The sequence below is a fragment of the Cyprinus carpio genome, chromosome B25 (genome assembly GCF_018340385.1).
Source record: "Cyprinus carpio isolate SPL01 chromosome B25, ASM1834038v1, whole genome shotgun sequence".
Classification (NCBI taxonomy): domain Eukaryota; kingdom Metazoa; phylum Chordata; class Actinopteri; order Cypriniformes; family Cyprinidae; genus Cyprinus; species Cyprinus carpio.
Window position 1 is genome coordinate 8,263,268 of NC_056621.1, and position 121,896 is coordinate 8,385,163.

Sequence of the window (121,896 nt, forward strand, 5' to 3'; positions counted from 1 at the left end):
ACAAGTAAAACATGTAAATTATATAAAGTAATTAAAAGCTCTCTTGCCTCATCATATTCCTTGTTACAGCCCTAATTTCCCCTCATTTAATTGCAGCATGAACACAAACCCTGAACCAGAACCACAGAAAAGTGTGCTCCACCACTGAATGCCCGTTTAAGCTGCAGTGAACTCTGCACCCAATGTGTTTAAAGCCTCATTATCATATAAGCAGAAAATGGATAGCAATGACAAAACAGGGCCATTGTTCTTGGATTAATCAGAGCTGGTGCATTATAGTACAAGTGAACAGCTAGACTTCTCGAAGCTTGTACAGCAGAGCTAGACGTCCTGCTGTGAAGGTGGAGTGCTAAGTCAACTGTAATCCACTTAAGATGGCTCTACATCATGAACTGCTCAACACGCACAGAGCCTGTTATTGCAGTTTCTCATGCTTAACTCCCAAAACCCTACTCTTTTGTTTATGATTGTTTTCATTTACAATAATGACAATATTTTTTAAAGGATCTTTTGTCACTTAAATCCTTTTGGGTTGAGTAACATTTCAAATCCCTTATACATGCTAAATACTAGTTGTCGTTGTTGTTTATACTAATTTCATTAGTGGTGCTTCCTAATGCAATCATCACTAAACATTATTAAATATAATTCAAAAGTTTGGGGTCGTGAGATTTTTAAATGTTTTTGAAATTCTCTTATGCTCTCCAATGCTCTGTTTATTTGATCAAAAATACAGTAAAAGTAGTAATATTGTGAAATATGATTATAGATTAAAATAACTGTTTTCTATTTGAATATAGTTTAAATATAGTTTGAATTTTTAATATTCATTATTCCAATCTTCAAAGTTATGTGATCTTTCGGAAATCACTCTAATAGGCTGATTTGCTGCTAAAGAAACATTTCTTAATATTATCAATGCTGAAAACAATGCTGCTTAATAATTTAGCAGAAACTGTGGTACTTTTCAGGATTCTTGGATTAATAGAACGTTCAAAAGAACAGCATTTATATGAAATACAATTATATTATAGCAATATGAATTTGTTTATAAAACTTATAAAAGTATTCATTTCTTTTTACCATACTATAAATCACTGTTTGTACACAGACATAAATATTACTGAAAATTGTGCAGCTTCAAATTACTTTTTTTGAGTAGTCAGTTAGCAAAGCACTAACAACCAATTAGAAGACCCAGCAACCACACAGCAACACTTTAAGAGCCAATCAGAACACTTTAGCAGCCACATAGCAACCATCTGACAACCACCCAGCTTGTAGTAGATGTGAGAAAGCACTTTTTATCTTTTTTCCCCTCGAATGTAAAATCTAGTTATTGAAATTTTTTTATTTTTTTATTTTTTTTTTACCATCTCACTTAAGGTTGTAGTATTTATTAGTAATCTACTCTTCGGCATACTTATTTATGAACACATTAATGCATCGTGAGATATTTTAGCGGAGTGCTGAGTCATCTTCAATAAAACTTGGCTTAATGTGATTCTGGATGAGGGCCAGATCTCGTCCTCTGCTCAGTATATCACACATGTATAACCACAACAAGACTATGCGCATTAAACCATACATCCATCAGCGTGGACGAGTGCTGCCGCCCCTCCACTCCGTCTCTGTCGGTGAGTGGAAGCACCTGTAAATAATTTCTTTTACTTTGCAGCAGATTTTTCATTTTGCTTGGCAATTGTGTTACTTGTCTTTAGAGGGGTCCTGAAATACAGGAACCTTGTCCTGGCATACCACTGATTTTGTTTTAACAAGTTTATTCGCAGCAGGCTTGGCGTTTCTGACTCTCCAAGCTGATATGTGTATTTAATATTCTCACCTCACAGTTCAGGCCACTGAATGTTTAAAAGGTGTGATGATATTTTGCTCATAAATGTGGTGTAAACCGTTGAACAAACAAGTACCCAAGGATAAGAATCATGATATGTGCTACTTTGTATGATGAAGACATTTTTAGAGCAGGACAATGGTTAGTCAGTTTTGCGAGTTTGTGTTGCTTTCATACCAATTGCAAACCATACCAGAGTTGACATGATTTTACACCAAACAAACATACCAAACTCTGACGTCAAACAGATTTGGCACTAAGTCAAAAAAATTCTCTGTGAATATTTCATTTCAGAATCCATTTTTGCGTTATAAATCATATAGGAGTAAACACATGGGTAAACCAAAATACCGCCTGAGGTGTCTGACCTTGGAGAGGGGTAAAAAAGAATATGTGGAAAAAAAAATAGCTTGTAGGGAGGCTGTAAACTTTGCTCGTCTTCCAAGTGTGCCCCTGGTGTCAAATCCATTTCATCACTGTTTAAAAGTTGGGCAGGACTGCTCCGGATAGCCGGAGAATAAATTCTCCTCTCGGCTATATGGAGGGAAAAGCAGCTTATTTGTGATGCGGCCATGAGAATGAACCAAATACACTCCGGGGAAGAAAAGTGCTTTGGGATAGAGAAGTGTGTAAGATGCCACGGAAACTTGTGCAGGTTTATCTCCTTACGTTCTTTTAAGCGTTAAATCTTCCAACAACTTCCTAAAAATGCTTCCTCTAGGATAGGATTTGTATATATATATATATATATATATATATATATATATACACAAACCCTATTCCAAAAAAGTTGGGACACTGTACAAATTGTGAATAAAATCAGAATGCAATGATGTGGAAGTTTCAATATTTTATTCAGAATACAACACAGATGACATATCAAATGTTTAAACTGAGAAATTGTATCATTTTAAGGGAATAAGTTGTTTTTAAATTTCATGGCATCAACACATTTCAAAAAAGTTGGACAAGGCCATGTTTACCACTGTGTGCCATCCCCTCTTCTTTTTATAACAGTCTGCAAACGTCTGGGGGCTGAGGAAACAAGTTGCTCAAGTTTAGGAATAGGAATGTTGTCCCATTCTTGTCTAATACAGGATTCTAGTTGCTCAACTGTCTTAGGTCTTCTTTGTCGCATCTTCCTCTTTATGATGCGCCAAATGTTTTCTATTGGGGGAAAGATCTGGACTGCAGGCTGGCCATTTCAGTACCCGGATCCTTCTACGCAGCCATGATGTTGTAATTGATGCAGTATGTGGTCTGGGATTGTCATGTTGGAAAATGCAAGGTCTTCCCTGAAAGAGACAACGTCTGGATGGGAGCATATGTTGTTCTAGAACTTGGATATGCCTTTCAGCATTTATGGTGCATTTCCAGATGTGTAAGCTGCCCATGCCACATGCACTCATGCAACCCCATACCATCAGAGATGCAGGCTTCTGAACTGAGCAGTGATAACAACTTGGGTTGTCCTTGTCCTCTTTAGTCCAGATGACATGGCGTCCCAGTTTTCAAAAAAGAACTTCAAATTTTGATTCGTCTGACCACAGAACAGTTTTCTACTTTGCCACAGTCCATTTTAAATGAGCCTTGGCCCAGAGAAATGCCTGCGCTTCTGGATCATGTTTAGATTTGGCTTCTTTTTTGACCTAGTTTTAGCCGGCAACGGCGAATGGCACGGTGGATTGTGTTCACTGACAATGTTTTCTGGAAGTATTCCTGAGCACATGTTGTGATTTCCATTACAGTAGCATTCCTGTATGTGATGCAGTGCTGTCTAAGGGCCCGAAGATCACGGGCATCCAGTATGGTTTTCCGGCCTTGACCTTTACGCACAGACTTATGCGAGATTGTTCCAGATTCTCTGAATCTTTGGATGATATTATGCACTGTAGATGATGATAACTTCAAACTCTTTGCAATTTTTCTCTTGAAAATCCTTTCTGATATTGCTCCACTATTTTTTGCCGCAGCATTGGGGGAATTGGTGATCCTCTGCCCATCTGGACTTCTGAGAGACACTGCCACTCTGAGAGGCTCTTTTTATACCCAATCATGTTGCCAATTGACCTAATAAGTTGCAAATTGGTCCTCCAGCTGTTCCTTATATGTACATTTAATATATTTCATATTTTTATTCTAATGAACGTTTTAGAAAAAAAAATGTTTTTAAAGAAATATTGTATTTATATATATATTTTATTATATATATATATATATATATATATATATATATATATATATATATATATATATATATATATATATATATATTATTATTATTATTATTATTATTATTTATTTTATTTTTTTGAGAAATGTTTGATTTGTTAACATTAAGCATTAGCATGGTGTACACTCACATGTAGGTCTTGTAGAAAACACTTTTTCCATTATTTTGAGATCATGTAATCAGCCGTGTCATACAACTGACCAATCATTTTGTACGACAAATCAGACAGGAGAGTAGATTAATGTGGGTGCTCTTAAACTTGAAAAATGGTGTGTATTGATGTCATTCCACAGTTTAAATATGTGTTTATTTTCATTTAAGTATGAAAAAATTATCAACTCGTACCGCTTGAATTGAGACGCTAGAGCGATCTGTCACGACACATTAAAGAGCCACAAAAAAGTATTTATTGTTTGAATTTCTTTAAAAAATTAAAAAAATTTGAAAGCTGAGACTTTGTTTTATAACAGAATTAACCTGCTCTGTCTTGTCTATTGGCACGTTGCCAGTTTTCTCTTTGCTCCACGATGTATTTTTCACTGCATGAGAGCATAATGTGTAGCGTGAAGTCTCAGTAAGCCTGAGATATGTCTTTCGTCCCTTCAGTGAAGTTAAATAACTTTACCCATCTGCAAAGAAACTTTTTCACCAAGGCTATACTCTAAATAAAAGCCATTGTGTTTATAGCCTCACTGTGGGATAAGAAAGCTAGGCCATAATGCTAACCAATTACTCTCACTCAATGCAATTATGAATATTCACCGAAACATTAAAAATTTATTGACCCATGTTAACTTTGAGTCACAGTGAAAATTAAAACAAATATTAATCGCATGCCGGAATGTTGGCAGTATTTATGAGGTACAGAGTAGAGTCACGGAAGCAGCTGAAAATGTGCTGAGATAATGTCTCTGTTTGTGTTCTCCAATCTACAATCTTAATAGAGAAGACCGTCTATGTCCAATTAATTGTTAAGCCCACTGGTGCACATGCACCTCTTTTGTTATTAAGGACATCTATGTGTGCTAGCAGGATGACTAAATGTCAACCTCCCATGTTCACGTTCCCCTTGCGGCATATGATAACGTTCCGTCTTATTGCATTTAGAGCTCATCAGGTTTGTCCTTTATCTGGGTGTTAATGGACCACTTCACTAGCTATCTGTATGTTCAAATAACCCACAAAACTGAGGAAATGTCATTGGTGCTGACGTTGTGTAGAGCATTTATTGTGAGGGTGTGGCAAATGGTGTGAAGAGACGCCAGGTGCTGTACAAAACTAGTTGGACTATCATAAAGCAATCTGCATTTGGTGGTTATTTTTGATGTGTGTGTGTGCTCCTGATATTTCCTATATTATGGGGACCAAATGTCCCCACAAGAATAGTAATACTAGTAATTTTTGACATATTGTTTTGATCCCCATGCAGAAACAAGCTTATAAATCAAACAGAATCATCTTTCTTGAAAATCTAGAATTGCAGAAGGTTTTGTGTGAGGGTAGTTTTAGGGGTATTGTACAGTATAAAAACCATTATGTCTATGAAATGACCCCATTAAACATGGAAACCTGTTTGTGTTTTTGACCTGCCTATAATTTGGGGGACAGAACAGATGAAAAAGTCCCCAGAATTTAATAATTCTGCTATATTAGAACAATTTCATAATAACAATTATTCATAATAGTTGTATTCACTTATAAAAGTGCCAATAATAGTAGTTATGATTGGGTTCTGGGCAGTCACAATACCAAAACTTAATTTCTTAATTAATACAAGTGATGTTTAATGATTAAAGACCTAATATGCTGAACAGTTATTTAAAAGTGAAATAGTAATATATATATATATATATATATATATATATATATATATATTAGCCGATTAAATTTAAAGTATTTCTCAAATAAGTAAAAATTGCAGACAAACTGTTTACATTAGTGTTCTGACCAAGCAGAAGATTTAATGATTCATATGCACAGCCAACATTATTTTTGTTAAAAATTTTGTATTACTTTGGTACCAATGAACCATTACTGTCAACATTTCTAATTAGGGTTTGATCCTAATTACGACAAGATTAATAAATAAAAACATTAAATCTACAAAAATGTGGTGGGTGGTGCTTGACACATTATGAACTGGTGAGTCTTAAATATTTTCTCTATAATATAAGTTTTATTTCTTTCCAGATCTGTTTATTTCCAGGTGGAGATGGACAACAAATCCCAGATTTTTTTCAGCCCTTCTGAAATGTGTGCATCTTGCACAGGTTGGCTGGTGAAGTTTATTCATATCCACATATTATAATCTCATCCAACTCATGTGGACATAAAGTGCCTTTACAATGGACACATTGTCATTGCAGCTGAGCATTCTGGACCAATAACACTCTACCAGCACATTAAGCATGAGAAAATGCTTACCATTTAAAACAGCTTTGAAAAGGTTTCCACTCTTACCTGTGAACCGGTGCAGTCCTGAATCAGTCTAATTAGCAGCGATGTTCGCCTGGTCAGATTAAAGGTCATGCAGTTCTCTGAAGCATGTCTCCTGCAGTCCCAGCCACGCAGGTGTGAGCAGGTGTCAGATGCAGTCAGGCAGAAATCTATCTGTCTGTTCGTGCTCCTTAAGGCCCAGGGGAAAATGAGCAGCATCTGCTGTACAGGTTCATCTGTTGTAAAATTGGATGGCTGTGTCTACCCACAGTCCACCTCAACTCAATGAGAGACGGATATGAAAGAGGAGAAATAGAGACAGTGATTTGTTTGATGCTTCTTCAGTGAGTGTTTGGGAATTACAATCATATTTGCTAACAGGTGTGACACATGAATTGTCCTGATTATATGGTTTAGAGCAGTGGTTCTCTACCCGCGGCCCATCACAAATTCAAATGTGGCCCACCATGCTGATCACAATTCCGAAAATAACTTTAAGTTTTATAATTCAAAAGTGCTTTCCATATTTGGATCAACATAGGCTACATTTGTGAACACATATTTTCTGCAATGTCGCGCGTCTTACAGACTGCAACTTACAATTGCAACTTCATTGTGGTGTTACTCCTTTTGAGCCGAATTTCACAAAATTAGTCAGCTCACAACAGCATCAGGTGTTTTATTAATGGTGAGTAGAATTATTTATATAATGGTGAGTATATATAAATATTTATATATACTGTATAGAAAACTTTTTTTGTTTTGTTGTCTTATTGCTAATCAGGCATAGAATGGACTAACCATAAAAAGTCTTAAAAAAAAAACTGGTTAAATATAGTTACTACAGCAAAAGCCAACAGAAGGCAACCTTGCAACCATTAGCCGGAATAGCGTAACAGCTGAAGCTAATGCTTCCGGTCTGGCAGTACGTGAGAAAGGAGACCAGAAGCCGTTTCGTTTGAATGGATGTCAATGGAGGAGAGGCTTCACTATGATGAATAAACAGCTTTTTAGAGGAAACGGCTTATCATGTAATGAATCGACAACCTATCTGCTAATCTACAACATGTTTTTCACTAAACAATACTTTTGGATTAAACTATTTTTAGTTTATCAAGAAAAAATGCTGTTTTTATAAGATAAGTCACTGACTTTTTGCGAGAGGTCGGATACAGCTTACGGCACTTCCCATTCATTCCTGTGGTATCCGTAAACTGCGATTGAGTGTCGCACAACTCTGAATGAAATTCAGTGACGGCAAGGCTCTAATGTAATTTGTTATTACCGCACACGTGATCCAAGTTAGTAGTTACGCTTTCTCCAATAGTAAGTAATATAGACCCTCTCATCTCCTAAGACTATCTCATCTTACCTTCAGATAACACAATTCATATCCATCTCTGACTGTTGCCAAAACCACATATGAAAACATCTTGAACACACACAAGAGCAAGTAGTTACAGACGGTTAGTTGTCCAGGCATTTCACTTTCATTTATAATAAAACTGTGACCTCATTTATCTCTCAAAACACGACTGACTATATTATTCTGCTGCTGTATGAACCTTTGATACAGCAAAGCTAGTTAGCAGAGAACATAGTGTGCTAATTTCTTTAGACTCTTGATTAAATGTAGATTCTCTTTGTTGTTTTTTGAATAGCCACAAACAATTGAAGAAAGAAAGTTACGCAAGCTTATAATTTAAGCAGTAAAATGAGAAACAGATGGACAAATAAAAGGATTACACAACAGAAACGGCTGATAGGAAAACTCAGAAATTATGATAATTTAGTTGTCTGTAAGAGGAAACAGGGGACTTCGTTTTTGAGCTTCCTTCCACTCCTAACTGTTTTGTATTGATCAACTACACATTTTTGAATAATCCTCAGCGATTTTTGGCAGCGTTCTCCCAAAGTCCCTGACAATCTGTTTCAGCTACGCCTCGCATCCCCTGGAAGTCCTTCAGGACCGCCGGCTAACTTCCCCAGCTCAGCACAACCAAAGCAGATCAGAATCTCTGCGGTGAATTTATGTAGTCTTTGTTTTTGTTGTCATGTTACGCGTTTTTGTCTCTCCCATGATGCAGATGCGCTATTGGATGAGGAAGTGAAGGGATGGACCCTCTGACTCCTGAGGGATATCTTCTGAGGTTTACTTTCATGGCACTGTCAATAGCAATTACCGTGCAAGGTTTCTCCCAAAGCAGGCCTGGGAAAGATGCCGGCAGCCTTGTGCTCCCTCATTAATAAGACTGGAGAAAGTTACCGCCGATATAAAACACCTCTGACTTCGAGAATTGTGTCTGGTTAACACTCAGGAGGATAAAAGAGGACACTGATAAAGACCTATGAAATGCAAAGCAATGGTTCTCAAACAAGGATGTTCCAAAGTCAGCATTGGCTCCTTGTCAGTTTATGAGTTTAAATTTGAATTGAATTGGACACACCCCACAGGAAGATGAATTGGGAGGGCAAGAAGGGAAATTTTGAAAACTGTAATTCAAAGAAATTTAACACAGTTAATTCATTCTTGTTAATGATCTGTCATTCTATCTATCCATCTGGAATCTTTCAAACAAGGCTTTGTGAAGCCAGCATTCAAAGTTTTGCTTTGACAAACTTAGTTACATGAACTTCAACTCATTTTAATTTTACTTTCTTGCATTCAAATTGCAGCTCTGCAGTCTGTTTGCTACTTTAATTCAAATTGGAATTTAAAAGCAACTTAAATTCTAAATGGCACAACCCTCGACTTGTTTTACCAGATGTTTCCATAAAGTGAACGTCATAAACGAATAATATGCAAATGTGCATGATGTAGGCTGAATAGGAAAACTGACCATTTTATAAATGCATAAGCAACATCAGAATTTAGCCATTTTTGGGTCATGGCCCAGCAGTTGAGAACCGCTGATGTGAAGCATAGCTGTCAGAACACTGTGGGACATTGGCTGACGTTCTATGTATAATTACAAAAAACACTTTCCGGCACCAGCCATGGGACCCACATTTCACCCATTGCTCAATATCCACAGCTCTGAGAATGAAAAGCTCAGCAATCCATTTGTCAGCAGGATGTTTTGACGGTGTGACTTTCGTCATCAATAATTAACAAGTGCGCCCCAATAACAGAAGTGTTTAAAATGGTAATTCATAAACGGTTCGCCCAGAATCTGCCTAATTTTGGTGATTGACACTTCACGGAATGTGTCTGTAATTTGTTTTTCTTGCCCTCGGATTCAATGTTCCACCAATTCGATTCCTTGCACGACGCACAAAATGCCCGTAGGGTTACAAATGAATCTCCTTTACAGGTTGGTGAGCTGTTCTCCCATTGTCAGACTGCACCATGTCTCAAGCGACTATTGTGATCTGAATAAGTCAGTCAAGACGTTTGAGAAGCAACCCTGCTGGGACATTTAACTAGAGTCATTATCATTTGTCAAAGTCATCAATATATATCAAGCTGGCACATATTCGAAAAGACTCAAAGAATCCGGCTCTATTTTCATACTTTTCCCCATGGTGTCATTTGACTCCCCCACAATAGATTGTCAACCTCTCATTTTCTCTTGTTTTATTAATGTTTACGTTGTCTTTTGTTGCTTGACTAGTCTGTAGATATCTCTCCTTGTCCTTTTGTCCCTTATGGGACACTGAAGAAACACAAGTCGTGCTGGCGTTAAGCGAACATGACCGAAGCGTGAAGCATAACTGTCTCGTCCTGATTGCAGACCAACTTAATAACCTCCATCATGCTGGCATTGTGAAACCAATGAACTATGACCAATCATTCATATGATTGGACTATGGGGGGCTAGGCTTGGGTGGCCCAATAAAAACAGTTGGTGCTGAGTCGCAGTATTTATATAAGGTTGGGACAGATGGCTAAAAACTTTCAAAGCCCCCACAGTTCATTATTTTAGAGGTCTCCTGTTTGCCTCCAACTGTGTTTGTTCAATACACAGACAATAAACAACAGTCAGTATGAGAGACTCAACCTCATGTTTGCCCTTTAAAGCAAAACGTGCCATTCAGATGTGGCGGGACTCCTGATGCATGCAGATGATGCTACCGAGGTGATTTGAAACGGATGTAGCTGCTTAACAGAAGGCCTCTTATGAGAGTGTGTGATTTAGTGTTGTAAATTAATACTTTAGGGACGGATGTGTGTGCGTGGAAGGTGGAAGGAACGGGTCATGGCATAAAAGCAAAACATGACGACAGTAACTCATAATGCTAATAGCTGGATTAGCATGAACACAGTATAGATAAATCCAATTACCCTGTAATGCTCACCGACTTGCAGATTTATGTAGTTTAGTATGCACATTTTCTGCCTCAATGCTGCCGGTCACAGTTATTCATTGCCGTTTGCTTTGCAGGCACCAGAACTCGCTTGCCAGATAATCTTGAAAAGACCTTCATTTTATTTTTCAAAAACAACACAAAAAAATCAGTTTGCAAGGTCAGTGATGCTTTAAATTTTAGGCTTGAGTGATTATTTTTTGGCAATGATTTTGTGTCTTGTCTTTTCCATTGATCCAGTGTCATCTTTAATAGTTTTTAATGTAATTGCAAGCCCTTTTGCTTCTTTGACTTGTTTGTCAGTACTCTGTAGCCCAGTAGCTCTCTAATTCATGTGTTAAAAGTGAACTTTACATGCAGTTTGAAAACAGCATCCAGAAATACAAATAGATTCCGTGTGACCTTAAAAGATGTGGACTACTTTTTTGGATGTTTTATAGTGGGTTTTTTTTTTTTGGACAGCTGTCATTACAAAAAACTACTGATGGTGTTCCACAGAAAAAAATGATAATAATTGCATGCATTTGGAACAACATGAGGGTGAGTAAATAATAACAAAATCATAATTTTGGGATGAACTACTGTATGTGGTCATTTGGTGGTGTTTTTAAGCCCTTTTCGGACAGCTGTCATCACTATGAACTGTTGCTAGTGATGTTCCACAGGAAAATAAAAAAATTACTGTATATGCATTTGGGACAAGTAAACAATGAAAAAACATTCATTTTTGGGTGAACTATCCCTTTAAGTTACAGTAAGTTTTATTATAGTCCTCATATGAATGAGTCATTTTCTGCAACATAATTACAATAGCAGGGAAGGCAGTAATTAGCAAATATGCAGTTCCACTAAATTTCATTATAAGCATGTAGTTTGTTAATATTGCTTGGTAATTATTCACGTAATAAGTTTTAACATAAACACTGTAGTATAAAAGGCAACATTTGTTTGCAATTCTCTGGTTAAACTGACTATGGATGATAATAGTTATAGTGCATACGGATGATTATGGACTATTTATAAGAGGTTTGTGGCCCATAATTTTCAGCTTGTTTTGTCAAATAAATTGCAATTTAATGTGTTTTCCTTACATCAGCACTCAAACCAGCCATTAAAACCTACAAAGACTACACAAGGTCACAAACAGACACATCCTGGAATAGTCACCCGAACTCTAGTAATCAAGGTTAACACTGTGTGAATCTTGACAGATTCGGTGATGAAATTACACATCACCGACCCTCTGCTAAAAATACATCTGATTGAAATAGACATTTCCCATGATTCCGGCATGGCGAAAAGGCCCAGGGTGCTTTTTCTTCCTTTTCAGCTATTATGGAGCATGATGAGGGCAAAGGCTGATCTGAGCACAGTGAGTCAAGAGGAGACCTGTGGATCACATGGTGTTGTCTGATATTCTCCGATAGCCTGAGGACAGTGTCAGAGAGTGATTCCGGCCCCCCGGGAGAGAACCGGCCCGCCGCTGTGTCCCGCTGTCCTCTCAGACAATAGGAAGGGTAATGGCCTCCCTAAGGCCTTTCCTATTCAGTCTGATTAGACCACCTGCATCAGAGGAGCCCGCCACTACAACAATTAGCTCCATTTATCAACCTCACATCCTTGAGAGAGGGGCCATTGGAGAGAGAGTGCGAGAGAGAGAAAATAAAAGGAAAGTCTGAGTGGAATAGAATGAAGAGAAAGTCAGGAAGAAGACAGGAACAGAGACAATGGTGCAAAAATTGTCCAAAGACGATGGGGATAACGAAGGCTGATGGTAGAGTTGTTGCATAGTCTCGTTTGTAATATGTATTTGCAACACTCAATGAATGTTACCTAGTAAACAAAGACTTACATAAAAAAACATGATTTTTAGATTAAAAAAAAAGAAAAGTATCCAAAATGTTATTCACTATTCAGAAGTTATTTTCTCTTTCAGGAACATAAGTAATGTATCTGGACGCAGCTTTTCTGATGATATACTCACATTTTAAAGTCGACCCAACACGCACAGCAGGTGAGTTGGATTAATGCATTTTTAATGCAGGTTCAAATAGACCTAAACTGAAAAATATAGTTTTGTAGTCCTATTCCCACTCTTCACAGCATGCACTGGGGAATGAATAATTCAAGGTTGATTCTTTTGATCATTTGGCAGTTTCATTTGTACAGATGTTGTTGATTTTATGTCACATTTAGTAATTTAATGATGTTAATATTGAACAATTTAAGAACATGCAAATGATAAGAAACAAATAAATTTGAAAGTCTGAAACTAAATAAGGAATTGTTAAACTGATGGCAGATTTTACATCAATGTAACGTTTACTATAATAACATTTTATGTTCAGTCTAGATGTAATTTATTCTAAATCAGCTCATTTGATAATAAAGAAACCAATATAAAATGTAAGACCAAATTTTTATTGCAAAATATTTACATTCAGTCTTCTGTTACTGTTTTCATTAATGACCATTTATTTCATTGTTCTCTTATTTATTCTTCATAGTAATTTATTCCAAAATTACTCCATTTTTGTTTACATGCTAGAATTGATTGGTTTGGTTAAATTAATTATTGTATAATTAGAAATACATAAATATTGTCGGTGGCTTCAGTGTAGCTACATTTTCAAACTAACTTCCATAAGATTAGCACGACATGTATTTAGCACATGCTCTGTGAATGTAGCTAGTAAACAACAGCATGCTTGCTAATTAATGCTTGCTAACTTAATCTACAATCAATTGCTGGATTTCTTGGATCTTTACAGTTTTCAGTCCATGTTTAATTTAGCACAAGTTCAGGGGAACAAAATCTACGGCCTATACAACTATTCTGTTGTTAGGAAATACTGATAGATGGGCTAAGCCAGCGAGCTGGGGTACTTCATCTTGGCAAAAATGAGTTCTGAACGGTGCAAGTGCAGAGCACAAATGTGAGAAATGTGTGTAAAGATTTTGGAGTAACCGTTGTTTAAGGACTAACCTTGACACCTCTGTGCTATAAATGTGAGACTAAATAGCTCAGCGTAGATGTACGGCAGCGATGTGCAATTTCTCTCTACAGGTCTCCAGAGAGATCCACAACTGAACTGAGAGGAGACGCGACGCAGAGACCTCGCTGTTTTGTCTTGGCTAAATATAATATGCTATATTTTTCATCACGCTATAATGTGCTTTTAATTGAACAGGAGGTATTTTTCATGAAAAGAAACGGATATTGCAAACCAGGCTAAAAACTACCAAGTGGTGTCTTGCAACAAAAAAATGGATCACCCCCTCCAAGACTCCTTCAGAAATTCTTCCAACTACTTTCCTCTTGAGCTCAGAGCCAACTTGAGACTCTGCCGCATTTGCTCCCATCTGCCAAGCAGGAAGAAATTATGGTGATCTTATTTCTCATTGCGAGTTCTAGTACCGCCATTTACCCAATTACACCGTTATTGGTATTCCAGGCCGTATATGGCCGAGGTAAAGCACTTACAATGCGTCAACATGAGGGCTTTGCTAATTATCCAGCCTCCGAAGCCGTACTTCATAATAGAGGGTTTGCGGAGTGCAGGGGTCTCCAATTCCCTCTCGGTCATCGTGCCCCCATAATCCCCCGTCTCATCACTGTTGTCAGCAAGACAGTATATCCATCGCCTGGAACCGTGGCCTCCACAAAGTCCTTAATTAAGTCCTGATCACCCTGTCCTGTCTCTCTGGCATTAGTGTGTTTAATTTCCTGCCTTCATATCTCTAACCCTCGCCAATATTTTATTAATCAAGTTCCGACTCGTGGCTGTGTTTGGAAGGGGCCGTGCTCTCTTCCCAAAGCTTCTACCACCAAAAAAATGATGACAGTAAAGCTCTATCCATCGATTTAACCATTAAGCAAGGCTTAGGCTGTTGAAACATTGCTAAGGGGTTAATTCTGGTAATATTTAGATAACATATATATGGATTAGGCTTTCCAATCTACAGGTGCTGATCGGTTGTAGTGTACTCTATGCTGTTTTTCCACAAATAAGGTTGGGAAATTGAAAGGTTAATCTCTAGACTGCTGGATTTCAGGAGGTTGTTTGTTCTCTGAATACAGAATGAAACAGATTTTGACTTTAAGCTTAGTCATCAGTGTTTCGGGGAGATGGACATCCCCTAAACCCACAACAAAACTATCAAGTGGAAAGTTGTTTTACTTCTGATGGAAAAATATTAAAATGCTGATTTTGTTTTTGAGTACTGATGTACTTTTGTAAGACAACCCAAGTTAGCATCAACCTGGCATTTTTCCATTGGCATTGGATTATTGCTGAAAATAAGCTCTGTGACCAAGAAAAGTTTATGATTCTTGTACGTTTTGTTCATCATGATCATCTTTACAAATGAACATAACTTTTATGAATTTTGAATACAATCGGCAGAAGTAAAATCTCAAAATTTATTAAAATAATAAGAAATGGTAAATTGTCTTAAAATTGGGTGTAATTTAGTTAGTGATAAAACATAATCTAAACATAGGGTATAAACAAACTACACCACAGTCACAGATTATAAACACAGTGAGTCTTTAAACATGTACATATATATATATATATATATATATATATATATATATATATTATTATATATATAAATCACAGTGGGGTATTATTGATGTAACTTATGTCATAGAACAAAACATGAAAATATCTTAAGTTTGTGTCAGACCTTATTTCCGGCATTAAACCAAAAGTTATTTAAAAAAAAAAAAAAAAATGAATTCAAGTCGATGGCATTGGAAGTTCAAAAATTCTAACTTGTTTTCTGGTTTTAGCACACTGCTAAGTTTTATTAGTGAATGTGAACATACAAATTAACCTATTTCATAGGTTATTTTCACAGGAAGACTAGGCGTACATAAGTCACATTATACTTGCTTGACAAAACTGCATGTGTCACCTTGACCATTTAAACTTTTCAGATTCAAGAATTCTGAGAACACCATCCTCCCCTGGATTCATGTTCTGAGCTAGATGGCCAGTAGTATGATAAAACAATACACAGTAAGTCCATATCTGCCATGTTCCAAATACTAAACATCAAATATATTCTGATTAGCTTAGATTTGATATTTTGAAGAATGTTATAACAGTTTTTGCTTATCAGTACAACACTGGACCACACTGACTTTTTTTTTTTTTAATATTTCTTTTGTGTTTCGCAGTATAAAGAAAGTCATGGTTTGGAAAAGTCAGGTTTGGAACAACATGAGGTTGAGTAAATATTTGGTTGAGACAAGCATTCATTTCAGAGGTCCTTTCATCAAACCTTAAAGGGATACTCCACCCCAAAATGAAAATTTTGTCATTAATCTCTTACCCCCATGTCGTTCCGAATCCCGTAAAAGCTTCGTTCATCTTCGGAACACAATTTAAAATATTTTAAATGGAAACAGGGAGCCTTGTGACTGTCCCACAGACTGCCAAGTGAAATACACTGTCAAGGTCCAGAAAAGTACCGACGATGCTTTTCATACTTTTCTGGACCTACACACTGTTATTTATTTGGCAGTCTATGGGACAGTCTCAAGCCTCCAGATTTTCGTTCAAAATATTTTAAATTGTGTTCCAAAGATGAACGAAGCTTTAACGGGATTCAGAACGACATGGGGTAAGTGATTAATGAAAAAAAAATCATTTTGGGGTGGAGTATCCCTTTAAGACATGCTAACAAATCCGCTCTGCTTCTAGCTACACTGCGTATTTGTTTTCATACATCACGCACGACGAGTACCTCTCGCAGACTGAAAACAAACAAATGCTGTACAGTATTTGAGCAGACTATAAGATAGCTCTGAGTGTGTACCAGCACTCTATCAAATCTCAAAACCAACAGGGTGCAGAATTCACTTCCCCTTCATACCAGCCCGCCATGGAAGAAATAAAGATGTTGACATCTTTTGATACACAGCATCCACAGGTGGCCCCAGCGGCACTCTTTCAATTCCGATTGCATGACTGACATCCCTCACCGTGTGAGAGAAGGACAGGACTGTGATTTTCAGGAAGGTCGACTGAAGAAAGATGGACGGTGTGCGGCACAGGAATTTCTCGGGACAGTGTGGGCTCTAATTTCACAGCTGAGCTGCGTTCTGCTGCGTATTGGACCAGGGCTCAGATAGACGTGCCTCACTGATGGGCTCTGACCCAGGCAGAGATGGTGTCAGTAAGTATTTGTCTTATTTTTTCTCTTTTTACACCTCTGCTGTCAGATTCATTACCTTGGAGACATCCATCTTTTCAATTTGACAGTGCATATAACAGATTGTCATGACAAGTGTGTTTTTAATTTTTTTTCCAATGTCAAAGCAGACAGAACTGTAATGTGAGACGTATGTCATCTGAAAAGACAGTTATGATGCTATTATTCCAGGCACATATAGTTTTCTCAAAATAGACGGTAGCATAAGGGTAATACGTTGACAATTGGCATACCGATAACTGTAACCTTGTAAAGATGTGACTGTAATATCTATGTCCTGATAAACGTGTCTTCCACTATTTCTTTCTTTGCAGCGGAACAGAGCACTTCAGATATAAAGAGCACAAACGGATCTTACAGTATATATGATGGTTTTCGATTATTCATTCAATCGAACCTGTGAGAGGAAATGTTCTCGGAATGTAAAAGCAACATTAAGAAGAATCCTTGAATCTTTACACAGAAATCAATCATTGGACTGGGTTCTTGAGAAGAGATGGTCTGAATCTTGGCTCAGGGATTTCTGTAAATTATTGGATGTGTTCGAATAGCTGAAAAATTCTAGTACACAGAGGTAGGAAGGTAACAAGGCATGGTTGAATCTTATGTTTCAGTAACATTCCATGTAGTCAATGTCAATGAAGTCAATAAAAAGAATATAAATGCTGACTCTAGGTGTGATTGTAAGGTTTATAAGAGTCAAGTCATGCACTAATATTATTTCATTGCACAGTACCTGCTATATGTTAAATCTAAATTATAATGTAATAAAATGTATATAATGCATATATATATATATATATATATATATATATATATATATATATAAATACATATATATATATATATACACACACACACATATATATATATATATATACTGTATATAGTATATATACACACACATATATATATATATATATATATATATATATACACACACACATATATATATATATATATATATATATATATATTCAATATACTGTATATTCAGGATTCTTTGATAAATAAAATTTTCAAACGAACAGCATTTATTCAAAATAGGAGTCTTTTGTAATAATGTAAGTCCTTAGTATCCATTTTCAGCTATTTAATATATCCTCACTAAATAAAAATATTAATTTCTTCCAAAAAAAAAGTGTGAAAAGGAGACGAAAAAAACAATAGCAAACCCCAAGTTTTGAATGGTAATGTATGTTGTTAAAAAAAAAATATTAATAATAATCTATTTTGAATAAATGCTTTTCTTTTGAACTTTTTATTCATCAAAAAAGAATCCTGACAAATTGTCACGGGTTCATAAAAAAAAAAATACTGATATATATAACACAAGAAAATTTAACATGATTTTTTTAAGTAATGTTTTAAACTATAATACTTTAAAATCTGAAGATTTCTGGGTAATGACTTCTTTCACCCTGTCTGTCATCTCATTCCCTTTCAGGCTGATGTGTTGGTGGCACAAACCATTCAACCTTCCAGACCTACAAGCTTCGGTAAGTCCAGGTGAATCTAACCCATGTGACAAGCAAAGATTGTGACATGCCAAAAGAAGGAGCCTTGGGGGGAATCACAGGACATTGACTTCCTTTGTCTTCATATCTCTGTTTCCTCCACCGCCATTATATGTGTCAAGCAGCGGGTCATTTTTCTAGCTTGGCCAGCTCACCCTTCTGTCCGGCCCAGGCAGGCACTCCCTGTGGTGGCAATCACCTTGCTGACAGAACCCTAGTCAGTACAGTGGGTATTTTTCGCCAGCCCTTCGGCTTCAAACTGACACGCTGCAATCTTTCATGTGGACGCTGCTGTGCCACATTCTTAAATAAAGGCAATGCATCACAGGAAGGAAAGGTGTCAGTTAAAGAGAGGGAGAGAATGGGGCTAATGACTCAAAAGAGCCGTGAAAAAGTGGCACATGAAATTCAGCTTCCAAGAAACTGGACTGGAATGCATAGATATTAAAATTATAAATGATGGCGATTAGCCAGGAATTATATTAATGTAATGTATTTTGTATAAGTAAGTACTAAATTACTAGCAACCACAAGTGAATTTAGTTGTCAAAATATTACACTGTTCAGTATGAGAGGATATTCATTTTTAAATATTCATTTTAAGATTACATAACAGTATTTTTAAATAATTTGTGTTTTTAAAGTAGTATGAGCCTAATATAATATAAAAATACAAATATACAATACAAATACTTTCTATAAATATATATGAAATAAATATTTAGCAGTCACCATAATTTTGTGCATGTATGTAATGTTACTTATTATATTGTTGTATATCAAGTTGTATATCATTTAAATTAGATGGATGGATGGATGGATTTTGAATCTTAAGTATTTAAGGACTGAGTCATGAAACAGCAAAATATCTCCAGTTTCCATGATGTGGTAACTTAGAATAGATTTCTTCCAGCTGCTGGCTGAGAGTGTTTTTGTTAGAACGTCGCACCTGCACTAAAAGCTTATGCTCTGACCATCCATGCGAAACCAAAACCACAAAATGGACATAATATTCTGTCGCCAAACGTGGCAAACTTGGACACGCATGACAATGATGGAGCCCCAGCGAATGGGCTTACATGCCACATTTGGTAATTTGCACACCTACCTGCACTTCAGAGCAGCACAATTACTGAGTGTCTCCGGGGTGGCTGGCCTCTCCCATCCTCATTGGCAGGCAGAGGCACACCTCTTCGGCCCTGTCCGGCTGCGGCTGCCACGCCGTGAAATGGACGTTAATTCTCTGCACTATCTGTACCATGCAGAGACTGTTTTAAAACCTACATATGATTCCCGCTCGCTCTGCTGCTACAATCATCCAAACATGGAGAGAGAAAAGGAATGGGTAAAAATGAAAACATCAAACAAACCTGTGAAATGCAAAACAGCACAAGTTTTGCATGTGGTTGTTCCTATCAGTAGGGCTTAATGAGAATTTCACCTTCCAAGTTTTAAGGTAATGAAGGGGAAAAAAAGCATTTATTTGTTAAAAAAAAAGGAGTCAAGCTATATTATGCATTTAGATAACTCTTCATTAATGGAAGGTATGGTCAGTTTTCAGTGGTGCTGTCCAGGGTCCTGAAATCAACCCACACTCACAAGGACAAGCTACTGTAGAGCAGAGGTTTTCACTGGAGAGAACTAACAAGGTTGTACAGGTGCATGAGTGTATATAATAATTCTAAAAATTTAAGCACAGCATATCACATCAAAATTATTTTAAGGCTTTTGATGTCTGTGTTTTCTGAAAGGTCATGCCTAATGACTGTATAAAAGCTTGTAATTTATGTACTTATGCAGGTTCTTATCATATTCAGACTGAAGTTTCAAGTGTGGATGTGAGCTTAAATCACCAAGGTATGCACCATACCATTAATTTTATTTACATTTATTATATATAAATATATATATTTGCTTGTGTTTCCAGCAAACCCATCGTTTCATCAAAATTCCACCATCCAGTAAGGCACATCAACCATAACTCCTTCAAAAACAGCCAGAAACCTTGGAGTTATGATTGATGATCAGCTGACTTTCTCAGACCACATTGCTAAATCTGTCCGGTCCTGCAGATTTTCTTTATTCAAAATCAAGAAGATCAGGCCCTTTCTTTCGGAACATCCTGCTCAATTCCTTGATCAAGCTCTTGTTCTTTCCAGGCTGGACTATTGCAATGCTCTCTTGGCAGGTCTTCCATCCAGTTCTATCAAATCTTTACAATTAATCCAGAACACGGCAGGAAGTTTAATTTTTATTGAGCCGAAAAGAATGCATGTCACATTTCTGTTTATCAATTTGCACTGGCTACCAATAGCTGCTTGCATAAAATTCAAGGCATTGATGTTTGCCTACAAAACCACCACTGGCTCTGCACCCCTTTACCTAAATGCATTACTTCAGACTTATGCCCTCTAGAAGCTTGCATTCTGCAAGTGAATGTCGCTTGATTGTGCCTTCCCAAAGAAGCACAAAGTCACTTTTAGGGACTTTTACATTTTATATGTTCCCTCCTGGTGGAATGACCTGCCCAACTCAATCCGAGCAGCTGAGTCCTTTTAGACTTGCACTCTATTAATTTGCTGCTTGTTTTCTTTAAAAAAAAATAATAACTAGCTTTCTAATCATTTTGTTGATTTTGATTGCTTCCATTGTCCTCATTTGTAAGTCGCTTTGGATAAAAGCATCTGCTAAATGACTAAATGTATGTATGTAAATTTAATCATATTACTCAACCTTTTTCGGTGTTTCTGTGAAACTCATGAACTCTTTTTACTCAATTAACTGATACATTTTTTGGTTTGTTATGAAACTTATGTGCTACTGTGATAATTTCACATTTTCAAAAATGCAAATAAAGTAACTTTTTGCTTATATGAACTGATAAATTTTTCTTTGTTTGTTAAACTTCCTATGTGACATTTTGTCTGCTAGTCTGACTAGTCTCTATTTCTGCTATTATACCAGAAACTAACAGTATAAAAATGTGTATTTAAATGTTTAAATTTGTTTATAATGTGCAAAAGGTTTGACAGCTGGTTTTGATAGCTGCTAAAAGTTAATATTGTTTTCATTACACTAGTTGTAGCTGAGATCAGAAGGTCTGAGATATAAACCCTCTGCAGTAGAGAAACAGCACTGAACTTTCATTTCTGTAATTAGTAACTCATTTAAGTCTTTGCTATTCACTGTTATGCCTCCTAATTAATTGCATTTACTTTACATTTCAAATGTTAATTATTGAAAAATGAGTTGTTTTATAACTTCACAGCTATCATCTCAGTGAGATGAAAGCTCAACATCAAGCTTTTATCAACGCATTTAATTAGCATGATCCATGGATATGAAGCACATGAGCAGGGCCCAAGCTGCGTTCTCTTTTCCCTTTTACCCTATCAACAGTGAAAAAGTCCATCAGCTCATTTTTTGGCATTCCACGAGAAAATGCAGAAAATGGAGAAGCTGACCACACCGCAATCGTGCATACATCCACAATGATCTGATGAGCATTGGCACCTGTCGCAACAAGTTACTCGACACTCAAAAGTGACCACCCTCCACCTGAACCAGGTCTTCATTTAAGTGTAAGCACCGCGACACAGCCTGGAAAGCGGAAAAAGAGCGCACATACACACGACTCTGTTCCTAACAGATGGGACTCTGTCTGTTCTACGAGGGCCCGCTGGCATGTTATAGTAAGTGCTCCCTTGTTACAGAGAGCATCGGCGCATATGCAGGGCCTAAAAGGCCATGTTGATACGTTAGAAGAGAGAAGCTTTGTCACAAAGAGACGGTTGAGCCCAGCATTGGAGCTCTCGTGAGATTCCTTGAATTGTCGTAATCAACTTCCGTAAAAATACAATAATACCGGCTTTGAAGTATTAAATGGCTCTCCTTACAAATTGTTTTCCCTACCATCTGATGTGCATACATGCTTCTGTTTTTCGATCGCCTTAGACAAAACAAACAATAATAATGGAATAATCGTAATTTCCCCCATTGAGGATTGAAATGAGTTGGTGGCTGAGCTAAGGCTCTACACAGTCACGCTTTGTTGATTTGGAACACTCTTTGTTATGTGTGTGGTGAGACTGCATCAGGCTCTCTTCCCGCTGGCTTTGTCAAACAGAAGCGCTATGTTTCCCTCTGCTGGGTGGGTTGGGAACGGCATCATCAGGATGAACCGAAAGGCATTCGTTTGGCTGAGCTAAAGAGGGACATCCAAGGAAAAAAATCACTCCTTTGTCAATACCCTCATCCATGAGTCTTGTTTGAGAAGAAGTCTTGAAAACGCTGGCAAAATCCAATGCTGCAAAGTGATTCAAATTAATTGATTTTTTTTCCAACAAACACAAGCATGCTCATGCACCTCTAAGCAAAGACACAACTAGTGTACCTTCCTGAGCATGAGTGCATTCTGAGGTTTATTTTATTGATGGGTTGGCTCAAGGCTGATATCCAAACATAGCAGGTAAGGCCGACCATACCTGACTTTGTATATTTAAGATGTTGTGAAATTTGCTCTCCTCAATGCAAACCTTCAGAAGGGATTCCTCATCACCCCTTGAGAGATTGTTTTTCCCACATATCCTCAAGTTCACTGTCAGATGATAAGATTAATTGGAAAACCATTATCATTGGGATGGCTGAACGTTATGTCTTTAATTCATAAAGCTACTTGACATGTAGGTAAATCCAACTGTACAGTACTCGACTGTCTATATTCATGATATGATGAAAGTCAGTCTCACCAGCTGAGAACCAAGAATTAGTCAGAAAACCACTTTTACTAGAACATTTTGTTTTATTCATAAAATTTCCAATTGTGAACAAAATAAAGATTCAAACATAGAAGGTAAGACAAACCACACTAGACAGTCTGTATTCATGATGTTATGAAATTCGCAATCTCTAATGCAACAATGTTCAACAAGATTAATCAAAAAACATTGGGACTTGATATTATGTCTTTAATTCATAAAGCTACCTGACATGAACATGGACGAGATACAAACAATGCAGGTAAGTCTATCCATACTTGAATTTCTATATTCATGATGTTATGAAATTCAGTCACTCTAATGCAACAGTGCTCTTCAGCCTTCAGAAGGAATTCCTCACCAGTCAACACATGAAGCCTTCAAAGTCAAGTTCAACAGCAACTGAGAAACTGGAATTAAAAAAATGTTCCATTTAAAGTGTTTTTATGACAGTTTATTTCATTAAATTCGATGATGTGAACATGATCAAGATTCAAATAGTAGAAGGCAACACCAACCATGCTGGGCTGTCTACTGTACTGTATATTCATGATGAAAATCAATTTCTCTAACACAGCAATGTTCTCTCAACCTTCAGAAAACCTCCAAAAGGAATTCTTCAACAGCCCTTGAGAGATGACAATTTCCATGGAGTCTTTCAAGTTCACCAGCAGCTTAGAAATTGGAAGTAATCAGCCAAGCATTATTAATTAAATGACTAATGTTTTCAATTCATAAAATTCTCTAACATGTTCGAGATCTGAATATACTCTAGTAGCAAAGACTGCTGTACTCTTGATGTTCTGAAAGCCGTTCTTTCCCATTCAGCAACACCCCAACCTTGTACAAGCGTTCAGAAGGGATTTCCCAATGGCACATGCCTCTTGAGAGATTACATTTCCCATGGAGCTTCTGGTGCTAAATCAAGTTCACCAGCAGCTGAGAAGTTAGTAGAACAATTGCTGTGAAGAAAATCATTTTCATCTTTACCCTTCTCAGTGTGACCATTTTGCTGTAGGTCTTTCAAAAGCAAGAGAATTTATAGAGCTCGAGTGAGCCAGTTCAAGATTTTTAGTTTTATTTGATAGCATCTGATGGGTTGGCGTAGACTGAACAAGTGCATAAATGAACTTCAACCAGAACTCCATCAATCCTTGAGTCATCTGGTCCACTCCAGTGTGACTCAGAATCAATGGGAAAACCATTTTTACTGGGTTGCCTTGACATTTATATCACCAATTCATGCTTTCCTGACATGGGTGCATAGACAGGTTTTGACTTTGACAGAATGATAATAGCCCAAACTTCCTGCAGAAAATGTTTCAACGGTGAAACAAGTGTTTGCATTCGGTGAGCGCTTTCTTTCTGACCGTGTCCACAGGAAGTCCTTGATACCTTGTGATAGAGTTGGTTTGAGATGTGTTTATTTGTGAACTTCTTAACCTTTGCTCTTCTAAAACAACACTCTCACCACCACGGGTGGATCTCTCACTTTCCAGGCAAAGGGCGCGTCCTGCTGGGCCGGCGCTGACGCTGGAGTGCTTTCGTAAGGGTAAGGCAAGCTAGGTCATACCCTTGATCCTCGAAACTGTGGAGCCTGTGGGGAAACTCTTGCTAATGGCTTCAACTCATGTGACGAAGGGGAAGATGACCCTTAACTCTTATCAAGGACCAAAAAGCTACTCTAGAGGAAGTGTCAACTAAACTCAGAGCTGCAGAATAAATGCCCATTCACATCAAGGACAATAACTAAACTTAACAATAAAGATACAGCTTTAAAAACCACTCTAAATTTTAAAGAATTCAGCAGATATCATACTATAACTATAATGATAATGACTGTATAAAACTCCAATCTGATACTCTGGAATTTTCTTATTTTGTATCACATTTGTCTTATTTCTTATCACATTTTTCTTAGTTGTTCTGAATTACTTTCAGAGCTTTTTTAAAACGTTTATAAAAACATTTACATCCAATCAGAATTTGTTACCGGCCTCAGACCTAGGGGATATCTGGGCCAGCGGCAAATGATACACAGGCGTTATGCACTGTGGATCGATGAATAAACTGTGAAAAATACGAGAAGACAGAAGTTATATCTTTCCACGGTGGTAGTCAGTTTATTACTGCAATAATTTCTCTTTAAATTCTGAAAAAAACTCAACATTTCAAAACAACACTCTCAAAGTGCATTTTGTGAAACTCAATTTAAACAAACAAAAAATCCATAGGTAAACTTGATAAGAGTATGCAAAATATACCTTTGATCATAATATAGTGTATACTTGTTTAAGGGGGAAATAAAAATATATATATAAACTCTTGGATAGATACAGATTTCCAATAATAGTCATAGTTTACAGTGACAGTGCAAAAAGAGTATAAAAATGCAAACATAAATGATCAAGATACCACAAAGTCTTAAAGACCAGGTTTCACAAGAAAAATACTTAAGATTTCATTGCACTTGAAAAATTTATTTGATATTTCTCGTATTCCACTTAACTCATGCACACGCACACACTGAAACAACGCACATGCCGAACACTCAAAATGGAGACTGAACCGAGAATACAACATATGCGGAGAAACTTAATTTTTAAAACACTCTTTAACAATATATCATATGCCATAGACCAAATATTTTAGTCTGCTAAAACATTTTTTTAATCTTAATATACATATGAATATACGGACATGAAAAACAATTAAACTCACTCTTCAGTTGTTTTTATAACCATCAGTTGATTAAAACACTTTTTTTTAGATTAGATACACTTCAAAACTCACTCAAAGTCTTTGTATTACACATTTGAAATGTATAATGAAATGGACATTTTAATTAAATAAATACGTACCTGTGAAAAACACAAGAAGATAAAAAGTTACATCTGTCCACAGCAGCAGTCAGTTTATTGCTGAGCCCACCGACCAGCAGGTTATGCTGCATTCCAGGCAGGTTTTTGAGCCCGTAAATCACGACTTCAAACCACGACTCACGACTTTGTAGCATACCAGGCAAGTCACGCCAAACTGCCTGAGCGCAAGGAATTGTAGCTAGATTATTAAATTTATTGCAACATTATATTGTCTTAAAGTCTATTTCTCAGCATGTACCACTACCGCATCCGTAGCAATATTATCCGTAGGGGCTGCCATAGTTGTTTCGCGGGCTATGTGACGTCAGAGCTCGGAACTGGGAGTACATCGATCTAGTACGAGTTCAAGGGTGGAAAGTCACGGGTTTGACTGCTGTTCTGGTGCACTTTCACGGGTAGAAGTTTGGAAAAGTACGGGTTAAGGGTTGCCTGGAACGCGGTATTAATCTCTTGCATCTTTCACTGTTGCCTGTTGCGCCATCTATTGGCATGGCGGTGTAATGCCACAAAGATATACGGTTTTACCTTAATTAGAAAAGTTCTCATTATGTAAAAGAAATAAATAAATACTTCTTTTTTTTTTTAATTACCGGTACTCACAAATACACACATATGGGCGGAGCGGGGGTCACTGTTTTCTGTAAACTCATAAATGGCATTTTCTCAACCCATTACATCCTACTTTAAAGATCTCAAGCATTCAGTGCAGCAGGCCATATAGACCTTATGCGCCAGAGAAAAAAGTGTGCAGCCATCTTAATTCTGTCTTTGAACTTCTGTTTTTGTGCACATACAGACACACATACAGTATATATTTAGAAAGTATTTACATATATTTACATGTCTATATTTATATTCATATAATTTATATTATAAATAAATATATTTCATAAATAAACATAAAAAATTTTCTGAAATATATATATATATGCATGTGTGTGTATTTATATATACATAATAAATAGACAGCACACATACATATATTATGTAAACAAAAACTTTTATTTTGCATGCGATTAATCATGATTAATTGTTTGACAGCACTCGTTTTTTTTTTTTTGTTTTTTTTTTCATATTTGTCATCCTTTCCTTTCAAAATTCTTGCTACGGATACGAAAACACAGAAAATTGAACCTGAAGAGTAAATAGCTGGTGATGTGGATTTACTTATTGTAGAGTTAACAAAAGTTATCATGAGTATTGTAGTGTTCGAAACGGATGTCATAACAAATGTCAGTAGGCTGGGAAGATTTTAAAACGAGCAATTCATTCATAAATTTGTTCGACCTTCAAGCTGTGGAAATATAAATGGAAAACAGAAGACAACTAGTGCAGCACTGAAAAAGGGCGGAGCTACATAACGTCTGCAGTGTGCTTATGAAATAAACGTTATCGTGCATTGGTGTGAACGATAATAGTCATTCCAGGTGTGAACAGGCCTTTAAGGGTGGCGTTTCACAGTCTCATAGTTCACTTGGAACCAAGGCATTGTCGACACATGTGATAAGTGCAATATAATCCATCAGCATCGATAATTAAGAACATAACGAATATCCAGGAGGGAAAGATGGAGAGGCGGCGACCATAATGGCATGATGAATTACATTCCATTTGTGTGTACATGTGTGAAATATTAGACAGTAGGCTGTTAATCTCATGATTTTCTCACATCTTTTATGTGTGGAATGCTCTAGGAGTCTCTCACCTACCGTCAACAAATGAATTCTAATAATCCTTTGAAGGCTCTGCGTCTCAGTGAGGGTTCTTGTTGGAATGGGGAGAGGCATTAGTGTGAGATGAACAAGATAGGGGTGGAGGGAAGGGAACTGTGTGAAAGAGAGTGCCGGGTGCTAGCGGTTTCCCGTGTTATTTGCCCTCTGATAAGCCTCACGGTGCACAGCAACCAAGACTTTTTTCCTCTCCTTTCTGTTCTCTTTCGCCTTTCTTCTCCCGTTCCCATCTCTTTCTATTACTCCCTTACTATCTCTATCTCCATTTCAAGTAGTAAAGCAGCACTTTTCAGAGAATGTTCAATCAGAAAGAGGTGAGAAAGCAGGTGATGGTTTGGAAGACAAGGTTTTGGGTTCAGTACATGGAGTGAGTCTATTAAAGCGCGTGATTGCAATCGTCTGTGAGAATAGCCTTCTTGCGTTTCAGACTGAAATATTTCCCTCTTTGTTCCCATGTTGAAAAATATCAATGCATGTGCTGATGAATGGGAGTATTTTCAGATCTGTGTGGCCATTTAAGTAGCCAGCAGGGACACAACGTCATAATACATTGATATTTGGTTAAATTTTGGTTGTGACAGTAATATTGTGAAATATTATTAAAATTTTAAATTACTGCTTTATTTATTAGTATTTTGAAATGTAATTTATTCCTGTGATGGCAAAGCTTAATTTTCAGCACCCCATTACTCCAGTCTTTCACATCATCCTTCAGAAATCATAGTAATATGCAGACTTGGTGCTCAAAAACATTTCTTATTATTATCAATGTTGAAAAGAATTGCTGACTAAAATTCTTGTTGAAACCATGATATATTTTTCAGGACTCTTTGATGAATAGAAAAGTGAAAAGAACAGTATATATTTCAAAAAAAAAAAAAAATCTTACATTATAGATGCCTTTTGACCAGTTTAATTTATCCTTTCTGAATAAGAGTATTAATTTCTTTCCTAAATAAATAAATAAATATTACTGACCCAAAACCCCTTTAATGGCATTTTATAATGCCATGGTACAAGCATGTTCCTGGTTTGATTTTGCATCAGTGCATGTTATTTTGAAGGAAAAAACAGTTTGGCTTCATATTCTTCAAGTAATTATTTTTTTTTTTTTTTTTACCAAAATGTAGTCATTTGCACTTGACCTGAAACCAATCTTCTATTTGCAGAACACTTTTAAGTTTGTACTGCTATTGGCTGGAGCCTTACATTTTCGCAGTAGTTTTATAGCTGCTAATATTTTATGAGTGCCATTTCCTGTAGTACAGTAAGTAACAGCAGTAACATAATTATAGTACTGGTTGTCATGGTAAATCACAGGCTGTAATTGTTGTTTTACTGAATTTTACATCCATTAGTGGCAGGTCAAGGGCCATTTGTCCTCCAGCCCCTTAAGACTTCATCAGTGAGGCTTTGATGATGCTGATGATGCATTAGCCAAATCTCATATGAGGATTTCATCCCCTCTAGGAAGCTCCAGCTAATCCATATGAATTTCCATCTGTTCATATTTTAGATCAACCCGATTTGGTGTTTTCCTGCAGGTGAGAGAGGTGATCAGAGATGGAGAAAATAGCCTGGATTAAGTTGAGGTAATGGCACTCGTGCACTGCCTTTTGTGTGCGCAGCATCTGCAATTTTTCCAGGATGCCATACAGGGCAAGTTAATTTTTCATTGCACCACGAATGGGAATAAGATAGAGAGAGTGGAATAAAAGAGAGAGTAGAGACAGAAATGCCCCCCCCCCCAGATACTCATTTCACCATCTGATTGGTTTCAGCCAATCAGCTCGAGTCGATGTGGCCCGGTAATGAGGTGTGCTGAGCGAATGAGCTGTGGTGGCGTGAGATGCTTATGTCGGTGCTGAACGAGAACTGATAGCCCACCCCTCCCTCCTCGCTTTCCTCCTCCCCGCAACCCAATCTGCGTGGTGTACGTATGGCCTATTTTTATGTGTTCAGCTGCTCAATATTCTTTTCTAATAAAGAGCTGAATGGATAGCAGAAGACCGTATTAGATTAGGATTCAGCACTATGGATGAATACTGTATGATGCAGTAACAACAATGCAAGGATTGCAGCAGGCATACTTAATAGTAAGGAAAGGTCATGGGGTGCCAATCGGGATGTTTTTAGGATTTTAGTTCATTTTCAAAGGGGTCATATGATGCTGCTAAAAAGAACATTATTTTGTGTATTTGGTGTAATGAAATGTGTTTATGCATTTTAAGGTTGAAAAAACACATTATTTTCCACATACTGTACATTATTGTTTCTCCTCTATGTCGATTTTTACAAGGCTCATCGCTCTGAAAAGCAAGGTGTGCTGTGATTGGCCAGCTATCTCACACATTGTGATTGGCTGAATGCCTCAAGCGTGAGACGGGAATGTTACGCCTCTTAACATATTGTGATGCCTTGTCCCGGCCAGAGCGACGACAAAACCATTTTTTAAACGTGATATAAACATGATTTATAGTTGTGTCTTATTTTGGAAGGCAATAACAAAGTAGTTTTCGCTTTCTCAACGAAACAGCGTCACACACCACAGCCCTGAGTAAGCAGAGGCCGGAGGCTTAGAGTGAGCCGTCAACGAAGGTGAGCCGCGGTCTAGAGTGAGCCGCGGCCGGCTTGAGTGAGCAGAGGTGGGCGGCTTGAGAACGGCGCGGCAGGAGGATTCTACGAAGGACGGCGCGGATGGAGGATTCTAGCGACATGTGAAGACCCCAGGCTGGACTCCGCTTCGTCAATGGTGAAAGCCGATCCGGCGAGCCACAGTGCAAAGTTGGTGTATTTCCTCAGCGACCAGCACGGATCAGCTCCAGGCATGACAAAACGGATATAGTCCTCTTTTGGAAGGCCAAACAAAGTAATTTCGCTTTCACAGTGAAACACAGCGTCTATACAACATGGCGGCAGCGGCGACAACAATACTACAACGAGAATAAAAGGTACACCTTCTTTCTTTGCGCGAACATCTGGGCGGCATTATGCAAATCTTCCCACATACTGACGTAGAGATGTGTGGGTGTGTTAGAACGAGATGTTTTAGGGGGGTGTGGAATAGTCTTAATTTTTATAAAGAATATCTCTTTGGATTTGAGACTTTAGTCTTTGCAACTTTACAGATCTTCTTTATTCACCAAGAGCTTGTAATACTCCAAAGAGAGAGGAAAATCTGAAATCGTATCATATGACCCCTTTTAAAATATTTTTGTATTACCAAAATCTTATGAGTATGTTTATATTGCAGTATATATTATTTTGTGAACTTGAAAATAAAAAAAAAAAAAAAAAAAAAATTTGACTAGTACATTATTGTTTCTCCTCTATGTCGATTTTTACAAGGCTCATCGCTCTGAAAAGCAAGGTTTGTTGCTAATAATTCTGATATCAACTAAAAAGCTTAATTTTAGTACATTCTATACTAATGCACACTAACACTCAGTGTACATTAAAATATATACTGGGGCACATAATATATATAAATATATTACTGACATGTAAGTCATTAATATAGAATTTAATGTTCATTAATATTATAAATGTTAATTAATAATGATTAATATATATTCATATCAGTACATTATAATGCACATTTAATTATATTTGAGTGTACATTAAATCATATGGACATTATCACACATTGGTACAAATTCTATTTTAATGAACATTGGTTTATTTTAAATTCTACAATGAAAAAAAAATGGTAACTATAGAAATAGTTTTCACTGAGAAATTGATAGCAAATTCACAGTGATTACAAAGTAATGACAAGAAACACATTATAATAAATGTGAAATTTTGAAGTTGAAATTTTAGATTTTAGACTGAATAACTCCAATAGACTTTTATTTACATCTTTAAAAAAAATTTACAGTGTTGTAGAATTTAAAGTTAAATTCAATATAAATGGGTATTAATGTGTATTATTATAGAACTTTATGTCCATTAATGTCCATTTAATATAAAATCAATACTGTGCAATTATTATTTCATGTTAATGAATAATGTGCATTAATATAGAATTGACTCAGCATTAATGTCCAGTTACAGATTTATTGTGCACCCTATAATTATATACATTAATGTGCATAAATATAGAATTCAAAACACATAATTTAATGTGCATTAAATTCTATATTTATACACATTAAATTGTATATTATTGCAGCAAGTTTTGATGTCCTTTGGCAACTGGCAGCTAAAAAACTAAAGTCTTGGTTTTTATTAACGCAAGATGACATGTTTGTTACTATTGCAGTTGCACTTGTAACAAAACAGTGTTGAGTAGTGCTGGATTAGAGCCTTCTTTTCAGACCTGTCTGTTTTTGTATGTACCCCAAGTGAGGGATTATTGATTATGCAGGTCACCGGTTATTGATTGATCAGACAGGAAATCAATCCTGTGTGGTCCAAACGAGCTGCTGAAACGCATTGTTGGGGTTTAAAGGCTTGACGTTGGTCTTGACCAGGGCATGGGGGTCCGTCTATTGCATGATCTCTGGATTTCAAAGGTGACGTATTGAATTTTTTTTTTTTTTTGAAGAGCACACAGCCCTGAAACTACATCTCGAAATCTGTGGCGAGACAAATCCCAGTCAAGTGGAAGAGACTGTGGATGGGCGCTTTGATGTGGCGGATAACTAGTCAGAGAGTCTGCCAGCCCTTCTGCCTCAGTGAGCCATCAAGCTATTTTCTTTTAACTGAGAAACTAGTTCCAAAAGCTCTCCAAGAAACCAGAGATCTGCGAGCAGGGAGGTTGTTCGCTCCTCAAAATGTGTGTGTTGGTCTGGAGGAAGTTGCCGTGGGACTCCACACAGATGGCATTGACCACAGGGACCGGATAAAAGAGCCAGATTAGGAATGGCTGCAGAGACCCTGCTGGGTTGTTGGTTGAGCTTTCCATCTCTCTCTCTCTCTCTCTCCCTCTCCCTCTCTCTCTCTCTCTCTCTCTCTCGCATGGTCTGTTTTTCTGTCTTGTTTGTAGGTTGGTGCATGTAGAGAGGCTCTGGTTTCTCTCAAGCACATTTACTGCCATTTTACAGCTCATTTGGGTCCAAGTGAGCAGCATGCCAGCACCTTCTCCCAGCTCTCTGTGACCCACTTTCAGCTCAGGCGGACCAATGGAATCAGACCCTTGAAAGAAGGGCAGATGCATCTGACCACGTCTGTTTTTTAAGGTTACATACTTGCGCCAAATTACATCAAGATGTGTGGGCTATCTCTAGTTCACATGCGTAATGTCATTGGCCCAGAGAAAGGTATTGGTCACAGTCTGATGTGACTAAACAACAGGAAAGTATTAAATATTCAACATTTTTCGCACTGAAACACAACAAATTCGCACCGAGTCTGATGCCAGGTTGCCTGGAAAAAGTTCATATCCCTGAAAGAATTGTTCAGTGTCCAGACAATTAAAAATCAGTGTCTGGATGAAATGTCATGTTATTGCAATATAACACTGTGGATTGCAATATCGTAATATTTTAGTGTGAAGAAGTACATAGTGTTGCATTGGCCTAAAAAAACATTTGTAAAACAAAAATTCAGATTCTCGCATTTAGAGAGACTTAAAGTCCCTAAAAAATTAAAAATGCAAGTTTGTTTCTCTTGGGTGTTTCTAAAAATTTGACCACTTTTGTATATCAGGAGTTGATTTTTATTAATACTAGCAAATTTTATTGGAATCTTTTCTTCCTTTATCTTTTATAGTTGCTATTTTTAAAATGATGTTTGTGTTATTGTATGTATTGTATCATTCAAGACTTTCAATCTTAAATATGAAAATAGAAAATTAAATATGATTACATTTTTAAAAGTATGATGAAACCGAGTGAAATAGACAAACCATTTTAATATATAGTATGCTTTTTTTTAATTACAGCTGTCAAGATGTGTGAAGACAAGAACAAAAAATCAAGGTAAGTATCACTGAACTGAATATTTTTATTTGTACCATTTGCAATCGAGCTGTAATTGTCAAATTATGCAAAAGGTATGACATATTTTGTGCATATAAGACATAAAAGACAAAGCAGTCGACCATTTATTTCCCAAAAACATTTAAAATGTCATCTCCACCAAATATTGTTATCAAACGCAATTACTTAATTTGAGATCCTATGACAAATTGCTTGTGATGTCTCTCATTTGTAATTGCCTGGATAAAAACATCTGTTAAATGAATAAATGTAAATGAGATGTGGTGGAAATAAAATCAAAGCAGGCCTGATATTACCATTGTCTTTCTTTCCAGCTTTACTTGCCTCCCTCCCATTCCCCGAGCCTTGGCACACACTCCTCACAGGCTGATTTAAGGAGGAGCGTTACAGTGCAGGAGATGAAATTATTTCATTCCTCTCCTCTACTGCTCTCTTCTCGCTCTTGATGGGGTCCCTTGCTGTTTCAGAGGCACGTGGGGAGAGACGTGTCCTGCGTAAGAAGCAGCTCGCTTCTAACATGCGTTTGACCCTTCGTTCCTTTCAGCATCAAATGATTAGTGATCTGGGGCCCTAGAGGCGTGGAACTGAGCTCGGTATACGCTCAATTTTCTACCATCAGTGAACAGTTAATGTAAGCCTGAGTAGCAACACACACAATGGGACAAGGCAACCTCATATTCTCAGGGCAGGCATTTTAACGGGCGACTTTGATGCAAGAACTGAATTGCATTATCATAACTGGCCCCAAGAGTTTGTCAGAATTGATAATAGACTGTTTTGTTTTCCTTATTGGTTAAACAAAATGGCATTGGCAGCATTATATTCCTTAAAGGGGTACTCCACCCCAAAATGAAATTTTGCCATTAATCACTTACCCCCATGTCGTTCCAAAGCCATAAAAGCTTCGTTCATCTTCGGAACACAATTTAATATATTCTGGATGAAAACCGGGAGGCCTGTGACTGTCCCATAGACTGCCAATTAAATAACCGTGTCAAGGTCCATAAAAGGTTTGAAAGTCGTGGTCAGAATACTCCATTTGCCATCAGACATGCAATCTGGGTTATATGAAGCGACGGGAAACTTTTTGTAAGCAAAGAAAACAAAAATAACAACTTTATTTAACCATTCCTTTGTCAACAGTCTTTATGCTCTTCTGTATCAGCCACACCACAAGGATGTGCTGTTTTCTTTCAAATCAAAGCTAAATACACGTAGAAACAGCACATCCTTGTGGCGTGGATGATTTAGTGTTTAGTGAGTTGTTAACTGGAGAGTTGTCAGGGAATTGTTGATTATAGAGCCGCTGCAATTGGTTCAGACCAACTGAATCGAATGAGTCATTTAGTCCAATTTGGAATTGTATGAAATTAAATGATTCATTCATAAATCTGACATCACACTATGGAGTTTCGTATTGGGTTTATTTTTTAAGTTTTTAAAGAAGGTCAAAACAAATTTGTGTTTATTCCTGTTGTGAATCGGCAGGAGATTTATTGTGAGAATGTTTTCTAATTACTAACATTTAGCTACTACTAGGACATTTTAAGCTGTTCAGTGTAAAAACGCTTAACGTGGCTTAAAGTACCAAAATATCAAACCGATTTCTGCACACATTTTTCTTGTCATTAACACTATCTACTCATTATAGTCCAAGTGGAAAGAACATATTCTTACATTTCCGCATTTTTCAATAAGCCTTTAGAATGCATCTTATAGTATTGAATTTTAACATGAGTGAGATTTGATAACATTGACGGAGAAACATTTCACCAACTGTTTTTTACAAAAAAAAAATGGAGTGGATACATTTCACCAACTGATATATATATATATATATATATACTGTTTTTTACAAAAAAAAAAATAAAAAATCATATAGCTTCGCATTTTTTATTGCTGAAGAGTGGTTTGTTTTAATATTATAAAAGAGTGTTGTAGATTTTTTTTTATTTTTTATTTTTTTTTGTTCCAAAAAAAAAGTGTCAGGTTTGGATGGATATGAGGTGAGTAGGCTAAATGATGGCAGAATTGTATTTTTTGGCTGAGCCATCCCTCAGTTCTTGGGTTCAACATTCATATTCAAAATCTAGAGAATAATAGAGCTGGCCCATTACATAATATATGAAGAGAACGAGCAGTGGGACAATGAAATTTTCTTTCTGAAAGCAATGTCTAGTACCACAGTTCCATGTCTTTCAATCCATCAACCCCTCATTTCTCATTAAATCCTACTTGTAAATGTTTGAGTAGTGTGAAGGGGCTCTCCGCTGGGCGATGGAGCTTGTTCTCTCATAGATTCTGGTCTGCTCAGATCACAAAAGTCTCCCAGTGAAACTCCCATCAACGTTTGTGTCCCCTTTCTCAATATCTCTCTCTCTCTCTATCTCTCTCTTAAACTCACAAATGCACGTTCCTCATGGCTGACTCCATCATTATTCTGTGGAAGGGCCATATTAAAGATGCATCTCCACGCTCGAGACTTAAAGGGAGCGATCTGACCCCAGCAATAGCTGCTGAATTATGGAGACCACCAATGAAGGTGTTTGCCTTGATCTGATTCAGACTGCACGTATTTTCTGTACTTTTCTCTCAGGTAGGGCTGACAGACCTATGCAAGTCGCTCTTCAAAGTACAGTGATAAAACAACGACACAATTGTATGATATTATGATAATTTTATCACGTCACTGCACTATCCCCACCACTTTGTAATGATTTAAAGTGATAGCCGTGATCATCACACTTCACCTCCTCATTTTACACCATTTTGAGTGACAGAGGTTGAGATGGGTCGTATCTGTGTATATTTAATGGTCGCAGAAGGGAAAGCGAGTTTCAAAATGGGTGTCATTTGTCACATATTAATAATATAGTGAGGTTGTGTGATAGGTTGGCTCGAGTAACCTCTTTCTTTCCTTATAATCTTTCCACCCGATTTCCGCTCTTTTTCTCTGGCGATCTTACAACCCAGTCTAAAATGACACATCACGCTAAGCAATAATGACCCGTATTTTGGCTTCTTGGCTATTTAGGGAAATTGCTCCTATCATGTTTGTTTCCCAGCTGCGTCATTGTTGCAGGGTCAGATGCAGTGTGTATGTATATGTGTGAATTTTGAGAAGAAAATGAGATATGGGATATTCTCGGAGGTAATCAGTTTAAATAGAGAAAAAACGCTGTAATTTTACATGTCTCACACTGTGCTCAGATGTGAATGATTTTAATATTAACATTCATTCTGACATCGGCTGTCATAAAAGGGTGAAAAAAAAAAGTTATTTACATACAGCAATCATAAACAGCTATGAATAACCTTCATTTATAGTTTCATTTATAGTAAACCGTTTATGGTAGGGTGACTTGTTTTAAAGGGGTCTTGAACTGCTTTTGTTTTTTTTATTTTGTACTGTTCTCTGAGGTCCACTTATAATGTTATCAAGACTTTCACATCAAAAAACATCATAATTTAGAAGTAATAAGCTATTTTCTGTCCTGTTTTTAACCCCCCTCGTCAGAATGCTCTGTTTGAATAGGTGTGGTGGATTGAAGACTCGGAAATAATGCCCACTGCTATGATTGGCTAATAGTTGTGCATGTTTGACAGCGTACATTCCTCATAGATGGACGCGGCTGTGATTTAGGTAAAAAAATGCATAAATAACTAAATACATATCAAACGATCTGTAAGAAGAGACAAAGCTATAGTGACTATGTAATGAAAACAGTCACTCAGACTTGTGTGTTGCAACATTATTGTCAGATCCAATATATCTGACACAGCATTGTCTTTTAGTTTGAATCTTTTTGAAAATCCCGTGTTGAATTATGCTTTTTTTGTAAACGAATCTTCGAATGGAGTGAACAAAGGACCAAGTTCTTTCTGACATGGTCTGAATCTTCATTAAAAATAAAGTTCATCCACTCTTTCCTAATGTTTTGATCAGAAGGAAGGCAAGGCAAACGCTTTTTTTCCACAACCTGGCACTGCACAGAGTCTACTTGTCTTCAGAGCCATCTTTATTGTTTGGTTTCTATGTAGACCTGCACATTCCCCTCTCTCGTAAACACTACATGCGCACATGAGCATTATTCATATAGTACAATGACTTCTTATATGTCAAAAGATCTAGGGAATTTTGGTTCCCCTTCAGGAACTTGAGCTGTGTTGAAATGCTTTGGGAACGCCTTCAGCGTGACTACGCTCTGAATCACTTATGTAATCAGCCTAATGGATGGGCGAGACATCATGTGTGGGGTGACGTAGAGACCAGGAAGCTTTAAAGCATGTGCAGTGGATACAGTGGTAGCTTCTGTCATTCAGCAAGCACTCTATGTGTGTCAGTCCTATTTGGTGTTGTCTGTCTATTTTATCATGCTGAAAGCTAAGAAAAAGATGAGACATTAGGTGAGAGCAAGCAGCACTATAGACTGTGTGTTCCTCCCTGCCTGCGCTGCATTACTGGCTATGATACACACAGTTTATTTGTTGTTTGCTTGGGAGCGAAGCACACGGAGTCAGCTCTCGAGGGAGCTGACTGCCCGTATTGCGAGTGGCTCTCACTGAGTACGCTTCGCTCCTGGAAGGCTCTCTTTGTGGAGGGAGCCTTTGCTAGCATTCATCGTGGTGCTGCAGAGTGGTGGCTGCACTCGTGGGGATCACAAATGGATCTGGTGAAAGGAATGGAGACGGGGCAAGTCCCTTTCTTCTTCCTCACCCACAGATCCAGCACTGTCTCTCAGGGATCGGAAGCCCGCATTGTGGTTTTTTTCCCCCAGGAAGAGGGCTCGACGCTCCGCCTATCTTCCTCCGAGGAGGTTAATGTGGAGGACCCCCTCCTTCCTAGACTTTGCGCTCGGTTTGGCCAAAGCTTTTCTATACCCTACGTCGGGGTACGTACCTAAAATTCGCTGCTCTGCACTACGGCACGTTGTGCTGCATGCCTTCTGTCCTCCTCCCTTTCGGGACACTTACAAGCAGAAGCTTAATTGCACATGTCCAGGGCGAGCAGAGAGCTGCCCTGTGGAGAAAGTCCTAATTGTTGATGTTTTGGTATGGTAGTGATATGAAATGTTGTGTGTGGATAGAAGCAGACCCTCAGTCAGTGGATTGTGGATGCCATCTCCCTAATTTACAAGTCCTCTGGTCTCTCCTCGCCCCTGGGAGTCAAGGCTCACTCCACCCGAAGTGTGGCAGCCCCCAAGGCCTTCTTATTGGGTGTCCCTAAGCAGGATATCTGCAACTCTGGGGGCTGGTCCACGCTCCAGCGTGACGTCTCGCCCATCCATTGTACTGATTACACATGCGATTCAGAGCGTGGTCACACTGAAGCCTTCCCAAAGTGTTTGACACAGCGTCTCGTTCCCTCGGGGAACCACATTTACATGCGTAACCTAGAGACGTTTCTCAGTTCATGACCCCTTTAATACGCACACGTGAGTTTACTTTAACTTTGTCGTTCGTTCAGACATGAACAATTCAGTAATTTGTTTCGGTTCAGCTGGAGACTCACTCCAAATGGATCATTGAATTGGCAAGTTGTTGAGAACAGCTGAATCATTCAGTGCAATTTGTGAAGTGTTTCAACATACTGTATTCAAAAGATTCCAGTTGAAAAGAATAATTAATTTACAAATTAAACATGGCTTTTGATTCTTAGCATGGGTTTTAAACTTGTCATTTCGAAATAATGATAAACAATGTTTTTTTTTATTATTATTTAATATTATTAAATGAATAAGACATTATTTTTTTTTTGTTGTTTTTTTTTTTTTTTTTGTTTTTTGTGGTGATATTTTATATAATATTTTTTATTTTGAGAATTTTGTTTAATATAATGTTTATAACTTGTTTCCAGAGATTATATCTTGTATTTTGTTCAATTTTCAGTAAATTCATATTTTTTAAGATCATTTATCATTTTTAAGGATTATTGATCATTTTTATCATTTACTTTTATCTTTATATTCATTTTTTTTATTTTGACTATCTAAACTAATTGAACATTTTGCTTAAAAATTGTTTAATATATTGTTAATGCAATGGTATATCTATTTATTATGTATTAATTTAACATTATGTTTTGGTGTTTTCTAAGCTTATTGTCAATTTTTCTTGTTTTAAGCATATGATAATATTTTTTAGAATTTCTTTTTATCTTCTTTTTATCGTCTTTATAGTGACAATATCTAAATTTATTGTTTAACATAATAGTAATATAATGTTAATTACTTGTTTTCGGATAATTTTTTTCTCCAAATTTATTCTAGTTTTAATAATAAAGGTCTTTGCACACTGAGTCTGAAATTTTCACATGCATTTTTCCATTTTTTTAGTATTCGTCATCCTTTCCTATCAAAATGCATGCTACGGATGCGAAAACCGAGAAAATCGAATCTGATCTGAATTTTTTTATGGCGGATGAAAGTTTTGGAGTTAGTATGTAAATGTGATTAAAACAGCGTGAGGTTGTATTTATTTTTCAACGTGCGAAAATATCGGACGAACATTATTGATTGCAATGGCTTTAAATCTCGGTGACATGTATTATTAAATTTATGCTTATATTTTTGTAAAACTGCACCAATGAATTTCTGGTAATTGGGTAATCGGGATCAGTTTGCTTTTAATTAATATTGACTCTAATGTACCAAAGTGGTTGATAGCAGAGGGACAGAGATGACGACAGACAGGTGACAGATGGTTTCAGCCACTTCCATCTGTGTCTTCTAATAGGTTGTCGTGGGACTACTTGATGACAGTTGTGAGTTGAAGGTGACCACAGCAGCAGAAGTGTACAGTCACTGCCACCGCGGACCTAATTAGAAACTTCCACTGACCCCCAGTGAGAGCGGACAGGAGACGCTGCACTCCTCGACCAACAAGACAGGCCCATCCTGAGACGTTTCCCCATGTCCTTACTATCAGATACAAATGAAGTCACCTTCCTGTTATGGTGAGTATGTGTGTACATGATTGTGTTTGTGTTGTCTCCAAGGTACTGAGATCAAATGGCCTTTTCTTGCTGCTGTCAGTGGCTCAGTGTGTGCTGTGAGTTTTCTTTAAATAACAAGAGGAAGTAACCACTGGAGGATATACTGTCAACCACAGGGGAGGCTCTGGGTGAGAGGTGAACACATCCAGTGTTTGAATGTGTTTTTTACTCAACACACTGGAAGAGTTCTCCCAAGGACAGAGACTTCAAATTAGAATTGCTTTGTTTATTAAGCAATACACCATAAATCACACAATCAAAAATACAGTAAAAACAGTAATAGTGTGAAATATTATTACAATTTAAATTAATTGATTTACATTTGAATATATTTTAAAATATAATTTATTCCTGTGGTCCAAGGCTGAAATTACAGCCTCATTATGCCAGTCTTCAGTGTCACATGATCCTTCATTCATTTTAATATGCTGATTTGCTGCTGCTTAAGAAACATTATTATCATTATTATTACTATTAATATTTTCATGATTTTTTTTTTTTTGCATCAAAACCTTGATGATTTGATTCATGATTTGTTTGATGAATAGAAGGTAAAAATTCTATATATATATATATATATATATATATATATATATAAAATCATTAGGACATTAAGGATCATGTTCCATGAAGATATTTTGTAAAATTTCCTACCGTAAATATACCGCTTTTTTTATTCATCTGTAATTGTCACAAAATTTGTTTGCTATTGCAGCAGTTAGAGATATATTGGCAAAGACACGAATATGTAATAATGATTGGTGAAACATTCATGCATTTAAGGGTTGAACGACTGATCTAAAGTATTTTTGAGAGGTCTATGTAGAAGAATAGTTTCAGGCAAAAGTTGCTCTTACTTTTCTTCTCTTCTTAAAATGTTTGTTTGAAGATGGATGCCATTGTCTTTGAAGTTTCCAGAGCCTCGCCTCGACCCCAAATGTGTGGCGTCAGTGAAAAGCTCTGAATGTCATCTTTAGAGCAGTTATTATATTTAGTAACATATTTTAAAATAATTTATATGCAGTACATATTGGGTTCTGAACACCAGTGCCCTTGCATGTTAAACAAAACCGCACCATCAGGTGAACACATCTTACCCTCCTGTGAAACTATAAGTGGTCAGAACAGCCACTGACAGCCACTTAAAGATAATGGCTGTTTTGTACTTGTTTTTCCTGCCAGAAATATAAATGCGGTACAAATAGGCACTATTTGATTAATGGATGTTACACAGTAATGTCAATAAGTCCCAGTAGAGTTTAACAAAGCAAGAATAGATACAGGAAAATAAAACACACGCTGACATAATACCAAACATGCCCTGATTCCTAATTACAGACTCTCTTATATTAGATACATAACACCCAGCCGGCATCAATCATAATGTTTACAGTCACGCTCATCCTTTTGTGCTCGTACAATGATAATTTATTTAGCCGTCCATCTGTGTTTGTTATAAGGGTGATAAGGAAGTGAGGGTGTGTTTTAAATGTAAGCCGAGCAGCTAATGTAATTGAAATTAATCTGAAGTGCAGGTATATAGCGGAGCTCCACGCTTTATGCTCATCATGACCGTAACTAGGCTTGCTTTATAATAAAGGCAGCATACAGTAGATGGGTGCAGATTTACAGTGTCGTGCACAAGGAATGCAGTCAGATGAGGCCTGCAATGTCATTTTGAAGGTCGTAAACAATGTTGCAGTCCTCCGTTTAAAATGTTTGTTTGAAGATGGATGCCATTGTCTTTGAAGTTTTCCAGAGCCTCGCCTCGACCCCAAATGGTGTGGCGTCAGTGAAAAGCTCTGAATGTCATCTTTTAGAGCAGTTATTATATTTAGTAACATATTTTAAAATAATTTATATGCAGTAAATATTGGGTTCTGAACACCAGTGCCCTTGCATGTTAAACAAAACCGCCACCATCAGGTGAACCACATCTTACCCTCCTGTGAAACTATAAGTGGTCAGAACAGCCACTGACAGCCACTTAAAGATAATGGCTGTTTTTGTACTTGTTTTTCCTGCCAGAAATATAAATGCGGTACAAATAGGCACTATTTGATTAATGTATGTTACACAGTAATGTCAATAAGTCCCAGTAGAGTTTAACAAAGCAAGAATAGATACAGGAAAAATAAAACACACGCTGACATAATACCAAACATGCCCTGATTCCTAATTACAGACTCTCTTATATTAGATACATAACCCCCCAGCCGGCATCAATCATAATGTTTACAGTCACGCTCATCCTTTTGTGCTCGTACAATGATAATTTATTTAGCCGTCCATCTGTGTTTGTTATAAGGGTGATAAGGAAGTGAGGGTGTGTTTTAAATGTAAGCCGAGCAGCTAATGTAATTGAAATTAATCTGAAGTGCAGGTATATAGCGGAGCTCCACGCTTTATGCTCATCATGACCCGTAAAACTAGGCTTGCTTTATAATAAAGGCAGCATACAGTAGATGGGTGCAGATTTACAGTGTCGTGCACAAGGAATGCAGTCAGATGAGGCCTGCAATGTCATTTTGAAGGTCGTAAACAATGTTGCAGTCCTCCGTGCTAATTTTATTGATGGCTTGCTTGTGCAGGAGTCTGTGAGAGAAAGAGAGAGAGACTGTTTGCAGTTGTGTTCAGGCTGTATAGACTGAGATTCCAGTTCGGCTGTAATTGAATGATGTGTGTGTGTGTGTGTGTGTGTGTGTGTGTGTGTGTGTGTGTGTGTGTGTGTGTGTGTGTGTGTGTGTGTGTGTGTGTGTGTGTGGTTGTGAGATTTCCGAGTTGGATACAATGAGTGTCTATACATGAATATGAGGTCCTAAAGTCTGAGTCTACTTTGTTATAATTTAATTTAAAAAGAGCATAATTACAAATTATGGAAGAAAGCCTGACTGCCTTTAATCTCATAAACAAATAATAACTGAAATTAGTGTTAAAGTTAAAGTATTACTGTCCCCAAACTTTTGAACGGTCATTTTTATCAGCTACTGACATTAATAAATTAGTGATTCTTAATTATGAAATAATAATTATAATAATAATTCAATAATTCAAATTTTACATCTAAAATTATATTATATTGAATTATTAAAATGAATGATTAATTTTCATAATTTTTCATGTCTAGAAATCTTTAAAAAATAAAAATAAAAGATGTCAACAAAGACAGCATGAAAAATGTGTAGCAATATTATGCTGATTTTAATTTCAAATATCATTATTTGAAAAAGTTCATTTTAAATATTAAATAATAAACCCTGCAAGATATTAACAAGGCACTAACAATGTTTTTGGATAAGTAGAATAACCCAGTTTTAAATAATCCATTCATAATCAATAATGACAATAATGCAGAATAGGCTGATAATAATAATAAAGAATAATAATAAATAATCAATATTAAAAAATAACCAATAATGAAATATTTCAATATTTTATTTTATTTAATTCTTATTGACAAAATGTACATTTTTTGTTGACTAAAATTACAGTAGATGCCATTTTAGTCAGATTAAAGTGCCTAAAAATAATATGGCATGATGAAATAATGACTTAATTTAAAGGGTATTTTGTCAGAAGAATTATTTAATTTAAATAATATTATACCTAAGTACTGCAACTTTGGAAAAGGCACTATATAAATAAAACATTATTTGTTTGTTTGTTTGTTTGTTTGTTTAGTGACCTAAATATTCTTTGTTTTAAAATGTAAAAAAAAAAAAATAGAACTTTTGAATTCTAGATTTTCGATGTGGACTCCAACTTTTTGATGCCACTGTATGTGTTTACCCGTGTGTTTTCATAAACGCGCATCTTCTTGTACCTCTTTGAGTGTTTATACCTGATCAGAGGCTTCGTAATCTATACTCTATCCCCCTGGCTCTCTCTCCATGCTCCTCTAAAACTCTTCTTTCATTTAAAGCTTAATCTCACAAAGCTCCACCGAGCACATATTTTTCATTTGATTACCAGGGGCCACCGAGAGAGATGGGCGCTGCAGATAGCACCATTGCCACGGTGATAACATCATCTCTAGGATGATAGAACCATCTCCACGGCAACCCGATCAAGTATCGGGATAGCTGGTTGGTGTTGTTAAAAAAAAAGGCTGTATGGGAACCATTAAATCATCTGTGGTAAAGCATAACACTAAAACATGTCATCAAACGCTGAATTCTGGCTCAGTGTGTGCTGTAAGATTACACAGCTGATATCAGAGCTGTTTGCATATGCAAATGCTTTCTGCCACAGAGAGACGGGGGAAAAGGAGGCTTTTATTCCTGTCATGATCCTGGGTCAATTTGCAGGAACATTAAGACATCTACTATCGCTCGGTTTTTTGATATAACATGAAATGACTCAGTTCATAGCAAGTTTATATTATATGTATATATATGTAACTTTTTTTTTATAAATTAAATTGTTTTACTGTTTACACTGGCATTTAAAGGTTTGAGTTCTATAAGATATTATTTAAAAAAATGAATAATTTTATTCAGCAAGAACAAATATATTTCACGCATTTTATTGTATTTTTATCAAATAAATGTAACCTCGGTGAGCATAAGAGACTTTGAAAAACATGAAAACATCATACTGACCCCAAATTTTATTGGTGTTCAATAGACATCCACTAGCTATCTTGTAGACTTTAATGAATATATCTATACAGTAATGTTTAAAAACAAGCATATCTTGAAAAATATTTATGAAAGTAAATAGTGTGACAACTTGCCCCGGTCTTCCCTACTGCTGGAGCAGCTGTTGTAGCATAATTAAGATTATAGCATCAATAAAATGAGCTCATTTCAAAGTTTACTGTTGTTTTTGTTACCCTAATTTCTAATGTTAGATACTAGCTACCAGAAATCACCTCAGAAAAGGAAGCTAGCATGCTTCTGTCCAGTTGTACAGGGTTGGGAAGGTTAATTTGGAATGTAATAGGTTACAGATTACAAGCTAAACACTAGACTAACCAGGCTAGGAGACAATCTTAGACCAGAAAACCAGCTTAGACTGGTTTAGACAGTGTTTTGGACCAGGAAAGACAATAAACTGCTAAATGTGATGACATAATCAGCAACACCTAGGCAAAAAGAGAAAGACTGAATCCATATGAATAATTAATGTTCCAGTACATGCTGGGAGGAGTGCAAATGTGACTGAACCACCAAAATCTTCTTATTTTTTTCAGCACTATTTAGTTGCACTAAGACTCATTTTAAGAAGTGCATTTATGGAAAGATTCCAGCGCACCGAGTCACGTCTGTTTTCATTTGCACCGTTCTGCAATCACAATTGTGTCGAGACAGAATGGAATGGCTGGTGAGACATTTTTTAAGGGGCTTTCATTTTTAACACTGACCTTTTTTATTCCCACTCTGCATTGGAGATGATGGTGGGAGAGATGAGATGTGAATGAACACATTGAACAGCACCTAAATAATCTACGGCTTAACTGTAAGAACCCAGGAACGAAGGCTACAGCCACAGAGGAGGCTGATAGTGCGACAGCTCAGTCTCCACGTTATCGTGCTACACAAAAGCACGGCTTCTATCCGTGGCGCTGAATAGGCTCGTATCTGCCTTTCTAGGAAGAAGATTAGCAAGCGAGCATGAGACTGAGAAAATGCACCGCTCGTCCATTTGTATTTGTTTGCGTACTTGTGTCTGGTGACACTTCAGAATACCAAAATAAACATCAAGAAGTGACAAGTTCTGTATCTCCTCCTTATGAGATGTGGCATGATTACACGTCTCGTTCCAGGTATTCCAGGTTTTAATGAATTACGAGTTTCTCTGAAGGTCATAATTATGCCATGATCCCAGCCCTATTTCCCACAAAGAGTAATTTCCTCCCATGAAAGGATCTAGTTCAGAAAGCGTCTTCAAATGTCATCATTCAGTGTTCTTTGTCTGGATATCTTTGCAGGATATAGAGTGTACAAACAGCCCCGGTGATGTGCAGTCGTGTGGGTTCGGAGACAAAGACATAGTGCCGTTCCTTTCTGCCTTCCGCTCCGGTTTTCCCCACAGCACGCGGACATTAATCACAGGGAGGATGTGGCATTGACAGACAGCTGGATATCCCAGCATGCACGCTGGGAGAAAACTTCATTTTTCTCAGCTTCCCTCCAACAAATTCCAGCCCATACAGCGTGTACCCTAATTCTGAAATACTTTTCAGGGCCTGTTCTATATTCCATATAGCTTATAATAATGGCTTTTAATAATATATAATTATATATTATATATTATAAATTATACTATATAAGTATAATTTGTTTGCTATTGCATAAACATCAGTAAATTTTTGTAATTACTGTAAATTACATGTTTCTTTGAAAGGATGATGTCTATGAAAAATTATATCTGTGTACAATATTTGCAGGTTGTATATTGTAAAGATGATGTACAATATTAGCACATATTTTTATGTGTATGTGTGTGTGTGTGTGTGTGTGTGTGTAATAGATCAAACATCATTCTGATATGCTGAATTGTAACATCAAATAGAGAATGTTCTGGCAGTGTATTAAACAAGCAAATGCTCTGAAACTGACTTACATATGAAACAAGGCACATCAAACAAATACCTTATTGTTGTATATTTGCTGTCAGGGATTGCAACTGACAGTAGATTGCACAGGTATAGTACAATACAGGTTTGTTAAATGATTGGTTTGTTTTATGAATTCAACCGAGATACTGTATGCGTGCCATGCAGTGAAAGCAGTAGGATGTGCATTTGTTCCACAGGTGTACAACATTTCACAGTTGGTTTCCTACTGATTTCAAGACTCATTATTTCAGGTAAACAGGTGGGGAAGTGCTACGGTGAAATCCCAGGAGAACTGGAGCATTAACACGGTCCAATCAGATGCCACTTGTTGTTTAGGGTGATTTTAAGTGCTTGTAGGTTGTGATGATGTCTCCCAGCACTGATTGATTGAGATCATACTTCCTCGCTCTCTCCTGTCTCCCACTCCATATCTCTCCAGTTTAGTGCCTCCTTTTCCATTTTCTCCCAAAGGATTTGCCGCCTTTCCTTGGATTTTTTCAGGACTCAATACTAAGAGCTCCTTTCAGCAGAAATGAACACAAGATCTGAGATTTGCAGGTGAGCTATATAAGTGTGCTTACATGCATATAAAAAAAGTTTAATGCATAAGAGCATGCACATACTTGAAGCGATAGCTCACCAAAAATAATGAATCAATTAAATTTATTATTCACTGAAAATCTGTCTCTTGACATGTTTATAAAAGAAAGCATTATTACTGATTATGGACTTAAAGCACCTTCATGGTTAATTTGTTTCTTACAAACACGCAGCTTTTCGCTTCACAGAACAGTAATTGATAGACGAGTCATGTGGATTACTTGTGGATTATTGTGATGTTTTTATCAGCTGTTTGGACTCTCATTCTGATGGCACCCATTCACTGCAGAGAATTCGTTGGTGACCAAGCGATGTAATTCAAATACACACAGTAAATCTTTTATTTACTGTAGGCCTAAATATTTTTAAGTGCATCAGATGATAATTTTGGTCTACTAATCCACATTTAACCTGTCTCAAAGTATTTTCATGCAGAGATCACACTGTCAATCATCCTCCATTACAACTTTATTGCGACATCACGACTCAGGAGGGGCCGATCTCTGCTGGTTGGTCCTCTGCAGGCATGTTGTATATTTATGGGGGAGAGAGGCTTGACGTTAATGAAGCTGCGCAGACCAGACCCGACAGGCAGTGTTTTCCACCGCAGGCTCGCTCTAATCTCCGTTAAAATAAAAGATAATGAAGCATTTAAACCATCTGAACCTCTTTCAGCCTGTGGCTACACAGAGAGATTTGATATGGAGAGACAAGGCGAGAAGCGATCTGGGGGAGGGAGGAGGCTGTCATTGTTGGGTCAGAACAGTTGATCAGCCTCAAGGCCTGCAGCTGCAAGCTGTGAAGGAGGTGGTAATGTTTGTGTGCCGTGGTATGTGTATGAGCAGGTTTGTGAATTTTTTACAATTCTCCTACAAATATAGTAAAACGTTGAAAAACAAATTTTTTGATCCTTTTCTATGAGGACATGGTTTAGGACTATATATATATATATATATATATATATATATATATATATATATATATATAATATAAGAAAAGGAATATATATATATATAATTAAAAAGAAAATATGAAAAGTAACTTTACAATAAGGTCCCATTGGTAAACATTAGTTAATGCACTGACTAATATTAATTAACAATAAGCAATACATTTGTTACAGTAGTTATTAATTTTTGTTAACATTAGTTAATAAAAATGCAACTGTTTAACTATAATTTATGTTTAATCTGGACCATTAAGTAATATTAACAGATATAACTTTTAATTTTATAATTATTTGGTAAAGCAAATTACATTAACTAAGTTAAATAATTTCTTTAAGAAGTATTTTCATTATTAGATCATTTTAACTCATTTAGTTAAATAAAGTAAACAAATGGAAAGTGTTACAGGTATAATTCCTGTTAAAACAAATAATGTAATAAAATAATATTTAACTAAATGTAATGTATATAACATAATATAGACTATAAAGTAAATACTTAAAAATTATATTACATTTTATAAAATATGAAAGTATATATATATATATATAATAAAGTACACACACACACACACACAGACATACACACACACACACAGTAAGGTTATTGCATTAACTGATATTAACTTACAATGAGCAATACATTTGTTTATTAATCTTTGTTAATGTAAGTTTGTAAAAATAGAACTGTTCATTGTTGGTTTATATTAAGTTTGATCCATTAAATAATATGAACAGGTACACCTTTTGATTTTAATAATGTATTAGTAAATGTTCAAATGAACATTACCTAAGATTAATAAATGCTTTAGAAATATTTTCCAATGTTAATTCATGTTAACTAGAATGTTCTTGGAACATGGAGTACAGTAAGGTAAATATCATTTTAGCTTAAAAAAATATAGCTTCAAAAGTTTCTAATTTTATGTCCACATGTCTCTCTGTTTCTCACTTTCAAAGTTATCACATCATTATCTAATGTTTTGCTGTGCCAATCTGTTTTCTTAGTTGCATCATAGAGGGCAAATAGGCATAAGAGAAAAAGGATCAGAGTAAGGCAGCAGTGAATGTATGATGGATAGAGATGGCGAGAGAGTGGGAATAAATACAGAATAACACACAACATTGGTAAGAAACAGGGTAGGAACGTGTTTGCAGCACTGCATTGATCACCTCTGTACTAAAATTACCTTTTCTTTTCAGCTCAGATCCACAAAACCCCCACAGCCAGCAGAACCCAGACAATTAATGTGTTTCTGTTATCTGGTCAGTCCAGCTCCATGTCTTTTCTCCTTTAGCCCCATGCAGCAGATACATCTCTGTGGGATCTGCCCTCACCAGCGCAATCAACCCAAACAAAGCTGCGTGATCAAAGTATACTGCAGTATAAACAAAGCTCGAGAGCCCTGTTCGCCTCGCTCAAGCTCAGAGTTTTTGATGATGAAAAGCCACTCAATGTGTTTTTACATCTGAAAATTAACTATTTGAAAACATTGTGGTAATTTATTTGGTGCATTTGGTGGATTTGATGTGAAATTTTTGGTTTTTTTGTTTATTTGAAATTTTGAAATAATTTAAAAGTTTTAAAAAATAAAGTTCCAAAAATAGTTTTTTAGCTTGATGTTGTAGAGGAACCTTCAAAAAGTGCCGTAGAACTTCCTAGAACACTAAATTACTTTTAAAGATTCTATAGTTTCATTGGTGCATAGAACTTTTATAAATTCCAATGAAGCCATAGAAGAAACTTAAGTTCCTGCGGTGGTACCATGATTTGTTCAACCCAAGCTAAGAAATAATAATTTGCATTTGATCAGATATAACTGCAGTACAAGATTATGAGATGCATTGTTTGAATGCTTGGCCAGAGAGTGCTTGGACTACCTGTAGCTTGTTTATTGAAGATGCAGGGCAACGAAGTTGTGTTGTATTTCAGTATTTGATTCTAGAGGTCATGAATGCATTAACTAGCTTTTCTGCATCAGAAACAGGTAACATGTTCTGTAGCTTGGCAATGTTTCTAAGATGCAAATCTGTTGGCGATCAAATATTCAATATCGCTGCTCATCATAAGTAATTAGCGCCTTATCAGTGCAGCATGAGATGTTCAAACTAATATCACGTAATTTATGTCTCTATGATGATTGGTTGATACCAGAAGGGAGCCTTGCCTCCTCTACAAGGTTTCTTTTCTCAACACTCATCAGCGCTCAAAGGTAACACACGCTCAACTCTCCCCCGGCCTCACCCTCCCCTTCTCTATCGCCTAGCGGTTGAAAATTACATCAGCCGAGTCAGCACATTCGCAATAGAAATGCAGCGCTTTCCAACTTCATCAACATTTTATGGTATTACAACTGTGAAATTACAAACAAAAAATACACATTTTCAGATATGAACTGAAATTAATTGTGAATTTTATTAACATTAAATAGTCCTCCTCCCATTTTCACCTCAAAATTTTGCCTCCCCTGATGAGCTGCCACTGCTAGGAACAACCAACGCTATCTCACGACCAATTCGTATGGATTTTACAAGGTGGGTAATTCGTACAAATTTGTACAACCTCACTCGTATGATTTTATACTTTTCTAAACCCCAGTGTCAGGTAGGTTTAGGGGCAGGTTAGGTGTAGGTCATTCGTACAAATACATACGAATTGTGCAACTTGTAAAACATGTACGATTTGCCATGAGATCGGGCTGCAAGTTCCTAGAACTAAGTCCCCAGAACTATGCGGTGCGAAAGCGCCTATAGGAACATATAATGTTCTATAGTACCACAGGAACTTTCCTCCGTGGCTTCACTGGAACTTAAAATGGTTATTCTGTGGCATTATAGGAATATATAATGTTTCTATGGCACCACAGGAAGTAAAAAGTTTCTTTCATGGATTCATGGATTTATTAGAACTTATTAAAGCCGTAGAACCTTCATAAGCTCTAATGCAGCCATAGAATGTTTGTAAGTTGCTATGATGCCATGTAATGATTCTTCTATGGAATCTGGGAATTTATAACAGTTCTAAGCTAAGTTTCCATGATGCCTTAGAAGAACCTTTGTATGACTTCATTTGAACTTGTAAATGTTCTACGTTGCTATAATGCCATACAAGAAATATTTGTAGATGCTGTAGAACCTTTTATAACCAAAAAAAAAAAACGAATATGTACAGGAGGGAATTACTTTTCCTCTGTTAACAGACTGATATCTAGATCTTTAGATAGCTGATCTGATACTGCAACATCAAGAACTTTTAATCTTAAAAAGAACCTTATAACCAAGAACCCATAGAGCGAAATATACAGTAGTTCTTGATGTGAAGAGTTTTCGCTACTCAGCGTAAGTGTGTACACACTCATGCACTTTATTGCCAATTTCCATCATACTCTGTTTGTGCATGCGTGGCAGAGAGAAGAAGAGGTGGGCTTTACTCATAACATGACTAGTACTTCTTCTGCTTGGTGATGTGGTGTGAATGTAAAACAGCCCTGTGGAGTGAGCGAGAGGGGAGTGCTGAGAAACCAGCGGTGGTAATATCTGCTGTCTCACCTCAGTGCCTCTCCTCATCTCTCCTTGATTAGCTGCAGAAACGCAGTTTACTCTTCACCCCTAATGAAGAGAAAAGTAGATATGTGTGTGTGTTTGGTGAGGGGGGTCGAAGAAAGAGAGGAAAAAGAGACACAGCAGCTTGTTTTGGTGAGTCGTCCTTCCCTTCAGGCAATCTGTTAAAGGAATCGCTGACCACCAGCTGGGAGAAACACACTCGCGTTCAAGTGCACTCTGGTCTGCCGCAACCTTTTTGAGTCCTAATTGAGGATGACAAGGCAAAGTGTTTTTTGACACTTCCTTAAGGCATGAAAAATACCCATAAGCACTTCCTGGAACAGACACAACACTCATTAAAAGGGTTCAACCTACTGTAATGTCTGTGTGCCACAATAGTGTGATAGTTGCATATTTTATAGCTTTATTGCCCCGGCTTGCCTGCTTGACTTACATTGCAAGTGGATTTCTGTAAATACACCACTTGTTCCTTTTTACAAACTGAGGGATGAGTCTAAACTAGATTTGTATTTCCTGAAGGAAATACCAGTGCTTGCATAAGAATAGTGTTACAATTTTAAGTAAGCTAAGGTTTGAAGCTCTGTGTAAAATAAATGCTACATGTAGCTGTACTTAACAATGAGTTTAGGTGCTGTTGGTCTAAATATAAGCATGTCTGTGCTTTAGCTAATATTCACATAAACATATTTGCAAGTTTGATATTGATTGTTTGTTCTACAATAGTTGAGTATTCATCTTACATTTTAATCACATTATTGGTCTATTTTTGCAATATTATTTTATTATTAAATATTGTCTATTTTTGCTCTGCCAATTAAAATAGTTACAAACAAGCCCATAACAGATGCCATTATGAAAATTAACCATGGTTTTATTACAGTAAAAGTGTAGTAGGCCTAGCCATGGGTTTTTTTTGATGGATAGATCACCATTTACAGTATAATCACAGTTTTACTACAAATACCATGGTTAAATTCTGGTTAAAAATTTAAAAAGTTAAAAACAAAAAACAAAAACCTTGGTTAATTTGTGGTTACCATGGTTTAACTATATCAACCTTTTTTTGTAGTAAAACCATGGTTAATTTTTATAAGGGCATTCCTAAATGAATCATTTTGAATGAATCATCTACTGAATTTGGAACAACATTCTGTCATATTTTATTTATTTATTTAATTTTTTATTATTGACTTTCAAGGAACTTTCTGAATGAATCTGCTTAATAGAATCATTCTCTGAATTTGGAATAGAATACTACCATTTTCCATTTATTATTTCTCTCATAACTTTACATGGCAGAAATAGTAAAAATTAGTGCTGTCAAATGATTAATCACGATTAACTGCATACGAAATAAAAGTTTTTGTTTGTATTATATGTGTGTTCAAAAATTACATACTTCACATTTAAAGGGATACTTAAAGGTCATTAGCATACACAGCATACGGTGATATGGGGAGACACAGAGTAGACTGTTGACAAAGGAATTATTGAATAAAGTCGTTATTTTTGTTTTCTTCGCTTATAAAAAGTGTTCCCGTCACTTCATATAACCCAGATTGCACATTTGATGGCAGATGGAGTATTCTGATGATGTCCTTCATACCTTTTTTTAATGGACCTTGATACTGTTATTTACTTGGCAGTCTATGAGACAGTCACAAGCCTCCAGGTTTTAACCCAAAATATCTTAAATTGTTTTTACGGGTTTGGAACGACATGGGGGTAAGTGATTAATGACAAAATTTTCATTTTGGAGTGGAGTATCCCTTTAAGTTGAAAACAGTCCAACAAAGAATATTTGTACTGTAAAACTTGAGAAGCTTTATATCTGTTTTTATGGTAACATCTCTCTTTTCTACACTTCTCAGAGCTCCAAGTCTGGCTTTTCCTGTCTTCCTGAACCTGAAAGAGAAGTGGCAAACTGTTAGTGCTCTTGTCAAAAAGTACATCACCCCATAACTGCTGGAGAATCCTCCTGCTGCTTCTTTAAGGAATTCTGGGTAGGAGTGTGTGGGGATGATGTTAGGGTTCATAAAAGTCAATCCATCTGGGATTTACATGTATGAACTGAAGCTAAACCTAATCAGCATACCGCTGAGATCAATAAATCTGACTTTAAGCCCTGTAACTGCAGGCTTTAAAGAAAAAACAACAGCAAACAAATTGTCCTGATTCCAGTATAATTTTTATTTAGACAACCACCATTCGTGCCAATTTTGATCATGATCGTTATCGCGATCGGCATTATCATCATCACAGTGCTATATGACAGCATCATTATTCCATAGGAATAGCCTACAGATGCAGATCATCTACAAGGACACATGATGGGACACGTTTACTGAAAGCCATTGGCGCTCTCATTGTGCGTTGTGATGATCTAGATAGTTTTCTGCATGTGCAGCATTTAGATTTATGAATGCATAAATATGGACCATCTCGCTTGAAAATATACAATGACTCTCAGAGGGCAAAATCAAACTCTAGTGGCTTCAATTATATGCCATATAAAAGCCAATGGGGAGAATCTACTGTTTGTGTTCAACAGTGGGCTACAAATCCATTGTGTGGTGAGTATATGTGTGTGGAAAAAACAAATGTGTGTGAAAAGCTTGACTTTTAACTACCAAAATAAAATAAAAACACCCACTGATTATTATTGTTTCTATTTCGACATTCTGAATGGGCTATTCAGACTGAAATTAGCTCTTTTCCAAAATCTATTGTGCTCCAACTTAGGCACACTATTCGTTTAGTATAATTAAGAAACCATTAGTGTTTATGAATATTTTTAATAGGTTTAGATTTTTAGTAATTATGGATTGTGTTTGTCATTTTATTAGATTTTATTTTGTTTTGTTTTTAAATATGTATATATAGTTTTCATTCATTTTTATTTCAGTTTTAGTTATTTTAGTATATCAAGTTAAACTTAAAGAGAATGAGAAATGGCCACGACTTCCCCATATATATACATATATATTTTAAATTAACTATTCCCTAAAAAAATAGGAGACTGTAAAATCTCTTGTGATCGATATAATAGCTCTTCATTCACTGCTACGAACTGATGGCGGTCATATAAGTATGATTTGAACCATGCTAATGCACTTCCACTAATGACAACAAAGTTTTCTGGTCTATTCAAAAGAATTTTGTGGTCAATAGTGTCGAACGCAGCGCTAAGATCCAGTAGCACTAATAGGGAGATACGGCCACAATCAGATGATAAGAGCAGGTCCATAGATGGAATAAGGTCTAACATACATGTTGTTGGTTTAGATGATTGAACAATTTTGAGAATGAGTGGAATTGTTCCTCAGGGGATCTATAGGGCACTATCTGATGCGATACTGTAGCTGACGGATGCATGGTTACAATTTTATCTCTAATAGTATAGATCTTGGAAGTAAAGTAGTTCATAAAGTTATTATTGCTGTGCTGTTGGGAAATGTCAACAACTTTTAATGCTTTATTTTTTGTTAATTTAGCTACTGTATTGAATAAATGGGGTTATATTTGTTTTCTTCTAAAAGAGACAAAAAGTAATCAGATCTAGCAGTTTTTAATGTTTTTTCTGTAGGATAGGGTACTTTCCTGCCAAAGAATATGAAATACCTATAGTTTTGTTTTCGAGCTGTGACATGCGACATGAACATAGACCTCCCTGCCGGTTGATGTACAACACAGCCGCAGTGATGACTGGGCATGCTTGCTGGTGAGCTGCGCCATCTTACTCACTGAGTCTAACTCCACACTGAGAAAAGAGATCCTCTGCACGGGGGAGAGTTTGCTCTTTTCCCAGTTGACCCGAAGCCCCAACTGGCTGAGGTGCTGGAGCACCAGGTCCCTTTGATCGCACATCTGCTCTCATGACTGGGCCATGATGAGCCAGTCGTCAAGTAATTGAGGATCCTGATGCCCACTTCCCATAACAGGGCAAGGGCGCCCTCCGTGAACTTCGTAAAGACACGGGGGAACAGACACAACACTCATTAAAGGGTTCAACCCTGTACATGTCTGTGTGCCTCAAATGCAAATGTGTGATAGTGTGCATATTTTTATAGCTTATTGCCCCGGCTTGCTTCGCCTTGACTTACATTGTCAAGTGTATTTCTAAAATCACCACTTGCCACCTTTTTACAAACTGAGGGACAGCTGCTAAACTAGATTTGTATTTCCTGAAGGAAATGAACCAGTGCCGAGTCGAATAGTGGAGCCAATTTTAAGTAAGTTGGGTTTGAAGCTCTGTGTAAAATAAATGCTAATGTACGCGAGTGGCACCAAAGGGAAAAGGTGCTGTTGGTCTAAATATGGTGCAGTCTGTGCTTTAGCTATTTAATACATAAAATATTGCAAGTTTTCATATTGATTGTTTGTTCTACAGTTGAGTATTCATCTTCACATTTTAATCACATTATTGGTCTATTTTTGCAATATTATTTTATTATTAAATATTGTCTATGTCAGTGCTCTGCCAATTAAATAGTGAAAACAAAGTATAACAGTAGTGCCATTATGAAAATTAACCATGGTTTTTATTGCAGTCAAAAGTGTAGTCTAAGCTGCGCCATGTAACAAACCTGAGTCTAACTCCACACTGAGAAAAGAGATCCTCTGCACGGGGAGAGTTTGCCTCTTGTCCCATCACCCACACGAAGCCCAACTGGCTGAGGTGCTGGAGCACCAGGTCCCTTTGATCGCACATCTCGCTCTCATGACTGGGCCATGATGAGCCAGTCGTCAAGTAATTGAGGATCCTGATGCCCACTTCCCATAACAGGGCAAGGGCGCCCTCCGTGAACTTCGTAAAGACACGGGGGGACAGGGACAGCCCAAAGGGGAGGACCCTGTACTGTCATGCCCAACCCTCAAATGCAAACTGTAAAAACAGCCTGTCATCTCGGCTGGAGGGACAAGCTTGAGTGCATCCTTCGCCAGTAGGACAGCAATTTCGTCATGCAGTACAGGGGCATCTCAGGCTGCCACCGAAGTCTCGAGACAGCTGCTGAACCTGGGAGGTCACCTGGCGTACTGAATCGCGTAGCCGAGTCGAACTGTCTGAGCCAGCGGGACGAGTTGGCCAGCGCAAGCCATGCCTCCAAGCTAAGTACGAGTGGCACCAAAGGGAAAATCGATGCACCCGCGGTGGTGCAGCAGTAGGAACTTATTTAATATTAAATATTAAAATATTTCATATTTAATAGCGTTACATTTAATCTGTCAAGTGAAAACATGTAAACTCTTGGTAGTTATAGTGGAAATTTTTTTTTGTTGTTTTTAGGTGCATTTTTTTTTTTGATTTTAATTGCACTGTTTTACATATGAATGCAAAGTAATGCAGTAGTCCATGATAACATGCACACCCCTGCTAGCTGCTGGTAATGATTGTACAAAAGGAGTGTGACATGTTCATTAAACAGCAGGAATCCCATTAATAACCCCAGCAGCCACATGTCACATCACTCACACGTAATTAGTCAAACAAACGGCCACAGAAATGCTAATTGTCCCCCGATCTCTCTCCCTCTCTCACTTCATTGTCACTCCATCCCTCTTTTCTGTCCTCTGTGCTCTATCCTTTCTTTCCTGTTTAGTGACATCCGCAAACCTCAAACATTTTTATTATATTTTGATTTTTTTATTTGTTATAATAATCTTTTTATTTTTTGTTTTATTCTATATATGTTGTTATTCTTTTTTATTTTTGTTTATTTTAATTTTATATTATTCTTTTTTTTTTCATTTTGTTTATGTTATAGCCTCCATCCTACATGCGCTAACCTAGAAATCGCAATGTAATGTCTAATATAAAATAGGGATTTTATGTTATGATTTGCATTATGCTTTTTATTATTTATATTATGGTTTTATTTTTTGTTGTTATTATTTTGTCTTTTAATCTTTTGTTATTTTTGACTATTTTTAATTTTGCTTGTTTTATTTCATTTTATATATTTAATTAACTTTGTTTAATGTATTTTATTTCGTTTTTATTTTATTCTTTTTATTTCAGTTTTGTTGTTTTTGGCTTTTTATTTCATTCTATTTATTCAAAGTTGTTATTTTTATTTTGTTCCATTTTTATTTAAATGTTTTATTAATTTTTTTATTTTTTTTATTTGAGATATTTTTATATTTTTTTCATTATTTAGTTTAATGTATTTTTATTTAATTTTGATTTTATTACATTCTATTTATCTAATGTTCTTTTTTATTTTGTTCCATTTCATTTAGATTTGTTTTATTCTTTTATTTTTATATTATTCTTTTCATTTTATTATTTTTGTGTTATGCTATTCTTTTTATTTTTATTAAATTCTGTTTATTTAAATTCTGTTTATTTTTATTTGTTATGCTATTCTTTTTATTTATTTATTTATTAAATGCTATTTTATTATTTTTATGCAGTTTAATTTTTTGTTTTATGTATTTTTATTTTATTGTTGTTATTTTATTACATTCTATTTATGTAATGTTCTTCTTTTTATTTTGTTCCATTTTATATAAATGTTTTATTAGTTTTGTTACTTTTTATTTTATTTATTTTTATGTATTTTCATTACTTAATTTAATGTATTTTTATAAAATTTTTATTTTATTACATTCTATTTATGTAATGTTCTTTTTTTGTTCCATTTCATTTAAATTTGTTTTATTTCTTTATTTTTATATTATTCTTTTTATTTTATTCTTTTTGTTATGCTATTCTTTTTATTTTTATTAATTCTGTTTATTTACATTCTGTTTATTTTTATTTGTTATGCTATTCTTTCTATTTTATTATTTTTATTAAATGCTATTTGTTATTTTATTTATTTTTATGTATTGTATTTTTTCATGCATTTTTTATTTTATTTTTGTTATTTTATTACATTCTATTTATGTAAAGTTATTTTTGTTACATTCTATTTAAATGTTTTATTAATTGTATTATTTTTAATTTTTATGTATTTTCATTATTTAGTTTAATGTATTTTTATTAAATTTTTATTTTATTACATTCTATTTATGTAATGTTCTTTTTTATTTTGTTCCATTTAATTTAAATTTGTCTAAATTTCTTTATTTTTATATTATTCTTTTTATTTTTTATGTAATGCTGTTCTTTTTATTTTTTTATTTTAATGAAATTCTGTTTATTTAAATTCTGTTTATTTTTATTTGTTATGGTATTCATTCTATTTTTATAATTTTTATTAAATGCTATTTGTTATTTTAGTTATTTTTATGTATTTTACTTTTTTTTTATGTATTTATTTTATGTTATTTATTTACATTTATTTATTATTTTAGTATTTTTTTAGTTTTATTAATATTTTTTATTTTTAATTTTAATTTGGTTTGTCAAATGATTAATCACGATTTCCCATCCAAAATAACAAAGTTTTGTTTTACATTTATATGTGTGTATACTGTGTATTATTATTATATATATTTAAATACACACACATGCATGTATATTTAAGAAGAATATGTTATGTTTATATATTAAATATATTTGTGTTATACATGTTACATTAATATTTTAAATATAAATTTATTGTGTGTTTTATATTTAATAAATATTTTGTTCTATGTAAACAACAACTTTTATTTTTTGTGATTATCGTGATTATCATTTGACTTTTTATTTTTTTATTCTTTATTTGTATATCATTCTTTTTATCTTATTCTTTTTATTTGTTTTGCTGTTCTTTTTAATTTTATTATTTTATTAAATTCAGTTTGCTTTTTTATTTATTTTGCCTATTTTGTAATGTGTTTTGTTCATTATTTTGTGTAATGTTTTTTTATTTTATTTTTTGTTATTTTATTACATTCTATTTATATAATGTTATTCTTTTCATTTTGTTCTATCTGTTTTAATTTGTTTTTTATTTCAATTTCATTTTATTTGATTTTTTTAAACCACACAATAGTTTTATGTAAGGAACAGCTTAAAGTTTAAGTTATTCTCCATAATAAAAAAATAATAATTTTTATGTTTGTTTGTTTTGTTTTTTCTTCTTCTTCTTTATTGGCACTTGACAGGCTCTAGTTTGTGTTCTTTCATACTGTATATAAAACGGTGTGGACATTCTCCAAGATATCTACTTTTGTCTTTCCCCAAAGAAAGAAAATCATATAATTTTGCATAAAAACTGCCTACAAATGTTTGTGTGAACTATTCCTTTGACCTTAGGTTGCTCCAGGGTGCTTGTCACAGTAATTGTTGTGAATCTCTTCAGATAAAAGCATCCGCCTAAATGATTACTCATCAAAGAACATAAAAACAAGCACACTCATGCAAAAATGTATACGGACGTAAGTACTGGTTGAGCACCCAGTGCGGTCCCTCGTGTTAAGATTAGAATTGAAGGATGTTAATAGACCTTAAATCAGATCTACTACAAAGGACGGGAAGAGGGTTGCATCTGCTCCCACACCTGCCGCTGAAATAGACTTACTGCTCAATTTAACCATGTCACCTCAAAGCAATGAGTCACCACTGCTGTAAACTAATGCTAAAATAGCAAAGCGCAGAAATTAAAGCCACATCATGAAACTGGCAGTGACTAAACCTTATTTTGAGAAAATAGAAAGAGGAACCTGAGAGAACAATGCGTTTCAGTGAATCATAATCCCAGTCGCATTCGGCAAGAGAGATACGCTCGACCTAAAAGTGCGCTTTGTTGGTGTAATCGCACGATTTGGCTTGTTTGTTTGCACGTTTGAGTTTTTTATCATTATTCCCATGGTTTGCCAGAGAATGTCAGTGCCAACAGCTCACTTCCCCTCCGCTGAGCTCCGGAGCGCCGTTCTGTTCTGTCTGAATGAATCTTTCAGAATTAATTTGTTTCCCAAAACCCCTTCGCAGACACAAAAGAGCGCTATAATTGTTGCAAAATCCTGTCGACGTTCTTCTGTAAGAACTTGTGACGTTCTGTATGGATGTGGGCAGCGCACCAAAATGATTGGAAATGTTGAGTGTGTGTGTGTGATTTACCCATCTGTGACTAGGTTTGTGTATTTTCAACCTTAGCACACCCTGTGGCTTTCAGAGCAACTATCATTCCAGAAGAGCTCCGGCCTCTGTTGTCCAATTTAAGCCTCTCGACCGATGTCCAGCCAATCAGAAGCGAGCTTTCCCCGAGCCCATCTGCCCAAGCTGAGCTAGAGAAATCCATGGCGGTTGTGATTTTACAGGGCAGTGCTGGCCAGCAGACGCCGGTCACTGGAGGTTTGCTTGGGCCGTAGCCTGGAGGCTGCCAGGCATGTAACAGATAACAGGGGCTTATGGTTCTATAGAGAGCATTGCTAATTTAACAACACAGTCTTGCAGGTGGGCTGCGAAGAAAGCCATTCGTACCGAACATAGATAATGGGGTACTAAAACTAAAGTTTTTCTTTAATTAGCACTCATACTTTTGTGATCTGTGAACTTTAAACTTATGTATTAAAATTTAATGCATAACTAGCATGCTACGAACCTCCAATCCTGCAGATTGTTGAGAAGAGGTGTGCTGTTTCTGAGTGATCAGACTTAAGGTTTTTACCTTAAAGATGATTAAATGGGCAAAGAAATTTAGAGGATTGCACCACTTGGTGTGGTACTAAAAGTTTTCTGATTCCCATTAGCTGATAATTATTTTCATGTTGTAGTGGATAGTACCAATTCTGTAACTGTTGTGAAAATAATAGTGATTATTTAAGAATTATTATTATTATTTATCATTATATTATTATTTTGTATGTATTTGTATAATTATATTGTGTGTGTGTAGGCTATTATATATAGACTATATATATATATATATATTTATATATATATATTTAGTATATATATATTATTTATATTATATTTATTATATTAATATATATATATTAGTACTATTTAATAATTTAATATGTATTTTAATTTTATATTTAGTTTACATTTTCATATTTATTTAATAATTTAAATCATAATTAATGTACTTTTCACAATTTATTTTACATTTATTTTTTTATATATATTTTATACTAAAAATGTGTATTTTATAATATATTTATATTTGTGTTTTATTAATTATTATTTTATTTATTTTTTTTTATATTATTTTGTTATATTTTATTTTTTTTTTTTAATAATTTAGTACATTTAAATGCATTATGAGCTATATGGTACCAATATATTATGCATCCCTTTAAAAATCCCATAGATATATAATCATATCTAGGGAACAGAATTGTAAAGTAACTTGACATTGTGCTTTCGTGATTTGGGCCAATAAGCAACCACCCAAAACACCCTAACAAGCACACAGCAGTGCTGTGGCAGCCACCCACATCACTGAAGTATCATGGTTGTTAAGCACATAAACAAACTATTTTTGCCTTTTTCTCAAAATATGTGCAGTCGCACTGCCTGTCTCCTACACGAGAAAGTCCTTTTCTACCATTTCTCACTCTCAGGGGTCACTTCACACAATGTTAAGTCTTTGTAGCCTACTTGTAAAACTTGCAAAGCAAAAACAAGTGAAATTTTAAAAATATATCTCGAATGAAAAATTAGATACCAAGTAGTGGTTTACGTGACAGCTTTCATTTTTTAAACAGGCCCTGTGCTGTTCCAGCCATGCGTACGACTTTAGTGAGCTCACAGTGCCATCAAGTGGACTGGAGATGAACTTCAGGCGTACTGACCCGCTCCTCCCAGAATGCAGCTGTGCAGGAAGAGAAGGGAAGTCAGAGACATATGGTCTTAACACACCGCAACATAGGACTCTTCAGTTCAACTGCTGTAATTTAGACATTATGTGTAATTACTCTAACATCACGTGCGATGTTCAACAAATAGAAGTGTGTAACACGCAAACACACATGCACACACACACACATGCAAGAAACTCCTCACTCGGCACAAATCATTCAGCTGATGCGCTGCTCATTACTTTAATTACATACTCATTGTTCTCTCACAAAAAGGACGTAAAATTGCAATTTAGCCCGAGAAATTGTCATTTGTAGCTGTAATTGACCCTAATAACATCATCCACTCTCTTTCTTTTCTCTGTCTCTTTCTCCACCTCGTGTGAAATATTAAAGATGACAGCTTTGAACGTGCTGATGAGAGCCTAATGAAGGGATCGGGCGAAATGAAGGGAAGGAAGGAAAAAAGGATTTCTCGTCTGTTATGAGCACGTGAGCTGTAGCCCTTTCTTGCAGACTGAGCGAACGTTTCACTTTCACACTCACTTTTCTGGCAGCGGTTCCTCATGACTCAGCCTAAATACTGGTCTTAAATCTAAGCCTTGCTAGATAAGAACTTAATTTAATCTTGACAGTGTTTGAAAGGGTACAATGAAGTAAAACGAAAACAATTCACTGCTCTTTGAGGGGACTTTTAGCTCGTAGTCTTTCAGATGTACATGAGGTGTAAGGTAGACATGACAATAAATCAAAATGGGCCTTGCAACAGTTGAAGCTAGTAAGATGAAACAACATATTCACAGCGGCAGATGGGACGTCACTCATATGAAAATTACATTTGTATTTTAGTTCTATAAATTAACTGTTTACGTTTTTAAAATTTCATATTTAGGTTTCATGTGTTTCAATGAATTGGTTTGTGCTTTATTTATTTACTGTTTTGATATAAATTTTCATTTTTACTTAATTTTATTTAGATCTTATAGAAATATAATACAATAAAATTTCATATTGCATTCATAAAATTTCAATTCCAACCAACATTTCAAATCAAGTGATATCATTATTGTTTTCTTTTATGAAAAGTTGAAAAAAAATTAAATAGAAATATTAGAAAAAAAACTTAACGTAAATGAAAATAAGAAATGTTGACTTGGCAACTGAAATAAATTTTGTTTAATATGTAATAAAATTAAAACTGAAATTAAAATAAAAAGCTAAAAAAACTCAAACTAAAAAAAATTTATGAAAACTAAAATATTAAAATAAAAGCTTATTCAAAATATTCACGAAGACTATAATAATATATAGATAATGCTAAAATAACACTGTTCATATCATATTAAATTCATATTTGTTTTATTTTATTGCATCTCAATGCACACACAATTACGCAAACTCTGTTTCTTCTTAACTAATGCCTTAAAAATATTAAAGATTATAACAGTATATAAATAGTAATAAAATAACACTGTTTACATCATATTAAATTCATATTTATTTTATTTTATTCAAAGCTTTTCAGTTTACAAAAACAACACACTGCATGCAATGCAAACTCTGTTTCTTCTTAACTGTCTTTAAGATATATATTAAAGACTATACTAGTATATAAATAATAATAAAATAACACTGTTCTTGTCATATTAAATTCATATTTATTTCATTTTATTCCGTTTGCAAAAACATCTCAACACACTCCACATAATTCAAACTCTGTTGCTTATTAACTAACATTTCAAATCATGACAGCAGATCTTCTTGTGCTTTTGCTTTGGCAGAGCTGCTGTGCCGAAGTGTGTGAGGCCACAGATGTAGATAATATCCAGCACATATGTTGAGTCAGAGTGAAGCAGAGTTCCTCTGTGATTTACCCATTATGTGTCTTAGAGCTTCAGAGCTCTTTAATCAACAGCGTAAAGCCTCCCGCTAACCTGAGCGCTCGCGGCCTGCTGTTTCTGTGTATGTCAGCGGGCATCAGACCTCTAATCACAGAAGAAGCATTCGTCTGAGAGTGAGAGACATGCAGGTTATGTTTTGATCATGTTTTGTTGGACAATGGAGTTTGCAGTTTTGTCTTATGCTAACAAGTTGTCTGGGTGTAAGCATTTAATAATGGGTCGTATTATAGAGGATTCTCAGTTATTTGGTTTGTAATTTTATATTTATTATATATATGCCTGATTCTTATTATATTATTATATATATTGTTGTTTTGTTTTCTTTTGTTTTGTTTAAAAAAAAGGAAATTAAATGTATTTTAGGACCACTGATATTATTCAATAGAAATAAAACGAATAAAAATGACAAAAGCATGTTACAAAATTAACTAAACTGAAATTAAAAATATTAAAATAACAGCTAGAAAAATAAAATGTTTATTCATTTTTTGAACAGTAAGATTGTTAATGTTTTTAAATTATTCTCTTCTGCACACCAAGCCTGCATTTATTTGATCCAAAATACATACAGCAAAAGCAGTGATATTGTGAAATATTTTTACTATTTAAAATAACTGCTTTCTATTTGTATATATTTTAAAATGGAATGTATTTCGGTGATCAAAACTTGATTTTCAGCATCATTCCTCTAGTCTTCAGTGTCACATGATTCTTCAGAAATCATTCTAATATGCTGATTTACTGTTCAAGACACATTTATTATTATTATTATCAATATTTAAAACAGCTGAGTACATTTTTTTCTGGATTCTTTGATGGATAGGAAGAGCCAAAGATCAGCATTTATCTAAAATAAAAAAAACTTTTGTAATATCATACACTATACCATTCAAAAGCTTAAAAGTCAGTTTTTATTTTTATTTTATTTGTATTTATTTATTTATTGGGGGGGGTATAGAAAATAATACTTTTATTTAGCAAGGATGCTTTAAATTGATCAAAAGTGATGAGAAAAACATTTATAATGTTACAAAAGATGTCTATTGCAGATAAATGCTGTCCTTATGGACTTTCTATTCATCAAAGAAACCCGAAAAAAAATTATACTCAGCTGTTTTCAAGATAATAGTAATAATAAATGTTTTTTAACAGCACATCAGAATATTAGAATGATTTCTGGAGGATCATATGACTGGAGTTATGATGCTAAAAAATCAGCTTTGGAATACATTACATTTTAAAATATACCACAGTAAACAGTTATTTTAAATAGTAAAAATATTTCAAAATTGTACTGTTTTTGCTGTACTTTGGATCAAATAAATGCAAACTTTGTTAGCAGAAGAGAAGAGATATTTAATGTTTAAAAAACATTAAAAATCTTACTGTTCAAAAACTTTTGACTGGTAGTGTGTATATAAAAGAGCTGTCTGAGTATGTCTAGATATTTCACTAAACTATTTCACAGTCTAATGTGCTTAATCTTTATTCAAAAATATAACTGTTGGTCTTTTATGACCCGGAAATGATTATAAATAAATATTATTAATAATAATATCACCCTGAGAGTCAAAAGAGAAAAATTATGTAAAAACAAAACAAGCAACTGTATGGTTGAGTTCTTGTTAAACATCAATAGATTAATCACCGGCAGGATTGCTGAAGCATGTGGGTGAGTGTGTGGGCGAGCGAGAGAGACTGCTAGTGTGTTCATAGTGAAAGTGACAGTACTTTTTTTTTTACCATATTCAAATTACTTGTAACCCACCTGGCGTGAAAATAAGCCAATCAAAGCAGCAGGAAGCAGACGGAATAAAAATCCTGATTGGTGAACGAAGTTGCACTCTGTCACAGAAGTGTGGCAGGCCTAAGCAGTGTCACAGGTACACAACGCAACCTCTCCGTTAAACTCGAATCTTGTCTTCTATACAGACGCTGACAACTTTAGAAAGAGAAGAAAGAGACATTTAACTCTGAACCAGTAGCAGTCTGCCTGGATCACATTCAACATCTCTGGTGAGACACTTTAATTCTCTTTGATTCTCTGCAGGAAAGGCTTCATTCACTCATGCACTTCAATGACGATCCCAGATGATGATGCAAAACTATTTGTATCTAACAAGTGGCATACAATAGTTGTAATGTATCTGAAAATCCCCCAAAAAAAAAATCAAATGTTGTGCCAATTGTTGTCCTTACTTTTACTTCATCATTTGCTTAAACATGTTTTACTTTAACTTGCACACATGCAGTATTCTTAAAAGTCAAACAGGCTATTCATTTATTTATTTATTATTTTACATAAATGCACATTAAACCAGTTCTAAATATCAAGAACTATTTGATAGGAATATTAGGCGTCACACAGAAAATGTTAAACTTTTTTAAAGAATGCACAAAGAAGTGCACTTTTCAAGTCAAACATTTCACAAAAACATGTTTTTTAGGTTAAAAATATAAAACATTATATATTGTAATATCTATATAAAAAGCACTTTGTGGTCATCATAAATTAGTGGACTTGACTTGAACATGACTTGAACAGTTGCTAGAATTGCTTAAAAAAACGGTGAAGTTACTTTTATGAAAATCATCACTTGTTTGCAGATGCCACTTGGTTTGATTATTTTATGTGATGTAATGACATTCAGACATTTGTAAGTGTCTAAATACTCTCTGGGGCCTCTGAAACTTGGAAACACTTTGCATACTGTGTACAACACATACAAATTGAGTGTAAATGGCCCCTATTGCTCCGTAACCGATAGGTAAAGGAAGCTGACGGCCTGTAGCCTACATTGTTGGGTCAGTTACTGTAAGGAATGTGATAAACACCCAAATATGTGTTTATAGTTTTCTTTCCTCATACATTACTGTAGACATCACCATAGTAACACACCAGTTTGGGATGAAATGCATCAGATGGGTTTCATAATGCTGGAAAGAATCTGGCAACCTGCTTTTCCAGTTAAAAGAAACAAAGAGCAATTCATTAGTAATTTGATTTATGAATGATCTTTCCACTGAAATAAAAAGAGTAGATTCATACCACTATTCTAGATAAACGACGACTGTAATTACACAAAATTCATAATTGGAAATCTATAAAAGTTCTGTATGTCACAAATTAATACATTTTAGTAATTACTTTTTAAATGTAAGTTTAAAGGATATTCTAGGCAACTTAACAGGTTTTTTGTTTTATTATTATTAATATTATTATTTATATATTCATAAAATCTTTGTATAATTATTAATGAATAAAAATACAAAATTAAGAACTATTTGATAGGAATATTTTGGATTAGAGCAAACTGAAAATGTTAAACTCCAGAAATTATTTCATGCATTTTAGTCATTACTTTTTAAATTTAAATGTAAAGGTTATTATAGCGTTTTTTGTTTTTTTTTATTAATATTATTATTTATATATTCATAAAATATTTTTAAACTTAGTAATGAATAAGAATATGAACTCGAGAACTATTTGATAGGAATATTAGAATTTGAGTAAACTGGAATGTTAAACTCAAGCGATTAAACAACTGCACTAATATAAATAATATTAAAGTGGGAGGAGGGTTTCAGTTCATCTTAACTAAGTTTTGATTGAACGTTTTTCTTAGGACAAAACAAATGCTTTTTTAATTTTTTTAGTTTTTATTTCCTTTATTTGCTCTTGGTGTGAAAATTTTCTATTGTTACCATAGCTCCCCCCAGTTTACACACATTCCATAAAATGATCTGCTAGGTCATCTTCGGATCAATAAAAAGACAAATATAGGTCAGATTTCAAGTAGGAAGTTTGTTAGCAGAACAGATAAGACAGGTAATATGTTCCCATACAACGTCATACACTAATGTATAAGAGAATTTTCCACAGTTGACTAAAACACCAAACTAAACAGGTTTACAACCGTTCCAAGGAATGTCAATAAACTCAGTTAAATAATGGCATTGCTACTATCACTTGACCGAATCACATTTTCATCATGTGTTTTTTACATGTTCATATCCTGTTGTTGTTTTCTTTGCATAATATGATCATTAAATGATATTTTTTATATCTATTCCAAAACCTAGCGAAGTCTTCAACTCATTCACACTAACAGCAACTTTCGACCTTAGCAAAAGTTGACATTGATGATATGTTTTGTGAATGTCCAGTAATGCAACAAAGTTGAGAAAAATCTATCTCTATGCAAATGAGCAGCATCCTGATGGGACAATCAATAGGAATACACTGGAGATAACGTGACCCATGTCATGTGAGATACTGTAGTTGAGTATAGGCTTTTATGTTAACATAAAGGTTACATTAAATGTCACTTTTTGCGGATAGAATAAAATCACACCACACAATAATGTTGCGTTAAATTCTTTTGAATTTTATAAGTATGTTTACAATAAACATTTGTCTTGTGCTTAAAAATTCCACCATCTTGGATTTTTCATTGACGTTATAAGGTATCATAGGAGGCTGTAAAATTAAGTTGCATACCTTTTGGACCAGGATCTACTATAATGTCCTGAATCTAGGTTTTTAAATGATCATGTAACAGCATAATTTTTTTCAAGCTCAACAGACAAACATTTCAAGATACTTGATTGGAATTCGATCATGCTGATGTTTTTCATTGAGCTCCTCTGTACAAAAAGGTACTTATGCAATAGCTTTTAGCTAACCTGTAACTCACAACACAGATGCATTCACAGCATTAGATGATTTTAAAAAGAGCTTTGTATAACGCTGATCATATGATCATATAATACCTGGTATGACTGAACCATTGATCTAACTGTTAAACTGAAGGACAGGTGGACCTTTTATGTATGCAAAGCAGTTAAGACACACTGACACATTCCTGTGCAAATGTGTCTGCATGTGTGGTTGAGCGTGGCACGAAGGACGCCTATGCAAAATTCACCCCCTCCCTTTACCCCTTTGAACATACAAGACCTTTGTTTTCACTCACTGATCATAACTGTAATCTGGTATAATGTCTACACTTAATTATATGTCCATTTTTGGTGAAGTATGTATGTTTACTATTACAAGAATGTATTCAAGTGTGCTGTTACTCTCCCGTGGAACAAGTTTTATAAACATTGTGAGAGTAGGGAGTTTGATGGTGCAATGTAAGGCTTTGAGCTAATGGTTGTTGGGTCACATCCCACAAGGAACAAGCTATAAGGCATTAACTTTATGCCTGAGGTCAAGTTGGACTTTTCTAGTGCATTGTATGAAAGTTGCAGAACCATCTCTGGTTGTGTAGCAAGAAATAAACATTCCTTTCCATTTCTTTCAATAGCACTGGATCATGGTCCTTCAGGCCAGCGGTGTCATGAGTATCCCAGCTAATATGAGTGTTGATAACCAGCTACCTGTTTCCTGGACAACCCACTACAACTGCACTGATGGTAAAGTTTCTTCTTATCTGAAATCCCAGAGAAGGTGCACTTGTGATTATTCCACCATCTAGTACAATTCCAGTACAGATTTTAGGTTGTAGGTTTTGTTTATAATCTAATCGGTGGAGACTTTTCTGGCAGGTTAATCATTTACTCTAGTCACTGCTGGAGTTACTAGGTTATCAGTTGCATGCACTGGGGACCATGTACAGATAGTGAAAGTGATTCACACTTATCTAGAAACCATGTGCAGTACTTTTATTTACACTTTTTACAGTGTGTCACTGAATCCTAAGACTAGATTAGCTGTTAAGCAGCAAATATTTTGTTTTGGATGTTGGTCCCCACATGTAATGTTAGTGTGCTGGAGTGATCTAGATCAGAGGTCTTCAGCCCTGCTTGGAGACCAAGTATCCGGCATAGTTTAGTTCCAACCTTGAACCAGTTTATCAAGGTTTTCAAGACTGCATATGTAGGTTTGTCGAAGCAGGTTGTAAATAAACTTTGCAGGACGATGAGTCTCCAAAAGCAAGGTTGAAACTTTTGCTCTAGCGATACAAACAAGACATCCTTAATCAATCTGCTTCAACAATGACCTTTCTAGTTAAACAACTCTACCAGCAAACATTGTTATAACACTATGATTGTGCTGGTCCACCAGCTTGAACAGCTCCTAACTAGGTGTGCGTTTCCCAAAAGCAGCTATGGTTGCAAGTTCCATATTTAACAATAGAGTTCAATAAAACTTGCGACCGGGGTTTGGCAAAGATACATCAAAATGTATTTTAAAATAAAATACCAAATACATTTATTTTAAGTATATCAAAATAAACTACAAAATACAGCAGTCACACCATGTATCAAAATAAACTACTATATTTTTGTATTTTAGAAATACTAAAAAATACTTTGAAATTTCTTAGCAAACTTTCCATCAATTGTCTGTTTGATCTATCCTTTCTCCATAACACTGACTCAGTTGATTAAGTAAACAATGTTTGATAGCAACAGCTTTTGTCTGTCCGGGTCAGGCCATAAATCTGAAATTTGCAACCAGTTGACAGACCAAATATTCACATATCCCTGTAATCTCCCAGATGAAGGTTAGTTTAAAGTAAAGAACAGTTTAATTTTAACAGTTTCCGAATGACACACAATTGTGTCCTAATTTAGTTACTTGGTGTTTAGTAACAAACATCAGCAACACTGGCTCAATGACACAAGTCATTCATAAGAAGACTGATGGCACCTGTAATCATAGCAACTAGTTTCTAACTAATAAATCATTTGATTGTTAATCATAAATATAATAAAATAATATAGCTGCAAGCAGTGATTACCGGGGTTCAAGCACTTTAAGGCCTTTAAGGTATATATGCTTTTAGGGTCTAGGCCAACCTGGATGTATGGCTGACAGTAAAACACATCCAAAATGGAGTATAGGTTCGCAGACACACACACACAGAGAAATGATATTAATACTCAATAAGCATGCTTACACACACACAGAGACACAGACATACATGCACACACATTTTGTTGCAGATATAGATATTTGAAATAAATGATAGGTGACAATACTTATTGCAAGTCTTCTCTTTTCAAGACTTTATATGTCATTTTCAGGTTTAATTGTAATCATAATCTGGCATAATTGTAAAAACTGTATGAACAAAATGGTAAACTTTGACTAAATGTGATTTTAAATGATATAACTGATTTTATAATGTCTAAGCATGAATCCATAAGCAAACCTATGAACAGCACTGCGTTAAATTAGCCCATTAATGGTCTTCTGCTGCCGTATCGTGGTTATAACTGCAATTTCATGCAATTTCTCATACAACAATGTGTTTTTAACCTTTATAACAATTTTTTTTATTTTTTTGACATTATTGATATTCTCTGTCCAGAGAATATTTCTGCACTGGTTTGGTTCGGATCAGGCAAAAAACCTAGGACTAGTTAGCAAAAGTAGGTTTTGGACAAAATTCAAAATGGCAGAAATTTCAGATAGATAGAATAGATAGAATTTGTTTGTCTTGAGCCAAGGATTCCAATGATATAAGACAAATGGTATAGGAGTTATGAGAGGTTTCGCGTTTTTGCTCACTGTAGCACCCCTGATAGGCCGATTGGGGATAGTCTTTGAAAGTTTCAGCTCTCTAGTCCTTACGGTTTGGTCTGCATGATAAGTTTTATGTCAGAATAATAATAGGGTTTCAGCACTATGTGCCATTTTAGGAAACTTTTTTCCACTTACTGTGTTTTATCGTGGTAAATACATGCTCAAGTCGCGTTTGTTCTCGCGTTTGCCTATCGCGGTACTCCCCAGTTTCGGTTTGCTAAATAGTAAGGCGTGGTCCTGCAGATTTGCCTTATACAACATTAGGAAGATCAGACCCTTCCTGTCAGAGCAAGCCACACAACTTCTTGTCCAAGCTCTTGTTCTCCCAGACTGGACTATTGTAATGCTCTCTTGGCGGGCCTTCCTGCATGTTCTATCAAGCCTCTGCAACTGGTCCAGAATGTAGCAGTGAGAGTTGTCTTCAATGAGCCAAAAAAAGCTCACATTACTTCTCTCCTCATCAGGTTACACTGGCTACCAGTAGCCGCTCACATCAAATTCAAGGTACTGATGCTAGCCTACAAGACGACCACTGGCGCGGCACCAATATACCTAAACTCACTAGTTCAAATTTATGTGCCCTCCAGAAGCTTGCGTTCTGCAAGTGAAGAGGTTCAAAATCACTCTCACGGACCTTTTCCTGGACTGTGTCCAGCTGGTGGAATGACTTCCCAATCTCAATTCAAACAGCCAGAGTCTTTACTCATCTTTTTCGCCAGCACTTAACCAACTAATACTAGCACTTACCTTTTCTTTCCTATTCTATTCTATTCTTGAAAAAAAAAACATAGCTACGTGTTCTGTGCTAGACTAACTGAGACTTGTCATGGCACTTGTATATTGTTGTTGTTCTCTCGCTGGTCTGATTGCTTCTATTGTTCTCATTTGTAAGTCGCTTTGGATAAATGATTAAATGTAAATGTAAATGTAAATGTAATTATGTGTCAGACAGTCATTCATGCAATGGTATCATAATCCTACTAAACTAAACAGCTAATTCAATTAGAGTACAATATTCAGCAATCAAATATTTATTTATCAATCATTGGACACCTATTTGGAAGTTGTATATAAACATTTTAGCATTTCAGCAATTATTAAATGATCAATATGTTTTGATTTTAAATGTAGCCAGAAACGTAATCAGAAAGTAGCAACAGAACTTGTCAAGGAGTATTAACTTCCAACTCCAACCACTGAATCTATTGAGAGCCATAGAAGTATAGAGGACACATACATATTAATACTGTAGTAACAAGTCTGAGCAAACTACTGAATAGGCACAAATCAGTGGCCGCATTTTTATGATGTCATCGTGTATACATCTTACAAAGTATTTTACAGTATTTTAAAACTGTAAAAATACAAAACACTGACACAAATTGATACAAAATATGAAGTCATTCATCAACCCTATCAAATACAAATTACAAAATCCGTTTGAAATACATGTATCATAAATACTGCCCATCCCTGCTTGCGACCATAGTTAGCTTACGGTGCTTTTGGGAAACGCACCTCAGCTTGTAACAGTTTCACTTCACTCTGGTCCAGTTAGTATTTTTATATGGTACCCTCTAGATAGACCAACAAGACTTTCTCTGGGTCAACCAACTTCACTAAAAAGGCCAAACTTGACTAGCACCAACCAGCATAAACCAGGTTTTAGCAGGGACATTTACTAAACCCTTTTTGAAAACTCAACATATCCGCAGTGACTTCCAGTTACATGAGCCGGCTCTGGTCTCAGGATCTTCACCCACAAAACTGGACCAAGTACCAGGTGTGGGAATGGCTCCAACAGACGCTGGACATGCACCAAATTGATGCCACCAGCATTCCCTTCCAGAACTTTGACCTTGACGGGAGGCAACTGTGCATCATGAGCTTCCAAGACTTCACCCGAGCAGCCGGATCCGTAGGTTCCATTCTTTTCCAGAGCCTGACTGACCTCAAGTGGAACGGTAAGATCCAGAAGTATTAGGGGTTGCACTTTACCTCTGTCTAGTGTCTACCCTTCCAACCCTGAACAAGATGGTTGATGTGATTTTAGCATGGTCCTAGATCAACAATCTTGTTGATCCTGGATCAATTTTGTCAAACAGTTATCAGATTGTTATGGTTGGGTTTAAGAGTTAACATTGAGTTAGCACTTTTCGTCAATCTGCAGTTTCCTTCCAACAGAGTATGTTATGGTTTGTATAGGCATAGGGTTTGGCTTTCAGTTGTGTGCTATAGAAATGTTGTTTCATACAGGATGATAATCAAGGTTGGAGCCATAGCCTTGTGGGTAGCAAGGTCAAAGACTTTGGATAACCCAAGTTTGAATCCCAGCTTGTGGTCTTTTCCCAGTTCCATTCTCCTCTTTCCATTCCAATAATTTCCTGTCTCTCTTGGACTGTCCTTTAAAGGCAGAAAGCCCAAAAATATTATTATTTTAGGATTGTAATCCTAGAACCTGTACTAGTTGGTAAAATCACACTGACTGATCTACAGATTCTTTGTCCATCTTGCTTCTTACCTCTTCTTACACCGTGTTTTATACTCTTCACACCAAGTTATTTTGTGGAAGAAATATTGTTGGTTATAAGGAATTCTCATAAGCATGAGCTTGGAAAGTCGTTGAGCATGTGTCCTTCTTGTATTCATTATGGTATAGTAGGTAGGAATTGAGCAGTCCATTTCTTATACATTTCTTTCTAAATAAGTAATTTCCATGAAAAAATTCTAGCTCAGATATTCCCATGAAAATGTTTTTAGAGAAATAAATTATTAAATGTATTATACATTTCCATGTACTATGCTATAATGAATCCAGGAGAGTGTTGCTAACAAGACCCAGATTTTCATAAACCGTCAGTGCTATAAGTTTGATGTACTTTCCATTACAGTGTGTTACTAAACCTAATAAAATCCTGAAAAACATATACAGGTGACATGTGAGAACTGTATCAACAAGTTAAACTGGTTTAAGACAACATGATGCGGGAGTGACTTGGTTGGTTTGATGATATTTGATTAAATTTGATGGTAGTCGTTGCAAAACATGTACTCTGTTATTGAGACATAATTTTTCTTTTTTGTCTTTTCTTATTTAATTTCTCACAGGTCAGTATGGTCAAACAGATATGTTTACACCAGGGGACATTAAAACAGAAATAGAGAGTAAGTAACCACACACAAAGTAAAACTAAAGAGCTTTTGCTTTCATTTCAATCCTTCTAGCATAAAGTTCACATAATATCAGTGACAAAACATTGACCCACATCTGCTGCTGAAAACAGAAGTTTACAGATTCTCATGAAATAATTATATACTTTTCATGTCACGATTTTGTAACCAAGTACTTCATTTTCCTCAGCAGACTTCCCTTGTTCAATCCTCCCCTTCAAGGAAGAATCAAACTTTTACAACACCTCAGGTACCTGTGAAATTACTCAATGATTTTTTTATTATTTGTAACTTTGGACTACAAAACCAGTTATAAGGGTTAGTTTTTGTTTTTGTTTTTTGAAATTGAGATACATCTTCTGAAAGCTGAATAAACTTTACACTAATGTATGGTTTGTTAGGATAGGACAATATTTGGCCGAGATACGACTATTTGAAAATCTGAGGGTGCAAAAAAAATTTAATATTAAGAAAATCGCCTTTAAAGTTGTCCAAATGAAGTCCTTAGCAATGCATATTACTAATCAAAAATTAAGTTTTGATGTTTATGGTAGGAAATTAAAAAAATATCTTCATGGAACATGATCTTTACTTAATATCCTAATGAGTTTTGGCATAAAAGAAAAATCAATAATTTTGACCCATACAATGTATTGTTGGCTATTGCTACAGATAAACCCGTGTGACTTACAACTGGTTTTGTGGTCCAGCATCACATTTGTTTACATATTTCCTGTTAAAACAAGATGATTATTTATTTATTTTGATTGTTTGTTTGTATTTTTTGTTTTGTTTTTTTTCTTTAGTCAGATGTTTGACATCAAAAGCTCATTCCAGCCCAACACCATATTATCCTCACCAGCTCCGTCAAGCCCAGGTAAATGATCTTAATTGTCCTAAATCTAATCCTAAAAGCAGCATTCTACTTGCTTCCTTTCCAGATTAAAAAAGCACTATGCCGGTACCATGATATGGGGATTGTGTTTGAGGGTAATTCCATTGTAAATGTCCAAAAACATTGGTAATGTTTCAGGTTAAAGGGATACTCCAGCCCAAAATAAAAATTTTGCCATTAATCACTTACCCCCATGTCGTTCCAAACCCGTAAAAGCTTTGTTCATCTTCGGAACACAATTTAAAGTATTTTGGATGAAAACCGGGAGGCTTGTGACTGTCCCATAGACTGCCAAGTAAATAACACTGTTAAGGTCCAGAAAATTAGGAAAAGCATCGTCAGAATAGTCTATCTGCCATCAGTGATTCAACCGTAATGTTATGAAGTGACAAGAATGCTTTTTGTATGCGGATAAAACTAAAATAATGACTTTATTCAACAATTTGTCTCCTCTGTGTCTCTCCACATCAGCGTTCTCCAAAATGGCGCTACGGTGATGTGGAGAGACACAGAGGAGACAAATTGTTGAATAAACTTGTTATTTTTGTTTTCTTCGTGTATAAAAAGTATTCTCGTCGCTTAAACAACACAATTAAACATAGGAACTAAAAATACATATGCATTAACTAGTGCACTTCTGAACAGGTTTTCTTCCATTCCCATGAATGGATTGATTTTGAAACTGTGATTTTTCTTTTCTTCCATGGAACATGAAAAGTCCAGTATATGAATACTGACTACAAAAAAACATCAAAGTACCCTTAAGACAAAGTTGAAGTTATTATTCACAAGTTTTCCATGATCCAAAAAGAAACATGAGCTGTCCCTTTAATAACAGTGGTTTCATTTTAATTTTCTAATTTCAGATCCCAAGCGGTCACAAGTCAAAAGACACAGTGAGTTGAAATTTTTCACATCTTCCTTCCCTAAATGTTAATTTTTCTGTTAATGTGCCCTAAACTTCACCCGGCGGTTGTCTTTAGAGAACTTGACAGCAGCACACACAGAAGCCGCTGGCACATGGATGTCTTGAAGCTGTTTTAGTTCCCTTCTGTTTCTCAACTAACGACATTCACACAGTCTCATATTTCCTCAGACCCTCGTGGGACGCACCTGTGGGAGTTCATCCGAGACATCCTCCTGAACCCCGAGCGCAACCCCGGCCTGATCAAATGGGAGGATCGCTCAGAGGGGGTTTTCCGCTTCCTTAAGTCGGAAGCTGTGGCTCAGCTTTGGGGCAAGAAGAAAAATAACAGCAGTATGACCTACGAGAAACTCAGTCGAGCGATGAGGTAACATCTTCCCTGGAGTTTTGCAGCTTTTTAAAGGACTCTGATCAATATTCTGAGCTACTCACATGTTTCTTTCCCTCCAAAGGTATTATTATAAACGAGAGATCCTGGAACGTGTGGATGGACGTAGACTTGTCTATAAGTTCGGCCGAAACGCTCGAGGCTGGAGAGAGTCTGAGAAGTGAAGGACTTTGTCTTCACATGTAGCTTCCAAGTGAAACCTGTATTTATAACATTATAGCCATTTGAGTTGTTTTTTGAAGTACTTGTCTGTCAATTTGTTATTATTTGATTCTATTTTTAGATGCTCTTTACGTTGTTTACATTACAAATGTACCACTGTTTTATATGCATTTGACTCTAAAGGCATAAATGTTTTTGTATCAACTATGAAAAGCTGGTTAACTGGCTTTTTGAAATGAGAAACCAACTCCAGTTTTGCTTTTAAATAGCTTTGTTTGTCTTGAATGCAGGGACCTGTTCATAAAGTAGAATGAACTCACTTTAGAGTAGACTTACCCTGGTAAAACAGCAAATGAGTTGGAATGAAGGACTAAGATGTTTAAAAAAGCACTAGGTTGTGGTCTTGTACATCATGAACCACAATAAGCCACAATGTAAATTTTTTATCAATGCTTGTTTATAGGTTGTGCATTTTATAATTAAATTTATGAAAAAAAAACTAATAAAATTGATTTTAAACACCAAATTAAGGTTTTTTTATTTCTTGCGGGAAACACAGAACCTTTAATAGTCATTTTGTATTTATTTTTTTATTTTCTATTAATCAAATTAAAATTGTGCCAGATTTAGTTTAGTAGTCATCTTGTATTTTTTTTTTTATTTGTAATTGTATGCTTTTCTATGAATTTTCTATTGATCTAATAATTATATGATTCTTAAACATATACTTAAAAGAGAAAGTGAAAGTGAAAGTCGTGACATTTGCCAAGTATGGTAACCCATACTCAAAATTGGTGCTCTGTATTTAACCCATCCAAGTGCACACACACAGCAGTGAGAAGTGAACACACCGTGAACACACACCCGGAGCAGTGGGCAGCTATATCCAGTGCCCGGGGAGCAACTGGGGGTTCAAGGGCACCTCAGCCATGGGTATTGAGAGTAGAAGAGAGCACTGTTCATTCACTCCCTCCCACCTACAACTCCTGCCAGCACCGAGATTGGAACCTGCGACCTTCTGGTTACAAGTCCAAATCTTTAACCATTAGGCCACAGCTGCCTAATGTATTAATAAATATATTAAATCTAGAATTATACAACCATATATATATATATAGTTTAGAATTTATATAGTTATATAAATATATGTATTTAATATATTCATATTTTATTATGTTTATATCAATATTATATATAAAAATATTAATTATAATAATAATATAAAATACTAATATAAAACATTAGATTTATTTATTTATTTATTTATGCAAATGTTAACATTTCTTATATTTGATTTTAATATTTGTGTGTCAGATTTCATGTCGTAATTATTTAAGTTGGAAGACACCTGAAAATCCTAGAAAGAATAAAATTACATGCAAAAGTTATATTCACTTCAACATTTGTGAGACTGAGCTGAGTAAAGGGAACTTTCTAAAAAGATTTGTCGCAGAAAAGATTAATTTCAACCTGATTGAACCAGTGGCCAATATTGTCCCGGAGAGTCCGGGAATGCCTCATCCCTTCACACACAGGGACAATGCTGGATGTCACGCTAGTCTTTAATTTTTCCTTATTGTTGCTCGGATGGCAATGATAGCTAATGATTTGCAGCAGCTGTGGCCAAAGATGTTGTCAGTGCTGAGTTATGTTAGATAAGATGAAATGCCAGAGAGTTAATTGTTCCACCATGCGTGTCACGGCCACAGTGCTGCCACCTCCGGACAATAGATAAACGGCTCCCTGCTGCTCCGTGAGATAAGAGCCGCTGACACTCTCTGGCCTCTCTCTTTGTTTTCCTGTCTGATTTTTCATAGGCAAATCCCTCTCTCAGCTTCCAACTCTTTGCCATCACTTTCTGGAGTATTATGGTTCTTTTCATAAACGTGATTTCACAGGGATTTATTAAGATTTTTTTTTAATCCTTAACTTTATCCGCACCCACAAAATTTTCCACTGCATGATTGTGCTATCTCTCCATTCCCTATCTGTGACTAAAGAAAACGGGCTCCTATCACGGAAGAGGACCTGTAAAACAAAACACAGCAACTGCAAATATGGGAATAACTGAAGCGTTGCTGCTGGAGTTTATTATGTGTAGATAATGCACTTAAGACAATATAGTTCCTGTAACTGTAAATCCCAAACCTTCAGCTGAGGCATTTTGTCACAAATGCTAGTACCAGTGTTTTCAATCCAGAGACCCCTGGGTCTAAAAATTATTAAAAAATCAATTGGGAAACAAAAAATTATATTAGAGTAACTGTAAAGGACAGTGTAAAAAATGACAAAGTAGATAAATAAAAAATCTTGTATTTCTTTCTTTTTTGGAGGGTGGGGGTATATAGTTATTTCCCCTAGTATATTTTCTCATCGTGGTGTTGGTGAATATTTTGGGGCTATGAAAGGGGCCTTTGGTTCAAAAAAACATTTGAGAACCCCGATCTAAAACACATACTGCACATAAAACATGAAATCCATGGATAGCACGTTCAAAGGCCGTGGCATGGACAGAATAGAAACTGGGGTAGAGAAACGAGTATATCTGACAGCTTCTCATGTTTCACACTGTCTGCTGTTAGACTGAGCAGGAAAAAAGTAAAAATAAAAGACAGCCAGCTGTTCGGTGCATGTCGCAACACACTGTTCGGCCAAATCACAGGAACGACATGCTAATATACTCAGAGCTGGGCCAAAGGGTTGCACCACATACCCAACAGATTCATATTTTTGGCCCAAAAATGTTGCATACATGTTCTAATCTAATTTAATGCATTAACATGCCTACTCTTCGATGCAGTAGATTTACTATTATATACTTAACTACTTTTTTCTCTTGCTTTAAAGATGTTTTTAAGGATATTTTTAAAGGAAAGTGAAACAAAATTCTGATTAAAAATGATTTTTGCAGTTCATGCACGTGCATATCAATTTCACCAAGGCCTTAATACATATAGAATGAGATAGCAATAGGATTCTCTTTTACATGCTTAAACGACCCAATATCTCAAAACACTATGCTGATTATGAACCTATTTGAATGTGCCATGTGTGTTGTATTCAGACGTTTCATTATTGTATTCAGCACCTTGATCATCAGATGCAGCATCCAGAACAGGGAAGAGATGGCAGATAACCACAGGTATAAAGACAGTGTCAACAGACAGGAGTCTATCAGCTGATCTTGGATCAGAGCAGGCTTTGTGCTTGTTCTGTGTCGTCTGGATCCATCTTATCTTTTTGCTTCACATTCAAAAACTCCTTTGAGGTTTCAAATGAGGTGCATTAGTTTGGCTGATGGCAGGGCCCAAGCACTGGACATATTTTGTGTGTCAGCCATGTTGTACAATGTAAAAATGAGTTACGTTTTGCCTGCTTAGTTTACAACATCAATGGTTTTCCTATAAAATTTATTAAAATGATTATTAAAACGTAGTTTTAGTTATCATTCTTGATGTGAACAGCCTTCAAGTCAAAATATGACTCACTGAGACTGAATCAACCCCAAATAAGGTTATATAGTTTATAAAAATCTATCCATTTTAGTTTTTTTTAGGAGAGAAAATCATGCATGTTTATAACAAGCGAGTTGAGTAGATGACTTAATAATTAACAAACAATTCGAGGGAACGACAACTACACGTTTTCACTTTTTTTTTACCAATTCACAGTATCTTTAAGTTTTTTACTCTTGAAAGAAATCGTTTCGCTGAGTTATACTTTGTTTTGACAGAAAACGGACACGGGTGACCGGGATACGTAACGCAGCCCTACAGAAAAGAGGTAAGCATCTCTATTTGTTCAGTAAATTCATTCATCTTATAGCCCTATAATGTCAATATGCTTTTCACCTAGCCTACCTTGTGTACATTGAAACTCTATAAGCATAGGCCTGCTTCCTGCTCAGGTATCACTCTTGTTTAATTAATCTTTTTTCTATTATATATTTATTAAAGCTTTTTAAAATAAATTATCAAACGACACAAAACACTATGTAGCATAGGCTACAGTAGTTTATTCATATGGTCTACATTTTTACTTGACTTTAACAAAACATGCCATTCACATACAGTAGAAACTTATCATATTTTTGTAATTGAATTCCTCATGACAAATGATTACACACCAAACAGGTGAAACCTGTGCAGAGAAACTTAGTTTCCTGTAAAAGTCTCATACCACTGAGAGGGGTTTCCCCTGCATACTAGGCTCAGTGGCACTAACCCACCATGCAAATATTAACAGCAGCACCAGTACTTATTTCCTGGTCCAGAATCTTTGGGAAAATCAAAAAGTGTTTATTATACAAAAGCAAAAATAAAAATGACACTTCTAAATTGACTAGAGGTATGTCCTCCTATGATATTCAAGGTTTAAAGACATTTAAAGTGTAATGTAAATGTTTACCAAACAATAATGTTACTGAATACATGTTGAACAAATGTATTGTATTGTTATTCTTGAGCTAGACACCCAAACAGTGTTTGACGGTAACCATAATACATTATATTAAGTGTGAGTCAGAAATGTTTGAGACAATCACACAAAGGTTGAAATTCACACATTGCTGACTTGCTACAATAGAACAGACAAACTCAGTCAGCAATTCCACTGTATCACTGTATCATCAGTAAATGGTGTGAATTTGCACCCATTAGGAAATTTTATGGTATTGTTTAAAAAAAATAAGTGAATAAGATAGACATTGGCAGTTTCTGTCAAATTCAAAACAGCAAGTTTTTCGTTGCCTCTTTAATGTATAAATTATATTCTGTCAAACATTTAAAAGTACAGTTAATGCTGTTGATGTTACATCACAGACAATACAAAGTCATACACAAATTAAAAACCCTTTGATAATTTGAGGAAACTTCCTCAAACAACAAAATATGAATTAATCACTCTAAGATGAGCTGTCTTAGTGTGAACAACACTTTAATGTGGAATGGGGAAGTGGTTTGTTATGGTTAAACCAGAATAATTGGGCTATGTCTATGGGAAACACGGCTTTGATTCGCTCCAGTTAGTTTCCTTAACTTACTGGCAATGTTAGCTACATAAAAAATTAGATTTAGTGCCACAAACTATTTCTCAAATCTTGTCAGTGACATTTAGGTCAACAGAGCTACACTGATGTTCCTTTGCAACCACTAGAGGTCAGTGTAGACACACACTGTCATTAATAAGAAAAGCGCACAAGAATCATCACGGATAAAATCTTTGGGATTGTGGAATTTCTTTTTTTTTCTTTTTTTTTAGTGCATGTAAATGTGTTTCTTTATGATCGAAAAGTACATGTTGTTTCCATTTATTTGCATAAGTATACAGGGGATACATTTTCGATGTATTGTAATTGTAACCCTGTTCCACAATTCCATGTTTTGTGTGTGTGTGTGTGTGTGTGTGTGTGTGTGTGTGTGTGTGTGTGTGTGTGTGTGTGTGTGTGTGTGTGTGTGTGTGTGTAGAATATGTTAAAATATCCCAGCAGGCTTTGCAGGATAAGGTGCTTTTTAATATGTCTAAATGTATCCTCAGAACTCCAAATCATCTATTCAATCTATTCATGTCTCAACGAACAAAGACAGTAGATGCGTTGTCGTGATTTATTTCCCATTGTTTCAACAAAATATTTCCTTAGAATACAACGTTTTTTATGTAACTGCCTTGAATATAAATAGAAACATGCAGCTGGTATTCAAATGAAACAGGAAACTGTTTGTAATATATTTTGTTTTAGCAAATACAGTGTATTGTGTGGTTGTTGGATTTGTTAGTCTTTTCTTTCTTTTTTCAGGTTACACTCTTTTTATCTTAATTATCTCTTGCTATAAAAAAATGGTACACAATGCTTGATTGGGGAAAAAAAAAAAAATATATATATTATATATATCAAAATATATATATATGCTATATATATTTGATATATATATATATTACATAAAATATATACCTGGAAAGCTCAAAGTGCTGTCAAATGATTAATCACGATTAATCGCATCCAAAATAAAAGTTTTGTTTACATAATATATTTGTGTGTATACTGTGTATCAAAAAAAAAAATTCTTTATTATGTGTATATAAATACAAACACATGCATGTATATATTTAAGAAAAGAAAAGAATACTGTTAGTGTTTATATATTAAATATACTTTATATATCAAATATAAAATATAAGAATATAAATATATAAATGTATGATAATGTAAATATTTTTCTAAATATATACTGATTATTGTGTGTGTATTTATATATACATAATAAATATACACTGTACACATACATATATTATGTAAACAACTGATTTTATTTTGGATGCGATTAATCACGATTAATCATTTGACAGCCCTGTATATACCTGTATATATATATATATATATATATATATATATATATATATATATATATATATATTATATAATATATATAATACAAAAGTGTAACAATGCAAACAGGTTTTCTGTATTTAATTTATAAAATGTGAGAAATTTGGTTTGCAAAGTGCCTATATTGTGTATATTACATTCTAAAATACCATCATGCAAAAGTGGGCTATATCTAATACACAGATTATATCATACACCAAACAAAAGTTTTTTTTTTTTTGTTTTTTTTATTTTATTTTTGTTTTTTTGTTTTTTTTATTTTTTTTTTTTTTTGACCACAACATTAACGTTATTTAATCTATACTTCGCACATAACTCACACTTATTTAATTAATTTTTTTATCGGTACAGAACTTATTTTTCATTCTCAACGCTTTGTCCCAATAGTTTTTACCAAATAAAGGAGACCAAAAAAAACTTGCTGCAGTAAAATAGACAGAACAAAGAACATTTCTTATAATCTTATTGCTAGACTGATGTTTTGAAACATCAACATTGTCAAGAGTTGTCTGGACTACATATCTCATCATCCTCCGAGACAAGTCCCGCCTCCTGCAACATGATTGGCTGGTGACGCTCCTACGCGCAATCTATGATTGGATCGTTAAAACGTTATTCGCACAGCCGCGCCAATCACAACAAACAATGCGCATGTCTAAAACGGTAGTCTTCACTACAAATCCCATGATTCCAATCCTCCTTTAATCGCATCATCCAGGAGCTTCTGGATCGCTCGGTTAAAGCTGGAGGATTGAAGCTGATTTTGTTTACATGATTTTTGGCTCTCCCTGAAAGCTGAAGGGCGGTACAGCGATGAAAATGGACTTAAATGCCATCATAGAGAAGATGGAAACGGGCGATCAGGACGCCGCACTGACAGCTTTACAGACCTTTAATAAAGAGGTACATATCAGAGTAATGTAAATCAGAACTGTTGTAAGGTGATGCATGTAAATATTCTGGGAGGAAGTGACTGTTTTTGTGCATATGGAAAATGTTTCTTGTTTGATACCATTATAGCCTACGTTGATATATATATTTTTGTAAATATCACATATTTTAGAGTTACAACCAAATGTCACAATGCAATGTAAATTGTCCTTTTTTTAATGAAAAAACCATCGATGAGCTTCCTTGATCAGAATAATGCATTGATTCACATTATGCAAATGCATATTCACTTCACTAGTAAAGGATATAAAATGAACGTCATTTACCTGTATAGATGTGGATATTTATCAGGTTATGTTTTTACATAATATTCTACAAACAGAAATAGAATAGAATAGAATAGAATAGAATAGAATAATAAGAGAGAGAAATATCATAATCAAATAAATAATGGAATAAGTACCAATGTGTTTGTTCATGTTTTCAATTATCATGTTGTTATCCTGACATACAGAAAGCCAATACATAATTCTTTACAACAATAAAATAGTTTGAAACGAAGCTGACATGCTTTGATGTCAACAGACAGTAATGCAGACCTGCACTCCAAAAACATTTCTTTTTAGCAATACGTTGTCATAATTATAAGTACTCCTTAATGCACTGCTGTTTGTCACTTCATGCATTGCTATTGTGGCTTTCCTTGTTTGGTTGAACCTGGAATCCCATTAAAAGGTTTAAAAAAAAAACAAAGCCAGACAGGCCTATAAATTCTTAAAAAATGATCCACATGGCAAATAGGTTAGTGGGTAAATTTCAATCCAGCCAGAAACCGTTTTATCCAAAAATAAAGTCATATGAGTCAAAGAACTTTGTGTGACGTGGATTGGATTAGGACTCAAGCAACATAAATAGATTTCTTAGGATGATCCTGGTGATTCGTGAGCCGGTATCACAGAGGTTCATGCAGTTAAGCGCTCTTATCATGCTTTAGGACAAAACTGATGTGTCACTGATACATACCAAGAGATTATAAATTAATATTATCATTTCATTTCATTTATCACTTGCTCATCAATGGATCCTCTGCAGTGAATGGGTGCCGTCAGAATGAGAGTCCAAACAGCTGATAAAAACATCACAAATAAATTCACACAACTCCAGTCCATCAATTAACATCTTGTGAAGTGAAAAGCTGTGTTTGTAAGAAACATACATCATTATGACATTTTTAACTTCAAACCGTAGCTTCCAGCTAAAATACAAGTTTTCTGTCCATAATATTGGTTTCAAGCACCGTTTATAAGCAAAAAGAGTCCAAAACATTTTTAACAAATATGTCGGTGGATTTTTGACACCAGGGGATGGACTTATTCAATGGAGCTAGCATTATTATGGATTATAGACTTGTATTTTGACCAGAAGTAGTGGTTTAAATTGCCTTAATGATGATTTTCATCATTACAAACATGCAGCTTTTTGCTTCACAATTGATGGACTGGAGTCGTGTGAATTAATTGTGATGTTTTTATCAGCTGTTTGGACTCTCATTCTGATGGCACCCATTCACTGCAGAGGATCCATAAATGAACAAGTGATGTAAAGCTACATTTTTCCAAACCTATTCCAATTTAGAGACAAACTCTTCAACAGATGTAAATATTTGGGTGTACTGTTCCTTTGCGGTATCTTTTGTATGCATGCATAAATGTTTGAGTTTGTATTTCACATTATGTTTTTTTTTTTCTCTTTTAGAAATCACAGTGTTTTTCATTTACCCCTGGGGAGGAGGAAGACAGAGAGGTAAGCCTTGCTCGAGATCATAATGCAAGCAGTCAGCAAATCAGCCCTGAACAGTGAGCTTGTTCATGCTTTGTCTAGCCATTTTAGATACATTACTTTCATTATTCATTAATATTTCAATGCCAGAATCTTCAATGGATTTTCAATAAATATAAGAAGCTAGTGAGCTTATATGAGGTGATGTCAAATGAATCATATTTTATAGCACTGCTATTGTAACGTGTTCTTTCTTTGACTTCATGTGCTTTTTTTATTTTTTTGCTTGCATTTTTGGTAGGATGGACATGTGCAAGAGGTATATGGGTAACTCGATGATTTAGACGTAGCGTAGCATTAGCTAAGAACCCAAAGCCTATTTCTCATCCAGATTGGCTAATGCTAGATGAATCTGGTATTTTGACTTTGCTGTATAACAAAGAAGGTTTTATAGCATCACATGACAGGATCATTCCAAAAATATAAAGAAGTACGCTTTGGGGTTTTATAAGATGACACTGTGTTGAGATGGATGGAGAATGTTTCATGGGAATCAGTGTGGTTCAGAAACAAGCCAAAAATGATATCTTTATCTGTATGCTGTCTCATTTGAATTGCAATATTTTCCCATTTGAGCACATTGGTGATGTTGAAACTAGTAGTCGATCAATATGAGCCTTTAAATGGCCGATGTTAATATCTAGACCAGCGGTTCTCAGCTGATGGGTCACGACCCGAAAATGGCTCGCAGGTCTGTACTGGTGGGCTGAGGAAAGCAGAGAAAAATCAATGCTTAATGCAAACTATAAATTGTTAGTCATAAATTAATGCAAAAATAGAATAGCTTTTAAAAAGGAGCAGAGAAAGCAATATTTTTATTGCAGTTTTGGCTGTAACCACTTTGCACTATCATCCCAGTTATTTTTTTAGTGTTCATTTTAGTGTTCAGTTCTGTGGTCACTCTGGTCATCCTGTTCCCAAACTGCACTTTTGCCGACCACATTTTTGCTTTTGTCTCTAATATGAACTGACATGCAGTAGCCTGTTTTTGACTCTAGCCTCTTATATAAAGGCTGACCTCTGTCATTTTAATCATTGTTTTACCTTAATATAGCACTTTACAAAAAGTACTACTACAGTAAATCTCATTTGCACTGAGATGTATAGACCAATGGTTTTGAAACCTGCTGATGCCAAGGACCCCCAAACATTGCAAGGGACCCTATTTCTCTTTATACTGTGTGAGGAAAAATAGTTGGAGTGATAATATGCGGATTAATTTGTACTAAAGCCAAATTATGTCATTATATTTTTACCTGGAAAATATTTGTATGAATTTGTATCAATTAGCACTTTTACAATAAATTGGTTAATTATTATAATTTTTTTTAATCTTATCCTAATTTTTCTGAGGAAGCCAGTATAAAAAAACTGTGATAAGAAAACACTTTGCTGCTATTTTTGGCGAAATTATAAAGACACTTTTTGTTGCTGTTTTAATTTAATGATAATCATTTCATTAATACTTAAGTCAAAAGAAATTATTAAAATATTATTCGGAAAATATTTGTATACATTCTAAATAATTATTAGTACACAATTATTTCTAAAGTGTATTTTTCTAGAATTTTACAATAAAACGGCAGAACCCACTTTGAAAACTCCTGGTAAAGACTGTATATCCATAACGCTGCTATATTTGGTTATCATGGTGTGATCTCACAGATGTGTTTCAAACAGATCTCGTTTGGTTCATTGCTTGAGTGGGTTATGTAAGGACGTGTCACAGTTGGACTCCAATTTGGTAACTGTAAATTCCACAGTGAGACGGTTGGAGGTCTTGGCAGTGAAACACAGTCAGGGAGAATTTGAGGAGTTGTCAATCATCCACCCGTGTATATAGCAAGCTGTCTGCTCTAACAATAATGAATGATCCCTCTCAGAAACTCCAGGTGTCTGTTTCTACAACACCCAATGTGATTCATTAAATTACCTTGGGAAGAGTAGAGAAAAATGAACATAATGTTGTTATGCTGCTACTCTAGCATAAACAGGTCTCAAGTATGCTTCAAACCATGAATGCAAAGCTGATTGTTTTTAACCACATTGAATCACATGAAAAAACAACACGCATGAGATTCTCTCGTGTAGCCTGTAACAGCGTTTCTCAATTGGTGGGTTTCTTAATAGGTCTGTTATGATAGTGTCACAAGCATGTAATTTTCATGGATTTTTGTTATTTATGTATTTATTAATTATGTTATATTTATTTTTAAATATTTTTATATCTCTGTGTGTTTTAAAATCTTAAATATATGACCCACCCTTCAAATGGTAGTCAGTTGAGTTTTTTTTTTTTTTAAAGGAAGAAATTAATACTTTTATTCAGCAAGGATGCATTGAATTGACCAAATGTCACAGTAAATACATTTATAATTTTACAAAAGATTTCTACTTTAAATAAATGCTGTTCTTTTTTAACTTTATTTATCAAAGAATCCTTAAAAATAAATAAAAAATAAAAATGTTTACAAAAAGATTAAGCAGCACAACTGTTTTCAACATTAATAATACTAAGATATGTATCTTGAGCATTAAATCAGGATATTAGAGTAATTTCTAAAGGTCTGAATGACTTCAGCTCTGCCATCACAGAAATAAATGACATTTTAAAATATATTAAAATGGACAATGTTTACTTGAAATTGCAATAACATTTCACCATTTTTCATTTTTTTACATTTTTTTTTGATCACATAAATGCAGCCTTTGTGAGCGTAAGAGACTTCTTTCAAAACCATTAAAAAATGTACTAATGTAATTTTTTCTATACTTTTATTTTTTCATTGTTTTATGTTTTTATATTATAATTTTTATTTAATATTTTAATTTAAAATTTTAAAGTCTTTTTTAAGAAGTAAAAATTTAAAGTAAACAAAAGCATTGGTACACAAATTGTTAAATCTGCATAAGCAGTTGAGAACCGCTGGCCCCTAAGGTGATGGTGGAGAGTTGGTTGCTGCTGTTAACTGTAAATCTGTTAACTCTCTCTCTCATCTCTAACGTCTGGGCGAGTTAGTGCTGGGCTTCCTGCAGAGAGACCTCCAGCCGTCCTGTCAGCTGGCCTGCCTGGAAACCATCCGCATCCTGTCCCGTGACAAGAAGAGCCTGGTTCCCTTTGCCACCCGCCACGCCATGCAGATCCTGATCCGACATGCTGGCCTCAGTCAGGGTGAGGGCTTCACGCCCGAGATCCCGGACCTGGAAGTGATTGTGGAGGCGCTGAAGTGCTTGTGCAACATCGTGTTCAACAGCGAGGCGGCTCAGGAGGCGGGGGCAGAGCTCCAGCTGATCGTGGGATTGGCCGAGAGGCTGAAACAGTGCCGCGAGCCGCAGTGGAACCACGACGTGCGATTCTTCGACCTGCGCCTCACGTTCCTGATCACCGCCCTTCGCGTGGACGTAAGAGCCCAGCTGGCCCGCGAGCTGCGGGGGGTTAGTCTGCTGTCTGAGGCTCTAGATGCCACGCTCGGCCTCTGCTGGCCCGACACATACGAGGTGGCGCGTGCAGGCTTTGACGGCTGCTCAGAGCTGCCCCCGCTGGGGAGACAGGAGACGGAGCGAGCCATGGAGATCCTGAAGATCCTCTTTAACGTCACCTTTGATTCCAGCCGCCGCAAGGTGGACGAGGTGAGACTGTGCTGCCACATTTAATTGTGTCAAGCAATGTTTTGCAGTCAAACAGTGACAGGGCTGTTGTTTCCTGAATTTTAGTCCCCTGATTATATACAGCAATATCATTTTTGGTCAAGTTCAATTGGTGAATCTCACGAAAGAATGTGTGTGCGTGTGTGTGTGTGTGTATATATATATTTATTTATTTATTTATTTATTTTGTATTTATGTTTATTTTTTTTTTTTTTTTTTTTAGATTTTGCATTTTAAGGCAATACAATAAAAAATAATATAGTACTTTAAAAGAAGCAACTGTACTGTAAAGGAATTTTTAAAAAATACAAAAAGGAGAAGATGTTCTTAATTTTCATGAAAATAATGCAACAGTGCAAAATTTAATTAATTTTATTTTGAACTATATATAAACAATATATACAAACACAGTAAATGTGAAAAACCACATCTACAAAATGCGGCAAACAATAATTACAACAAATCTGAAGTCCGATTATAGTATAATTGAATATACTATAAAATATAAATATTAAACTATCTAAACACATGTACATTATCATAATTTTTTTTACTATATAAAGTACCTGTTTTCTGTTAATATATTTTAAATTATATTATATTATATTATATTATATTATATTATATTATATTATATTATATTATATTATATATATTATATTATATTATATTATATTATAAAAAGCTATAATATAAAGGCAAAACAGAATTTTCAGCCACCATTACTCAAGTATTTAATCAGTCAGCATATTAGAATGATTTATGTCAATATATTAGAATTGAAAATGATTTTATATATTTTTTTTTTTTTCAGTTTTATAAATCTATACAGTTTTGTTCATTAAAAAAAAACCTTCATAAACCTTCATATTTTTCAAAAAAGTTCTTATTGTTTAAGCCTGAAAAAATGAGATGGTGATACCATTATCTGCCTGTTTTGATCTGATGTGCCACTTCTATGGGTATTGTGCATTCCTTGCTGCAGATTAAAAGAGTTATTTTTATTATGCCTGCCTCTTAATATTTTGATAAGAAAACAAGTTTTAATTTTCTAATTTTCTCCTAATCCCACGAAGGCGTGTCAATTTCATTCTCACATCTTGCTGAATAAGCATCACTCACCCCCAGCAATTCTCTCAGTGTAAATAACAGTGTTTAATTAGTGATGCAGATCTAATGTGGTTTCATGGGACTAGCGTTACGCTGGTATGTGTGTGTGTTGCAGGAGGAAGCAGCCACTTACAGACACCTGGGTGCCATACTGAGACATTGCATTATGAGCACCTCCGAGGGAGAGGAGCGCACAGAGGAGATGCACAGGTACACACACAGCAGAGCAGAAGATTTAGATGCACAGAGGTTTATTAAGGCAAGGATACCAATTCTCAATAATGCATTCAATTGCAGAACTGAATCATTGTTTGAGCTGTTTGAAACAGTGACACACTGGCACAGATTCTCACCGCGTGTCTTGATCTGATTTGTAGAGTTTGGTAACAAATTAGAGCAGACCCACAGGGATCTCAATCCCAATTAATTAGTTGATTTGTAAAAGGAAAGCAAATGTGATGTGAATTTGTTTTACAGCCACACGGTGAACCTTCTGGGGAACCTGCCGCTTCCGTGTCTTGACGTCTTGCTGATGCCTAAAGTCCAGCAGGGCTCTATCGAGTACATAGGCGTCAACATGGACGCCGTCAAGGTGCTGCTGGAGTTTATGGAGAAAAGACTTGACCGGGTGAGCAACCGAATACAGCTTTTGTGCAAAAGTATTATGTTAATATTTCAAAACATTCCTTAGTTAAAAAACACATTAAAAGCAGATCAATGTTCCTCACCAGACATGACAATAATATTGTTGATAAATCACATTTCTTCCAGTGTTTGTTAAAAATGGCATAAAGAACACTGTCGGGACCCGCTGCATACATAACTCACATTTTTTCAGTGAGCTTCTGAATTGGTGCATTAAATAGTGCAGGTTGGTGCCCACAGTGAAATCTCATTTGTCCAAAATAAAACGTATTTATATACTAAATGTGTTTTTTTGTTGTTGTTGTTGTCTTTGTAAATAGAGAAATTATATATAGAAATACACATTTTGTGAGTTATATGGCATTTACATATTTTTGTATATCATTTTAATGAATAAACAAATTGATAATTATTTATTTTAACTTTGCTTTTTGCTTTTTCATGTATCTTTACATGTCAAATGCCAATAGGATTTATTTATGTATTTATTTATTTCATTTTTTTTATATTCTCCAAAAAAAAAAAGTTAAAATGAAAATTAATTTACATTAATTTATTATGAATGTACAGATTATACAACTCCTATAAGTATATCCAACCTTACCCAGATTCATACAGCTATACAAATACATTGGGCTTGAGTTTTGCTGCGTTGTACCTAGTTAGGTTGAGCTGAAACACCTGCGACAAAGTTATTTTAGTTCTTTCTTTTGGTGCTTGGTTTGTTATTGTTTTTGTGCTGTGTGTGATTGGAATGCTTTGAGGGATCTCTGCACCAGGACACAGCTGGAGCTAACTGCTCACCGTCTCCACCTGTTGATGTTGTATTTCCAGGGAAACAAGCTGAAGGAAACCCTGCTGCCCTCGCTAAATCTACTAACAGAGAGCGCCCGCATCCACAGAGAGACCAGGAAGTTTTTACGAATGAAGGTGAGATTGGATGAAAAAAACTAGACTGTGAACTTGATGGAGGTTTTTTTTTTTTTTGGACATGTAAGTGTATGGTTGTGTGTCTACGCAGGTGCTTCCACCATTACGAGATGTCAAAAACAGACCTGAGGTTGGGAACGCTCTACGAAACAAGCTAGTGCGTCTAATGACACACATAGACACGGACGTGAAGCACTGTGCGGCTGAGTTCCTGTTTGTGCTGTGCAAGGAGAGTGGTATGTTACATTATTATTAAAAATACACAAAATCACTGGAATGTATTTTTTTTAATACTGGAGTGTATTTTTTAGAGCAAAACTTTTTTTTTTACAAACAAGTTTTTTTGGAACACCAGTACATTTCTTTTATAGATTTCTTCAGAAAAATCCAATTTTAAGTGTATTTAATACAATTTTAAATTAAGAATAAATGTAATTTATTCCTGTGATGCAAAACTGAATTTTCAGGAGCCTTTACTCCAATCTTCCAATGCTTCCAAAAAGCATTTCTTAATTATTTATTGATGTTGAAAACAGTTGTGCTATATTTTTGTGGAAACTGTGATACATTTTGTTTCAGGATTATTTGATGAATTGAAAGTTTAATATTTTTGTTTAATTTAATGCATCCTCCCTGAATAAAATGATTAATTTCTTTTAAAAAAAATTACTTTTAAACATTATAAAAGACATTGTATTTAGATAAAAGTTGTAGTTTATTCTTTTCTGTTAATCAGTTTCCAGGTTTATCAAGTACACAGGTTATGGTAATGCGGCAGGGCTGCTGGCCGCTCGGGGACTGATGAGAGGCGGCCGAGACCCTGGACATTATTCAGAAGATGAGGACAGCGATACTGAGGAGTACAGAGAGGCGAAACCTCAGTACGTCATTGTCAGAAACCATAAAAGACATCACAAAGTTAGAAACGAATCTGAAATATTTGTCTTTTGTGTTGAACAGCATCAATCCAGTGACCGGCCGTGTGGAGGAGGAGCAGCCCAACCCTATGGAGGGAATGACTGAAGAACAGAAAGAATACGAAGCCATGAAACTGGTCAACATGTTCGACAAACTCTCCAGGTAATAAAGTGACTTTAAGAAGCAGCGATGCTGTCATTGCGCTTTCAAAATAGTGTATTGTCAACTGTAAGTAACAGCAAACATGCTTTTCTTTCAGGGAGCAGGTGATCCAGCCAATGAAAATCGGAGCTGATGGTAAAATGACTTCATTGGAGCCACAGGAGCTTCATTATTTAGCGAGCCAACAGTTCGGAGAGTCCAATAATTCTGACAGCGACAGTGACGCAAACTAATTCTCCTGAAACGAGTCTCAAGTCTTTTAACAGGACAGATAGGATTGCTTATTTAAATCTAATCAAAAATAAAAGCTTATTGTGAATCATGTAAAAGAACTGAATCGTTTCAATTTAAATGCTTTGTTTTTACTCCAAGGGAAAACACCTGGTGATTGTTATTTCGTCTCATTTGAGGTTTATTGTGTTGGCCTGTCTTTAGGTAATATTTTCTGTACAATGACAATGAAAACATGGTTTGGTTGCACAGTGCTTGTTTATTAATGTAACAGGATTCATTTAATGGAACTCCAAGTTATTATACATCACGGATTTTATTTTTCATTCAGTATGTGGTCTGAGAAGAAAACAAATCTGACACTGGGTGAAGACAGCAAGAGAGCCCTGATATTTATTTATTTATTCATTCATTCACTTGGTTTTAGGATGAGCTGAGTGGGGAATTTTTTTAAGTTACAGAACTATATATATATATATATATATATATATATATAGTGGTAAATGGATGGATTGCTGTATATTGTTATTGGTGGCCCATGTAGTTACGTGTGAAAGACTGAAGAAAATGTTGTATAATTTATATCACATTGTGTTCAAAAAAAATTATTGTGAGATTATAATAAAAGAGCTGAATTTTTTTAATTGTCTCTTAATTGAGATGTTTTATACACCTACCTTTTGGTAATACAATGTTGATATTTTGATATCATTAATGTTGTCGTTAGTAACCTAACCCATTACATTATGCTATTTAGGTAATGTAATCAGACTACTTTTTGATTACTTTTGACTTAACTTGCTTATCACATTGATTTAAATAGGGATCTTGTACCATATTGATATAAAATACAAAGAGTAAGAAAATATGTTCCATTTGTTGTAATTAACTACATAAAGTAACATTACATTACCTCAGGGTTTCCCAAAAATAATGGAGAATCAATAAATTATGAAAAATTAATTGCTTTTGTGTGAATCATATGTCACTGTGTAATCAACAAAAAAGCAACTGTATATGAATATTTTAAAATGTAATTTTTGGAATCTGATTATGTAATCCAGATGACATATAATCACCACCCAGCTCTGTATGTATGTATGAGTGTGTGTGTTCCTCAGGAGACATCACGTTAGGGGCCCCCTGTATAGTCCTATATATATCGGGCTTGTCCGGGTACTTCAGGAAATGCTGTTCTGCTGGGATTTTCACACACAACCATCTCTAGGGTTTACAGAGAATGGTCTGAAAAAGAGAAAATATTCAGTGAGTGGCAGTCCTGTGGGCAAAAATGCCTTGTTGATGCCAGAGTTTAGAGGACAATGGCCAGATTGATTCGAGCTGATAAAACAGTAACTAAATAACACTCATAACAACCAAGATATGCAGCAGAGCATCTCTGAATGCACAACATGTAGAACCTTGAAGTAAATGGGCTTCAGCAGCAGTGCAACTCCTGTCAGCTCAGAACAGTTACAATTCATTCAGACTCACTACAATTGGACAATAAAACATTTCCTGGTCTGAAGAGTTTGGATTTCTGTCCAATTCAGATGGTATAGGGTCAGAATTTATTTAATGTAGCCTACCACTGCCACCAAAAATAAAGAAAAATTTAAATGTATACATTTACTAATGTGCACTGATCCTAATTGGAATGAGTAGGCCCACTGGACCACTGAAAAAGCTAGTAACCCTCTTTCATGTCACGTCACAAACTAACGATCTGGTTACTAACATAACCTCGGTTCCCTGAGATAAGGGAACGAGCGTTGCGTAATGGGTTATCCTCCTGTTTACCCTGTTACTGAAGCCTGATTTGTTTATGTTTGTGTAACTGCACAAACCAATGGCGCTTTGAATCGGCTCAATGCATCATTTCATCAGAATCACTTTGACTGAAGTGACATCCATCAATTTGTGTGCAGCTTATAGTACAGCAAGTGATGCAATGCTCGTTCCATTATCTCAGGAAACCGAGGTTACATCAGTAACTGGAGCGTTACCTATCGAACGTTCACTTCACGTTGGGTTATGGGAACGATATCCAATCACGCCTTGCTATGAGCAGAAACATAACGATCTGCTCTATGAGCCCAGTTTAGAAGGACTAATTTAAAGGCCCTTGAAACATGAGGGCTAAACTCAGTCCCGAGCATTAACCAGGCGCCAGGCATGGGACAGTACATAAGTCTTCAGCCAATACTGAAAGGGCTGCATGTGAAGTAGTCTCAGAAAATAACCGAGGAGGCAGCTGCCATGAGACCGGGCATCCTCTGAAACGTCCTGAGTGGACGTGTAATTCCTAACTTCAATGATGCCGCCACTTGCTGAATATTAAGGAAGCGTTCCGGCGAAATCAACGCTCACATTTGTCTATAAGTCTATAACTGATCCCAGAAAGGAGACCCACCCTCCAGATGGTTGAGCAGCACTCTTCCATGTCAAATGCCATCAAGGACATGGAGTCGTCAACGATCACCTCCTATTCAGAAACGCCGAAAGACACCAAGCCGCTCATAGCCGGGCCGACGTAATCTCACTCAAGCCCGAGGGAAGAGGCCAGCTGCTCGGATGTTTCTTCCTCTTGGGCGATAAAGGAAATGGGGATGCAGGACGGGGAGGCCCGCCTTCGTGAAAGAAGGCAATGCGTGAGCGAAGGAGGGAGAGACTCATGTTCTCGCAGTGAGAACATGAAGTCTCAGTGATACCCGGACAGGCGACGCAGTCACTGTGCCCATCAGCGTTTAGCAAGGGGTCCTTGCAGGAGCTGCACTCACAGAGCGACATTAGCAACAGCGACACTGGAAATTTGCTCTGGAAATATGATCTTGAATTGCTCTTAATTTGCCAGATAGCCGCAGGGGAAGGACTTCTTCCACAGAGGAGAGCGAGGAGAGCAGGTAAGCAGTCTTCTTTCTTGCTTCTTCGTGGTAGGGTCAGCGAAGAGATGGTCTCATCGCTGAAGGAGAAGATCCTAATGAAATGGCACGTTAAGCCGACTTATATAGAGGTCGGCTCCGCCTTTTCTGGTGGGATAAAGTGCCACTGGTTTGTGCAGTTACACAAACATTAACAGATCAGGCTTCAGTAACAGGGTAAACAGGAGGAGAACCCATAACGCAACGTGAAGTGAACCTTCGATAGGGAACTACAGATTATGTGAGGTTTGCCCACATCAACATTGTAAATTACTTACACATCAATTCTGCTTGTGTGTTGACAAAACAAGAGGTAATGTGAAGAGAGGAAAGGTTAACAAGAAATATGTGTGTGGGGGGAAGGGGGTCTTGACTGAGATCATAAAATATCAGAGAGGTTATGTTACTGTTGGGCGGGTTTTGAGTGCGCATTGGGCTGGTGTTTTTCTGGGACTTGGCCACCCTGCCTCCACTCCACTGTGTGGCGGTAGCGCGCTGTTCTGCTCAGCGTCCGTGCGGTTTATTGGCGCAGATTGATTCGTGACAGCAGCGAGAGCTTCATTCTTCTCCTCAAACAATCAAACACCTACATTCAAGATGAAAGATGTCATCGGATACCTCAAACAACAGCAGAGCAAGAGTCCGACGCCTGAGATGGCCTCGGAGTGGCACTCAATGGAGGATCTGTACAACAGAAAGTATGAATGTTGTGTGTTCAGTGCGTGAGTGTGAGCTAGCTGAGTCATTTAGCATGCTAAGCTAAAGGCGACTTATAGTAATTATACCATCGGATATAATATACTTTAACTACACGGAAGGTTTAAGACAACGTTTTTTTCCCTATTTTTTTCTTTGCGTAATGGTTTTATGTTTATTGCTGCAGTTATTGTAAAATGCGTGTTTAACTCATGTCGATAGCAAGTCATTGCTCTCGTGAGGAGTCTAGTATGTGGTGTGGTTTGGTTTGTTTTCAAGTGCTTGACTTTCTTAAAACATCAGCCCATAGATAATGACATAGACAGATAGGAAAGAAGGTAAACAAATGAATGGGTAGGTAGTTATATAGTTAAGTAGATGGTGAGATGCGAGCAAAACAGATCAATTCACATTTATTGTATTTATTAAATATCTCTCTCTTTTGACAGATTGTGGCATCAGTTGACTCTGAAATTGACAGTCTTTGTGCAGGACCCTTATTTCTCCAAAGGGGACGGTCTCATTCAGGTTTGGAATCAGATCACAATTGATTCTTCCACTTCAGAAATGTAATGTGAAACATCTTAATTATCTTCATTTGCTTTCCACAGCTCTATGAAAACTTCCTCAGTGATTTTGAACACAGGTAAGAGGCAGTTCTGATGAGATTTACTCATGCATCTGATAACTGATAATAATTATAAACCAGGCGATCATTTTAGCACCTCTATTCATTGGCCATGTACACAGGAGTGACAACCGCGTTTAAATATGTGAGTGATTTCTCTAACAAAATAATTTTGGGTGCTCATCTCTTGAAATTGTGATGATTGACACCATGGTAAGTATAGCAATGTCCTGGCATCTCGCATATTTGGTATCTGCTATTTTTGCTATTTTTATTATAAGTGTTGCCATATCCACTCATTATAAGCGATGCTTATTGAGCGTCTTTGATCTTATCTCATCGAGCAATTCAGTTTATGTAGTTATTAAAGTTGGCAGGTGTAGGTTGTGATATTTTGTTTGTCTGGCTTATTTCCAAAATCCACCATTTGAATTAAAGTGGGCTTGTTCTTATTTACAAGATCTGGCAACACTGAGTTGAAACATACTTTGTTCCCTGTACTTTCTTACACTGTACATACAGAAAAGAGACAACTCTGATGTGCGTTTGAATGCATCATTAACAACTAGTAAGCTACAGCGTGTACGTGGCCAATTGTGATGCTCTTGTGCTTCTGGAAAACTTGCAGTTTAATCGAAACAAATTCTTTTTTTTCCGGACAGAATCAACCCATTGTCCTTAGTAGAAATCATCCTTCATGTTGCAAAACAAATGCCAGGTACAGCTCGGTGTTTTCTAGTAGTGTTCAATGATTCCCATCGCAAAGCCTGTAGAGAGTGAACAAAAAAATCCTACTCTGTGTTGTAATATTAACATCTTTTGTTTTTTTAACAGATCCAAATACAGCCATACCCTTTCTTGAGAAAACAAAGGAGAAGGTAACAAGTTGTTCCAAAGACTATAGAATACCCAAGAGGTATCACTCGTATAGTTTTGAACAGAGACAAACGATGCTGTGTACATAGGGCATATAGAATAAAGCTAGTTTGCAGCCCTCGTCCCCGGTTAGGCTTTTATATAAAATCAAAACAACCAAATAAAAAAACCTGCCTTCTGAGCAATAGATCGAACAGTTTTAGTGAATTTGATGTTTTCCCATTCAAAGAGATAGTAGCGAGAGGCGATGGCAAAGATGGCCACCGAGTGACATGACTTGCCTTAAAGGGACTTTGGTTGTTCTCCTTTGATTGAAATTTACAATAAGAGTGACGGTGTTGAAATCATTTGTTGTTGTTTTACTCAATCAGGTCAAAGCCAGTGATGAGGCCGTCATCCTCTGCAAAACCTCAATTGGCAGCCTCAAGCTCGACATCAACGACCTCCCAGCGACAAAGGTCATTTATTCGCATTGTCGAGCCCTGAATAGATTTCTACATATGATCTGGAATTTGTGGAAATACGAAATTTGTGATTACACCACTATTACTTGAGACATTATTCATGTGTTCTTATGTATAATACATTTGCAGAAATTAATAGAGGAAGTGGATGAGATGCTGAACAATCTCCCTGGTGTGACGTCAGTGCACGGGCGATTTTACGATCTGTCGAGCAAATATTACCGCATCATTGGGAACCACGCTATGTACTACAAGGATGCCCTGCGGTACTTGGGATGTGTGGAAGCAAAAGACTTACCTGGTTAGTGACTTCTGGATGTTAACATTTGACGAGACTTGGGGGAACTGCGCCCTCTAGTGGTGACCCTACAGAAATCAATTTGAAAAATCAAGGTGAAAATAAGACATGATGCTGATGCAGTTGGGATTGTGGTTTAATGCTCACCTTACCTCGTAACAGAAGCAGAGCAACAAGAAAGAGCTTTTACATTAGGCCTGGCCGGCCTCCTCGGAGAGGGAGTGTACAACTTCGGAGAACTGGTAAGTGTCTGTCGTACCTGTGTTTATTTATTTACTGTAATAGTTGATTTTATTTCGAATGTGCTTTTATTTCTATATTTTCAGTTTTTATTTTAAAGTTAATTTCATTGCTATGTGTCTCCTTTATTGGCAACTGCTTGTCCTTCTGGATTTATGTGCACTAACAGCTTGTCATGTTTACAGCTGATGCACCCGGTCCTGGAGTCACTGAGGAACACAGATAAACAGTGGCTGATAGACACACTCTATGCATTTAATGCAGGCAACGTGGAGAAATTCCAAGCCCTGAAGACCGCATGGGGTCAACAGGTGAGTTATTAAATGTCAAAAAAAAAAAAAAACCTTATCAAGCATTTTCAAATTTGTCAATATTGCATAATTTTTTTGTTGTTCTCTCCTCAAAGCCTGATCTCGCAGCTCATGAGGCCAAACTCATGCAGAAGATCCAGTTACTCTGTGTCATGGAGGTATAAATGCTATTGATTATGAATCTATTAAGCTTGTAATTGACTCCAAATCTATATATTGACATTTTAAGTACATCATTACTTGCTAATTAAGTTGCACGGGAAGAGTTATTATTGAGTAACGAAACTATAACAGTTAATGACTGATTGTCTTCATAGATGACTTTCACACGGCCAGCCAATCACAGGCAGCTGACGTTCCAGGAAATTGCACAGAGTGCAAAAATCCAAGTGAATGAGGTTTGTTTTTTCTCTTTTGAATAAGAAAAAAAAGTTAGAAAAAACATTTAATATATAATAAATGTATTATCAATTTATTAATATATGAATAGACAGCATTAAATAAATTAAACACAAAGATGTTTTGCTTTCTTTTTTATGGTTTTCTTTAATCTCATGTTTAGCGGTATATCTTACTCTTACTGGCTAAGATGTTCACTCTTCAAGTAGACACAGGTTAAAGCTAGTAATAATGAAGTGTTTTTTTAGTGAACATAGAAGTGTATTTAATCCAGGACCAGACTTAATGGGTGTCTGGGAGATGGTCTTATCCTTATCCTTTCCCTCAGGTGGAGCTGTTGGTGATGAAGGCTCTGTCTGTCGGACTGATCAAGGGAAGCATTGACGAGGTGGAAAAGAAAGTTCACATGACCTGGGTCCAGCCCAGAGTACTGGACGTGCAGCAGGTACGTCCAAACCAATGAAGACATGTATACATATACAAAAACTTTCTATGGCCAACACGAAGTGGTTTTTTTTCCTCATCTCCACAGATTAAGGGCATGAAGGATCGTCTGGACTTCTGGTGTGGGGATGTTAAGAACATGGCCATGTTGGTGGAACAGCAGGCTCAGGACATCCTCACTTGAATGTCCTTCATGCTGTCTGTCCCATTCAAATGTTCCCTTGCATTGCATTCTCCCTGAGTCTCAGTTCTTAATGTGATACGTGTCCGTATCTTCATTATGTCATTAAAGCAGCTTGTTTTCACAATCGTTCGTTTGGTTTTTATATGCAATACAAAATGTAAAGGGATAGTTCACCCAAAAATAAAAATGCTATGCCCTGGGCTATAAATGTTCCTTAAAATATCTTATTTTGTGTTAACCATTTAGAGTTCCTTCTGCCTCACCAGTAATGTACCAGAAGATGGAGCTATTGATATATAACACAGAGGAAAGCCGTGCTGCTATTAGTGCAACAGGGAGACCGTGCCAAATTAGACAACGTCAAGCTGTTGTGGCAGCGCTCTTGTCAGTTGTAGACGTTATCCATACACTGTTGCCAAGTCCGCGGTTTTCCTGTGAAATTGGTCTGCTGTTGCCGCGCCGCGGATTGAAGTGACCCCAATAATGTGTATTTTTACCGGGGAACCCCCTCGAAACGCGGTTAGTTTGGGCTAGTTTTGAGTATCAGTTGGGCGGGTTTTGTTGTCAACACCTGGCAACCCTTTCCGTCAAGCAGGTAACGTTATTATTACTAACATAGCGGACTCATCGAAAATACACTGGCATCATGTAGTGAAGAGAAAGTAATCACTTTATTTTGTGTTTTGTTGTGTAAACCTGGCAACCCTTTCCTTAATTAATGTAGTTCTATTATTATTTATGTCTCTCTCACAGGACTTGAGTGTGTGTGTGTGTGTGTGATGTAAAGAGCAAAGCAGGCATTTGGACCAAAGCACTGTGAGGCAACGGAGGGGGAGACTAAAAAATTCTAAAGATTCTAAACTAAAAACGCATTTTTGCCCCGTTTGTGTTGTTTTACTACTTACACAATTATTTAAAGTATAAAACATTGTTATTTACAACACACAGCGTGTTTTTTATCATAATTTTAGGGGGGACAACCCTATTTACGCCTATGACAACAAGCAATGTTCCCATCATATACATTACGTTTTTTTAAGAAATAAATAGTTTTATTGAACAGATCGCTGTAGAAAAAAAAAACTGTTCTTTTGAACTGTCTATTCATCAAAGAATCCAGAAAAAATACTACTGTTTTCAACATTGCAATATGTTTTTTAGTGTCAAATTAGAATGATTTCTGAAGGATCGTGGATGCTGATAATTCAGAATAAATTATATTGCAATATTTCACAGCATTACTATTTTTACTGTATCAATTAAATGTAGTAATTAAATGTCAATCAATTAAATGTAGCCTAGCTTGGTGAGCATAAGAAACTTTTTTTTACAAAATACAGTAATGTTTTAACATATTGGATATATTTTACTCACTTTTAAAGACTATATATAGTGCAGGTGTGAATTTTGATTGATTAATTGAAAAGGAAGTGACATAATATTTAGTAGGAAAACAGTACAAGCATGAGCAAATATTAGTAAAAGATTTAATGAATTGTGTGATGTTTTGATGCATTCGTTTGTAATCATAACCATTTATTTGCATCCCTTAAGTTAATTTTCCTAGCACTGTGTTAACAATCAAGTAATAGTTATAATGTTATAGTGCCTGAGCTATATCAAAGTCCATTCATACAAATACTTAAATTACAACACAAACATATTCAAAATGGCTTGCTGCAAAATTATGTGAACCTGAAAAAGTGAAACTGGCTAAAAGCATGGCGACAGAGAAACATTAATTTATAAGCTCTGCAAAGCAAGTAAGTTAATCTACATTGTTACCCAGAACTCAACACTGAAGTGCATTTGAAGGCAGTAAAAGCAGCCATTGCTCTCTGAGCAGGCGACACGTCTGGTTCACATGATCTGATTTCTCCTTTTGCAGCTGTTGGACTCTGGCTGCGAAACGGAGGTATTTAAGGTCATCTGAAGTACCTCAGCTGGGTTGCATGGATTAATGTCTGTATCTACATACAATGACCTCAGTTTGTTAAGAAAAGTGCAACTAAAAGTGAAAAGCCACTGAAACAAATGTGGATGCATAAAATAACCACATACAACTAGGCATGTGAGTCAGCTTCAGTGTGAATGTTATCTTAACACGTCAACCAAAGTTTGATTTATAACTTTTATTTATAAAAACATGACTAACACCACTGTCAGAACATATGCCATCAATCCTAAAAGATATAAAGCCCCATCTAAACAGTAAAATAAACAAATCAATATAAAAAAAAATTCTCCCACATATTTGACATAAATAGATTTATTTTGAATCGTAAACATTACAAAATATGGCACACTGTACAGACCCAGCAAACAAAAAGTTAACGGATAACAAAGTTCTGCATTGTGAACAATCCTGATTGTTTTCTTGCATTCAGCGACTTCAGTTTCTGAAACCCTGCAAGAAAACACAGCAGTCAAAATGACTTCATTAATCTACAGCATCTGCACCCATTTCACATATTAATGAATTACTGATCCACACCTTTGAGAACTGCGTACCAGCTTTTCAACCCTGAACTTGAAATAATATCATCAATGTCAGGAACAAACCGTCTTCCATCTGGGGGGAAAAAGGGAATTTCAATACAAATACGGCATGCAATCAAAATCTGGACATTTATATTCATATATCACAGTTTCAAACGGAAGATTGCAGCTAAAACAAACACTCAGGATCAGCAATAACATGCAATCGATTTGATTACTTCAAGAATATTAGGGAGGCCAGACAACACTCACGTTTTCCCTTTAGGTAAAGCATTGACTGTGGTCCCCAGTTCTTAGATAACGTGGTCTATTAAAAGACATAAACAGTAAATAAGTAAAAGAAACAGCATACGTAATCATAATAAAAAGGTATTTCACACTCCAAAATAAAAATAAAAAACGTACCTTTTGAATGCAGTGACACTCTCTGACCAGTAAAAATATCACTGTGCACGTCCATAAAATCCACATTCTTGATATCTATGAAAAGGAAATAGATGAAAAATTGTTATTCTATGCTTATGTATGCACATAAAAATAGGTATATGCATATTTACCATTTTTGTCGGCTCAAGAATGGTTTTTGATCAGAACTAAACAAATCTGAGTGGTCCAGTTCTCTTCTCCTCTATTTATGTCCTTCTTTAACAACAGGACCCAAGGTTCGATACAACCCCCTGCGAGAGACATCACTTGCTTGTACCTTGTCCTATCATGGGAACGCTCTCGACATTAACCTGCACAAACGCCTGACGTCAAGAGCATCTGCCATAATGAAAATCAATACGGTGAGGTTTACCCTACAGCTGTGTCTCTAAAATTCTACACATGAGAAAAACACTCATGTTTCTCCTAAAAGTGTCTCAACCTTGAATCCAAACTGAGTTGCTTGCATAAAAGGCGATGTCAAATTCTAACTAAAGTGGGATTTGGTATGTGTTAAGATAAAAATGTAAGAAATGGAATGATTTTAAAAAAAGAGCAGGATGTCAGTCAACTTATATATATATGTGTATATATATATATATCACTGGAACAGAAAAAAGTTACTGATGCATGAACACAGTGACAGCTACATTACAGAAAAAAAAGCATCCACACATGGCAGAATGAAAATGCCACACTAAATTTCTAATGCATGGAAATGACTGCACTGAGAACCTGATCTAAATTCCCTGACACAGGAACCGATATCAAGTTTCCGAACGGTAAAAAAGGTTTCAGGACAAGCAGCAGGTTATGTGGTAATATAAATTATATAAAAAATAAATAATATTTAAATAACATTTATATTAAAATATATAAACATTAATAAAATGTTCAAATAAATTAAGATGTAAAGTGGTGGGAAAGAATGGAAATATATATACGTAATAATAAATATTTTAATAATTAACACACAAAGTAACACACCATTTATATTTAAATAAATAAATACTGACACAGAAAAACAGTCACTGATGCATAAACACAGTGACAGCTCCATTACAGAAAAACAACCGCAAATGGCAAAATGAAAATGCCACGCAAAATTTGTAATGCAAGAACTGAGATCAAGTTTCCAAACAGGATAAAATATTCCAGAACAAGCAACAGGTAATGTGGAAAAAACAATGTAAACATTGCTCCTGTTCAAATTCTTCAAAAGCAAGGTTTTGTCAAAGATTTTGCTTTTTGGTTATAAATACAATATAATATACAATAATATCAACATACTGCCAATAAAAACGTGGTTGGAATAATTTAAATACTGTAACAAAAATAATTTTTAGATAACATATTTAAATATAAATAAAATGTTCCATTAAAATCCTGCAGATGTGAAGTGGTGCGATGGAAAATAAAATAAAGGAACGATTAATAAATAAATGAATAAATAGTAAAAAAATAAATAATATATAAATAAAAAGTGCCATTAAAGTCTTGACGATGTGAATTTTTCATAGCATCTCTTAACGTTGAAGTAAATGAAAACAACACTTGTTGGTAACCAAAGCACATCTGGATCAATCGTAACACTGAGCATTTGTTCCCCATCTACTCATTGAATTGCACGCTGGTGGATTTGAATATTGAGCGGACAATCTGCGTCAGGCACTGGCCGAACTCCTCCAAAATCATTCTCTCAGCATGAGCCGAAGTGTACCCTTCCTTCTCTGCCTCTTCAGCCTGGGCGAGGAGACAGCCGCATGTGGCTTCCACTACATCGGGCGTGATGCACGCCAGAGGACTCCTATCAACAGAGACACCCTCAGTGACCACAGGAATAACAAAACCCTACTGCTCTCATTTACTACCATTTGAAAAACAACCAACAAAGCACGACACAAACAGTAGCCTGTAACCTCAATCTCGTTGGGCTAGTTTACAGTGATGCCATAAATGTGGGCTAACAGTTCACAGAAATCCATGTCCAATCAGTCTTGAAAGTGACACTGAAGGCCTCTTGATTCACATGATCTACTAAGGATCAACCTTGAAAGTCTTGGGCCCTTATTTTTACTCTTTAAATATAATCGATAGGACATAGCTGACAGTTCCACTTATTGCTGTGAGTGACTCTAATTGCATATGTGCTTGCGGTGTCACACAGAGGAAGTGGAGGTGGGAGGGAAAAGCTTACTGAAAGACAACATTGTTACACAATATAGCGGAAGTGAGGTGTATATACAATACTGTATTTTTGATATACAGTGTTGGCCAAAATTACTAGAACGAAGTATTTTCACCAGATAAAAAATGGTTTTAAGTCAGTTATGTCTATCTTTTGCTGTAGTGTGTCACTAGGAAATATCAGTTTGCATTTCCAAACACAACAGCCAGCGCTCCACACAGAGATCTGATCTCATCATCAGAAGAACTGTGGCAACATCTCCAAGATACTTCAATAGACCTACCTGAAAAACTATGCGCAAGTGCACCGAGGGTAAAAGCTGCTTTAAACGCAAAGGATGCTCACACCAAATGTTGATTTATTTTAGTTAATAGAAGTTCATTGACAAAGAAAATCTATTTAAGACATTATTTTTGACAGCATCCTCATTTTACAGCATTTTTATACAAGTGCCTAAAACTTTTAACAGAACTGTAGCTTTGCAAGTAGGTTTCTTGAAGCATCTTGGAGACACAACCATTCAAACGTCTGGGGTGAATATGATTTGAAAGAAGAAAGAAAGAAGTTTGCACACACACACACAATTTCATGATTACACAAATAATTACATTTATATGTGTATATATATATATATATATATATAAAGTTTTTGACAAGACAAGCCAACAGTTCCTAGTGTTTTGATTTTAATTTTATTTTTAAATTAAATGGAAAAAAAAACCCACTGAAAACATAATTTTATTTTGTATTTACATGAGTATTATTATTACAATGGTATTACATGTACCTGGTTTGGTAGTAGATGCTGTAGTCAGGTCTGTCCCGCTCAGAGCTCTTCTTCGAAGGACTTTCCTCATAGTTTCGGCAGCCCACACACTTACAGGTGGACGTGCACATGATTTTGGCCTGTGTAGAACTGCAGTGTAAAGTAGCTCCAAATAAATACACTATTAAAAATATACTACTTATCAGGTCAGCTTACCTCGTAACACTCGCAGTAGTTCTTCAGGCAGCCTGAACGCTTGCAGTTGCAGCCCTTTGTGTGACATCCCTTCACATTCCCCTGTTTCCTACTGCCAATCTTAGGCCGAAAAGCCCCTGGATTCCTGTCCAGACAGGCCTAAAGAAAGTATAGAATGTAAGAAGTGGCATCTAGTCAAAGAGACCATTTAAGTTGTTTTATTTTAAGAGGTTTCTGTCATGTGGTTGACCTTTATAGCCTGGGATCTCTCCAAGTTATGTTCAGTATTATTGTAGCAGTTTAAGCATTTGCAGTTGTTGCAGACATCTCCGTTCGCAAAACATTCACAATAACTGCCAAAGAAATTATTTGGTAAGAACTGATTTTTCATGGTCAGGACATAGCAGTTATTTTTGTACAGAGGCATCAGTCATCATGACCAAAGAAAAATTTGTTGGCTAATATAACCATGACTCAGTAGAGGTTACATCTGAACAAATGAAAGGCTAAAAAAACAACAACAACATGAAAATACCTACAGTTTCAGACACTGAGATTTTGTGCAGTTGCAGGGTCGCTTTGATTTTTCCCACTTCACACTAATAAACAAAGAATAGTTATACCATAATTTAAACTGTTTTACAAAAAGTACAGGTCAGTTGTCAAAAATGAACATGAGAGGCATGAGGTTTTATAGTAATGATACTCGTACCGTCTACGTCCTTTGGTCTGCCCTTCCTCTTCCAGTTCTACAGTCTGAGTAGGGCAAAGCGCCTGATGAAGCTAAAAAATAAAAGGTGAAAATTTTATTTATTAATTTTAAATTAATTTTAACTTCAGGTTCTTCCACAACATTTCAACAAGATTGAGGTGGTTGAATGAATTGTGTGCTTGGGGTTGTTGTCTTCCTGCATGACACACTTTCTCTTTAGAATTCACTGGTATAATTCAGAACTTATTGTTCCATAAATGATGGCAAGCCGTCCAGATGCAGTAAAACAGGCCCAAACCATGATACCACCATTACCATGTAATGGGATAAGATGATAAGATAATTAACCACAGATGGGTTAAGGTCCTGATGCTGGAATGCAGTGTTTTTCTTTATCCAAACATAACACTTCACATAACACCAAAAAGTTCTATTTTGGTCTCATCTGTCCACAAAACATTTCTCCAGTAGCCCTCTGGTGTGTCCACATGATCTTTAGGAAACTGCAGACAGTCAAAAATGTTCTTTTTGAAGAGCAATGGCCTTCTGCTTGCAACTCTGCCATGCACACCATAGATGTTCAGTGTTCTCCTGATGGTGGACTCATGAACATTAACAGTCAATGTGAGAGAGGCCTTTAGTTGCTTAGAAGTTACTCTGGGTTCCTTTGTAACCTCGTGAAGTATTACATTGATCTTGAATTACTATACAAACATGTTGTATTATACATTGAATTATACAAAGAAACATTGAGTTATTCAAACATGTTGTGAAAATCATATTGTTAGATCCCTGTTTTTTAAATAAAACAGGACCTTCACTGACACCTCTGAATAGATAGACTCTAATTTCACCTACATATTAACTGCTAATCCACTCACAAATATGTAACACCTTTTTTTAAAATCATTTTTAATATTGATTTTGATGTCACAATTAATGAATTTAATGTCAAAAAGTTTTTTTTTGAAAAAGTTTTTTTTGTTGTCAATGTATGGCAAACATTTCCCCATGAGATTACTGATTATGGAAGTATTAGGCCTATATATATTTATCTGGTTTATTATACATGCTAACCATTTACACCATGTTTTAAACTGACTGATGCAGTTTCCCAGCAAAACTACCTGTGAAGCATAAGGTCCTGGCGCGAGGTTGAATGTGACACCTGCAGATGTCTTGTGGGTCTGAGGTAGTCCAGTGGACGCGGTCTTCTCCGAATGTCTGGCATCTGATGCTGGACAAGACATTCAAACACTTCAACAGTACATTCAACTACTAACCTCATTGTAGAGATCATAATATGTTTATTAATGTAATAATGCATTAATAATTTCCATAAGCTTTAAAAATGCTTGAGTTTATTTTTAACAACAGTAAATGCATTTCATTTTACATGCAAAAAGGATTATTTATATAGAAGACTGAAAGGCACAGCAACAAAATAAGGCTCTTCAAATCTAAGGAGCATGGAAAGCATGGAAAATGGCCATGAAACACTAATTTATCATGGTTTTGGCACCAAAAAACCTTAATGAGCATTATACATAGACCTCAGGGGGGAACATTGGATAAAAATGCATTAAATTAATTAAAAGGTCTACATTTTGTAATCATTCAAGTGTTTTCAAGTATAATCGGTTCACCTTTTCCAGTAGGTGAGTGGTCCTCAGTAGAGCAGCTCTGCTCCGATGGTTTTGGCAGAGACACTGTGTTGAGATCCATCATCAGAGAGTGAGGAATCTGATCGGGACTGCAATGGTTCAGCACGACGACCTGCCCTCCACCGGTCACATCACACACAACCTGCACCGGCTGTAACATCTGAGAAGATGGCCTATTTCATCAATTTTGAAATGGCTTTATTTTTATTTATCTAAAATCTGGCACAATCAGCTCCTGACACTCTGAAAAAGTGGCATCAAATGAAAATGCAAATATAATGATTTTAAAAACAGGTCTTTTATTGTTTGGCTAAATCAAGGATCTATCGTCCATTAATCAATTGGTAATATTCTTTTTTCTTTTCTTTTCTTTTGCAAACCAAATATAAATGACAAATATTTTATTATACTACTAGATGTTTGAACCATGACTGAGTTTTTTTTACCATTTTTTGTTTCTTTTTTGAGAAAATAATGAGAATTATGACGTGTGTGTTTGTTTGTGGCAATGATATATGTGTATGTATATATATATATTTATATTTTTTTGTTTCTTTTTTGAGAAAATAATGAGGATTGTGACGTGTGTGTTTGTTGTGTGTGTGTGTGTGTGTGTGTGTGTGTTACCCTGGACCACAAAACCAGTCTTAAATCACAGGGATATATTTGTAACAATAGCCAAAAATACATTGTATGGGTCAAAATTATTGATTTTTCTTTTTTGGCAAAAATCATTAGGATATTAAGTAAAGATCATGTTCCATGAAGATTTTTGTAAATTTACTACTGTAAATATATCAAATCTTAATTTTCAATTTTTAAAACTTCATTCGGACAACTTTAAAGGCAATTTTCTCATCATTAAAATTTCTTGTACCCTCAAATTCCATACATCAATGGAAAGCGTAATTATTCAGCTTTCAGATGATGCATAAATCTCAATCTTGAAAAATTGACACTTAAGACTGGTTTTGTCACAAAATATATATATAGGGCATTTGAGAGACATGATACCTGACAAATATTGGACATCTCAACTGGAAGCTTCTGGTCATGAGGTGGCACAAGAAGAGCATGAGGCTGATTTCCCTGAAAAATTATATACAAAGGATCCATTAAGTCCCTTTGAATCAAGCTTCACATACATGATGCAAACATCTTCAGGCTGCACATTACATCCTGATGTCTGAATCCTTGATCTGTAGAATACCCCTCCAGACTGTAAACATCTGCACCATCAGAGCTGATACTGGTGACAGCTCGACAGATCTCTCCCTATGAGACAAAGAATTCAGCAAAGTTTTACTTATTTAATGAATTAAGGACAGACATAACATGTTTGCTTTATGTGTTCGGTTCGGACTCGTAATTTCAGATTTCACACAGAAAATCCTTTCAATTTGTTCACACTCACTGATGACATGCCGTAATGAAAAGCCTCCTGGGATGGCCAGGAGCTGTACGGTTGGCCTAGTGCATGCTGATAATGGCTAGACTGAGCCAGTAAGTATTCAGGATAGGACGCTAAGCTGAAGTGGGCTACTGGAGGCAAAGGATCACATGTTAGCTGTGGAAGAATCCTGTACGTGGTGTAGTCGTCCTCCCGCAGGGATTCTTCCATCCTGGAGTATACCGGTACTGGATGCATCCCATGACTAATGAGATTGGCCATTCTAGAACTTTCATGGGTGTGGTGTGAAGGAACAAGAGACCCTTCAGATAAGTCTCTTTTGTAGCTGTACTCTTGGTCCTCCAACTCATTCATTCTCCTTCTCTAGATGGCGCTGGAACCACGAAGGCATTTAACAAAACCGAATGTTAATCCACAGATGCTGTATAAAATTGTTATACATTTTAATTTTAGTATTTCTGGGCTTTTGGCGTTCTTTTACACCTTTAATTTTAATATTTCTGTTTTATTTTAATTACAACTATTATTATTAAAAACAACACTGGTCCCGACTACGTAATGGAAAGTTGTAACTTATAGTGAATATACATTTTCTAACGTTATACTCTTCAGTAAACTATTCCATTCTTAATATATTTATTTTGTGTTGAGCTAAAAAAAAAAAAAGTCTATAATAGTATAAATAGATAACCAAATATTTAAATGTTTAGTTTACCAACTTTGAGGTGAATTGGTTTTGCTAACGATTTAACGTTAGCTAGGTTAATTATTCGTCCACCTCAAGATATTAGTAAAACATCAGCTCTGTAGACATTATGATATACTTACCAGATACCTAAGTGCGTAACGGGTATTTTGACAGCTTAAATTAACAAAATTAACTTATCTAAAAACGTGTAAGTGTTTTGGATATGTTTTTCGATGTTTCAGATATTGTAGAAAAGCGCGAACGTTATTTGAGCTCACGCGCATAAACACCGCGAGAGGGCGCGTGCGTCTGTATTTCACACAATTATATTTTATTTTGTAAAACCGCTTTGTAAATAAAATATTAAGATAATTTGACGACGCATTTCCACACAACCGTTACAAAAGTAAGAACATTTTGCAGAGTCACCTTCCCCTTTCATTTTTAACACATTAGCTAATGATTCGAGGTTAAACGCTTATGAAACTAACCCCGCCCCCAGCTGGACTTTAAAGTTGTGAGATACTTTAAGAGAGCGCGTTTGGAGTGCTCCCCACGACTTGAAGATGAAGATCTACACCTCGAAGTGTCGCTCGGTGCTCATCACAGGGGCAAACAGAGGTCTCGGATTGCAGATGGTCCGACAGCTGCTCGACTCGCAGAACAGACCCCAAAAGATCATAGCTACCGCGCGGGATCCAGCCGCTGCAAAGGTAACGTCAGGCCGTCACAGTGCTCCATAGCGTCTGTGCACAATAAACATATCTGCACGAGCTGCTTAACGAGTGATTATGGTTTGCTGTCATTGTCAGGAACTGCAAGAACTCTCCAAATCGCATCCAAACGTTCATGTTTTGCCTTTAGGTAAGTTACATAGTCACGTGACTAACACGAACAATATCTAAATAAATTATTAAGCGAATTGAATTATTAAATATTCCACTTCTGCATCATCATCATCAGGACGATTTGTGTATGGAATTCTGTTTGCGTTTAGTTCTCACTCACTACTTTGTTTGTCTGTTTGAAAATTTCAGTACTTTATTTATATTTGTTTCAATTATGTTTGTATAAAAAAAAAGTATAAAAAACATAAACTATGTATGTATTATTATTTAACAATTAACATAATGTATTTTAAATAACACCCAACCTCCACAATAATGCATAAATAAATCGTATTAAAATTTTACTAGGGAAGTGCAATTCTTATAAATGTCCAGTAGGTGGAGAAAAAGGACAAAGAAATGTGATTCTTAATAGCATTGACAAATGTTTACTTTCCACATCAAACTTCTCTTTCAGATTTTATATAATAAAGTCCAAATTATATTTATGTAGTTGTTATCTGTAGGAATCTATCTTCTGGAAATCATAAAATATATATTAATAGTGTTTTCCAAATAGTGCACAGTGTTATTTTTATCTTATTTATATACTATTGTAGTGTGTTTGTGTATATATATATATATATATATATATATATATATATATATATATATATATATATATATATATATATATATATATATATATATAGACATACACACACATGTAGATATATTATATGATATATATATTTATATATATAAATTTATATATATTCCGGTTTATAATTTTGTATGTGTTTTTTATGAAATTTTTTTTATATATTTAGTGATTGCCCTTTATTTTTTTTTTTTTTTTTTTTTTCAAGCTATATATATAATATATATATATATATATAATATATATATATATATATATATATATATATATATATATATTTTTTTGTATTTTTATTTCACTTAGATATATTTATTATTATTATTATATTTTTTTAAGTTCAAGTTTAAATCTTAACTCTTTTATTTGAGCTACTTTCCATATAGTTGGTTAATTGGCTCTTCTATAAAATATTTCATTGGTTTTTAATTTATTTTGTAGAAAAATTTAATTTTTTGTTTTATAACTTATTTTTTTGTTAATTTACTTTTTTTTTTTTTTTTTAAATCCAGCAGAACCAGATCAAATGTATTCAAAAATCAGTCTGTCTTTATCATTTCAGATGTGACCAGCGACAGCAGTGTGGATGCAGCAGCGCAGTCAGTGGAATCCATTGTGGGCAGTGATGGTTTGAACTGCTTAATTAATAATGCAGCGATTAACCTGGCGTCTGAGCTGGACACGGTCACTCGAGATGCCATGATGAAAACCTATGAGAGTAACACAGTGGCTCCTCTTTTTGTGACCAAGGTAATATGACTGGATTAATTACCATCCAAAGGCGACTATAATCTTTCTTAACGGTATTGTATTTTCAGTATTTATTTATTTGAGTACCCCATGATCTTTTCCAGGCTTTCCTGCCATTGTTGAGAAGGGCGGCAGCTGAAGGCAGTGGCATGGGAATCCAGAGAGCCGCGGTGATCAATGTGTCGTCCCTCCTGGGATCCGTGCAGCTCAACTGGGGCGAGGGTGCCAGCTACAAGAGTTACGCATACAGGGCATCTAAGGTAAAACACCTGTTTAGTTGCTTTGTGGGAACAAATGATGAACTTCTATATACTTAACTTAGATTTTTGACATTCTAGAGCGCCTTGAATATGGTTACAAGGTGTTTGGCTGTCGATCTGGAAGCGGAGAAGATCTTATGCGTCGCCCTTCACCCTGGTTGGGTGCGCACTGATATGGGAGGACCAACGGTGAGTCTAAATGCTTTTATTTTTTATTAGTTGTCTTGATAAAAATGACGTTTTAATCCATTTTCTTGCATTTGAGCACCTTTGAGCCCAGAGGAGAGCATATCGTCAGTGTTGTCTGTCATTTCTGGATTAACGGAGAAGCATCATGGTATATGTGGACTACACTGGGAAAAGCTTACCCTGGTGATCTCTATATTGTGTTCTGAGTGCCAGATGACCGCTGGGAAGCTAAGACCAGAGAAACAGCATGCTGTATTAATTATTCATGTTTCCACCTGTATGTACTGACCAAGAAGTAAAATAGTGAAGTAACCTTAGGTCTTTGGAGAACTGAATTGTTATGAAATGTTCATACTTTGTCATGGTTATTGCCTTTTCTATGAATATAAAATAAAAGATAAGACAGACAGTAAGGTGAGTCGAATGCCATTTATAAGTTTTATTTTTGAATCCATCTCCACATGATTCGGGCAGATTAAAGTCGCGTGGTAATATTGAGAGATTAGCGTGTCGAGAACAGTGCGGTGGAGAAGACGTTGAACATTAATGCAGCCTCTGAGAGTGAGTTCAGCCGGGTGCTGTGGAGGTCACGGTGTGTCAGTGCTGGATTCGGTCAAAATTAGGCTTGACTTATTTCCTCTGAGGTGAGAGAGGAAGGTAGACTGTCAAGAGCTCCAATTTCTGCAGGGGGGAGCAAGTAAAAATGTGAAAATTAGAACAACAAACTTTCTTGCAGTCATATTAAGCTCTTATTTGCCTAAAACCTACAGAGATGGTTATTCAGAATTGCATGGTATATACATGACTTGTCTTTTATGAGTCTGTTTATTAATATTTTGATGGTTTTGGTTACTAGTAGAAGTCAGAGTTGAATTCTACATTTATTAATTTAACTGAATGACTGGATCGAATGCATAACAGTAGCACAGCAGATGAATTTCAATAGGCCAACACAAAAAAAAAAAAAAAAACATCTGTGTTTCCTTCATGTTATTTTAAGTTTTTTTTTTTTATATCATTACAATCTAAAAATAAAAACATTAAAAAATTACTTTAAAATACATAAACATAAAAATTAAATAAAAATTTTATATTAACATTCCTTCAAAAAGATTTTTTTTTATTTAATGTTTTTTTTTAAATTAATCAAAAGGGGCATATATATATAATATATATATATATATATATATATGCCCCTTTTGATTAATTTAAAAAAAAAAATCTTTTTTAAAACTTTTATTCAGTAAAGATGCGCATATATATATATATATATATATATATATATATATATAGTATTGCAATCTTTGCTGAATAAAATTTAAAATTTTACTATATTATACTGTTGTTATATATATAAGATATATATATATATATATATATATTATATATATATATATATATATATATATTAGTATTAAATTATAGTAGTACTATATATAAGTAAAATTTCATACACGTATTTATATAACTATACTTACAACAATTTGAAGTTGATATATCTTTATTTTAGTTAAAAAAAATCTCTAATAAAAAATAAATATCAACTGCACTTACCTTTTAATTTGAGATAAGAAAGAAAGTCTATAATAGTGTGGACAATATCCTCATCTGCTATCCTCAGAGCTGCTAAAAAGCAGAAACAAGATTTTATAGGGTGATTCTCAGTTATTAATTTCCTTCCAAAGCCTTGCCACAACATCTGTGAAAGTACATTAATGATAAATGAATAGTGTAATCAACTTCCTGGCCTTTAGCGAGTCTAATAAACCATATAGAATCATTATCTTAATTAACACAAATCCGTTTTGGGTTTTCACGCTGATGAGTCCCTACGGGCGGTGCATGTTTCTTACCTGTCTTGAAATCATCCTCTATGGGCATTTCTCTTTTGCCTGCCACTCCGTGCTTGTCGCTGAGGCTCCTGTGGCTGTCTATGGCATCTGATCACAAAGCAAAACCACACATAATCACACTGATCATTTGAACAGCCCACTGAGCACCACGCCGTCAGACCCTGACGCCCCGGCTGATATTCATAGACCTGCCTGTGGCACACATATGTTCCTAATGCGACGAGTCATTATCCGAGGAATATCTTTTTGGTTGGGTTTCTGTTTTTGGGACAGATTGAGTAGAGCAACCTGCAGGAATTGAGTCATGGAATTGCTTTTTTTGTTGCAATGCAAAGCATACGCTCACACCCTTGTGAAAAAGAAGTGTACTTTTAGTGTACTTCAAATCCTAGAAGTATATTTTTTAAAATCTTTTGCAGATGATATTACCTAGAAGTATATTTTTTAAATCTGTATTTTTTATTTATTAACACTTAAATACTTTTAAAAAATTGCACTGCATTGTAATATAAGTACGTCAAATCAGGTTTTAATAATCTTTTGTTGTGCTTTAAAGAAGTACACTTATTTTGATTGGCTGATAAGCAGCACATGTAAAATACTTGATTATAATTTCATTTAAAGTTCATTTATTTTAAATTAACTAAATATAATTACAAATAATACATGACATACAAGTTTCAATAGAAACTGCATTAAAGCATATTTTAATAACCATAAATGATTGTCATTAACATATTTCAAAGACGTACTTAAATCCTATTTAAGTGGGTCAAAAAACAACTAAATACATTTAATATAAATTTAAACTATAATGTGAAAAATATGGAATTAAGTGTCCAAAACCTTGCACTTGAGTATATTATTTCTATAACTAGTCATTTTAAAAGTATTCTATAGTGTACTCCTTTTGCACCTGGCGGCAAAAACAACAGCAAAAGCTCACAGCAAGATGACAAGCAGAGACAGAGGGTAAAGATAGAGGATGTAAAAAGAGTGAAAGACTATTTAATGCAAGGAAAACAGCTTATATAGCCTATTCAGAAAGAAACCTGCTGCTAAATGGGTTAGTACTAATTGAATTTAAGACTATGAATGGCAGTATTTAGAAAGTTCATGAAGAATACTTCATGCATTTGCACACAGAATATGCTGCTAATGATGCTCTCAAACAGCAATGATTGATCTTTCCAGTTCAGGTGAAAAGATCTTTCTTTGATTCGTGCCTAATGGAAGCTTTACCAGCAATGCAAAACAGCACATAGAGCGAAACACCACAGAGCAATTCCTCCTCTGACTTCAATAACCTGCAGGTGCTATCTTACATTGACCAAGCAGATCTTCTCTCCCCCTTGCACTGGGAGAATCCTTAATCTGTATAAGGTGATCAATACGACCTGAAACACAGGGAGCTTATGTAACTGATCTACACAGGTGAGCTTGACATCACTGCACCCCAACACATTTCATCAAAGAGAGCCAACAGGCCTGCACAGACAGTACAGCAAACTAAAGAGTCCAAGGTTTAGAAAGCAGCCCTGTGAGCTCAAATCAAAAGTAAAGGAAAATATATATACGTCAAAACAGTTACATTAATCATAGGCAACTGTTTTTAAATAAACAGCTATGGGGAAAGACAGAGTGTGGTATTATTGGAGAAGACAGAAAAAAGTCTACAAAAGATGTAATGGGGAACTCACGAGGACCGAGGAGATACCCAGCGCTGTTGAGGGTCCATCCTCTCTTCTCTTTTTCCTGTTTTATAGAATATGTGGTATATAAAGAAGGTTCAATAAACATATACTGTAAAATAAAATCCTTGTACATTTACAGTTAAAAACTGTTGGTTGCCAGACATTCACTGGAAAAATGATGTTTCAGGTATTACAAGATGACAGTTTTAGAACTGATAACTATATTTCATTATTAAGTGATGTAATGCTAATATACCAGTCTACTTAAACTAACAAAAACTGAAATGTTTTTGTTTTTTGTATTTGCCATACATTATTCTGTTTTTACTTGCAAAAAACATAAATTTGATTTACTGTAAAATTAAATATAATGCATTGTTAATAGTTGTAACACATTTTTACAAAAATGACAAACATTTTTATTGTAGTGATGATCAGGGCTAGCTGTCACAAGCCTCATATCTCAGTAACTTTTGATTTGTAACCATATTGGTTCTTATAATCAGAACTAAAATTACAATATACTACTAATGATAAACAGTTTTCTTTAGCTATAGTTTTGTATAATGGTTCAAAATCCTAATATCCAGTAACCTAGGCCATGTTTTAGCTACATATGCAGATTTTTAACTAAATGGTTTATGTGTGTTCCCAAAACAAGTGTATTTTCAACAGCTATAGGGGCAATTTGTCATTTGAGTTCCAGTTGTTTTATTTGTATGCACTTTATTAAATTACAGTATAAAATTAGTTTTTTTTCACTATTGTTATTTACATTTTACGCTACCTTTTACATTTATGCTATTTAATGATTTTGCCGAAAAGCCTCTAATATTCTATTAAATGCCTTATCACGTAGACAACTTACCCCATGAAGCGCGACAACATGTCCAGGTATTGGGGCATGTTGTCACAAAAGTAAACGTGCGTTCTTTTTCTTCTAACGCAACAACAGTGAAAACGATAAATATTTATACCGAAGACTTTAAGTAACGTATTTGAACAGAATGATTTATTTAATTTAAAAAGCCACCGTAAAGTTGTGAGAAGGTTAAAAATCGTAGCCCAGGCAGGTCTGCCCTATAACAAGACGTTTCAAGAGTGTTGTAACACAGAACAGTTCCTATATCTTCAATAAATCACTGTTTCAGCTTTTCCATAATTTTATATGCTTCAAAGATATAGGATTAACCACGTGAAATTCATCATTTTGAATCAAAGTAACTCTTACCGCAATCACCATTCCGAGTGTTTCCGTGAGAAACGCGCACACAATGAGAGACACACACACTCCACCGACACACCTGTGCATCTGAAAAGCAGCATCAGTGAAGCATTCTGAAACATACAGGACACGCACAATCAGAAGAAAGGAGGAGACTGGGAACTTACCCTGAGTATCAGTTGGGTCTTTGGAGAGTAAAAGCACTAGTAGGCTAATATTCCTGGTCCTCTGATGCTCCTGGGATCCAGCGCCTTTTATTGAAAGGGAATGTCTCGCCTCTGACGTATTTACTTCAAAAGATGACATCGTCAGGCTCTTCATCAATGATACCGCCAGAGCAACTTACCAACGATCGGGTCTGTTTATGTCCATGAGATCAGTTGATTATCGTATTACTAATTATTGTGTATAGTCATTAAAGTCCCATCCAGTTCAACAATCATACATCAGATCTATGTAAGAAAATGATATTACGGATTTTACATTTTCCAGTTTGACATTCCCAGCATATTTCTCAGCATAAACTATTTTTTGTTGCTCCAAATACTGTTGAAATGTACCACATGCATGCTTCTAAAGTATTAAAGAAATAATAGCCTATAAATAAAGGTGCTTCAAAAGGTTCTTCACAGCAATGTCATGAACCATTTTTGGTTCCACAAAGAACCATTTAGTCAAAGGTTCTTTAAAGAACCATCTCTTTCTTACCTTTTTATAATCTGAAGAAACTTTTTTCGCCGCAAAAAAAGATGTTTGATGTTCTTTATGGAACCATTTAGACAAAAAGTTTATTCTATGGCATGGTGAAGCACCTTTATTTTTAAGAGTGCATCATTGTTGACCAATAAATGTGTAAACTTTAGTCAGGTTATTCTGCAACCCAGGAGTTATTTTCTATGAATGTGCAAGAAATAAAAAGGAGAAATCTTTTTAAAATTACTCTGGGAAAAACTGTTTTAGAAATGCAGTTTTTGTATTCATGTATTTGCTTTATATATTTTTGAAGCACATAATACTTTATAATCCTTATTTAAAAAAAAACTAAAGGTAAAATACTTGTTTTGTTTTATTTTAGGATATATTTATTATATTCACAAATACACATCTTTGTGTCCCAGGTTACTGCATGAAACATAACCATACCTTTTCATAAAAAAGTCCTCACTTTCAGTAATTATGCCCTCATGTAGAGGTCAAGAGGTTATTGTGTTATGTATTGGTAATTACAAGGACCTTTGCTACTGCTCAAGTCACCCTTTACAACTGTTAGCGATCAGTGTTTATTGACATGCAAACACAGAGATACAGAGAAACAAACACTTTTCAAACCACACAAAGACATTTTTTTTAAATGCTTTATTGAGTGCTGAAGAAAATATGGGTTCATATGTTCATATGGGTGGATTGTACATTCCAACAAAGTGCAGTTTTACAAAGCCATTCATGCATTTGTTAAGACCC

At 35.5% G+C, this 121,896-nt stretch overlaps 7 protein-coding genes across 11 annotated transcripts; 4 read left to right on the forward strand and 3 right to left on the reverse strand.

The window, feature by feature from the left end:
• Positions 1 to 66,965: 66,965 nt before the first annotated feature.
• ehf (ets homologous factor) lies at positions 66,966 to 78,736 on the forward strand. Its single transcript, XM_042753282.1, has 9 exons — positions 66,966 to 67,145; positions 70,442 to 70,550; positions 74,385 to 74,633; positions 75,778 to 75,834; positions 76,031 to 76,090; positions 76,649 to 76,717; positions 77,602 to 77,631; positions 77,832 to 78,027; positions 78,113 to 78,736. Exons 2-9 carry the CDS (start codon positions 70,451 to 70,453, stop codon positions 78,210 to 78,212), a joined length of 861 nt encoding a protein of 286 aa, XP_042609216.1. The 5' UTR covers positions 66,966 to 67,145; positions 70,442 to 70,450; the 3' UTR covers positions 78,213 to 78,736.
• A 6,550-nt stretch (positions 78,737 to 85,286) lies between these two features.
• LOC109045332 (synembryn-A) lies at positions 85,287 to 95,928 on the forward strand. Of its 2 annotated transcripts, XM_042753163.1 has the most exons (11): positions 85,287 to 85,498; positions 87,242 to 87,289; positions 87,567 to 87,584; positions 90,329 to 90,955; positions 92,199 to 92,293; positions 92,561 to 92,711; positions 93,563 to 93,658; positions 93,750 to 93,894; positions 94,395 to 94,539; positions 94,619 to 94,738; positions 94,836 to 95,928. In XM_042753163.1, the coding sequence occupies exons 1-11, from the start codon at positions 85,409 to 85,411 to the stop codon at positions 94,969 to 94,971; spliced, it is 1,671 nt and encodes a 556-aa protein (XP_042609097.1). In that variant the 5' UTR covers positions 85,287 to 85,408; the 3' UTR covers positions 94,972 to 95,928. The 2 variants fall into 2 exon arrangements, with proteins under 2 accessions (XP_042609097.1, XP_018918733.1); XM_019063188.2 differs by lacking the exon at positions 87,567 to 87,584.
• Positions 95,929 to 98,381: 2,453 nt separating this feature from the next.
• psmd13 (proteasome 26S subunit, non-ATPase 13) lies at positions 98,382 to 102,554 on the forward strand. The gene is made up of 13 exons (XM_042752918.1): positions 98,382 to 98,588; positions 99,036 to 99,114; positions 99,198 to 99,232; positions 99,877 to 99,932; positions 100,049 to 100,092; positions 100,462 to 100,548; positions 100,684 to 100,855; positions 101,015 to 101,094; positions 101,278 to 101,403; positions 101,499 to 101,561; positions 101,721 to 101,801; positions 102,131 to 102,247; positions 102,335 to 102,554. Exons 1-13 carry the CDS (start codon positions 98,488 to 98,490, stop codon positions 102,428 to 102,430), a joined length of 1,137 nt encoding a protein of 378 aa, XP_042608852.1. The 5' UTR covers positions 98,382 to 98,487; the 3' UTR covers positions 102,431 to 102,554.
• A 2,079-nt stretch (positions 102,555 to 104,633) lies between these two features.
• On the reverse strand, positions 104,634 to 105,984 carry LOC122142500 (spexin prohormone 2-like). The gene is made up of 4 exons (XM_042753530.1): positions 105,335 to 105,984; positions 105,182 to 105,236; positions 104,925 to 105,002; positions 104,634 to 104,837 (listed from the first exon to the last, which is right to left on the reverse strand). Exons 1-4 carry the CDS (start codon positions 105,398 to 105,400, stop codon positions 104,761 to 104,763), a joined length of 276 nt encoding a protein of 91 aa, XP_042609464.1. The 5' UTR covers positions 105,401 to 105,984; the 3' UTR covers positions 104,634 to 104,760.
• Positions 105,985 to 106,325: 341 nt separating this feature from the next.
• tesmin (testis expressed metallothionein like protein) lies at positions 106,326 to 113,342 on the reverse strand. The gene is made up of 12 exons (XM_042753047.1): positions 113,120 to 113,342; positions 112,295 to 112,664; positions 112,057 to 112,155; positions 111,895 to 111,969; positions 110,863 to 111,040; positions 110,344 to 110,453; positions 109,217 to 109,287; positions 109,044 to 109,103; positions 108,755 to 108,857; positions 108,526 to 108,663; positions 108,331 to 108,449; positions 106,326 to 107,162 (listed from the first exon to the last, which is right to left on the reverse strand). Exons 2-12 carry the CDS (start codon positions 112,643 to 112,645, stop codon positions 106,967 to 106,969), a joined length of 1,500 nt encoding a protein of 499 aa, XP_042608981.1. The 5' UTR covers positions 112,646 to 112,664; positions 113,120 to 113,342; the 3' UTR covers positions 106,326 to 106,966.
• A 119-nt stretch (positions 113,343 to 113,461) lies between these two features.
• Positions 113,462 to 116,076, forward strand: zgc:110339 (uncharacterized protein LOC550490 homolog). Its single transcript, XM_042753048.1, is given in 7 exon segments — positions 113,462 to 113,692; positions 113,792 to 113,843; positions 115,027 to 115,214; positions 115,319 to 115,474; positions 115,553 to 115,663; positions 115,739 to 115,812; positions 115,814 to 116,076. Coding segments are annotated over 7 exon segments (765 nt in total). The 5' UTR covers positions 113,462 to 113,545; the 3' UTR covers positions 115,851 to 116,076.
• A 6-nt stretch (positions 116,077 to 116,082) lies between these two features.
• Positions 116,083 to 120,753, reverse strand: LOC109107167 (galanin peptides-like). 4 transcript variants are annotated; one of them, XM_019120436.2, is made up of 7 exons: positions 120,603 to 120,753; positions 120,442 to 120,522; positions 119,217 to 119,271; positions 118,842 to 118,913; positions 117,517 to 117,603; positions 117,218 to 117,286; positions 116,083 to 116,344 (listed from the first exon to the last, which is right to left on the reverse strand). In XM_019120436.2, exons 2-7 carry the CDS (start codon positions 120,520 to 120,522, stop codon positions 116,283 to 116,285), a joined length of 426 nt encoding a protein of 141 aa, XP_018975981.1. In that variant the 5' UTR covers positions 120,603 to 120,753; the 3' UTR covers positions 116,083 to 116,282. The 4 variants fall into 4 exon arrangements, with proteins under 4 accessions (XP_018975981.1, XP_018975980.1, XP_042608984.1 ...); XM_019120435.2 differs by having other exon boundaries at positions 117,218 to 117,289; XM_042753050.1 differs by lacking the exon at positions 118,842 to 118,913.
• Positions 120,754 to 121,896: the final 1,143 nt, after the last annotated feature.

Bases quoted from the DNA above. Each gene is read 5' to 3' on its own strand.
- ehf (XM_042753282.1), top strand. From the start codon at position 70,451: ATGGTCCTTCAGGCCAGCGGTGTCATGAGTATCCCAGCTAATATGAGT. The intron at 77,632-77,831 runs GTGAGTTGAAAT...ATATTTCCTCAG, and splicing joins GTCACAAGTCAAAAGACACA to ACCCTCGTGGGACGCACCTG. The intron at 78,028-78,112 runs GTAACATCTTCC...TTCCCTCCAAAG, and splicing joins AAACTCAGTCGAGCGATGAG to GTATTATTATAAACGAGAGA.
- LOC109045332 (XM_042753163.1), top strand. From the start codon at position 85,409: ATGAAAATGGACTTAAATGCCATCATAGAGAAGATGGAAACGGGCGAT. The intron at 93,659-93,749 runs GTGAGATTGGAT...GTGTCTACGCAG, and splicing joins GGAAGTTTTTACGAATGAAG to GTGCTTCCACCATTACGAGA. The intron at 93,895-94,394 runs GTATGTTACATT...TCTGTTAATCAG, and splicing joins TGTGCTGTGCAAGGAGAGTG to TTTCCAGGTTTATCAAGTAC.
- psmd13 (XM_042752918.1), top strand. From the start codon at position 98,488: ATGAAAGATGTCATCGGATACCTCAAACAACAGCAGAGCAAGAGTCCG. The intron at 99,233-99,876 runs GTAAGAGGCAGT...TTTTCCGGACAG, and splicing joins CTCAGTGATTTTGAACACAG to AATCAACCCATTGTCCTTAG. The intron at 101,802-102,130 runs GTTTGTTTTTTC...CCTTTCCCTCAG, and splicing joins CAAAAATCCAAGTGAATGAG to GTGGAGCTGTTGGTGATGAA.
- LOC122142500 (XM_042753530.1), bottom strand. From the start codon at position 105,400: ATGTGGATTTTATGGACGTGCACAGTGATATTTTTACTGGTCAGAGAG. The intron at 105,237-105,334 runs GTACGTTTTTTA...GTCTTTTAATAG, and splicing joins AGTGTCACTGCATTCAAAAG to ACCACGTTATCTAAGAACTG. The intron at 104,838-104,924 runs GTGTGGATCAGT...GTTTTCTTGCAG, and splicing joins CTGGTACGCAGTTCTCAAAG to GGTTTCAGAAACTGAAGTCG.
- tesmin (XM_042753047.1), bottom strand. From the start codon at position 112,645: ATGAATGAGTTGGAGGACCAAGAGTACAGCTACAAAAGAGACTTATCT. The intron at 109,288-110,343 runs GTAGTTTTGCTG...TTTATTTTTTAG, and splicing joins CAGGACCTTATGCTTCACAG to CTTCATCAGGCGCTTTGCCC. The intron at 109,104-109,216 runs GTACGAGTATCA...TTTGTTTATTAG, and splicing joins CAGACCAAAGGACGTAGACG to TGTGAAGTGGGAAAAATCAA.
- LOC109107167 (XM_019120435.2), bottom strand. From the start codon at position 120,522: ATGCACAGGTGTGTCGGTGGAGTGTGTGTGTCTCTCATTGTGTGCGCG. The intron at 119,272-120,441 runs GTAAGAGTTACT...TCTATAAAACAG, and splicing joins CACTCGGAATGGTGATTGCG to GAAAAAGAGAAGAGAGGATG. The intron at 116,345-117,217 runs GTAAGTGCAGTT...TCCCCCCTGCAG, and splicing joins TTCTTATCTCAAATTAAAAG to AAATTGGAGCTCTTGACAGT.